This window comes from Nerophis lumbriciformis, linkage group LG31, assembly GCF_033978685.3.
Source record: "Nerophis lumbriciformis linkage group LG31, RoL_Nlum_v2.1, whole genome shotgun sequence".
Classification (NCBI taxonomy): domain Eukaryota; kingdom Metazoa; phylum Chordata; class Actinopteri; order Syngnathiformes; family Syngnathidae; genus Nerophis; species Nerophis lumbriciformis.
Genome location: NC_084578.2, coordinates 24,410,160 through 24,535,592, shown reverse-complemented (window position 1 = coordinate 24,535,592; position 125,433 = coordinate 24,410,160). Strand labels below are relative to the sequence as shown.

The 125,433-nt window shown below is 40.5% G+C and overlaps 1 protein-coding gene across 4 annotated transcripts; it reads right to left on the bottom strand.

The window, feature by feature from the left end:
* Positions 1–14,925: 14,925 nt before the first annotated feature.
* Positions 14,926–112,505, bottom strand: mlphb (melanophilin b). 4 transcript variants are annotated; one of them, XM_061926373.1, is made up of 15 exons: positions 112,369–112,505; positions 107,415–107,542; positions 86,203–86,424; positions 71,422–71,561; positions 59,346–59,387; positions 55,547–55,605; positions 52,939–53,022; positions 41,803–41,869; positions 41,420–41,652; positions 38,878–38,955; positions 38,581–38,814; positions 36,348–36,497; positions 36,189–36,257; positions 35,046–35,088; positions 17,447–17,725 (listed from the first exon to the last, which is right to left on the bottom strand). In XM_061926373.1, the coding sequence occupies exons 2-15, from the start codon at positions 107,537–107,539 to the stop codon at positions 17,676–17,678; spliced, it is 1,596 nt and encodes a 531-aa protein (XP_061782357.1). In that variant the 5' UTR covers positions 107,540–107,542; positions 112,369–112,505; the 3' UTR covers positions 17,447–17,675. The 4 variants fall into 4 exon arrangements, with proteins under 4 accessions (XP_061782360.1, XP_061782357.1, XP_061782358.1 ...); XM_061926374.2 differs by having other exon boundaries at positions 55,547–55,602; XM_072912009.1 differs by lacking the exon at positions 35,046–35,088.
* Between the last annotated feature and the right edge of the window lie 12,928 nt (positions 112,506–125,433).

Here is a 125,433-nt window from a genome sequence, read left to right as displayed (position 1 = left end):
CAATGTAATATGTTTAGTGTATTAGCATGAATGTTATCTGGCTATATTTTGTGTATCTGATAATGCTATGCCAAAACTTCACTCCTGATAGTCAAATGATCTTCAGCTTGGGTACTTTGTGCAAAAATCAAAACAAAAATAAAAAAGTGTGTACTTTTTTGAAATCACAGTTCAAGTGAATGAACAACATGCAATCCAATGAAGCTGTAAAACATCAAAGATCATCAGTGAAACCGGATCCTCACTTTTCATCGTCATGGCAAAAATGTGTGATGTATTTTTATTTTTATTTTTTCAATTGAATACATTTGCAAACATTTGGGGATAAGTTGATTGGCAACACTAAATTGGCCCTAGTGTGTGAATGTGAGTGTGAATGTTGTCTGTCTATCTGTGTTGGCCCTGCGATGAGGTGGCGACTTGTCCAGGGTGTACCCCGCCTTCCGCCCGATTGTAGCTGAGATAGGCTCCAGCGCCCCCCGCGACCCCAAAGGGAATAAGCGGTAGAAAATGGATGGATGGAGGGATAAACAAAAAAAAAAAGGCATTTGATGTATTTTTGGACATTTAGAAATCACATTCAGGAAATATTTAATTAATTTTGGAATAAATCTGGATTCTTTGCACGTTAATGTTTAATTAGTAATTGTTGCTACTTTACTTATCAATAAATATTGATCTGTTAAATTGAGGCTTACTTGTGTCTCTGAGTCGTGTACATCTCTGTACTTGTGTAGTTTATACATTCGTGTAGTTAAATGTAGTTGTGTAATTTTGTACTTTTGTGTACTTGTATATTTTTCTGTCCAGTGTATGTGTGTGATTTTGTGTATTGTGTGTATAGGGCTGCATAATTGATCGAATTTTAATCGTGATCACAATTTTGGCTGCTACAAATAAATGCGGGTGACATTAACATTTTAAACAGCTGGCTGCATATCAATATTCAAGTACTTTCACAACCAACAGTCAGCCAACGACCAGGGGGCGACCGAAACAGTGGACTCATGTGAGAGTGAGTGAGAGGGTAACTGATAATTGATCAGCTGGTCACCTGTAGCTCCCAAAAAGATTTGGAAAAATAAATGTATTATTACATTGGTGCTCTTGCCATCTCCAGTCCCCTGGCAAGTGGATGCTAAAATGAAGACAAACACATTCAAAATAACTACACAGATTTACATTATTAAACATTTAAAATTCCAAAATGTATGTGCAAAAGATGATGCTGTAGACACTTATTGTCAAAAATGTACCTTTTGTATTAAATGATTAAATAAAACAATTGATAAAATACATATTTTCTAGTGTGCACTTTCATTTATACCAGTAGCCTATCGACTACAATTACATTTTTCAAGGCCTTGTTGCTAGTTCCCTGATGTTAGGAATTGTTTTGACATGCTCAATAGGAAAATGAGAGTTGCCCAAACACTTTTTCTAAACGACACCAAACAGTCGGACATTGTCATCCTGTTGGCCTCCCTCTTCACATAGTTTTGAGAGGTGGTGGTGCTAGGTCATTGAGAATTTCAAATGCTGTACAAGTACTGAATTAGCATACTTTATTAAATGTTCCTAATTCGGTAGGTTGTAATTCTCTTAAGTATTCCGCAATGGTGATACAAGATGGACCTTATATATATATATATATATACAGTGGGGCAAAAAAGTATTTAGTCAGCCACCAATTGTGCAAGTTCTCCCACTTAAAATGATGACAGAGGTCTGTAATTTTCATCATAGGTACACTTCAACTGTGAGAGACAGAATGTGAAAAAGAAATCCAGGAATTCACATTGTAGGATTTTTAAAGAATTTATTTGTAAATTATGGTGGAAAATAAGTATTTGGTTAATAACAAAAATTCAACTCAATACTTTGTAATATAACCTTGGTTGGCAATAGCAGAGGTCAAAAGATTACTATAGGTCTTTACCAGGTTTGCACACACAGTAGCTGGTATTTTGGCCCATTCCTCCACGCAGATCTTCTCGAGAGCAGTGATGTTTTGGGGCTGTCGCCGAGCAATACGGAATTTCAACTCCCTCCACAGATTTTCTATGGGGTTAAGGTCTGGAGACTGGCTAGGCCACTCCAGGACTTTCAAATGCTTCTTACGGAGCCACTCCTTCGTTGCCCGGGCGGTGTGTTTGGGATCATTGCCATGCTGGAAGACCCAGCCACGTTTCATCTTCAAAGCTCTCACTGATGGAAGGAGGTTTTGGCTCAAAATCTCACGATACATGGCCCCTTTCATTCTTTCCTTAACACGGATCAGTCGGCCTGTTCCCTTAGCAGAAAAACAGCCCCAAAGCATGATGTTTCCACCCCCATGCTTCACAGTAGGTATGGTGTTCTTGGGATGCAACTCAGTATTCTTCCTCCTCCAAACACGACGAGTTGAGTTTATACCAAAAAGTTCTATTTTGGTTTCATCTGACCACATGACATTATCCCAATCCTCTGCTGTATCATCCATGTGCTCTCTGGCAAACTTCAGACGGGCCTGGACATGCACTGGCTTAAGCAGGGGGACACGTCTGGCACTGCAGGATTTGATTCCCTGTCGGCGTAGTGTGTTACTGATGGTAACCTTTGGTACTTTGGTCCCAGCTCTCTGCAGGTCATTCACCAGGTCCCCCCGTGTGGTTCTGGGATTTTTGCTCACCGTTCTTATGATCATTTTGACCCCACGGGATGAGATCTTGCGTGGAGCCCCAGATCGAGGGAGATTATCAGTGGTCTTGTATGTCTTCCATTTTCTGATAATTGCTCCCACAGTTGATTTTTTCACACCAAGCTGCTTGCCTATTGTAGATTCACTCTTCACAGTCTGGTGCAGGTCTACAATTATTTTCCTGGTGTCCTTTGACAGCTCTTTGGTCTTGGCCATAGTGGAGTTTGGAGTCTGACTGTTTGAGGCTGTGGACAGGTGTCTTTTATACAGATAACAAGTTCAAACAGGTGCCATTAATACAGGTAACAAGTGGAGGACAGAAGAGCTTCTTAAAGAAGAAGTTACAGGTCTGTGAGAGCCAGAGATCTTCCTTGTTTGAAGTGACCAAATACTTATTTTCCACCATAATTTACAAATAAATTCTTTAAAATTCCTACAATGTGAATTCCTGGATTTTTTTTTCACATTCTGTCTCTCACAGTTGAAGTGTACCTATGATGAAAATTACACACCTCTGTCATCATTTTAAGTGGGAGAACTTGCACAATCGTGGCTGACTAAATACTTTTTTGCCCCACTGTATATATCTATATATTTATATATATATATTATAAGTATATATAAGTATAAGGGCAGACTGGTTCGTACATGCACATTCATGCTAAAATCCTCCACTGTTGCCATTTTTAATATAAAGCAGCGTATAGTTCTAACTTATATCTGTCAGACTCCATATGGAATCGCTAAAGACTACAACATTGCTGACGGAGGGGAGACGCTGTGGCAGGGGCCCGGGTCTGGAGGGGGGCTTTAGCACGTAAATAAGACCGCTCACAAAACGGCACATTCTGAAGAGAACGTCTGAAAACGGCTTGAATGTGCTCTGTAAAACAAAATCTATGCAGAATCAGGATCAGATCATGTGATACAGTAATTTAAATATAGCATAATTATTGAATTAAGTTAAAATTACAAATTAGTTTGCTTACAGAAGGTGCAATTACACAACAAAGCATCTTCCTGCTGGAAAATGTTGAGTGAATGAACTCGTAAAACAGGACCCTTTGCTGCTTGATAGCTGTAGCACCCAAGTCAAATCACTCATTGACATTAACATTGGAGTCCATTATTTTTCAGCATTTTTTCATACTTTTGTTTCTTTTTATTATCATTGAAAACAACTTTTTGTAACTGTGTGTGCCTGTTTTTGTGTTTGGGATCCCAATAAGTCCCAAAAATTTGAAATCAAACCATAGAGGCATTGCGGAGATATTTATAAAACAATCTTGCCTTCACCTGATCTTACTCCAAACGAGCCGTTTGGAATATGAGACTTCAGTGACATATTTTGCCTTAGTTATTACATCAGCGAATATCTCTTAAAAGCTTTGCACAAGCCCGCCATTTTCATTCAATTGTCATCCAAAGCTGTTGTCAATAACTTACTTATTTTTCTCTATCTTGTTGTGGGGCAGACTGGTTCGTACATGCACATTCATGCTAAAATAATCCACTGTTGCCATTTCTAATATAAAGCAGTGTATAGTTCTAACTTATATCTGTCAGACTCCATATGGAAGCGCTAAAGACTACAACATTGCTGACGGAGGGGAGACGCAGTGGCAGGGGCCCGGGTCTGGAGGGGGGCTTTAGCACGTAAATAAGACCGCTCACAAAACGGCACATTCTGAAGAGAACGTCTGAAAACAGCTTGAATATGCTCTGTAAAACAAAATCTATGCAGAATTAGGATCAGATTTATTGGCCAAATGTTTAACAGCACGGTGGCACAGGGCCTCACAATATAAAGGTCCTGAGTAGTCCTGGGTTCGATCCTGTGCTCGGGATCTTTCTGTGTGGAGTTTGCATATTCTCCCCGTGATTGCGTGGGTTCCCTACGGCAGTGGTTTTCAACCTTTTTTCAGTGATGTAGCCCCTGTGAATATTTGTTTTAATTCAAGTACCCCCTAATCAGAGCAAAGCATTTTTGGTTGAAAAAAAGAGATAAAGAAGTGAAATACAGCACTAAGTCATCAGTTTCTGATTTATTAAATTGTATAACAGTGCAAAATATTGCTCATTTGTAGTGGTCTTTCTTGAACTATTTGGAAAAAAAAGATATAAAAATAACTAAAAACTTGTTGAAAAATAAACAAGTGATTCAATTATAAATAAAGATTTCTACACATAGAAGTAATCATCAACTTAAAGTGCCCTCTTTGGGGATTGTAATAGAGATCCATCTGGATTCATGAACTTAATTCTAAACATTTCTTCACAAAAAAAGAAATCTTTAACATCAATATTTATGGAACATGTCCACAAAAAATCTAGCTGTCAACACTGAATATTGCATTGTTGCATTTCTTTTCACAGTTCTTTTTGACAGACATTTTAGTAAGAAACCTGAGCTTGTGCTTCACTGAGTTTATGAACTTTAAGGTTTTTTTACTACTTACGTATAAAATACTGCACGGTCTAGCTCCGTCCTATCTTGTCGATTGCATTGTACCATATGTCCCGGCAAGAAATCTGCGTTCAAAGAACTCCGGCTTATTAGTGATTCCCAGAGCCCAAAAAAAGTCTGCGGGCTATAGAGCGTTTTCTATTCGGGCTCCAGTACTATGGAATGCCCTCCCGGTAACAATTAGAGATGCTACCTCAGTAGAAGCATTTAAGTCCCATCTTAAAACTCATTTGTATACTCTAGCCTTTAAATAGCCCCCCTGTTAGACCAGTTGATCTGCCGTTTCTTTTCTTTTCTCCTCTGCTCCCCTTTTCCTTGAGGGGCGGGGGTGCACAGGTCCGGTGGCCATGGATGAAGTGCTGGCTGTCCAGAGTCGGGACCCGGGGTGGACCGCTCGCCTGTGCATCGGCAGGGAACATCTCTGCGCTGCTGACCCGTCTCCGCTCGGGATGGTGTCCTGCTGGCCCCACTATGGACTGGACTCTTACTATTATGTTGGATCCACTATGGACTGGACTCTCACAATATTATGTCAGACCCACTCGACATCCATTGCTTTCGGTCTCCCCTAGAGGGGGGGGGGTTACCCACATATGCGGTCCTCTCCAAGGTTTCTCATAGTCATTCACATCGACGTCCCACTGGGGTGAGTTTTTCCTTGCCCGTATGTGGGCTTTGTACCGAGGATGTCGTTGTGGCTTGTGCAGCCCTTTGAGACACTTGTGATTTAGGGCTATATAGCCCTTTGAGACACTTGTGATTTAGGGCTATATAAATAAAGATTGATTGATTGATTGATTGAACTTACATTCATATTTTGTTCAAGTATTATTCAATAAATATATTTATAAAGGATTTTTGAATTGTTGCTATTTTTAGAATATTTAAAAAAAATCTCACGTACCCCTTGGCATAACTTCAAGTACCCCCAGGGGTACGCGTACCCCCGTTTGAGAACCACTGCCCTACGGGTACTCCGGCTTCCTCCCACCTCCAAAGACATGCACCTGGGCATAGGTTGATTGGCAACACTAAATTGGCCCTAGTGTGTGAATGTGAGTGTGAAAGTTGTCTGTCTATCTGTGTTGGCCCTGCGATGAGGTGGCGACTTGTCCAGGGTGTACCCCGCCTTACGCCCGAATGCAGCTGAGGTAGGCTCCAGCACTCCCTGCGACCCCAAATGGGACAAGCGGTAGAAAATGGATGGATGGATGTTTAACACACAAGGAATTTGACTTGGTAGACTATGCTGTCTTTATTCAATGCAAGAAACAAAGAAAAACGCAACTACGAATTTGGACCAAAGCACCACCATAAAATGTTATGGAGACCACAGGAAAGTGTTTGGAATGTAAAGAAAAAATCCTAATATGATGCCTTTAAGCAGCACTTTAACGTGGTCAGCACTTATTCAAATATCAACCTTTATTTACGTTTACTCTTCTTTATACACGTCAGGTTTGTGTAATAAGTGACAAAGCCGATTATTATTATTGTTTATCATTTTATGATTGTTATTATTACTATTGTTGTTATTAGTAATAAAATCATTACTATTATTGTTTGTATTGTAATTGTTATTATTGTTAGTAGTAGTATTGTTTTCTTATTATTATTGGTAGTTGTGGTGGTGGATAGTATTATTGATAGTATTACTATTAATAGTATTTGTATAACTATTCCTATAATGTTATTATTAGTAGTACTATTGTATTAGTTTGTTATATTATTACAATTGCTGTTAATATTATTTATTATTGGCAAATAGTTTAATATTTTGTCTGATTGTGGCGGTCCGCTCCCTGTATGATCAGTGTCAGAGCTTGGTTCGCATTGCCGGCAGTAAGTCGGACACGTTTCCGGTGAGGGTTGGACTCCGCCAAGGCTGCCCTTTGTCACCGATTCTGTTCATAACTTTTATGGACAGAATTTCTAGGCGCAGTCAAGGCGTTGAGGGGATCCGGTTTGGTGGCTGCAGGATTAGGTCTCTGCTTTTTGCAGATGATTTGGTCCTGATGGCTTCATCTGGCCAGGATCTTCAGCTCTCACTGGATCGGTTCGCAGCTGAGTGTGAAGCGACTGGGATGAGAATCAGCACCTCCAAGTCCGAGTCCATGGTTCTCGCCCGGAAAAGGGTGGAGTGCCATCTCCGGGTTGGGGAGGAGATCTTGCCCCAAGTGGAGGAGTTCAAGTACCTCGGAGTCTTGTTCACGAGTGAGGGAAGAGTGGATCGTGAGATCGACAGGCGGATCGGTGCGGCGTCTTCAGTAATGCGGACGCTGTATCGATCCGTTGTGGTGAAGAAGGAGCTGAGCCGGAAGGCAAATCTCTCAATTTACCGGTCGATCTACGTTCCCATCCTCACCTATGGTCATGAGCTTTGGGTCATGACCGAAAGGACAAGATCACGGGTACAAGCGGCCGAAATGAGTTTCCTCCGCCGGGTGGCGGGTCTCTCCCTTAGAGATAGGGTGAGAAGCTCTGTCATCCGGGGGGAGCTCAAAGTAAAGCCGCTGCTCCTCCACATCGAGAGGAGCCAGATGAGGTGGCTCGGGCATCTGGTCAGGATGCCACCCGAGCGCCTCCCTAAGGAGGTGTTTAGGGCATGTCCGACCGGTAGGAGGCCACGAGGAAGACCCAGGACACGTTGGGAAGACTATGTCTCCCGGCTGGCCTGGGAACGCCTCGGGATTCCCCGGGAGGAGCTGGACGAAGTGGCTGGGGAGAGGGAAGTCTGGGCTTCTGCTGCCCCCGCGACCCGACCTCGGATAAGCGGAAGAAGATGGATGGATGGATGGATGGTTTAATATTTTTATTGGTATCATTATTATAGTTTCATTTTTCTTTGTACATTGTCTTTTGTTATTTTTGTCTTTGTTGGTCATTTTCTGAAGTATATGGACTAATCAAAAAAAGCAGGTTTTGTGAGTTGTTTGCTGATCTGTGACATCCTGTCAATCACATCATGTCAATACAGGACTACTCTCTCACTGTTCTGCAAATTGAACTGATTTAACCTTATATAAATATATAATGTATCATATTCAAATACCTGAAATTACCATGAAGCAAGTTCGTTCTTTGTAGATTTTAGTCAAGCTGCTGCACTTTTGACAAAACACATAAAAAGATTATAAGCATAGATGGCAACAAAGTAATACTGGAAAGATGACATTGTATAGTTTGTTTCATTCATCAACAAACACCCACATCCACAAAGAAAATGTTTCCATGTGAGTTTATGATGAGTCATAAGAGCAGGAGATTAAAGACGACTGGAAACTCCCAGCAGTTGTGACAAATAGTAGTCGTACAAGTAAGTAAAAGTAGTTTAAAATGTTATAAAGTAAGCAAAAGTAGTTCAAATGAAGTAAAAGGAGTTTAAATTAGTCAAATAACTAAGTCAAAGTAGTTCAAAGAAAGTAAAAGTCTTTAAACTTTGAAATACTAAAGTCTTTAAAGTAGTTTAAGGAAAGTACAAGTAATTTAAAGTAGGTACAAGTAGTTTAAGTAAAACTAGTTTAAAGTAGTCAAAGTAAGTAAAAGTAGTTCAAATGAAGTAAAAGTAGTTTAAAGTAAGTCACAATAGTTTAATGTAGTCTGAGTAAAGGTAGCTTAAAGTAGTCAAAAGTATTGTTAGAGTAGTTTAAAGAAAGTAAATGTCTTTAAACTACTGACGTTTTTAAAAGTAGTTTAAAGCATGTACAGGAAGTTAAAGTTTAAGTAAAATTAGTTTACTGTAGTCAAATTAAAACATTGATAGTTTAAAGTAGTCAAGGTAAGTAAAAGTAGTTTAAAGTAAGTAAACATAGTTTAAATTAAGTAAAAGTTGTTTAAGGAAAATAAAAGGTTTCAATTGTGGTTATGGTGTTAGTTTATTTCGAACATAAATACAATCACAATATGATACATCACATATTTCCGGTTTGTCATTACAGCATGTCCGAAACGGAGTATGAAGAAGCACAGATTATTTAACCATACCGCTTTTTGTTTCTTAGCAATTTATCACACATTTGTATTTAAGCCGCACCCACCAAATTTTAGAAGATTTTAATATTTTTAGATACATTAGCCACACGGGACTAATAGCTGCAGATATATAGCGGTACGAAAGACTGTCAGTGTTTATTTACATACCTTAATTGTTTCTAAACAGTGCCAGTCACACAGCAGTATAAGAGCTGATCAAACAAAACAGAAGTCATCATCATTGACCCATTACCGACGGAAGGTAGCTTTCCAATCAGCCACACAGACTCAATAACTTCACGTGACGTTTTGCTGAATTTACGAAACTGAAACAATACAAAAATAATGCCATTTTTGAAGTTAATAATAACACAGGCACTCGTAAACGTGTTAGCATATTAGTCAGTGCTAATGACGCTAGCTTAATTACATTACGATAGCATGTACAAATGTGCATAAAAAAACTCCTACAGACATCACACATGGGACGGTTTAGTAAGTATGAATTGTTTTAGTTTTATTTTAAAACTCTGAAACGTTGCTTGAAGTGATGAATGAAAACTCCTTTCGAGCAGAAACGCTACGGAATTATTTACTTACGGCACAAAACAGGATTGTTAACCCCCAGCACCTGTAGTAAATAAACTTGTGAAAAAGATGGTGCCATAGCACAAAACAATAACACACTTTTTCAGTGTCTCTGTTTGTAGAATACTAAAAATTATGACTGTTAGCCAAGAAAAATTAGCCGCACCGTTTCATAAGCCGCAGAGTTTAAAGCAAACAATAGCGGAAAATACAGTAAGTAAATAAACATTCAATACATAAACAATTAGGCTCTCATGAGTAAATAGTTAAGAAGTTTATGATTCACGTAATCAGATCAATAGGAATATATCATTTTCCAATAAGGTTCAAGATGTTTATCAACATTGTTCTTAGTTGTACTGTGTAAACACTTTGAGTTTGAACAGTTTCTTAACGAGATCATATTGTTACATTGTTTGACTTTTTTGTTTAATCATTTCATAAATTAATTTCACCTACTGATGTACAAAATGTCTTATGTGTTGTACATGCAACACTTGGAGAAGGCATTCGACCGTGTCCCTCGGGAAGTCCTGTGGGGAGTGCTCAGAGAGTATGGGGTTTCGGACTGTCTGATTGTGGCGGTCCGCTCCCTGTATGATCAGTGTCAGAGCTTGGTTCGCATTGCCGGCAGTAAGTCGGACACGTTTCCGGTGAGGGTTGGACTCCGCCAAGGCTGCCCTTTGTCACCGATTCTGTTCATAACTTTTATGGACAGAATTTCTAGGCGCAGTCAAGGCGTTGAGGGGATCCGGTTTGGTGGCTGCAGGATTAGGTCTCTGCTTTTTGCAGATGATTTGGTCCTGATGGCTTCATCTGGCCAGGATCTTCAGCTCTCACTGGATCGGTTCGCAGCTGAGTGTGAAGCGACTGGGATGAGAATCAGCACCTCCAAGTCCGAGTCCATGGTTCTCGCCCGGAAAAGGGTGGAGTGCCATCTCCGGGTTGGGGAAGAGATCTTGCCCCAAGTGGAGGAGTTCAAGTACCTCGGAGTCTTGTTCACGAGTGAGGGAAGAGTGGATCGTGAGATCGACAGGCGGATCGGTGCGGCGTCTTCAGTAATGCGGACGCTGTATCGATCCGTTGTGGTGAAGAAGGAGCTGAGCCGGAAGGCAAAGCTCTCAATTTACCGGTCGATCTACGTTCCCATCCTCACCTATGGTCATGAGCTTTGGGTTATGACCGAAAGGACAAGATCACGGGTACAAGCGGCCGAAATGAGTTTCCTCCGCCGGGTGGCGGGGCTCTCCCTTAGAGATAGGGTGAGAAGCTCTGTCATCCGGGGGGAGCTCAAAGTAAAGCCGCTGCTCCTCCGCATCGAGAGGAGCCAGATGAGGTGGTTCGGGCATCTGGTCAGGATGCCACCCGAGCGCCTCCCTAAGGAGGTGTTTAGGGCATGTCCGACCGGTAGGAGGCCACGAGGAAGACCCAGGACACGTTGGGAAGACTATGTCTCCCGGCTGGCCTGGGAACGCCTCGGGATCCCCCGAGAGGAGCTGGACGAAGTGGCTGGGGAGAGGGAAGTCTGGGCTTCCCTGCTTAGGCTGCTGCCCCCGCGACCCGACCTCGGATAAGCGGAAGAAGATGGATGGATGGATGGATGTTGTACATGCATACCAATGTTTTAAGTTAAATTTTCCCCTAAGTTTATATTTCCTTCCTTTGTTGAGAAGAATTGTTGTGCATTCTTGGATAGCAAGTTATAGTTTGTTTTGTACATACATTTTTGCATAATTTTAGCTGTTTGCAAATGCACCAAATTATTGAATTTAAATATTGTTGTTTCAATTCAAAGGTTTAAATGTTCTCGATAGCCAACGTTATGTATTATTCTGACTGACCTTTTTTGTGACACTGTTAGTAAATGAATTGTACCTTTTGTAATTATTTCGCCATATTTCTTCACAATAACTCCGATATGGTAACACTAACGAGCAGTAGAGAATCTGGAGTGACTTTTGGTCCAGGACATCCATCCATCTCGTTGTATTCATGATTGAAGTGTTTCTTGCTACCTTGTGTATTTTTATGAGATTTCCAGTTTATTTTAGCACCAAAAATATGATTTATTTTACCCTTTGTATGTTTACTTTGTTTGTTTGTGTTTGACTTTCTTATACTGAACAGCATTATTTTAGTTTTACTGAGAATCAAAGAGTCTGTTTTTGTAAAACCATCTCTTTAATATACAAATGTTTTAACTTATTTGTATTATCTTCTGTGTGTTCTCTCCTGAATAAAACAGTCGTGTCGTCTGCAAATAATACTAACTTTAAGTCCTTGCAGGGATGGGAATTGATAAGATTTTTACGATTCCAATTCAGCTTTAATTTCTGCTTAACAGTTCGTTTTTTTTTATCAATTCTCTTGTCAATTAACATGTGGATAAAAGGATAGCAAACACATTGATTAGCATCAACTTTGTTTAGTTTAGACAAAAACATCAGCATACAAACACAACCGTGAGGACTTTAAAGACCCACAGCCTCGATAGAGTGGCAGAAAAAAATATTTTTATTGAAAATAACTAATATTATACATGTTCTACTGTAGTAATAAACACAATACAAAATCAACTATTCTGTGACAAATGACAATTACACAAAAATGTTAAGTAGCACGTATAACATTTTTCTAAAAGAAATGAAAGGTATAATTAAAAAAATAAGTATATACAGTATGTATGTATGTGTGTATGTATAAAGTATATATATATATATATACATATATATATATACATTTATACAAGTGCACTTGCTTACAATTTAGCAATATGATTTTAACATTTACAATACAGCAACAAGACAGGCAAAATGTACAATATATTGATACTATACTAATTAAGGTTTTATAATATAGAAATATATTTATAATATATGCATCCATCCATCCATCTTCTTCCGCTTATCCGAGGTCGGGTCGTGGGGGCAGCAGCCTAAGCAGGGACGCCCAGACTTCCCTCTCCCCAGCTACTTCGTCCAGCTCTTCCTGGGGGATCCCGAGGCGTTCCCAGGCCAGCCGGGAGACTTAGTCTTCCCAACGTGTCCTGGGTCTTCCCCGTGGCCTCCTACCGGTCGGACGTGTCCTAAACACCTCCCTAGGGAGGCGTTCGGGTGGCATGCTGACCAGATGCCCGAACCACCTCATCTGGCTCCTCTCGATGTGGAGGAGCAGCGGCTTTACTTTGAGCTCCCCCCGGATGGCAGAGCTTCTCATCCACCCGGCGGAGGAAACTCATTTTGGTCGCTTGTACCGGTGATCTTGTCCTTTCGGTCATAACCCAAAGCTCATGACCATAGGTGAGGATGGGAACGTAGATCAGCTCCTTATTCACCACATCGGATCGATACAGCGTCCGCATTACTGAAGACGCCGCACCGATCTGCCTGTCGATCTCACAATTCACTCTTCCCTCACTCGTGAACAAGACTCCCGAGGTATTTGAGCTCCTCCACTTGGGGCTGGGTCCCCTCCCCAACCTGGAGATGGCACTCCACCCTTTTACGGGCGAGAACCATGGACTCGGATTTGGAAGTGCTGATTCTCATCCCAGTCGTTTCACACTCGGCTGCGAACTGATCCAGTAAGAGCTGAAGATCCTGGCCAGATGAAGCCATCAGGACCACATAATTTGCAACAAGCAGAGACCTAATCCTGCAGCCACCAAACCGGATCCCCTCAACGCCCTGACCACGCCTAGAAATTCTGTCCATAAAAGTTATGAACAGAATCGGTGACAAAGGGCAGCCTTGGCGGAGTCCAACCCTCACTGGAAACGTGTCCGATTTACTTCCGGCAATGCGGACCAAGCTCTGACACTGATCGCACAGGGAGCGGACAGCCACAATCAGACAGTCCAATACCTCATACTCTCTGAGCAGTCCTCACAGGACTTCCCGAGGGACATGGCCTTCTCCAAGTCCACAAAGCACATGTAGACTGGTTGGGCAAACTCCTATGCACCCTCAAGGACCCTGTCAAGAGTATAGAGCTGGTCCACAGTTCCACGACCAGGACGCTGAATCCGAGGTTTGACTATCTGGCGTAGCCTCCTCTCCGGTACATCTGAATAGACCTTACCGGGAAGGCTGAGGAGTGTGATCCCACGATAGTTGGAACACACCCTCCGGTTCCCCTTCTTAAAGATAGGAACCACCACCCCGGTCTGCCAATCCAGAGGTACCACTCCCGATGTCCACGCAATGTTGCAGAGTCTTGTCAACCAAGACAGCCCCACAGCATCCAGAGCCTCCGGGCGGATCTCATCTCCTTGCCACCGAGGAGCTTTTTAACTACCTCAGCAACCTCAGCCCCAGAAATAGGAGAGCCCACCACAGATTCCCCAGGAACTGCTTCCTCATAGGAAGACGTATTGGTGGGATTAAGGAGGTCTTCGAAGTATTCCCTCCACCGATCCACAACATCCGCAGTCGAGGTCAGCAGAACACCATCCTCACCATACACGGTGTTGACAGTGCACTGCTTCCCCTTTCTGAGGCGGCGGATGGTGGTCCAGAATCGCTTCGAAGCCGTCCGCAAGTCGTTTTCCATGGCTTCCCCGAACTCCTCCCATGTCCAAATTTTTGCCTCCGCGACCACTGAAGCCGCACACCGCTTGGCCTCTCGGTACATGTCCGCTGCCTCCGGAGTCCTATGAGCCAAAAGAACCCGATGGGACTCTTTCTTCAGCTTGACGTCATCCCTCACCGCTGGTGGACACCAGCGGATTCTAGCATTACCGCCACGACAGGCACCAACTACCTTGCGGCCACAACTCCAATCAGCCGCCTCGACAATAGAGGTGCGAAACATGGTCCACCCGGACTGAGAATGTCCAGCACCTCCCTCGTGACATGTTCAAAGTTCTTCCGAAGGTGTGAATTGAAACTCTTTCTGACAGGAGACTCTGCTAGACGTTCCCAGCAGACCCTCACCACGCGTTTGGGCCTGAATTTTATAACATAGCAATAAGATATTAACAATACAGAAATATAACAATACATATTTGCAATCTTGCAATATAAGAATTGATATACATTATAAGCATTATACAAATACAGATATGTGATTGCTGACTTTGACTTTCAAGTGAATGATGCAGAGAAACAAACATGTATTATTGATTTATTTTAGAATATATTTACAGTGAAGTACTAGACACACACGTGCGCACACACTCATATACATTCACACCTACAAAAAAAACAAATCACAGCAAATTTGTTAATGTACTGCAAATGCAAAAGTGACATATTTAGTAGATATGTGTAAATACATAGTATATTCCATAAAAATGTCAAGCTACCTTTTAAATGTAATTCATTAATAAGTTTTTCACTTTTTATTGCCAAAAGTATTTGGCCACCCATTTAAATGATCAGAATCAGGTGTCTAATCACTTGGCCCGGCCACAGGTGTATAAAATCAAGCACTTAGGCATAGAGACATTTCTTACAAACATTTGTGAAAGAATGGGCCGCTCTCAGGAGCTCAGTGATTTCCAGGGTGGAACTGTCATAGGATACCACATGTGCAACAATTCCAGTCGTGAAATTTCCTCGCTCCTAAATATTCCAAAGTCAACTTTCAGCTTTATTATAAGAAAATGGAAGAGTTTGGGAACAACAGCAACTCAGCCACGAAGTGGTAGGGCACGTAAACTGACAGAGAGGGGTCAGCGGATGCTAAAGCGCATAGTGCAGAGAGGTCGCCGACTTTCTGCACAGTCAGTTGCTACAGAGCTCCAAACTTCATGTGACCCTCATGTGGGTTTCCATGGCCGAGCAGCTGAATCTAAGCCATACATCACCAAGTCCAATGCAAAGCGTCTGTCGGATGCAGTGGTGTAAAGCACGTCGCCACTGAACTGTAGAGCAGTGGAGAAGCGTTCTCTAGAGTGATGAATCACGCTTTTTCATCTGGCAATCTGATGAACGAGTCTGGGTTTGGAGGTTGCCAGGAGAACGGTACATTTCGGACTGCATTGTGCTGGGTGTGACATTTGGTGGAGGAGCAATTATGGTGTGGGGTTGTTTTTCAGGAGTTGGGCTTGGCCCCTTACTTCCAGTGAAAGGAACATTGAATGCTCCAGGATACCAAAACATTTTAGACAATTCCATGCTCCCAACCTTGTGGGAACAGTTTGGAGCGGGCCCCTTCCTCTTCCAACATGACTGTGCACCAGTGCACAAAGCAAGGTCCATAAAGACATGGATGACAGAGTCTGGTGTGGATGAACTTGACTGGCCTGCACGGAGTCCTGACCTGAACCCGATAGAACACCTTTGGGATGAATTAGAATGGAGACTGAGAGCCAGGCCTTCTCAACCAACATCAGTTTGTGACCTCACCAATGCGCTTTTGGAAGAATGGTCGAAAATACCTATAAACACACTGCAACCTTGTGGACTGCCTTCTCAGAAGAGTTGAAACTGTAATAGTTGCAAAAGGTGGACCGACATCATATTGAACCCTATGGGTTAGGAATTGGATAGCACTTCTAGTTCATATGTGAGTCAAGGCAGGTGGCCAAATACTTTTGGCAATATAGTGTATCAATTGTAAATGAAGGGATAGTACTTACGGTGAACATGTATTTCATCTTCAAAAGTTCACGTGATATTGTGTTGTCAGCAAGCAACAATAAACAGTACACATTTCAAAGTAAACATGTACATACAATATAATAGTTACACAGACATTAAAATCAGGTCATACTCAGAATATGTTCCCAACAACATATGACAAAGTTTTACGCTCTTATATTCTGTTTCTATTCAGTCTTGTGCAAGTCTACGTTCTTTGGCATCTTTTTGGTCTTTCCCTCGCTGATTTAGATGTTACAGGTGTATTTTATATTATACACTTGATCATTTGAGATAAGGCGTACTTTCTTAAAAGGTGCATGACTCATTTGTGTGTTTAATGAACACAAAAACACTGGGGGGCATCAAATACTATCAAATAGATATGTATTAATAAACTTTTTATTTTTATTTTTACATTCAATTACAATAAAAATATGATGTACTGCTCATATTATTGTGAAGGTAAAATCAGAAGGAATCAAATACTTATTTCCCCAACTTGTATACAGTAAATATAAGTATACATATTGTATTTATACTGTATATATATATATGTATATGTGTATGTATACACAGCAATAGTATACATGTTGTATTCATACTGTATACATATTGTATTTATATTGTTTACTCTGTATACATTATATTCATACTGTACACAGCAAACATAAGCATATATTGTATTCCTACTGTTTGCTGTATATGCTCTATACAAGTTGTACACTGACTAATTTAAAGTGTATTCAAGTTAAATTTGCTTTATTGGATAAACTCTCAAGCACACACTCGCAGTCAATGCCAGCATCTCCCATGAGCGCACCTTCAGCGAACATAAGTGTTTTCCATTGTAAATGCCATATTGGACTGCTTCTAAAATGCCTACAAAAAGTATTACATGTCTACTGCTTGTTCGAAAACATAGGAAAACACCGCAGGTGTGGTGAAAGCTGCATAGTACACGCAAAAAAAACCCTTTAAATAAGGCGGTCTGCACCACTTTTTAATTGTACACGCAGTCTTCGTAGATCACTGCAACACGCCCTCACACAATTGTATTGTTTGCAAACGCTGTTTAGCGCGTAGTATTTTAATCTTAGCATACAAATGTGTTAATATTTAGGAATTTTAGTTGAATATGTTCATGTACTGATCAAGAAAGTATAGTTTTGTAATATTAATCTGTGAAATAATTTGACGTAAAAGTTGGTTGTTGCAATGAATAACTACTAACAAGCATTGTTTTGTAGTGATTTGATGCAGATCCAACAAGTAAAATAATTATGGATGTATGTCATTGATTTAATGTAGATTCAACAAGTAAACAGTAGTTTTAATGTATGTTTTGATTTATGTACAGTAGATAGTTACAGCGTATGGTGTTTCACATCAAGCTGAGTCTCCTCTTTCCGAGTTTTGTGTCATGATTTCTTCCTGCAAGAACACAAGAAATAAGAGAAAAAATAAACGTGATGTAAAGGTTAATTATTTTACAGGTACACTGAGGTAGAGTATATACAGTCAGTATACAATAGTACAATGCTGGAGTATGCTTATATCATAACTTCTGCTGTTTCTAGTTACCGTATTTTCCGCACTATAAGGCGCACCGGATTATTAGCCGCACCTTCAATGAATTACATATTTCATAACTTTGTCCACCAATAAGCCGCCCCGGATTATAAGCCGCGCCTACGCTGCGCTAAAGGGAATGTCAAAAAAACAGTCAGATAGTTCAGTCAAACTTTAATAATATATTGAAAACCAGCGTTCTAACAACTCTGTCCCAAAATGTACGCAAATGTGCAATCACAAACATAGTAAAATTCAAAATGGTGTAGAGCAATAGCAACATAATGTTGCTCGAACGTTAATGTCACAACACACAAAATAAACATAGCGCTCACCTTCTGAAGTTATTCTTCATTCGTAAATCCTTCGAATTCTTCGTCTTCGGTGTCCGAATTGAAAAGTTGCGCAAGCGTGGGATCCAAAAATGGCCGGCTCCGTCTCGTCGAAGTCATCGGATTCAGTGTCGCTGTTGTTGTGCAGCAGTTCTGTGAATCCTGCCTTCCGGAAAGCTCGGACCACAGTTGTGACCGAAATATCTGCCCAGGCATTTACGATCCACTGGCAAATGTTGGCGTATGTCGTCCGGCGCTGTCTGCCCGTCTTAGTGAAGGTGTGTTCGCCTTCGGAGCTGTGTGAAAAAAGCCACCCGGCCTCTTCACGTAAACTTCCCTTAACCACTCGCTCATCTTTTCTTCATCCATCCATCCCTTCGAGTTAGCTTTTATGATGACGCCGGCTGGAAAGGTCTCTTTTGGCAAGGTCTTCCTTTTGAATATCACCATGGGTGGAAGTTAGCATGGCAAGCTAGAACCACAGTGAAGGATGACTTCTCATTCCCTGTGGTGCGAATATTCACCGTACGTGCTCCCGTTCCACAGTGCGGTTCACAGGAATATCAGTTGCTGTGAAATACGGTAGTAATCCGTGTGCGGATGGAGAGATTGCGTCTTTTTATGAACCGGATCCTTTTCGCTTAGTAGGAGCCATTTTGTGGTCTTTACAGATGTAAACAGGAAATGAAACGTACGGTGATATCCGCGCGTTTTTTCTTCTTCTTCCGGGGGCGGGCGGTAGCTTACAGTAGAAGAAGAAGCGCTTCCTGTTCTATGGGGGCGGGTGCTTACCTTGGCGGTTGCTTGCGTAGAAGAAGAAGCGCTTCCTGTTCTACCGGGAAAAAAGATGGCGGCTGTTTACCGAAGTTGCGAGATCGAAACTTTATGAAAATGAATCGTAATAAAGCGCACCGGGTTATAAGGCGCACTGTTAGCTTTTGAGAAAATTTGTGGTTTTTAGGTGCGCCTTATAGTGCGGAAAATACGGTAGTTTGTTGCAAAAAACCCCAGAAAAAATGTAAATGTCCAAACTAATGTCACACATGATTCTTATCTCCAGCAATACAGTTATTTGTCCATCCATCCATTTTCTATTGTTTATCTTTTTAGAGGTGGGGGTCGGGGGGCTATCCCAGCTGCACTCGGGCAGAAGGCACAGTACACCCTGGACAAGTCGCCACCTACTCACAGGGCCAACACATCAATCAATCAATCAGACTTGATAGATTGCCCTTAATCACAAATGTCTCAAAGGGCTGCACAAGCCACAACGACATCCCACATCAGGGCAAGAAAAAACTCAACCCAATGGAAACAACGAGAAACCTTGGAAGGGACCGCAGATGTGGGGATCCCCCCTCGGGTGACCGGTGCAATGGATGACGAGTGGATACGGTTAATAATGTGAGAGTCTATTCCATAGTGGGGCCAGCAGGGGATCATGTTGCATGTAGACACGTGCATCAGTCACCGACTGATGCATAAGGAGTTGTCACCCCAGGTCCCGACTTCATGTGAAAGTCCAGTCCATTGGGAGGCCAGCAGGGGATCATGATGTGATAGACAGACATTCATTGAGTCAAATTAGTGTTTCCAATCAAACAAGCATGTCTTGGGAGGTGGGAGAAAGCCACACAGTCACGTGGGGAACATGCAAACTCCACACTAACCATTTTACCACCGTACTGCCCCAATACAGTATATCTATGGGGAAAAACCCCCCCCAAACATTTCTGAATTATTTTATTATTATTGTATGTACATAACTTTACTCTTACATTTAATGAAACCACTTTATACTGCTGTGTATCAATTTAAACCCCTTTACACTACATTACATCATGTTTAAACTACTTCACATTGCTTTAGTTTAAACTACTTCACACAACTTCATATCAATTTAACCTACTTTACATCAATTTAAACCACTTTAACTATGTCAACCACTTCACACTATTTTACTTAGATTTTAAGTCCTTTTTTTAAAACTTATTTTATAATTGAAATCTCTTTTCGCAACGTTGTGCTTCAAATCTTGTGCCTTCAATGCATCACAGATTTTAAAAATCAAAACAAAAACAAAACAACCCAAACATATTTTACATGTGTTTGGCCTAAATTAAGTTATTTTTATTTTTGTATTATATTGTGCAGTATTTGTCTTATTTTCTAAAATTACAGGATATTGTGGCAAATTATGAATATACAGTACAGGCCAAAAGTTGGGACACACCTTCTCATTTCAATGCATTTTCTTTATTTTCATGACATTTACATTGTCACTGAAGGCATCAAAACTATGACACCTGTGAAGTGAAAACCCTTTCAGGTGATTACCTCTTGAAGCTCATCGAGAGAATGCCAAGTGTGTGCGATGCAGTCGTATTTTCCGCACTATAAGGCGCACCTAAAAACCACAAATTTTCTCAAAAGCTGACAGTGTGCCTTATAACCCGGTGCGCTTTATATATGGATAAATATTAAGATTCATTTTCATAAAGTTTAGGTCTCGCAACTACGGTAAACAGCCGCCATCTTTTTTCCCCGTAGAAGAAGCGCGCGGTGCATGCTGGGATATGTGACGTTTCATTTCCATTTGTGTGTTTATGTAAAGACCCCAAAATGGCTCCTGTTAAGTGTGTTGTCTGTCTAATTATAAATAATGCAGACGAGGCGTGTTAACTGAGTTCTCAACGTTTACTCACAGCGTGCTCATAACCACATTCTAACTGCCAGCATACAACAACGCTTCTCAGGGCTACCGCGCATGCTCGTAACTATCGTTGCATGCTGGGTAGTGTAGTTGTTATATTTGCTAGCTCATAACAGCACATCGAGAGACACGCTTACGCGCTTAATTCAATACTCGCCGTCATTCCGGGTGGATTGACAAAAGACCTCCAGCCGCTAGATATTGGTGTCAACAGGGCATTCGAAGCTAGACTGCTAACTGCGTGGGAACAATGGATGACAGAAGGCGAACACACCTTCACTAAGACGAGGAGGCAGCGCCAGACGACGCCAACATCTGCCAGTGGATCGTAAATTTGCCCAACTTTTCACTTCGGACACCGAAGACGAAGGATTTACGAATGAAGAATAACTTCAGAAAGTGAGCGCTATGTTTATTTTGTGTGTTGTGACATTAACGTTCGAGCAACATTATGTTGCTATTGCTCTGCACTATTTTGAATTTTACTATGTTTGTGATTGCACATTTGCGTACATTTTGGGAGTGAACAGAGTTGTTAGAACGCTGGTTTTTAATATATTATTAAAGTTTGACTGACCTATCTGACTGTTTTTTTGACATTCCCTTTAGCGCAGCGTAGGCGCGGCTTATAGTCCGGGGCGGCTTATTGGTGGACAAAGTTATGAAATATGCCATTCATTGAAGGTGCGGCTAATAATCCGGTGCGCCTTATAGTGCGGAAAATACGGTAATCAGAGCAAAGGGTGGCTATTTTGAAGAAACTAGAATGTAAAACATGTTTTCAGTTATTTCACCTTTTTTTTTAAGTACATAACTCCACATGTGGTCATTCATTGTTTTGATGCCTTCAGTGACAATCTACAATGTAAATAGTCACAAACATAAAGAAAACAAATTGAATGAGAAGGTGTGTCCAAACTTTTGGCCTGTACTGTATTCACCACTGTACTTACATTTGTGGGTTTGGATTGAGCTCCACTAAACAAATCAAGCAACTAATCTTGTCTCTATACAATCTATACTATATCCACCCACGACATTCTAAAGGTGACCCACTTTTGTCAGAACAACTTTTTCAGGGACTTCATCTTCAAGTCTTGCCTTATCAATAACACATCTTATTGGCGAGACTTTGATGTGAGCCATGTCAAATGACAACTGTGGGAAGTAGCATCATGTGAGCCATGTCAAATGACAACTGTGGGAAGTAGCATCAGCCATTCGGCATGGCACATCAGGCTAACAAGGCTGCTTTAAAAATCAGCAATCAATAACTGTCCAGCCAAAGTGGAGATTTAATCATCTAAAGCAGTCCTCCTTCGACATCAATAACACAGCTTTGACATTTTACAAGACGGAATGCTAACAAGTAACATTACAGTCAAATGTCGTTGCTTTGATTGCTGACCAAGTTTAGCAGAACAACTTCTAACTTAAAGGAATTTCTCAGAATGTGATGAAGTATTTCCACGTTGTGGCCGTGCGAGAGCCATCGCAATGACGCTTAAACGATTCTGTACCGTAAGCATACTTGCCCACCCTCCCGATTTGTCCGGTAGATTCCTGAATTTCAGTGCCCCTCCAGAAAATCTCCCGGGGCAACCATTCTCCCAAATTTCTCTCGATTTTTCACCCGGACAACAATATTGAGGGCGTGCCGTGATGGCACTGCCTTTAGCGTCCTCTACAACATGTCGTTGCCGGCCCAGTCACATGTCGTATACGGCTTCAACAGACACACGTAAGTGACTGCAAGACACACTTGATCAACAGCCATACAGGTCACACTGAGGGTGGCCGTATAAACAACTTTAACACTGTTACAAATATGCGCGACACTGTGAACCCACACCAAACAAGAATGACAATCACATTTCGGGAGAACATCCGCACCGTAACACAACATAAACACAACAGAACAAATACCCAGAATCCCTTGTAGTCCTAACTCTTCCGGGACGCTACAATATACAACCCCACTACCACCACCCCCCGCCCCAGCCCCCATACCCTGAATTTGGAGGTCTCAAGGTTGGCAAGTATGACCGTAAGTATAGTACTGTAATCTACAGAACACGCTCAAGGCTACTATATTGGGTGGAACAAGATTAAACGTGGCCATATGGCATTTAATTGATGTTTAGAGGGCTCAAAATATGTTAAAAGCGTAATTAAAAAGTCATTAACAGGTTGTCTATGCTCTAACTATGAAAATATTCAAATTATTAATAATAATACAACTTTACGCAAATGTGTTATTCATAGTCAATGTCATGTCTGGTCCCAATTAACCACGATAAACAAGTGATGTATATCTAAACCAGGGGTCGGCAACCCGCGGCTCCGGAGGCGCATGCGGCTCTTTGATCACTCTGATGCGGCTCAGCAGCTTACTTGCTGAACCCTCCAATTTTCCCGTGAGACTTCCGGATTTTAGTGCCTCTCGCAGAAAACTCCCGGGATTAATAGTCATCAATTTTCACCCTTACAGCTAATAACAAGGGCGTGCTATGATGGTACAGCATTTGACGCCCTCTACAATCTGTATTAACAGCTCGTCAGTCCAACACATGTTATACAATATACATCTTCTGCTTGCACACGTAGGTGACAGCAAGGCATACTTGGTCAACAGCCACACAGGTTACCCTGACGGTGACCATATAAAACAACTTTAACACTCTTACTAATAATGCGCCACACTTTGAACCAAAACCAAACAAGAATGACAAACACATTTTGGGAGAACATCTGCACCTAAACACAACAGAACAAACACCCAGAATACCATGCAGCCCTGACTCTTCCGGGCTACATTATACACCCCTGCTACCACCAAACCCCGCCCCCACCCCGACCCTGCTCCCTCACACATCAACCCCCCCCCCCCCCTCTGTGCGTCGGTTGAGGTGGGCGGGGTTTGGTAGCGGGGGTGTATAATGTATCCCTCTACAAACCAGTGAGAGCACTTGTAAACATACAGAAATAGAAAATGGCAGCAAACTACGTAAAGTACTGAACATGATTTCATCTGCCCTCAGAAGCACAAAGTGTTGCTAGATAGTGTCAAGCCTTTTTTTTAAATATGTTCACAAGTCTTCATAAAAAGATCAGCGTAACCCAGCAAAGGTAAAAATAAAATACAATAAAAAAACAGGTAGAAATTAATGTTTTTTTTTTTTGTTTGAGCAGAGAAATCAATTGTATTTGGAACATGACAAAAAACTTCACAAACTTTGCTAAAGTAATCAACCGTCCAAAAGAAGTGTTAAGAAGCAGAGCTTGTTTGGTCCCACCCCTGTGCCATAAACAGCATTCTAATGAGAGAGAGAAAAAAAGGAAGAAACCAACTAAACCCCACATGAGCAAGAACTTGGTGACTTGACAACAGAGACAAGGGAAAACTCCCCTGTGGGAAGAAAACCTCAAACAGAACCCAGGCTCTCTTGGATGACCATCTGTCTCGACCAGTTAGGTAGCGAGAGAGAGAGACAGGATCGAGGGAAAGAGGGAAGCGAGAGATAATAAATAACACGTACTGCAGTTCAAAGGAAGGAGAAGCGCTGGAGGATGTTGATTAGTTCATCTACCTTGGCAGTTGTCAACAAGGAGGGTGGAGCAGAGGCTTATGTGAGAGTTAGGCTTGGCAAAGCCAGGGTAACTTCCCTCCAACTAAAAAACATCTGCAGCGCAAAATACCTGGCCATGACAACAAAGATCAGGATATTTAACAGCAGTGGGAAGGCAGTCCTACTGTATGGTGTTGAGACATACAGGGCCACTGTAAAAACCACAAACATCCAGTCATTCATCAACAACTACCTGCGACAAGTCCTTCAGATCTGCTGGCCTAACACCATCAGCAACAAGGAACTGTGGCAGCGCACCAACCAAAAACCAGCAGAGGAAGAGATCCTTCAACAATGTTGGAAATGGATAGGCCATACTCACCGTAAACCAGCCTCAGACATCACAAGGCAGTCCCTAAAGTGGAACCCCCAAGGGAATAGAAAGGTAGGTCGGCCACGAAAACCTTGGAACCGGAGGCCAATAAAATGGGCCACACTTGGGAACAGCTAGAGATGTTTGCTCAGGACCAAGATGCTTGGAGAACTCTTGTAGATGGTCTAAGCCCCAGAAGGGGTAATTGGCGTAAAAGTAAAGTAAGAAAGTAGTTCAAAGGATTAGGATAAAGCACCGACTATTTGTTTCAACCCCTGTCCAATCACAAGTATCCAATAGTGATATCACACTTTACTTAAAACGTTTTTTTGTAAACTTTGTGAACACCATTTGCTTGTACTGTTTCTTAAAGGGGAACTGCACTTTTTTCATTTTGCCTATCCAATCCTTATGTAAGGATACACATACATATGTTTTTGCTTAAAAAACATCCAAACACCTCCACCAAAGTTTTATATACACAGTGTAAATATATATGTAATGTAGAAACAGGCACATACATAACTAGTGATATGTTTATGTATTTTGATCATTTTAAGGATACGGTGGCACATTCATTTAAAAAACGCATCAGCATTTGCTTTTTCCTTCGGCAACATCACTGATTACTACTGACTGCAGACTTCATGAGAGCCAACAAACATACAAACCCCGTTTCCATATGAGTTGGGAAATTGTGTTAGATGTAAATATAAACAGAATACAATGATTTGCAAATCATTTTCAACCCATATTCAGTAGAATATGCTACAAAGACAACATATTTGATGTTCAAACTGATAAACTTTTTTTTTTTGCAAATAATCATTAACTTTAGAATTTGATGCCAGCAACACGTGCCAAAGAAGCTGGGAAAGGTGGCAATAAACACTGATAAAGTTGAGGAATGCTCATCAAACACTTATTTGGAAAATCCCACAGGTGAACAAACAAATTGGGAACAGGTGGGTGCCATGATTGGGTATAAAAGTAGATTCCATGAAATGCTCAGTCATTCACAAACAAGGATGCGGCGATGGTCACCACTTTGTCAACAAATGCGTGAGCAAATTGTTGAACAGTTTAAGAAAAACCTTTCTCAACCAGCTATTGCAAGGAATTTAGGGATTTCACCATCTACGGTCCGTAATATCATCAAAGGGTTCAGAGAATCTGGAAAAATCACTGCACATAAGCAGCTAAGCCCGTGACCTTCGATCCCTCAGGCTGTACTGCATCAACACATCAGTGTGTAAAGGATATCACCACATGGGCTCAGGAACACTTCAGAAACCCACTGTCAGTAACTACAGTTGGTCGCTACATCTGTAACATCAACGTGGCTTCATAGTAAAAGAGTGCGGGTACTAGACTGGCCTGCCTGTAGTCCAGACCTGTCTCCCATTGAAAATGTGTGGCACATTATGAAGCCTAAAATACCACAACGTAGACCCCCAGACTATTGAACAACTTAAGCGTATATCAAGCAAAAATGGGAAAGAATTCCACCTGAGAAGCTTAAAAAATGTGTCTCCTCAGTTCCCAAACATTTACTGAGTGTTGTCAAAAGTTAAGGCCATGTAACACAGTGGTGAACAGGCCCTTTCCCAACTACTTTGGCACGTGTTGCAGCCATGAAATTCTAACTTAATTATTATTTGCAAAAAAAAATAAAGTTTATGAGTTTGAACATCAAATATCTTGTCTTTGTAGTGCATTCAATTGAATATGGGTTGAAAAGGATTTGCAAATCATTGTATTCCGTTTATATTTACAACTAACGCAATTTCCCAACTCATATGGAAACGGGGTTTGTAATAAAACATCACTAACTGTACAACGCTGCTGTCACTGGGATGCCGACTGTTGGAATGTTGACATATTCCCATTTAGATGAAGAATGACTCATAATTCTCGCAAAGAAAATGGGGGTTGAATGAAGCGTCTTTTCGGGTCTTTTTCTTTGCCATTTCCGAGTTTCAGTTGGTTGTCAAAGTGTACCAACTTCACAGTTCGTGTACACAAAACTTTAATATGCAGGTGAGAGACATGGTTTACAATCTAGAATAAACTTTCACAAGCTCCAACGCGAGAAAGCAGCTCACCAGCTGACGTCAATACAGCAGTATAAGGAAGTTGCCTCTACGATCAATGCACCGCTATATATAGGTCCTTAACGTTAGCGCGTATAATAACAATATCACTAATACTTGGTTAATATTCAGGACACAAAATGTAAATGGCAAAATTTGGGGCTTTTTGGATGGGTATTTATGGGGTTTTATAGTTGGAAAAGCCACAATGACTTCATGGCTGGTTTTTATAAATGAATCACTTCTTGGCCTTTTCCCCTCGTATTTATGTTATTTTATGTGTAGAGACTCCAGTCGCTACATTTAAGGTCACATGACATCCTTGGCTTGTTGGTTCCAAGAGCCAACACAAATCTCAGTAAAAAAAAAAGCCTTCAAATTTGCTGCTCCATGGTCATGGAATGAATGACAAAAGGATCTGAGGCTACCTGAACTGATCACTTTGGGGGACTTTTGAGCCATTTTAAAGGATCAGGAAACTGGTTCTATTGGGCACTGTTAAATTGTTTTTACTAAAACATTTCATTTTTTACCTATCGCATATGGCGGGGCTCTCCCTTAGAGATAGGGTGAGAAGCTCTGCCATCCGGGGGGAGCTCAAAGTAAAGCCGCTGCTCCTCCACATCGAGAGGAGCCAGATGAGGTGGTTCGGGCATCTGGTCAGGATGCCACCCGAACGCCTCCCTAGGGAGGTGTTTAGGGCACGTCCGACCGGTAGGAGGCCGCGGGGAAGACCCAGGACACGTTGGGAAGACTATGTCTGCCGGCTGGCCTGGGAACGCCTCGGGGTCCCACAGGAAGAGCTAGACGAAGTGGCTGGGGAGAGGGAAGTCTGGGCTTCCCTGCTTAGGCTGCTACCCCCGCGACCCGACCTCGGATAAGCGGAAGAAGATGGATGGATAGACCTATCGCATATGTTTATGTTTATGTTGTAAATAATTTGTACTTTCAACAGTAGTGTGTGGCTGCTCCTCTTTATTTGTTAAATGTATGAAACCTGTTTTTGCGGCCCTCTTGGCCAGGTCACTCTTGCAAAAGAGATTTTAATCTCAATGTGTTTTGCCTGGTTAAATAAAGGAAAATTAACAAATGAATAGCCTTCAATGGTTCCATTGTAAGCAGACTTTTATTTTTACCAGTTAGAATGCATTAAAACATGTGTACTTGTCTCTTCAGGATTGTGAATTATAGGCAATATAAAAAAAAAGTGCAGTTCCCCTGTAAACTGGCTCATATTGGTACATTGAGTTCTCTACTAACCCATTTAATGTTAAATTTAAAGTACCAATGATTGTCACACACACACTAGGTGTGGTGAAATTTGTCCTCTGCATTTGACCCATTCCCTTGATCACCCCCCTGGGAGGTGAGGGGAGCAGTGGGCAGCAGCGGTGCCGCGCCCGGGAATCATTTTTGGTGATTTAACCCCCAATTCCATCCCTTAATGCTGAGTCCCAAGCAGGGAGGTATTGGGTCCCATTTTTATAGTCTTTGGTATGACTCGGCCGGGGTTTGAACTCACAACCTACTGATCTCAGGGCGGACACTCTAACCACTAGGCTACTACTGAGTAGGTCCACTAGGCCAGTGGTCCCCAACCTCTTTGTAACTGTGGACCGGTCAACGCTTGAAAATTTGTCCCACGGACCAGGGGGGGGGTATTTTATTTTTATTTTTTTTTGTCATAAAAGAATACAATCATGTGTGCTTACGGATTGTATCCCTGCAGACTGTATTGATCTATATTGATATATAGCGTAGGAACCAGAAATATTAATAACAGAAAGAAACAACCCTTTTGTGCGAATGAGTGTGAATGAGGGAGGGAGGTTTTTTGGGTTGGTGCACTAATTGTAAGTGTGTTTTATGTGGATTTAAAAAACTTTTTTTAATTTTTTTTATTTCTTGTGCGGCCCAATACCAACTGATCCACGGCCCGGTGGTTGGGGACCACTGCACGAGGCCACTGAGTAGGTTTTAATGGTTTGATTCCACATACAGATACACCAAATGCTTTCAAAGTTGTTTATACGAATGTTTTAGGTTCCATTTATTCCTAAGATTATATTGTTTATTTTCTTGTTGAGAAATACTGTTCCACATTTATGTGTAGCAGGTACATCGGTTCAAGGGCTTATAGTCTGATAGGTTGCTAATAATTGTATGTTTTTGTTGATAGTTGCCGATGTTTATTGAATTTCATGTGTTAATCAAAAATGTTATATTTGCGGAAAACTTATCTTAACTCGTTTTTCCACAACAAAACTAATTTTGTTTTAAAATGAAACTATAAAAATTTGTTGGGGGTGGCAGGTCCAGGCATCCAGCGAAGTGAGGTTAAAACATGTGGGGGCGAGGGGGTGTGTGTGCAAAACTCTTCAGCCCCCTTGGGTTAAGGAGGGGGGTGTGCTATACATCCACATAACTACAAGAACGTCAACTAAACCAATTTGATTAACAAGACAATTAAATATGCAGGGTCAAAAGGGACAACATTAAGTAAATTATGTCAAGTGTCATGAGGCAGGAAACCAAGATGCAAGGCAGAAAGTTTGCTAAAAAATAAGAATGTTTCTTTTTCACAACGGCAGACAAGGCTCACTGGCAAAAAATATCAACAGAGAGCAAGGCATATGTATTTGAAAAGAATACAAAGTACAACTGAGGCAAAAAAACAACTGTGAAAAACAGTAAATACCGGTAGTCCAAAACAAAAATCAAAGCAACACTGCTTGGGAAAGTGTAACAAAAACCGTGGTGGAAAGCCAGATAAAAGTAGCAACAAAAAACTAGATACAAACACAGAGTTGACGGAGCTAGAAGCCAGGAGTAACAAAACATCTGAAAATACTTGCAAAACTAAGCACGCAATGCCAAGAAGGTCAGAAAATCCACGCAATGATCCACAACAAATAAATGCAGCACACTGCTTAAGATCAGTTTCAGGCCTGACTCAGGTCCAGCAAGGTCGACAAACAGAAAAATACAGGTGAACAACAGAACAATGGCCAAGCTAAAAGTAACAAATGGAAAACCTACAAAACCCAATAATCACAAACATAACAAAATACTGTACATATTTAAATCAATACTTATGTAAATGTGTCATTAATTAATTTTAATTGGAATTAATTACAAAATATTAACTGTCATTCAATTATTTAATGTAAAATACTACTGAATAATTTAATTATGTCCATATTTGAAAAGTATTTCACCATTTAATTATTGATTTAATGTTTTCAGGATTTAATTTATTATTTCATAATTTGATTATTTCACGATTGAATTAATTTCATGATTTTAATTAAATAATTTATGATTTAATAATGTATTTAATTATTTCATAAACCCTCCAATCAAGGCCGCCTCAATGCACGCGCTTACCTGGGTTGAAGCCCAGGGGCCCCACCCAATCAGGGTCCCCCAATTTTGACCACGGAATGCAATGATATATTTCATGGCTGTCAATCAGCTCACCTACGTCTAGTGATGGAGTACACGCTCTTTCGCGGCTGCGTTGTTTTATCCTACTGCTCCGTGCAGGGCTCAAACCTACACCGCCGGTGTGAGAGACCAGTGTACTACCATTAAAGTAAAACACAGACTGTCTTTTGGATCGCCAGCAGTGTACTTGAAATGTACTGGCTTCTGTTACAGTCGTACAGATGTGCATGCGCCCTTCGCAAAGAAGAAGCATTCATGAACGATATTACTTTTTAAATGGTCAATATTTTTGCATTGCTGCTGTTCTGTTGAGTGATATCATGATTTATTTTTTTTCCAAGTGTGTTTTTGGGCACGGTAGTGGGAGGTGTTGAGGTGGGAGCGGGGGCAAAACCCCTTCAGCCCCTTTTTATTTGAAACATAACCTTTACAGACATATTTGTGTTACGAGCATGATGGCGGAGAGAACCATAAGCAGGTTTTTGAGGTTGTCAACCCAATATCTAACTTGGATATTTTGTTGTTTGCAACCTCTAGCGTGAAATAAAACTTACTGTGTCATTTTAACAGAGATCTGCTTTTTGTTGCCTATAATTCACAATCCTTATGAGATACATGAACACTTTTTTTTTAATGCATTCTAAATAAAAGCCGGCTTACCAATGGAACCAATGGGAGATATGACATTATTGCATCTATTACGTTTATTACAACTACAAAACCCAATAAATAACCATCCAAAAAGTGCCAACAATACTCCATTTAATTTCCATGACCTGAATATTAACCAAGTGTTGGCGACATTGTTATTATAAACGCTAGCGTTAAGGACCTACATTTAGCGGCGCATTGATCAGCAACTATGCTGGCTGTATTGACATCTTTTTTTGGTGAGCTGCTTTCTCACCTCAGAGCTTGTGGAAGTTCATAAATCATGCTTGTCACCTTGTTAGTAAAATTAAGTGGACATAACCTGAGAAGTTGGTCAACTTTGACAGCCAGGTTCGACCCGGAGATGGCGAGAAAGACACGCGAAAGATGCTGGTTTGCACTCACCTTTTTTTTTTTTAACCCTTTGCAAGGATTATGAATCATTCTTCATCTAAACAGGAATATATCAACATTCTGTCAGTCAGCATCCGAGTGAGAAAAGACATTGTACAGTAAGTGATGTTGTATTATGTTTGTTGGGTTTTTGGGTCTCATGAAGTCTGCACTGAGTAGCAATCAGTAATGTTGTTAAAGGAAAAAGTGGACATTGTGATGCGTCTATGAAATTAATGCGCCACTGTATGCTCAAAATTATCAATATGTCAGGCTTGCCCCTGACAGTTTGGTTGTGTTTTAGTTTTTCCTCTGTGTGTATAGTATTTCCTGTCAGCGCTTTTGTTTTGGTTCTGTTTCCTGTTTCTCCCTGAGTGCTGTGTCCCCTCAGCTGTGGCTGATTGGCACCTGGCCACACCTGGTGTCAATCAGCCAGCTGCTATTTATACCTGCTCTACCCTCCAGTCACGGCTGGATTATTGTCAATGTCATTGTCATTCCTACCTGTCGTGTCGTTGTTCTTAATACTTGTCGTTGTAGCTCTGTCTACTTTTGTTTCACTCTGCTCATGTCCTAGTTCCTTCGTGTCACAGTAAGTGTTTTTGGTTTCTTGTCCACAGTTAGCCTCTGTGCTATTTTAGTTCATAGCCAAGTTTGTTCTCCGCCTTGTGCGCGCCTTTTGTTACCCTTTCGTTTGTTGTTTTGCCTTAGTGTTTAATTAAATCATGTTTTCTCGTACAATGCCTTCCGCCTTCTCTGCATCTTGGGGTTCGTCACCTACAAACTCTGACATAATAATCCAGCCTGTTAACACGAACCCCGCAGAGATTTCCATGGCGGAGAGGCTTAACAAAGCATTAGAATTAATGGCTAAATTGAAGAGGAGTTCGGCCGCATTTCAAGCCCTCTCCCACCCATCCCTTTCGTCTGTGGGCCTGTCTGGGGACGTCTGGGATCCGTCCCTTGAGGGGGGTCTAGGAGTGGCTGTGCAGCTGGGGAAGCACAGCTACTCCTCACCCCAGTGGGTCTGCAACAGACGCCACCATGCACTCCGGTGGGCCGGCAGACGCCACCATGCACTCCGGTGGGCCGGCAGACGCCACCATGCACTCCGGTGGGCCGGCAGACGCCACCATGCACATCGGTGGGTCTACAACCTACGGCACCACCACCCTCCTCCCCGGTGGGCCAGCAGAGGGCGCCACCACCCTCCTCCCCGGTGGGCCAGCAGAGGGCGCCACCACCCTCCTCCCCGGTGGGCCAGCAGAGGGCGCCACCACCCTCCTCCCCGGTGGGCCAGCAGAGGGCGCCACCACCCTCCTCCCCGGTGGGCCAGCAGAGGGCGCCACCACCAACCTCCCCGGTGGGCCAGCAGAGGGCGCCACCACCAACCTCCCCGGTGGGCCAGCAGAGGGCGCCACCACCAACCTCCCCGGTGGGCCAGCAGAGGGCGCCACCACCATCTTCCCCGGTGGGCCAGCAGAGGGCGCCACCACCATCTTCCCCGGTGGGCCAGCAGAGGGCGCCACCATCCTCGTCTCCGGTGGGCCAGCAGAGGGCGCCACCATCCTCGTCTCCGGTGGGCCAGCAGCAGAGGGCGCCACGATCCTCGTCTCCGGTGGGCCAGCAGCAGAGGGCGCCACCATCCTCGTCTCCGGTGGGCCAGCAGCAGAGGGCGCCATCATCCTCGTCTCGGGTGGGCCAGCAGCAGACAGCGCCACCATCCTCCTCTCCGGTGGGCCAGCAGCAGGGGGCGCCACCATCCTCCTCTCCGGTGGGCCAGCAGCAGGGGGCGCCACCATCCTCCTCTCCGGTGGGCCAGCAGCAGGGGGCGCCACCATCCTCCTCTCCGGTGGGCCAGCAGCAGGGGGCGCCACCATCCTCCTCTCCGGTGGGCCAGCAGCAGGGGGCGCCACCATCCTCGTCTCCGGTGGGCCAGCAGCAGAGGGCGCCACCATCATCGTCTCCAGTGGGCCAGCAGCAGAGGGCGCCACCATCATCGTCTCCGGTGGGCCAGCAGCAGAGGGCGCCACCATCATCGTCTCCGGTGGGCCAGCAGCAGAGGGCGCCTCCATCATCGTCTCCGGTGGGCCAGCAGCAGAGGGCGCCACCACCATCGTCTCCAGTGAGCCAGCAGCAGAGGGCGCCACCATCATCGTCTCCGGTGGGCCAGCAGCAGAGGGCGCCACCATCATCGTCTCCGGTGGGCCAGCAGCAGAGGGCGCCACCATCATCGTCTCCGGTGGGCCAGCAGAGGACGCCACCATCGTCTCCGGTGGGTACTCCCACACCGGCGGACGAGCCGCCTCGCCAATTGCGGCGGCGTTCAACTCGCCGTCGCCACCTAACTCTTCCCCGCTGGTTGCGGGGACACTTGGCCTGGTGGCCCACCTCCTTGTCCTCCCTCCACCCTCCCGTGACTTTGGACTTTTTTTTGGGGGGGGGGGGATTTTCTAGAACGTCTGGTATCCGTTTTGGGAAGGGGGGCTACTGTCAGGCTTGCCCCTGACAGTTTGGTTGTGTTTTAGTTTTTCCTCTGTGTGTATAGTATTTCCTGTCAGCGCTCTTCTTTTGGTTCTGTTTCCTGTTTCTCCCTGAGTGCTGTGTCCCCTCAGCTGTGGCTGATTGGCACCTGGCCACACCTGGTGTCAATCAGCCAGCTGCTATTTATACCTGCCCTACCCTCCAGTCACGGCTGGATTATTGTCAATGTCATTGTCGTTCCTACCTGTCGTGTCGTTGTTCTTAATACTTGTCGTTGTAGCTCTGTCTACTTTTGTTTCACTCTGCTCATGTCCTAGTTCCTTCGTGTCACAGTAAGTGTTTTTGGTTTCTTGTCCACAGTTAGCCTCTGTGCTATTTTAGTTCATAGCCAAGTTTGTTCTCCGCCTTGTGCGCACCTTTTGTTACCCTTTCGTTTGTTGTTTTGCCTTAGTGTTTAATTAAATCATGTTTTCTCGTACAATGCCTTCCGCCTTCTCTGCATCTTGGGGTTCGTCACCTACAAACTCTGACATAATAATCCAGCCTGTTAACACGAACCCCGCGGAGATTTCCATGGCGGAGAGGCTTAACAAAGCATTAGAATTAATGGCTAAATTGAAGAGGAGTTCGGCCGCATTTCAAACTCTGACACAATATAGGTAAATATTACATGTTACTATGAATGTGCCTGTTACTACACTGCATATATACTTACAATGTGTGTATAAAACGATGATGGAAGTGTTTAAATGTTTTAGAGGACTTTATAGGCGGAATCGAGCGACTCCTATTGACTTATCTTAAGCAGACTTTTACTTTTACTAGTTAGAATGTATTAAAAGAAAAAGAAAAACATACAGTATGTGTGCTTGTCTTATAGAAGGATTGTGAATGATAGGCAAAATTAAAAAACAAGTGCAGCTCCCCTTTAAAACAGTGCTTGTCAACCTTTTTCAGTCAAGTACCTCTTGTGAAATAGTGTTTTTAGCAATCTGCTCTGTGTATATACTGGTTGAAGCTGAGCTGCAAAGCACAAACTGTTCATGCAACACATAATAGATGGGAAAGGCTTTAAAAGCTGAAAATAATTTTATATAATCATTCCAAGTAGCAACTTTGCTTCTTACTTGTGGGAAAGTTCTGGGAAAGTCTTCTGGTTTGGATTCCAGACTAAAGAACATCAAAGAAAAGAGACTGTGAGAAAACATGTGGCTTGGTTTTTGTCACAAAACGTCAAATAAATATATATATACACATTGCTCACTTTAGAGACACAATCTTCTCATGTAGATCAGCTTTGTATGGGCCGATAAGTTTGTACATGTTTTAATACATGCAAACCTTTAGTAGTTCAGGCCCAATGATGTTAAGTGGCTGTGTAGTTTTGCACAGGCAAAACACGCTGTAGGACTGCGTGTATCGGACATAATATCACACATTTTACATGCAAGCACATTAATCCCATACTTGTTGTTTTGATAATCTTGGACCAATATCAAAAATCAATATTGGCTTGGGACACCCCTAGTATTGGTATACGCAAGGTAATGGATTATGTATACACTGTACAGTAGATCCCTGCTATTTGTGGGAGTTATGTTCCTAGAGTAGCTGCTAATAATGAAAACATGTGAGTAATTAAGACAGCATAAGAAATATATATTTGACAGTTAATAAAGTCTGTCTATGGTTCTACGTTGAGGCGACGCTTTAGACGACACTAGTTTGCTCCTCCCCCTCCAGATCCTCCTGCTGGTTTGCAAAGATCTCCTCTGATTTCGGATCAACATGTGCAATACAATTAAGTGTTGCAATCATTAGCTTAGATTCACATCCAACAATCATATTTTTTTTAATTGTTATTGTTCAATTTTTGTTAAATGTTTTATACACGGTTTGTATATATATATATATATATATATATATATATATATATATATGTATATATATGTTACATATATTACTATTATTTTATATATAACATTTTGTCCATATTCAGGGTTACAATTTGAATATGTCTCGTGTATATTTGTGTACACCATAAAATAAATATGTATAGCTTTTAATCATTTTATTTTTAATATTCTTTAAATTGTTTTTTAGTGTATTGTTTGATTGTAATTAATAACAGAGATGTTGTACTTGTTTTTGTAAACAATCAGCAGATTAATACATGTTGAGATCTGCTCTTGACTGGGTAAACTTTTGTTTTTGTATGTTGAGATGTGGAACACAACCAGAATAAGAACATTGTACTCAGTCTTCTCCACCTTTAGTTTGTTGTCCAGCGGCAGTCCAGCAGAATTGAGAGCAGCCACCCTGTTCTCAATGTGAGACACCTTGGAATGATGGAAACATTTTATGTAATAATAAATAACATTATTTCACAATATTATATAAGACACATGGGCTGCAAGTGTTGGACTCACCTGAGTCTGAGTATTCTGCACATCAGCAGCAGCTTGGGCTATCTTGTCTTCCAGCTCAAACAGTAAAGCTGTAGAACCTTTGAAGTTGGACTTGGACTCGTCATCAGGCAAGTGACTTTTATTTTTAAGGCTTTCAATTGAAGAGTTTCTCTGAAATAAGCAACAAAACATGACAGCAGCTGAGTCATTAATTGCACATTTGATTTGCAATTACCGCAGTCACGGGGAGAACATGCAAACTCCACACAGAAAGATCCCGGGACGTTGTGGCGCGGCTGGGAGAGTGGCCATGCCAGCAACCTGAGGGTTCCTGGTTCAATCCCCACCTTCTACCAACCAAGTCACGTCCGTTGTGTCCTTGAGCAAAACACTTCACCCTTGCTCCTGATGGGTCGTGGTTAGGAGATGGCAGCTCCCGCCATCAGTGTTTTAATGTGTGTGTGAATGGGTGAACCCGTTCTCAAACAATGGCAATAAAAACTTTTCTGATTCTGATTCTGATTCTGAATGTGGTAATAGTGTCAAAGCGCTATGAGTACCTTAAAGGTAGAAAAGTGCTATACAAGTACAACCCATTTACCATTTACAAAGATCCCAGGCCTGGGATTGAACTCAAGACCTACCCTCCGGGTACTCCGGCTTCCTCCCACCTCCAAATACATGCACCTGGGGATAGGTTGACTGGCAACACTAAATTGGCCCTGTGAATGTGTGAATGTGAGTGTGAATGCTGTCTGTCTGTCTGTGTTGGTCGTGCGATGAGGTGGCGACTTATCCAGGGTGTACCCCGCCTTCCACCCGAATGCAGTTGAGATAGGCTCCAGTACCCCCCGCAACCCCCAAAAAAAGAATGGATGGATAGATGGATTTGCAATTCAAAAATTAAAACAGCATCAGCGTATAGGGGTCATTCGACCTATACGGGTCACAGGGCCAAAAGTCTTAGTCGGGAATAGTAAGGAATATGGCTTACCACCTGTTACCAGGCCAGCTGCAAAACATAAACCCTCCAACTTGTCCTAGGCTGGATGGTCTTGCCCCGAACACCTCACTAAGAAGGCTTTGGAACTAGATGCCCTAGCCACCTGACTCATTTCATTGTGAAGGAACGGTGGTTCTACTCTGAACATTTCCTGGACAACAGATCTCCTTAATCTGTCTCTCAGAGACAGTCCAAATTTGTAGTTCAGGAGCACCGTCTGGTTAGTCCGGTCAGTTCGTTACAAGGCTTTGTACTTTCCCCTCCGCACTTTTCCCTGTACACAAGCTTCTGCACCTCCAGCCACCAGTCCATAAGAAAGATTTAGCGTGTGAATGACACCACCTATATTGAGCTCATCTCAGTAAACAATTACTGTTTCCATGCACTAAATTAGTCTGATTTCTCAAATAGTTAGTTTTTTGTATTTTCACACTTTTGTGTGAAGTCCAGGTGTCCATGCATACTCTCAGATGTGACTATTGGTCATATGCCATGTTCCTCCTGTACACTGGACTTAGACTTCCTTTTCTATTGTCATTCAAATTTGAACTTTACAGCACAGATAAGAACGAAATTTTGTTACATAAGCTGGGGGGCACCTTTTTAATTTTAGCACGGATAACTGATTTATGTCAGACTAAGATTTGCTGATCCTTACAACTTGTTTTAACTGATGTCCGCTGTAATATTGGCCCCGATTACAAATATTATGTCTACTACTACCAAGAATGTATCGGGTCGGATGCAAAGAAAAGTGGCGGAAGAGTTTTTTCGAAGGAATTTTTAGAGGAAAATCATGTCTCAAAGTTCATTCAAAGATTGATTGATGGAAGGAGTTTTAAATCTGAAGGAAAAGACCGTTCGTTCCCCAGACTGATATCCAGAGGAAGTTTGCTATTGTTCTGGCCTATCTTGCCCATTGTGCGGAAAGTTAATCAGTTGGCTTGCACAAATGCAGCATGAAGAGGTTTGTGTACGCTTTATTATTCGCCTTTAATTTACCTGCTTCATTATCTTGCATCTCATTTGTATTTTGTTCGGGAGTTTGAATTAAGCTGGTATTTTACATTTCCTTAGCTACCTTCTTAAATAAATCTCAGTTTCTTTTTTTTGATGCACTTCAAAATGTTCTGTTCTTTTAATTTGTGAAGTAAATAAACGGTCTCCTCTTCATAACAACTGTATGTTTTTCAGTCAAACAAAATGTGCTTTGTATGCTTTATAATATCTTCCAGATGAACAGTACTGTACCTTCTGAGTGTTGGAGACCACAATGCGGCTCCTTGAAGATGTGAGAGTTGTGTGTTCCTGTGCTGCTGCCTCCTCTTGCAGCTTGGCCTCGTCCTCATCACAACTCAAACTACGGTCGCTGATGTCGCCCGTCATCTCATTCAGTTTTTGTCGAAGTTGATGCTCCTCCATTTCCACCTCTTCCCACTCGTGAGGAGAAGAAGCTCGGTCTGGAACCTGAGAAGTTTCACTGGTCTAAAGTAAATAAAACCAAAAGTAAGTTAATTTGGGACCAGAAGAGTAAACCATCTTTATTACCTGATGGAATGTCAAGGTGACCTGCAAGCGATTCAAAAGCATCTCAACAGCTGACATGCGCCTGACCATCTCATTCATCTGCATGGAAGACATGTTTTACTTTCAAAGGGCAATATTAGCAACACTGATATTTTCATACCACTAGAACAAAACACTGCTTCAGTGAGAACCATTGTTATTTGGTTACCAGGTGGGAAATAATCATATATAATTATATAAAATTAATCATCCCAAAGAATAAAAAACAACTTCATGGCTGGCGTACGCACATTTCTACAGGCTGTGGATACTTTGGCAACACACAGAGGAGGTCGTTCGAGCTTTATCAACATTTCATTTTAATTTTAAACAATGTGAAAACACAAAATAATTGTTTTCCCAATGCATTTAATGGGGGACATCTATTCATTTATATAGGCGATCATTTTGCCGTCCTTGCTGTCACAGTGTGTTTCTGTGACTCCAGCACATGTGCTTGGCCAGTTGGGTGGACAGCAGCCGCCGGGGGGTAAAGAATAGACCAACATTGTGTCACGTATGGCTGATACCGCAAGTAGCTCTCCTGTGTTCTAATAATGAATTGAGTAATCAAACTAGAGTCAAAGTATTTCGTATCCATTTGATATGCTGACATGTTTACATTTCAAAGAATGCAAACCAAATTATACACATTTTTCACATGAAACTCTAATTTGGCTGTGAGCAGGCTACTATATGAACACATTTTGTTGAAAGTTACACAAATTAAATTTATATTAGGGGCACAGCGCCCCCCGCAACCCCGAAGGGATTAAGCGGTAGAAAATGGATGGATGGATGGATAGGGGTAATCAGAGTCACCCACTCTTCTAAAGTTTTACGTGTCATTGTAGCGACTATCTTTTCAAACAGTGTGCAGCACTACTTTATGTCCGGTACCCTCGCCTGTTTTGACCACATCAATATTCTTCTTAACATTCTTCCTGATGTTCGACCATTTCTTTTTTAATTCCAGCCTGTGTGCGGTTCTCGGAGGCAGGCTCACAATCTCAACCCTCTTTCGTTCGCTCGAAACACGAGAGAGATGCACCTCCTACTGACTCTTACTCAATTCTGATTGGGCAGAGTGTGCAGATCTTAGGCACATGGCTAATTTCAATATGAATATCTGTATATTTATAAAAGGGCGTGGTCAACATCTGGGGTCAATTACATGTTGACTGGGATGTAACAAGGAAATGTGCTTGGATTAGTGCGTGCGCCCACTTTAATAGATCTAAACTTTTTCTTTCGTACGTTTTCTGGATTTGAACGGATGCCCATTTTTAGTAGAAAATCCACGCAACTCTTAATACATGAGGCCCCAGGTGAGGCAGGCACTGAAATCTGGGCTGGATGGCATTTTGGGCAAGGTGCTCCTGGACTGTGCAGACCAGCTGGCATTCATCCCATTCTACCGGAAGGTTATCAGAAACAATATTAGTAATATGTTTAATGTTATTATGAATAATCTCAATAATATTTTTGATGATATTATTACCAATTCACTACTACTAATATGTTTACTGTTATTATCAATATTGCTAATATGTTTGATGTTATTATCAACAATATTACTAATGTGTTCGCTGTTATTATCAATATTACTAATATGCCTGGTGTTATTAACAACATGACTAATGAATATAATAGAATATAATTTAATACATTTTTGTTTGATGTTTTTATCAACATTATCAATAATGTGTTAATATATTTGATTATATTGTTGACAATATTACTAACGTGTTAAAATGTCTGAAGTTATCAACAATGTTACAAACATGTTTAATGTTATTATCATTAATGTTATTATTTTTGATGTTGTTATCAACAATGTAAGTAATATGTTGAATGTTATTAATATTACTAATATTTTTTGATGTTTTTATCAACAATATTATTAATTTATTTAATGTTGTCAACCATATAAAAGTATGTTTGAAGTTATTATCAACAATATTACTAATACAATTGATGTTATTATCAACAATAAAAACAAAGACATGCACCTGGGGATAGGTTGATTGGCAACACTAAATTGGCCCTAGTGTGTGAATGTGAGTGTGAACGTTGTCTGTCTGTCTGTGTTGGCCCTGCGATGAGGTGGCGACTTGTCCAGGGTGTACCCCGCCTTCCGCCCGATTGTAGCTGAGATAGGCTCCAGCGCCCCCCGCGACCCCGAAGGAAATAAGCGGTAGAAAATGGATGGATGGATGGATGTTTGATGTTGTTATCAATACTGGTAATATGCTGATGAACATGTTAACAACAATATTCCTATTGCTTGTGAATGTGTTGAAAACAATATCAACTCTAACCGCCATTTTGAATGAATGTAAAATTTGTACTTCAATCAATCAATCAATCAATGTTTATTTATATAGCCCTAAATCACAAGTGTCTCAAAGGGCTGCACAAGCACTTTGGAAGTAAAGTGAATATATTGGATTCATATGAATTTTGATTTATGTATTTACGATGATGTTTATGACAGGCACTGCTGTAATTGATGACAGATGACCTGTGGTGGGTGAGGGTTGGGGTCGTTGAGGCTGTCCTGGGAGGTGTGCTTAAATTCTTGAGACGAGTAGACGGCATCGGACTGTCTGAGATCAAAGTCGCACTCGTAGTCATCAGGACCCAAAGTGTAGAAAGTTCTGTTCTGAAGAACTCCTGCACTTCCACATGTAGAGCAGCTGAGGCGTGACGTGGAGCGAGATGCAACACTTGGCTGGTCTGAGTACACAGCATCTTCTACAAACACCACAGTTCAATGGCAGAGACAACATCACAACACTTACTATATTTACAGTATGCACTGTACTCACTGTATTTATTGTATTTAATGTACTTAATACACTTACTTTATTCACTGTACTTTTTGTATTTACTTTATTTACTTACCTTGTTGTGAAGGCAATCCACCATCAGAGCCAACATCCACGTTGAAGTCTTCACTTGTACTTTGATCCTTTAAAACATAAAAAAACATGCCAGCAACTATATCAACTCCTAAATGTATCAACATCATCATTGTCCTTGTCAATCTCATGCTAATCATCATCTTCATCATCATTGGCATCATCACATCCCAAACATCATTATCATCATCATCACATAGTCATCACCATCATCCTTACCCTTGTCATCATCATTGTCATAATCTTCATCATCCTCATCATACAAATCATAATTTTCATCATCCTCACCCTCATTTTCCTTCTCATAATCATTATCATTGTTCATCCTCATTGTACTCAGCATCATTCTCATCATTATCATACATTATCCTCATCAACTTCCCTATCTTTATCAAGTTTATCATTATTATCACCCTTATATCCTCATAATCATCATCATCATCATTGTCATTGTCATCCTCATGCACATCCTCATCATCATCATCATCATCATCCCCACCATCATCGCATCATCGGCATAATCTTCATCATCATCTTCATCATTCAATCAATCAATCAAAGTTTACTTATATAGCCCTTAATCACAAATGTCTTAAAGAGCTGCACAAGCCACAACGACATCCACGGCTCAGATCCTACATCAGGGCAAAAAAAACCTCAACCCAATGGGAACAACGAGAAGCCCTGGAAGGGGCCGCAGATATGGGGACCCCCGCCCTTGGGTGACCAGTGCAATGGATGCCGAGTGGATATGGTTAATAACGTGAGAGTCCAGTCCGTATGGGGCCAGCAGGGGATCCTCTTGCATGTAGACCAGTCGGAGCCCCGAGATGTCACCAACTGATGCATAAGAAGTGGTCCACCCCAGGCCCCAACTTGGAACTAACTAGTTGAAGCTAATCCGTGGTCACCTGATGACCTCTCCACGCAGGAGAGTGGGTCAGAGCAGAAAAGAAAGACGGCAGATCAACTGGTCTAAACAGGGGTCTATTTAAAGGCTAGAGTATACAAATTAGTTTTAAGATGGGACTTGAATTATTCTGTTCAAGGTAGGACCCCAAATAGAAAACGCTCTATAGCCCGCAGACTTTTTGGGGGGCTCTCGGAATCACTAATAAGCCGGAATTCTTTAAACGCAGATTTCTGGCCGGGACATATGGTACAATACAATCAGCAAGATAGGATGGACCTAGACCGTTTGGTATTTTATACTAAAGTAGTAAAACCTTAAAGTTGCATTCACACTATCATCATCACATAGTCATCACATCACCGTCATAATCTTCATCATCCTTCTCATCATTCACACTATCATCATTCCCATCCTTATTTTGCTCATCATTGTAATTTTTTCACCCTCATCATCATCTCCATCATCATCCATCCTCATCCTCACCATCATTTTCCTAATCATCCTCATTGTCTTCCCCATCTTTATTATCAACATATCATTATCAACATCCTTATATCCTTATATCCTCATCATCATCATCCTTATCATCGTCATCATTCTCCTCCTCCTTATCATCATCATCATACTTATCATCTTCATCATCTTTATTGTCATCTATATTGCTGCTTCTTGATCTTAGCGCTGCTATCGATACCGTCGATCATAATATTTTATTAGAGCGTATCAAAACACGTATAGGTATGTCAGACTTAGCCTTGTCGTGGTTTAACTCTTATCTTACTGATAGGATGCAGTGTGTCTCCCATAATAATGTGACCTCGGACTATGTTAAGGTAACGTGCGGAGTCCCCCAGGGTTCGGTTCTTGGCCTTGCACTCTTAAGTACTTACATGCTGCCGCTAGGCGACATCATACGCAAATACGGTGTTAGCTTTCATTGTTATGCTGATGACACCCAACTCCACATGCCCCTAAAGCTGACCAACACGCCGGATTGTAGTCAGCTGGAGGCGTGTCTTAATGAAATTAAACAATGGATGTCCGCTAACTTTTTGCAACTCAACACTAAGAAAACGGAAATGCTGATTATCGGTTCTGCTCAACACCGACACCTATTTAATTATACCACCTTAACATTTGACAACCAAACAATTACACAAGGCGTCTCGGTAAAGAATCTGGGTATTATCTTCGACCCAACTCTCTCGTTTGAGTCACACATTAAGAGTGTTACTAAAACGGCCTTCTTTCATCTCCGTAATATCGCTAAAATTCGTTCCATTTTGTCCACTAGCGGCGCTGAGATTATTATTCATGCGTTCGTTACATCTCGTCTCGATTACTGTAACGTATTATTTTCGGGTCTCCCTATGTCTAGCATTAAAAGATTACAATTGGTACAAATGTTATGATCCGCTGCCCGGATCATATTTTTGTTTACGTTTTCGAGGTACTTGTGTTTTTTTGTTAGTTTTGGACTCCTTGAGTGCCTGTTTTGTACACCTGAGTTTGTTGCCATGGCTGCTTATTGTTTTCACCTACCGCGTGTCTTCCCGACGCGCACCTGTTGGTCATCACTGACATTATTATTTAAGCCTGCCTTCCCTGTCATTCTGTCTTGCTTCCTAGTTTGTTTTCGTACAACAGATGACGACTTTTGTTTCCTGCTCTTGTTACTTGCTTCCTGTGCACTTAAGATGCGACTTTAAGGTTTTACTACTTACGTATAAAATACTACACGGTCTAGCTCCATCCTATCTTGCTGATTGTATTGCACCATATGTCCCGGCAAGAAACCTGGGTTCAAAGAACTCCGGCTTATTAGTGATTCCCAGAGCCCATAAAAAGTCTGCGGGCTATAGAGCGTTTTCCATTCGGGCTCCAGTACTCTGGAATGCCCTCCCGGTAACAGTTAGAGATGCTACCTCAGTAGAAGCATTTAAGTCCCATCTTAAAACTCATTTGTATACTCTAGCCTTTAAATAGACCCCCCTTTTTAGACCAGTTGATCTGCTGTTTCTTTTCTTTTCTCCTCTGCCTCCTCGCCGGGTTATTCCGGTTCCGGTGACCATAGATGAAGTGCTTGCTGTCCAGAGTTGGGACCCGGGGTGGACCGCTCGCCTGTGCATCGGTTGGGGACATCTCTGCGCTGCTGACCCGTCTCCGCTCGGGATGGTCTCCTGCTGGTCTCCTGCTGGCCCCACTATGGACTGGACTCTCACTACTATGTTAGATCCACTAAGGACTGTTCTTTCACAATATTATGTCACTCGACATCCATTGCTTTCGGTCTCCCCTAAAGAGGGGGGGTTACCCACATATGCGGTTTCTCATAGTCATTCACATCGACGTCCCTTATGTGGGCTCTGTACCGAGGATGTCGTTGTGGCTTGTACAGCCCTTTGAGACTTTTGTGATTTAGGGCTATATAAATAAACATTGATTGATTGATTGATTGATTGTCATCATCATCATCGTTATATCTTCATCCTCATCCTTATAGTAGCAATAAACAGGCCTGAGTGAGCACAATGTGTCCGTCATGTCCTCATGTATCATGTCTTTTTATTTTTTCGGGCTATAATGTGCAATAATGTTATATGAGTATATGTACATATATATATATATATGCATATATATGGATATATGCATGAGTGTGGATATATACATATATATAGAGACATATCTTCTTCTTTTTTTTACTATTTATATAACTAAATTATTGTGTATGCACCTTAGGCCTTAGGGGATATGTTCACTGTAATAATGACAAATAAAACTCTATTCTATTCTATTCTATTATCATCTCCATCATCATCATTGGCGCTTACCAACACTGCAACTCCGGCTCTTTGTATTGGTGCATTTTAGTCCATCTTGTATGCGTGCTGTTGTATGAATGTGATTGTGTGAATGTTCTCAGCAGGGCCGGTTCTAGGCAGACATGTGTGGGGGAGCAGTCCGAAATGTGAATGGGGCATCATCATGTGCACACGCTGTTCCAACATGCTCCAGCAGTTTTTTTCATTGCTGCCTTCCCCATACAATTTAGTTGTTATCTATGTGTCCAAAAGTGGATTGTACTTTGTCAAGCCTCTACCTTCAGACCTGTACAACATGGATGTCCCACCTGAAGAGTAAGCTCCTGCTGGTATATATATAGCTCTTAAGGTCACTGAGGTACGCAACCCTTTGACAAGAATACGGTGGAAATCCCTCAGGGGGGAACTAAAATAACTCCTCATCCTCCTCACTATTATCTTCATAACTATCATCATCCTGCTCATTATTATCTTCATAACTATCCTCATCCTCCTCATTATTATCTTCATAACTATCCTCATCCTCATCATTATTATCTTCATAATTATCCTCATCCTCATCATTATCATCATCATCTGCATCACCCTTATCATCATCATTATCATCATCATCTTGTCACTTTTATCATCATAATCCTCATCACCATGCTCACCGTCATCCTTATTACCCTCATCATCATTACCTACCTCATTAGTATCCTCTTCATCACCCTTGTTATCCTCATCTTCATTATCATTGTCATCATTGTATTCCTCATCATCATCCTCTTTATCATCATCATCTTCCTCCTCCTCTTTTTTCCTTATCATCATCATCATCATCTTCATCATCGTTCTATTAATCATCCTTCTTATTATCATCATTATCATCCTCATAACTATCCTCATCAGCAGTATCATCCTCTTCATCACCCTCTTTATCAATCATCATTCTCATTATAATTATCATCATCATCATTATCATCCTCCCTTTCACCCGCATCAACATCAATCATGTTCCTCATTATGTTCATTATTATCATAATCATCCTCATTATCACCATCATCATTCTTCTCATCATAATTGCTGATTTGCTGAGAAAGCATTGTGTTTTTAAACTGATAAATGTAGAGTTATGTTATGGGGTGCCAAATGTATAAGTTCAGTCACACGTTTCTTACAGATGTACACTGTATGCCTCACATTTACCTCATTTTCATCACATTGAAGTTTAAATTAAATGTTGACTCTAAATGTAAATCTAAATATAAATGTGAACTCTAAAGCTAAATCTTAAATCTAAATGTTATATCTAAACCTGAATCTTAAATCTAAATCTACATCTAAATGTTGAATCTAAACCTAAATGTTACAGCTAAATCTTTAATCTATATCTAAAGCTAAAAGTTACATCCAAACCTAAATATAAATCTTTAAATCTACACCTAAATGTTGAATCTAAATATAAATTATAAATCTTGAATGTAAATCTTAAATCTAAATGTTAAATCTAAACATAAATGTCCAAACTAAATGTTAAATCTCTAATCAGAATCGTAATCTAAATGTGAGCGCTAAATCTATCGCCAAGTGTAAAGATGAATATTTATAGAATGTCAATGTTCCACCAATACCAGGCCTCTCATTCCCAAAGCCGTGCCCACACCTCTGTTTCTCAGTGCACGCCAGTCCTACATCTTTCTGACTGCGGAAGAAAGAAACATGACAGATGCCTACTGACGAATAATAACAATAAAGTTGCATATTGTTAAAAATCAGTGGCGAGCCGTGCGTTTCCCACCTAGGCCTTCAGTGATGATCGACTTCAATGATAACCTCTCAAAATACCATAATGTATGTCCCCACATGACCATTGCTGGAGAAATACTACACAGGGAACACATTTAAACTACTGGGCATTGTACAAAACTGGTTATTTTCTGGCGCATTTAAATATCAATTAACCCGCATCAGCAATTAAAACATATCTTATGTGGTACTGTCAAAATTAAAATTACAAAAAACATTTCAAATGTGAAAAAGTAAAGAAATAGCATATCTGAACTCACATTTCATCGACAGCTGAGCTCGCTTCCGGGGTTGGCCGACATCGTCTCAAAAGATGTAGTTTCTCTTTAAATATCCTTTTTGAAAATGGCCTTGCAAATATATGTTGTCTTGTCTAATCATAAAAGATGCAGACAAGGCGTGTTGGTTGAGTTCTTAAAGTTTACTCCACAGCGTGCTCGTCAATAACATCCAGCTGCGGGCATGGGTGCATTCAACAACCTAAATGGGACTACTGTGCAGGCTCTTCACTGCTGTGGCATGTTGGGTACTGGAGTTCTTATGTTACCTAGCTTATAACATCACAATATATATCTGCTTTAGGCCATCTAGAAGGCCTTATTGACAACAACATGTGAACTGATTGGCTATCGCAACTGTCTGTCAACTGTATGTCCCCGTTCACTGACAGTGCACAGACGCCCGCATTGCTGAACCTGAAGGCCCCGGTAGATTTGGTACAGCATGGCAACATAAGCTAGCTGAATTCTGATTGGATACAAACTCTATAAACTAAAAACATCAGCGCTGGAAGGAGCATAATATGACATGAAGAGAATATGAATACTTTTAGATATTTAGGGAAATTAAATTTAAAAAATTACTTGTATCTTTAATTATGATCATGATTTCTGGTTATGTTAGGCCAGCAGAGAAGGAATTGCTGGCCGTGACGGCACACCACTGCGTTAGCTCCAAACTTCCGCGTTTGACAACGAATGGAATGGAATGGATGCTGGAGCAGCCAGTTGACGTGCTCACTTTAGCTCTGCTTTTAAGAATATGTCTTAATTGTGAGCTAAAGGTTAAAACATGATCATAATGGGTGTGAATTAAAGTCATCTTTCCTCCATCTTACTTCCTTCTAAATCATGCTCCTCAGTGAGCCAAGAACGGCCACCACTCAGCCAGCGGTGCTGTGTCGTGCTGCGAGGAGCAGGAACAAAGATGTAAAGGTCACATATTAAAGGGCGTATATCGGCATCCGAACCTCTGACCAAATGATGATTTTACACTCACTATGATCTTGTTTTTACCATTTAGCTCACAATTAAGAACAGGTCCAACGCAAGTGTGTCAACCGGCTGCTGCTGCGACTTACATGACAATGCTTGCAGCAAATAATGTACATATGTGACACAATCATGAAGTAAAAGATATGATGAATGACACATCTAAATACAAATAGGTGTACTCATCATGCACCCTCCCTTGAGGTAAAAAGCAATTCCATTCATTGTCAAACGTCAAAGTGAAGCGATCAAGTATTTAAGCGTCTTGTTTCCAAATATTTCTTTAGGCAACACATCATGCACACTCACTCGTTTGGAGCTTACATTTTTTTAAATATGCAACTTTATTGGCATTAATTTATCATTAAGCATCTATTATTGTAGTATTGACATAATATAATATTCACCTTTAGCGCTAACATTTAATTTTATATTTAACATTTAGATTTAGATTTAACCGTTATATTTAGATTAAAAATGTAGGTTGAAATTTAACATTTAGCGCTCAGATTTAGATTTAAGATTTTAGATTTAGATTCAACATTTAGGTATAGATTTATGATTTAAATTTAACATTTAAATTCATGATTAAGATTTAGATTTAACATTTAGGTTTAGATTGGTTTGTTGGTTTAAAATGTATTTCACACATTTATGCAATTACAATTGATATATCATATAGTTAACCAGAGGTGGGTAGAGTAGCCAGAAATTGTACTCAAGTAAGAGTACTGTTACTTTAGAGATGTATTACTCAAGTAAAAGTAAGGAGTAGTCACCCAAATATTTACTTGAGTAAAAGTAAAAAGTATGTTGTAAAAAAACTACTCAAGTACTGAGTAACTGATGAGTAACATACACACACATATCATATATATATATATATATATATATATATATATATATATATACACACACACACATATATACATATATATATATATATATATACACACACACACATATATATATATATATATATATATACATACATACATTGATATATACAGTATATAATTTATATTTATTTTTTTTGCCGTTTTTGTTTACATGTTAATAGTGTTTTAATGAATATACATGCATGTTTAACACATATAGATTCCTTTCTTTCATGAAGACAAGAATATAAGTTGGTGTATTACCTGATTCTGATGACTTGCATTGATAGGAATCAGACAGTAGTGATGACAAACGTCCACGTTTTCAAATGGAGGAGAAAAAAAGTTCCTCCTTTCTGTCTAATACCACATGAAAGTGGTTGGTTTTTGGCATCTTATATGTCCAGCTTCCATATTCGTTTTTATACACTTTACAAGAAATACATTGGCGGCAAACTCCGTAGCTTGCTAGCTTGTTTGCGCAGGCTTTCGGAGACTCTTATTTTGAAAGCGCAGGCGCGATGGAGCGGCACTTTTATTGTGAAGACAGGAACTGTGCAGTCAGTCTTTAGGCTTTTGACGGGGTGTACGGTTGAAATAAAAAATGGTCTTTTTTCCTTCACACTTTTGATTGATTGATTGGAACTTGTATTAGTAGATTGCACAGTACAGTACATATTCCGTACAATTGACCACTAAATGGTAACACCCCAATAAGTTTTTCAACTTGTTTAAGTCAGGTCATGTGACCCCTGGCTCTGTTTGATTGGTCCAACGTCACCAGTGACTGCATCTGATTGGTGGAACGGAGTGAACGTCACCAGTGACTGTATTTGTTGAAACGCAGGCACTATGAAGGTCTGTCTGACAGACCAAAACAAACAAAGCGTGCATTAACAGATCGATAAAAATTAGTAGCGAGTAGCGAGCTGAATGTAGATAAAAGTAGCGGAGTAAAAGTAGCGTTTCTTCTCTATAAATATACTCAAGTAAAAGTAAAAGTATGTTGCAATAAAACTACTCTTAGAAGTACAATTTATCCCAAAAGTTACTCAAGTAGATGTAACGGAGTAAATGTAGCGCGTTACTACCCACCTCTGTAGTTAACACATTTATATTTCTCTTTACAACATGTTCGAAAAGGAGTAGGAAGAAGCCAAGCTTTTTTAATCCTGCCCCCTTTTCAATTCATAGCAATTTAGTGGCACATATTTACTTCCTGTCCTCATTTTGTAACACAATTTACATCAATGAATACAACAGATCTCTTAAAAATAGTTAAGTCAGTTATGGTTCACACATGAGATAAATAATATCTCATTTTCAATAAGATGTTCATACAAATTCTTCTTCCTTGTACTTTGTGAACGCTTTTAGTTTGAACAGCCAGTACATTGTTTAACTTATTTGCTTAATCCATTCAATACTTTAATTCCACAAATTGATATGCTAAAGGTCTTCAGTGTTGTATGCGCATACACATGTTTTAAAGTTTCTCTTCTTTGGTTGAAAATAATTGCTGTACATTCTTTGGTAGCAGGTTATAGTTTGCTTTGTACATAATTTTAGCTGTTTGCAAATGCACCAAATCATCGAATTTCAATGTTTCATTTAATAAATAAAGGTTTTGCATGTTCTTGATAGGCAGGTAGGACGGTGGTACAGAGGTTAGTGCATGTGCCTCACAATACGAAAGTCCTCGGTTCGATCTTTGTCTTTCTGTGTGGAGTTTGCATGTTCTCCCCGTGACTGTGTGGGCTCCCTCCGGGTACTCCGGCTTCCTCCCACCTCCAAAGACATGCACCTGGGGATAGGTTGATTGGCAACACTAAATTGGCTTTAGTAGGCTCCACAGCGCCCCCGCGACCCCAAAGGGAATAAGCGGTAGAAAATGGATGGATGGATGGATGTGTGAATGTGAGTGTGAATGTTGTCTGTCTATCTGTGTTGGCACTGCGATGAGGTGGCGACTTGTTCAGTGTGTACCCTGCCTACCGCCCGAATGCAGCTGAGATAGGCTCCAGCACCCCCTGCGACCCCAAAAGGGACAAGCGGTTGACAAAGGATAGATGGATGTTCTTGATATCCAACATTATGTAACTGATGTTTTTTGTAACACAGTTAGTGAATGAAATTTACTTTTGTAGTTATTTCCCCAAATTTCTGCACGTACAATAACTCAGATGTGTTAATATCAGCAAGCAGTATAAAATGTGAAGTGATTTTTGGTTAAGTACATACTTTGCTTTATTCATTATTGAAATATTTCTTGCCACCTTATGTTGTATATTTTTACATGAGATTTCCAGTTCATTTTATCATCCATTATAAAACTTAGAAATTTGATGTTTTTACTCTGTCAATATTCAGTCTTGTCTATTTGTATTTGTGTTTGACTTTGTCTTCTGCTGTTACTGAATAGCATTATTTTAGTTTTACTGGGATTTAAGGATAGTCTGTTTTCGTAAAACCATCTCTTTAATTTCTTCATGTCTTCTGTTATTATTTGTATTAGCATCTGTGTGTTTTCTTCTCAACAAAAAGCTGTTGTGTCATCCGCAAGTAGTCCTAAATGTAAGATTTTTTGTAACATTACAAATGACTTTTATATATATGTTAAACAATTTTGGTCCCAGTATTGATCCCTGGGGTACTCCGCAAGATATTTCCAGCTTTGATGACGTACTTTTGCCTATCTTAACGTATTGCTTTCTGTTGGTTGAGTAGCTTCTAATCCAGTTTGAGACCAGCCGTCTGATTCCATACAGTTCTAATTTATTGATTAAGACATTATGATTAATTGTGTCAAATTATTTTGTTAGAACCATGAATACTGCCGCTGCACACTGTTTACTATCTTTTGGATTGGTAATCTCTTCTGTTATTTTGATCAATGCCGTTGATAATGAGATATTAGCTCAAAATCTGTATTGGTTCTCTGCAAGTGTTGCACTTTTGTTTATAAATGTGTCTATTTTGATTAAAAATATATACTTAACATTTATATTTATATTTACCATTTAGTTTTAACACTTGGAGATCACATTTACATTTTAGATGTAGATTTAAGATTTAGATTGAACTTTTAGGTTTAGATTCAACATTTATATTTAGATTTAACATTTAAGTTTAAATTCAAAATTTAGATTTAGATTCAAAATGTATATTTGGATTTAAATATAGGTTTAGATTTAAGATTTACATTTAATATTTTCAATTTAACATTTAGATTTATGTTTCAACATTTAGATGTAACATTTTGAATTAACATATCATCTAAACTTAAAAAAAATGTAAATGAGTTAAAAATGAGAAAAGTGAGTTACAGTAAATGTGAGAAAAAATCTGCTAGAAAATTGTAGCTGGACTTTTACATTTGGCACAACATATTGTGCAACATCAATATCAAACAACAAATAATGCCATGGTGCTGAGTTAGTTTTTACCTGATTAGATTGTGTTGATTTGACGTCACAAAGGTCACCGATATCAATGGGATTAACAGTCAGACGTCGTCTGTTTTTTTTCATCTTTTTGGAGAATAAAGGAAAGAAAAACAATATAAAAAATTAAGAATCATTATCAAGACAAGATGATTATTTTTGTTGAAAAACATTAAGTTGTAATGAACTCATAGGTGCAGCATGAAAAATAACAAATGTTGGTCTTGATTATATAGCAATACCTCCTTAAACAACTATATACTGTTATATATATTAATAGCACATTCATTGAACTAGAGCAGGGGTCGGCAACCCAAAATGTTGAAGGAGCCATATTGGACCAAAAATACAAAAACAAATCTGTCTGGAGCCGCAAAAAATTAAAAGCCATATTACATACAGATAGTGTGTCATGACATATACATTAAATTAAGAGGACTTAAAGGAAACTAAATGACCTGAAATATAGCTACAAATGAGGCATAATGATGCAATATGTATATATTGCTAGGCTAAATAGCATGTTAGCATCGATTAGCTTGCAGTCATGCAGTGACCAAACATGTCTGATTAGCACTCCACACAAGTCAATAACATCAACAAAACTCACCTTTGTGCATTCATGCACAACGTTAAAAGTTTGGCGGACAAATTGAGACAGAAAAAGAAGTGGCATAAAACACGTCTTAGAAAGTCGGAGAAAGTTGGAGAAAGTTATACATGTAAACAAATTACGGTGAGTTCAAGGACCGCCAAAATTAGTAGGACAAAACGGCGCTCACCATATACTCGAATCAGTGAAGCATGTTTAATATAAACAGTGTGTTTTATAACAATTAGAGAGGTTTGTGTCATGTTTGTCCTCCTACAGAAACCATATTAAAAAAATAAATAAAAATGTTCCCCTCATCTTTTTCCATTTTTCATACATTTTTTGAAAAAGCTCCAGAGAGCCACTAGGGCGGCGCTAAAGAGCTGCATGCGACTCTAGAGCCGCGGGTTGCCGACCACCGAACTAGAGTGTCAGAACAGTTCCAGGACTGGTTTGATAAAATTAATCTTGATAAAATTCAGATTTAAACTACAAGTTTTCTGTTTGGAAATAATCCCATGAAGTCAAACACACTTTCCAAACATTCTCTGCTTTGCTTCATGCACCCTGTGAAGGATTTTTAAAGAATCTTCTACATGTTGTCCAAGTCTTCAAAGGGTATCATTGATGACCCCTTGAGCTTTGTAGGAAAAAAAATCACACAGGGTCAGGTTGGAGGTTTTTCGAGGGACGGCGATGTTCTTCTCGGACGTGTTGTTATAGAGAAGCAGCTATGAGTGGTCCTGCCACAACTCTCGCCTCTTCTCACACAGCAGGATGTCTTTGTAGACGTGCAGCTTGGCAACAACTCACAGTGGATGATGACATCCAGAAATGCAGTCCTGGAACTTTTCTGACACACCTTGTAGTATTGAAGAATACGTGTAGCTTGTGCATCAGCTAGTATATTTTTGTTTATGTTAACAATAAGCTTGTGTTTAGTTTAATACTGTTCTAATCTATACAAATGAATCCACTTAAAACATGTATATACCCGTTTTTTCATTAGATTTATTTAAACAGAGAGAAGAAAAATATTAAAGAATCGCGAAAAAAAATTAAAATAAAGTCATGAATTCATTTGTATTTGATTGAGGAAAATACTTATTTGATCCCCTAATGAGCAAGAACGTACTGCTGATCTACATTTTGTACTAAGACTAAAATAACAAGGAGCCTACTAAAGTTGTAAGTTTAAATTGCAGATACTGTTAGTAGGCATGTTGCAATTTATAACAAGTACACAATTGGTGCAGACCGTTCTATCAAATTATTTTCTATGTACTACCTGTTTTCACCATGGAGACATTATGCTCCAATCTGTGCTGTTTTATTAGGGCAATGTACTCTATTGAGTTATTTCTTGTTTTCTTACACTTCTGAGTATCATTTGCAAGTATGCACTCATTTCAGTGTGTCCCAAGTTTGTTGCTGTGGTCAGGAGGTAGTCTTTGCCTTTAAGTTGAATGTATACCAGTCTTGTCTTTGTTGAGTCCTACAAAGTGTTTATACTGTAAGTGTTGTACTTATTACACTCCAACTGTTAGATTGTAATATGCATCTTAGTTGTAGTGAAATCATCAATGCTATTCAGTAGCATGTATATGGCATATCCCATATACATTTGCATTAAGCTAGGACTTTTATTTTAATGTATCTATTTTACATATACATGTCAAAGATATGTTTTTGTATGTCATGTAGGTTATAGTGACACGTTTTTATTTATGTATGTTCACTTTTAAAGTGTTTTGAAGTAAAGACTCCTAAAAGGCTCACAAATGGAGACAGTCTGTTGAACTAGTAAGAAGTGATGATAGTGCGAGCACAACAGACTACTTGTATTGGAATTTTTATATCAGACATTTAAGACGCAGACCAGTATAATCCAATACCTGTTTTCTTTTGTTTTTTTGCTCATATCAGATTGATATCTGATATAAATATTGGATCGAGGCATTCCTTGTCACAATAACATTTTCCCAGCATGACTTTTAAATAGGGAATGATTTTGCATACCTGATGGTAGTGTTGAGAATCAATGACATCCATGCCAGCATCTTCATATCCAACTGCTGCTACAAAAGATGATCACGTCAATACTATAATATTAATTATGATTATTATGTTATTCAAATTCTATAAATTATGATTATCGTGTACATTATATTCAATTAATTATGATTATCATGTCAATGGTATTTTATGTCCATGTCCATTATTTTTTGAAATTATGATCTACACGTCGATTTCTTTCTAGTATTTATGATTATCAAGTCAATTTTATTATAATAATTATGATAATGTATTCAATCAAATATAATTATAATGTCAATGTTATTATATTAATTGTGATACTATTGCTTAGTGAGGCATCATTTCGTTGCTATGAAACTTTACTCTTTATTTTTAATTCTCTTTTATGGAACTTTGGGATATATTTTTTTATTTTAGGTATATGTATATGTATTCTCATTTACAGTAGAGTAGAGTATTTCAACCGATCAGATTGCGGGCATTTCACAGTGTCCTCCTACTGCAACCAAGCTGTCTCACAAACAATATGGTGGGAGCATTGAGGCAGATACTGAAAATCAGTACAACTGCCATTTATTTCCCCCCCAAAAATGGTTCTTATGTGTGCATGGGGAACTTGTAATGTGGATATACGGTATCTGGAGAGACTACCATCCTATTTCCAAAATCGAAGACAAACTACAAAAATGTCTTTGCTGTATCAAATTGTGGGAAACCACATTTTCAACTGAAGGTGAAGAACATCAAAATGCACAGAATGCAACAGAATGGAAAATAAATGATGATGTCCATTAATACAAAATATTACACAAGTTACTTTCCTTTAAAAGTTTTTTTGATCGTCGACGACACGTAGGACTTTAAGTGTAATCCCAGGCTGACTGAAGAAACATTATGGGCTTGATCTACTGAAGGTTTGCGTGCATTGTGACACGAGCAAAAGTGACGGCGCACAAAAAGCTGATCTACTAAACCTGTGCGCAGATAATTGTGTTTCTTAAGTAAGCAAAATAAGGAGTGCAATCTTTTTAGCGCAGAATATATGCTGATAATCAGAACCCGCACAATAAGGAAACGATGCAAATATACCAAGCACAATGCGATTTATCACGGCTAATCACTGTTCTGCGGGCGTTATTTTGAATCTTTATTTAGTACGTCTAAAAAGTACAGCTTGTGAAAACTGGCACAGTTACACACACAGTTATGTGAAAGGAGGCGATCGCGCAGAAAAGACAGATGATGGATGGATAATACTCTGTCCTAATTTTTTGTGTGTCAAAATATTTAGATTGTCAGAAATACAGAATATTAAACATATCATATATTCAGCAATATCCTTTTACAAACCCTGTTTCCATATGAGTTGGGAAATTGTGTTCGATGTAAATATAAACGGAATACAATGATTTGCAAATCATTTTCAACCCATATTCAGTTGAATATGCTACAAAGACAACATATTTGATGTTCAAACTGATAAACATTTATTTTTTCAAATAATCATTAACTCTAGAATTTGATGCCAGCAACACGTGACAAATAAGTTGGGAAAGGTGGAAATAAATACTGATAAAGTTGAGGAATGCTCATCAAACACTTATTTGGAACATTCCACAGGTGAACAGGAAAATTGGGAACAGGTGGGTGCCATGATTGGGTATAAAAGTAGATTCCATGAAATGCTCAGTCATTCACAAACAAGGATGGGGCGAGGGTCACCACTTTGTCAACAAATGCGTGAGCAAATTGTTGAACAGTTTAAGAAAAACCTTTCTCAACCAGCTATTGCAAGGAATTTAGGGATTTCACCATCTACGGTCCGTAATATCATCAAAGGGTTCAGAGAATCTGGAGAAATCACTGCACGCAAGCAGCTAAGCCCATGACCTTCGATCCCTCAGGCTGTACTGCATCAACAAGCGACATCAGTGTGTAAAGGATATCACCACATGGGCTCAGGAACACTTCAGAAACCCACTGTCAGTAACTACAGTTGGTCGCTACATCTGTAAGTGCAAGTTTAAACTCTCCTATGCAAGGCGAAAACCGTTTATCAACAACACCCAGAAACGCCTTCGGCTTCGCTGAGCCTGAGCTTATCTAAGATGGACTTGATACAAAGTGGAAAAGGGTTCTGTGGTCTGACGAGTCCACATTTCAAATTGTTTTTGGAAACTGTGGACGTCGTATCCTCCGGACCAAAGAGGAAAAGAACCATCCGGATTGTTATAGGCGCAAAGTTGAAAAGCCAGCATCTGTGATGGTATGGGGGTGTATTAGTGCCCAAGGCATGGGTAACTTACACATCTGTGAAGGCGCCATTAATGCTGAAAGGTACATACAGGTTTTGGAGCAACATATGTTGCCATCCAAGCAACGTTACCATGGACGCCCCTGCTTATTTCAGCAAGACAAGGCCAAGCCACGTGTTACATCAACGTGGCTTCATAGTAAAAGAGTGCGGGTACTAGACTGGCCTGCCTGTAGTCCAGACCTGTCTCCCATTGAAAATGTGTGGTGCATTATGAAGCCTAAAATACCACAAAAGAGACCCCCGGACTGTTGAACAACTTAAGCTGTACATCAAGCAAGAATGGGAAAGAATTCCACCTGAGAAGCTTAAAAAATGTGTCTCCTCAGTTCCCAAACGTTTACTGAGTGTTGTTAAAAGGAAAGGCCATGTAACACAGTGGTGAACATGCGCTTTCCCAACTACTTTGGCACGTGTTGCAGCCATGAAATTCTAAGTTAATTATTATTTGCAAAAAAAAAATAAAGTTTATGAGTTTGAACATCAAATATCTTGTCTTTGTAGCATATTCAATTGAATATGGGTTGAAAAGGATTTGCAAATAATTGTATTCCGTTTATATTTACATCTAACACAATTTCCCTACTCATATGGAAACGGGGTTTGTATAATTTTATAGCTGCTGGATGACTAAAGGGGCTGATTAAAACAAACAAAATGATTGTGTTTTGTTGTCTGCTGGCATTTTTTTTTTTTTTTCAAATACCGTTTGTTTTTTCATTTAGGAAATATATTATTGTGTTATATTTTCTACACATCCACAACCCTAGTGAGGATAAGCGATATAGTAAATGGATGGATGAATGGATATTTCCCATATGAAAAAACATCTATCATTATTAATTTTCTTGCGTTTGGATCATTCTTGATGCATGAATGCGCTGCGGTGCTGTACGCCTCCTTGCAAAGCGCACCGTCAGTGTGCTAAAAATAGTTTTTATTGTCTAGATTGTGATTGTATACTGTATAAAAATTGTTGCAAGTTATAGATCTGTGCTGCTTGTTAAACAACAACGCAGACAGGTTGGGAAGCACAATAACATGAATGTGGAGTGTTTTCATAGCCACAGCCAGGAGTACACGCAAAAACATAATTTAAATGAGACGGTATGCACCAGTTATCATGTGCACATTCAGTCTTATTAGATCATCTATTTCGCGTGTGGTATTTGAATCTTAGTAGATCAGGCCCATTGTTATTTGGCAAAAAAGAAGTAGCTCAATGTAGTAGTTATATGTTTTGTCGATGACACGTAGGCGTTTGTGTGTACCTACGTGCCTACTGAAGAAACATATTGTTTTTTAAGAATGGTATAAAAAAATTTAGCTTAATGTTGTAGTTGTTAGCTTGGTTGATGACACATACAGTAGGCCTATTTTATAGTACAGGCCTACTGAAGAAATGTATTGTTTATCAAGATAAGTGGATTCTTTTTTTTCGAAACACATAAGTCTGATTCTACTTACTGTGAAGTTCAGGGTTGCTCTGTGTGTCGTAGTCACCAAGTTCTAGGAAAGATGCAGAAATAAGCAACGATTTGTATTCATCAAGTTCTAGAAAATAAGTAGAAAAAAGCAATGACTCATATTATCAAGGCTTAGAAAAGATAAAGACAGAAGCAATGTTTCATAGTCACCACGTTCAAGAAAAGATGCAGAAAGAAACAATGATTCGTATACATCGAGTTTTATAAAAGATGCAGAAAGAAGAACTATTCTGTATTCATAGAGTTTAGAACATATGCAGAAAAAAGCAATGAGTCGTATTTAATACATTCTAGAAAATAAATTAGAAAGAAGCAAGGAATTGGTGCATCACATCTTAGAAAATATCCATAAAGAAGCAATGATTTGTTTTTATTAAGTTCTAGAAAATATATTTAAAAAAAAGCAATGTTTCACAGTCATCACGTTATAGAAAGGATGCAGGAAGAAAAACAGATTAATACACACAGAGTTCTAGGGAAAATGCAGAAAGAATAAATATTTTGTTTTCATCGAGTTTAGAAAAGATGCAAAAAGAAGCAATGATTTGTATCCATTACGTTCAAGGAAGGATGCAGAAAGAAGCAATCGTTTGTATTCATTATGTTTAGAAACGATTCAGAAAGAAGTAATAATTTGTATTCTGCACACACTAGAAAATATGCATAAAAAAGCAATAATTTTCACCAATTTTGTTTCGTTATTTTACTACCACAAAAACTACGTCAAGACGGACACAAATCTTTTTTGAATTTGCACTGCTCTTTTTACTACTTTGCACTGTATTGTTTACATCGTACACCGCGGAGGTCTCGTGCAGCAGTGATGCCATTGTTAACACTCGCGATCAGCTGTTAGCCCTCTGTAGCAAAGCAAAGATAACCGGCAAAAGACCTGATATTCACCGCAAGCTGTCGTGCTAGGGGTAAAGTGCCGCCACAAGAAGAGACGCTTCAAACCCGTCCTATCCTAGGTCATCACCGGGAATGTAAGCTCTCTTCCCAATAAGATGGACGACCTAGCTGTACTAACTTGACATCAGAAGGAATTCCGGGAATGTTACTTCATGCCTTTCACGGAGACCTGGCTAAGGGAGCTAACATCAAACTCGGACGTTAAACTTGATGGTTATCAGCTGATGCGGGCTGACAGGACCAAGGAAAGTGGTAAGAAGAAGGCAGGTGGGCTGGCTGTGTTTGTGTACGATAGATAGTGTAATCCAATGTACATCACTAATAAAGAACAACTCTGCTGTAAAGATATCGAAAATGCTGGCTCTGTGTGTGATGTCCAGCACTTAGTAACAAACAGGCTGCAGACACAGCTCCCACGGCCCCTCTTCTTCATTACTGGGGACTTTAATCATGCCTCTCCCTCACACAATATGTCACAACACAGGGCCCTTGCTATGCAAACACCAAGGAAACATACACCTCATCTCCTCTCTCTCCCCTTAGAAGATCAGATCACAAACTGGTGCACCTCCTGCCTGTGTACAAACCTCTGGTACACAGACAACCAGCCGTCACCCGCACTGTTAAAAGATGGTCAGATGAGACGCAAGAAGCTCTTAAGAACTGTTTTGAAACAATGTCTTGGGAATTGTTCTGTGATGACTATTAGGAGGACAGTCAGTACATGTCCATGCACCAAATAAGTCTGATTTCTCAAATAGTTTGATTCTAAACAAGCCTCATACAACCCATGGAAACACCTTCATCTTTTTGAGTTCGGTTTTTGAAATGTCGAACAAACACACCTGGATTATGCATTTGGAAATCTCTCGAAAAGTTGTGTGCGGCCACAGAGGACCGTTGGTATCGTGCATGTGCCAGTCTCAATGCACGGGATACAATCCGGAAGTGGACACCATTTTATAAAAACAGCAGCAATTGTAATGAAGAGGATACTGTTTATTTGCTTCACAAATTAAAAGAACACAACATTTTGAAATGCATCGATAGTAGAAAAAAAGAACCAGATTTATTTAAGAAAGTAATTAAGGAAATGTAAAATGCCGGCTTAATTCGAACTCCCGAACAAAATACGAATCAGATTAATAATGAAGTATGTATATTGAAGGCGAATAATAAAGCGTACACAAACCTCTTCACGCTGCATTTGTGTAAGCCAACTGATTATCTTTCCGCACCACGGGCAAGATCCAGAACAATAGCAACCCATTTATCCATCCATCCAAGCTTGTCCCTTCAGGGTCGCGGGGGGTGCTGGAGCCGATCTCAGCAACCTTCCTCTAGAAATCAGTCGGGGCACAAACCTTTCCTTTGGATTTAAAACTCCCTCCATCACTTCACAGAGCCTTTTGAATGAACTTTGAGACATTCAAAAGTTTTGTTTCCATGATTTTCGTCTGAAAATTCCTTCGGAAAAAAATGTCTTTCTTTGCATCCGACCCGATACATTCTTGGTAGTAGCGTCATGTCTGTAGCTCAATCCAAGATAATTTCTTGATGCTGTCTGCTATTTAACATCAGCATAGCAATTAGAGACATATTTGTAATCGGTTTTAACATCAGTTAAAACAAATTGTAAGGATCCGCAAATCCTAGTGTGACATCATAGGTCAACCGGAAAAGTAAATCAGTTATCCTTGCTAAAATGAAATAAGCGCCCCCCAGTGTACGGGAGGCACAAGGCAAATGACCAATAGTCACATTTGAGAGTGTGCATGGACACTTAGACTTCACATGAAGGTGTGAAAATACAAAAAAATCTAACTATTTGAGAAATCAGACTAATTTAGTGCATGGAAATATAGTGATTGACAGTCTCACACACTGCATTCCAGACTATATTAGTTTCTGAAATAAAGGTCATCCTCATCTACAGGAGGAAGATGGAGGAACAGCAGCAGCAGAAGATTTTCAGTGGAGTCTGGAAGGGCCTGAAAACCACTTCAGGTCAGAAGATTTTCAGTGGAGTCTGGAAGGGCCTGAAAACCACTTCAGGTCAAAAGGTCTCCAACACAGAACTGGTTAGGGATCAGGAATGGGTGAATGACCTGAATACTTTCTTAAACATATTTGAACAGCCATCCACCCCACCCTCTACCCGTTCACATTCAACTCTGCTGCAACGACCACTGTCTGTCTTTGCTGCTGACTGCGTCACTCCCACTTCTTCCTCCTGCCCATCATCACTCTCTGCTCCCTCCATCGTCATCCCACCACCACACCCACACTTCCAACAGACAGTCCACCTGTTCTAGCCTGTCACCCACAACAGCCCGGGTGAACAGAGAACAAAGGAGGCTAAAGGTCAGGAAAGCAGTTGGTCTAGACTTAGCTCATCAGCTCTAGACTCCTCAAGGCATGTGCAGACCAGCTTTTTGGGGTCATGGAGCACATGTTCAACCTGAGCTTGAAACTGGGAAGAGTACTAGCACTCTGGAAAACATTCTGCGTGGTACTGGTGCCAAAGACGTCCCGCCGCAAGTACTTCAACCATTACAGACCAGTGGCACTGACATCACATCTGATGAAGACATTGGAGAGGCTGGTCCTTTAAAATCTGCGTCCACCGGTGAGCTCATCAATAGACCCACTGCAGTTTGTCTATCAGCCAGGCATTGGGGTGGATGTCGTCGTCATCTACCTCATGCAGAGATCTCTTTCATACCTGGAGAGGGCTGGGAGCAGTGTGAGGATCATGTTCCAGGATTTAACCAGTGCTTTCATACAGCCAATGGTTCTGCTTGAAACAAGCTGGACTACACAGGAATCGACCTGCACTTGACATCATGGCTCCTGGACTACCTGAATAATCGGCCACAGTTTGTGAGGACACGGGACTGTGTGTCTTACCCGGTCATCTGCAGCACAGGGGCTCCCCAGGAGACTATCTTGGCTACCTTTGTTTTCCCCCTGTACACTACAGACTTCTCCTACTACACACCTAACTATTACCTGCAGAAGTTCTCTGACAACTCTGCCATTGCTGGCCTCATCACTGAGGGGGATGAGAGAGAGTACAGACAACTCAACATGGACTTTGTGGACTGGTGCCAATGGAACTGCCTCCAGGTCAACGCGGGTAAAACCAAAGAGCTAGTGGTGAACAGACCCACAGGGAAAATACATTGATATTGTGGACTCTTATAAGTGCCTGGGTGTTCACCCTAACAACAAACTGAACTGGACTAATAACACCCAAGCTCTCTATAAGAAAGGCCAGAGCATATTTCCCCTGCTGAGGAGATCCAGGTCCTTTGGTCTCCTTGTAGCACTCCTCAAGACCTTTTACTACTCTGTAATGGCATCAGCCATCCTTTACAGGGTGGTCTGCTGGAGCAGAAGCACTACGGCTGCTGACAGAAACAGACTAAATTAACTGGTGAAGAAGGCCAGCTCTGTGCTGAGCTGCCCTTGGACCGTGGTGAAGTGTTGGGAGACAAAAGGATGATAGCAAAGCTTTCATCCCTGATGTAGAATGTTTCCCACCCCCTGCATGGTACTGTCATAATGTTATATTGATAATATGTTCCAGTTTATGTGCACGGTGTGCATGTCTGTTATGCTGGAAATTTGGAATACAAATGTTTGCTAAAACTAAAGCTCTCAGCTGATCGTTTTTGCTAAAAATTCCATAGTGTATAGTTTTAGTTGTAAATGTTTTTGTATTTAATTTGTGTACTTATTTCACTTTATGTTAGCAATCATTGCCCTTTGCTGCCGTAACACTGTGAATTTCCCTTTTGTTGGATAAATAAAGGATTATCTTATCCTTTCTTATCTGATCTCATACTTTATTTTTTAAAGAACAGTTGATTTGTTTTTTGTCTTAATTTTGGAACAGATTGCTAAGAAAAACTGAGGTACTAGTGTCAATATAAATATGATGTTCTTTATAACAGATAACATATAAAGGGTGCGACTTGTCCAGGGTGTACCCCGCCTACCACCCAAATGCAGCTGAGATAGGCTCCAGCACCATCATATGTTTGGGACTGGCAAAATGTATGAAGAAAAACACATTTTATAGAAAATAATGATAGTTTTACATACAGAAAACATTGTGAAATACATTAAAAAATATGAATATAATTTATAAATATACATTTAACAATACTTTTACTTTATTGAATACTCTTAATGGCAAGACGGTAATGAGTGGAAATGGGAGAACCACCTTTGTCCTTTACGATGCATTCTTTTTAGGATTATTTTGCAGTCGTATTCGATACGAGAAATATAGGAACTGAATCACAAACGTGGATTATTTGTTTGACACTACATTCCACGGAATGATAAACTCGTTTATTAATGCTTTATAGTAACATTTGTTTGTTAACTGAGACAACATTTTGGCGTAAAATTTTCACCAAAAACAGAGTCCTACAAAAAGTTGTCAGACAAAAACCGAGGTAAAATGAATGTTTTTTTTTAACTTGTTTTATTTTGCAGTGCAAAATAATAACGTTTTGGTTTGCAGAGTATATGTGGATCATTGGCTGATTAATTAATTGATTGATTGATTGCGTTTTGAGATAAAAGAATCAGCAAAAGCAGCTTCAGCACATTAAAGTAGGAAAACAAAATCCCTTCAGACAATTGAGTAAAACAAAACCACGAATTAAGTACTACAAATTTGTGTTCATACACCGTTTGTGTGTGTGCGTGTGCAACTGTGTATGTGTTTGAATGTCTGTGTGTGTGTGTGTGTGTGTGTGTGTGTGTGTGTGTGTGTGTGTGTGTGTGTGTGTGTGTGTGTGTGTGTGTGTGTGTGTGTGTGTGTCCGCGCGTGTGCGTGAGTGTGGGCGTGTGTTTGCGTGTGCGTGTGTGTGTGTGAGTGTGTGTGTGTGTGTGTGTGTGTGTGTGTGTGTGTGTGTGTGTGTGTGTGTTTGCAGTCATGCAGGTCGAATGTAATGTGGTCATATGCATACACTTTGAAGTAATTGCTGTTGTAAATGTTGAATTGCTGTATTCTGTATTTATTTTCATATTCGGTAATGATATAATAGTTTCTAATACAATAAGTGAATATTTGGTAACTTATGTTAACTGCACACAAACAATTTGGCATAAACAAACACAACGTTTCAGATCAGATTGTTGAAGTTCAGGCCAAGAACAGATCAGACATGTGACTGGAGAATCACAAGGTCTGTTCCAAGCCGGTGAGTCAGTTTGACCCAGCTGCCGTTCATAATTCACTCAAGCATCAATGATCTCACTTGGGGAGCTGGCAGGATCCTGCTCACCACTGCAGGATCTTTGATGCCTTAGGGTGTTAACAAACTCACTGGGACCTCCAAGAGTCCTGAGAAGGTTTTGATTGAGATTCTCTCACAACAAAGGCAAACAAATAGTTGAATCCAAAACAAGAAGACTAGACAACATGTCTCAGGACTGAAGGACAAAGGCTGACTTGTTCAGTCTGTTTCAGGATGAGAGCAGCTGTGAGCATTGGAACATGGAAACAGGAAAGATGGAAAAGATTAAATCCCATTAAAGATTTGGCAGGACACTAACGTAGCTTATTATGTGACTCAGTGTCACAGGAATGAGGAGTCTCATGCAAATCATAGACAAACACACATGGAGGTTCTGGACGTGTTAGCCACCACAAGCTTTGAGTAGTTACACTAGTTACAGTAGTCGTAGTTACAGTAGTAGTAGTTGCCGTCTTCTAAGTAGCTACAGAATTCCATGTAGTTACAGTTGTTGCAATAGTCTGATTAGTTGCAGTTGTTACAATAATTACAGTAGTTTCTTAAGCTACAGTAGTTACAGTGTAGTTAGTTGTTACATTAGTGTAGTTAGTGGTTACATTAGTTTGAGTATTTACAGTAGTTACAGCAATTACAGTAGTCTGAGTGGCTACAAGTTGTAGTTACAGTCACTACAGTAGTCTGAGTATTTACAGTTGTTCCATTAGTAGTTATAGTAGTTCAAGTCATTACAGAAGTCATGGTAGTCTAAGTAGTTTCAGTTGTTACAGAAATGATGCTAGTCTGGTTATTTATAGTTGTTATAGTATTTATAGTAGTTACAGACGTAACGGTGGTCTTAGTAGTTACACTTGTTAAAGTTAAGTTAAAGTTAAAGTACCCATGATTGTCACACACACACTAGGGTTGGCGAAATTAAGTTAGAGTTGTTTTAGTAGTTACAGCCGTCTAAGTAGTTACAGTATTCCAAGTAATTAGTTGTTACGGTTGTCTGATTAGTTGCAGTTGTTACAACAATTACAGTAGTTACAGTGATCCGAGTAGCTACAAGTTGTAGTTACAGTCACTACAGTAGTCTGAGTATTTACAGTTGTTCCATTAGTTACAGTAGTTATAGTCGTCAAAGTTGTTACAGAAGTCATGGTAGTCTAAGTAGTTTCAGTTGTTACAGAAATTATGCTAGTCTGGTTATTTACAGTTGTTATGGTGTCTATAGTATTTATAGTAGTTACAGACGTTACGGTGGTCTTAGTAGTTACACTTGTTACAGAAGTTACAGTAGTTATAGTAGTTACAGCCGCCTAAGTAATTACAGTATTCCAAATAATTACAGTTGTTACGGTTGTCTGATTAGTTGCAGTTGTTACAGTAGTTACATTAGCAACAGTAGTGACAGTGGACTGAGTAGTTACAGTTGCTACATTAGTTTTAGTAGTTTGAGTATATACAGTAGTTACAGAAGTCATGGTAGTCTTAAATAGTTTCAGTTGTTACATAAATAATGCTAGTCTGGTTATTTACAGTTGTTATAGTATTTATAGTAGTTTCAGACATTATGGTGGTCTTAGTAGTTACACTTGTTACAGAAGTTACAGTAATTAGAGTTGTTACAATAGTTACAGCCGTCAAAGTAGTTACAGTCTTCCAAATAATCACCGTTTTCCAAGTAACTAGAGTTGTTACGATTGTCTGATTATTTGCAGTTGTTACAGTAGTTACATAAGCAACAGTAGTTACAGTAGTCTGAGTAGTTACAGTCATTACATTACGTTTAGGAGTTTGAGCATTTACAGTTGTTACAGTAGTGACATTAGTCTGAGTAGCTACTAGTTGTAGTTACAATCACTACAGTAATCTGAGTAATTTCAGTCATTACATTCGTTACAGTAGTTATAGTAGTTACAGTCGTTAAATAAGTTATGGTAGTCTGAGTAGTTACAGTTGTTACAGTAGTTATAGTAGTTACAGTCGTTGCAGAAGTTATGGTAGTCTGAGTAATTACAATAGTTATAGTATTTACAGTAGTTAAAGTAGTTACAGTTGTTGCAAAAATTACAATATTTACAGTAGTCTGAGTAGTTACAGTCATTACAGTAGTTTGAGTAGTTAGAGTAGTCTGAGTGGAGTTACAGTAGTTACAGAAGGTACAGTAGTTGTAGTTTCTGCATGAACAAGTACTTGAATATTTGTTGTGGCGATGCTGAGCCAACAAGCTATAAAACAAGATAGAAGACATTGCAGGACTGAATCCAGCTGTGGATTCCTGTCACTCTTTAGGGAGATGTTGCCGGAAATTTCTGCACATCATGTGACATCAACTGTGGATCGTCCTGAGAAACTCTTTATGATTTTGTAAGGCAGAGAATAAGTAATGTTACTCTTCTACTTGGTTTTAGTAGAACAACTCCAATCACAATCAATCAATGGGTATAGTTTCTCAATTAAATAAATAGATATACCGTAGGTTTCACCATCAATTAATCATAGATTAATCAATCAATCAATATATACTGTAGGTTTCACAATCAATCAATAGGTATGGGTAACACAATCAATCAATAGGTATAGGTTCCATACTAAGGTTTGCTGATCACTTTAAATATCCATTGTGATGATACCAAGCATATTATCAGCATCAGATTAATACTAGAATAATAGGATGTTGATTTCTATGTTTATTTTGTAATTAATGAATTTATTAACAACAATTAACAACATATTGTTGTATTGTTGACATTGTTATATTTATATATTATTACATTCTGTTCAAAACTTTTATGGACGGAATTTCTAGGCGCAGTCAGGGCATCGAGGAGATCTTCTTTGGTGGCTGCATGATCAGGTCTCTGCTTTTTGCAGGTGATGTGGTTCTGCTGGCTTCATCTGACTGTGATCTTCAGCTTTCACTCGATCGCAGTTGAGTTTAAAGTGAATGGGATGAAAATCAGCACCTCCAAGTCAGAGGCCATAGTTCTCGCCCGGAAAACGGTGGAGTGCCATCTCCGGTTTGAGGAATAGATCCTGTTAAGGACCTTTTAAATATAGTTTTTAACATTATGAGAACCATCTAGACATGAAATAACACACTGTAGTTACCTTTACACTCCTTTGAATCAATTTAGTAATGCTGTCTGAGGCTGAGCCAATCAGTAACCACAACTTACTGAACAGCACGCTCTGATTCACGTCTTATTTAGTGGCCAATAATACTGTAATTCATATTTTTAATTAATTTAGATATTTGTATGCTTCCAAATGCCTAATTTCGGACCAAACAAATTGGGGACTGTGGTTTAAAAAAAAAAAATCTGTGATGCGTTAAAGCTAAAATATTTTAAGCAGGATGTGGGACGCAAATATATTGTACATACAAACACACATACATAGGCACATACACCAATTATTCATACATATATACATACATACGTACACTCAAATGGAACAAGGGATTCAATTTTCAGGCTGATCCGGATGATTTTCACTACGTTACCTTACGTTTTTGTTGCAAGCTTCAACTTCTGTGTGTGTATAGTAGTAGCTCTGCCTCCACCCACAGAGACACAGATAGTGGATGACTGACAAGAGGCTTTACTCCATTCCGCTATGAATAACTCTAGAAATTCTGGAGTGGATTTTGATGAAACTTTCAACAAATATCCAAAATGGAATAAAGAACGGAAGCTTACATATTAATGTATACCGAGTATTTTTTGGTACCGGTTTTTAATTACTGCATAAGGATTGTGAAGATTCTGGACTAACAATACTGCTATCTGTATTTTTTGTTCCTTCAGCTGACCAATGTAATTATGACACACTGTCAAGTAGACAAACAGCAACGGTAAGTCACGTAAGACAGAGTCCATCAGCCGCTAGAAAGTATGTGCGGCGCTCTTAAGGCCAAAAGGCGTCTGTAAAAATTCAAACAGGCCAAATGGGGTGATGACCGCTGTCTTTGGGATATCAGAGTGGTGGACCGGCACCTGATGATAGCCCTGAATGCGATTTTTCCGCCAACCTGGCTGGCAAAACTGTTTTTTCTAAACAGTTTTGCCAGCCAGGTTGGCGGAAAAATTCTGTATGTGGGGGACTGGATAACGGTCCAGAGTCGTCGCATAGTGGAGCCTGCAGTAATCACCGCATGGTGGCCAACCCCCTCCAGGCTTCTTCACCATGTAGAGGGGCGACGGATACGAGCTGTCTGAGCACTTGTACGAGCAGAACGTAATCGCATCAACCAAGCGTCTGTTTTTCACGTCCACAAGAAGCTCGAAAGCACAGAGAAAATCTGCATCACTTTGCCAGTCACAAAGTTTTAACTGAAACGCTGTCCACCAAAACACAACTCCACATACCATGTGCCATAAGAGCGGATAGGGCTGCCATTGGCCGCTTCCATAGTGGCGCCATGGGACTCGGACAGCACGTCCAACCTTGATGCTGGCAGGACGCTCCTCTGCGCACCAGTGTCACACACAAACCGTCGTCCGGAGAGGGAATCCTGCATAAACAGCAGCTTGCGAGCATCGCCGACGCTGGCGTTTCTCGGCGGTGGTCCACTGAAACTGCACGTGGGACGGCAAAACACAAAGTCCAGAATCCAGTAGCCGCCTGGGGGGGTGCAGCAGCAGCAGCGAGAGTGGAAGTATCTGCCATGGGTCTTTCTGACCCAGCCGGAAAGAATACGGCCACATAGGTCGGTTGGGAGCAGCATGTTCGCGTGTTGGCTAAAGCAGCCCGCACCTGAGAAGGCAGGAGTCTCAGTAAAAGCTGCACGAAGAGGAAACCAGGCCTGTGCTCACCTAAGAGGTCTAGCATTTTGTCCATAAGTTCAGAGGGCTTGCAATCGCCAAGAAAAAAGGCAGGTAGCTCTCTCCGCGTCAGAAAGTTTGAATGTCTTTAAGAGGTGAGCTTTCAACGTGAGATACTTGTTACCCTTCTGGTGGACGCGTAAGGATGCAAACCACTCGGAAGGAGGAAACGACATAATAGAACTTCATGTCGTCCTCAGTGATACCATGCAGCACAAACTGTGCTTCGGCCCGGGCAAACCATGCGGTCGCGGAAGATTCCCAGAACCCAGGCAGCTTCAGTGAAACCGCATTCGCCATCATGGTAGATAATATTCACTGAATGCATTCAGTGAATCACAAGTGTTGCGCTTGTAACGCGAAAGCAAGAAAACTTAATATAGTTTGACACACAAAAGTGTGCGCCGTTTAATCACAGAAAGAGAAGTGTGTTTGTACATAAAAGCGACTCAAAATGGCGATCACAACAAACCCTCAACTGTGGGTAAAACTCTGACGGTCACTTAAAGGGGCTGCACCAAATTACTCACTCTTAACTGCATATATGAATGGTAAACAAGAACAACATTGTTATGTGCACAATAGAACAATGGCAGTGAATAATGACGACAAAGTCAAATAAACAGTTGTGGTGAATTATGTCCCTAAAGCAACCGCTACAATACTACCGATGAGAGTACCGATAAATACCGGTATCGATAAGGAATATCGATAAGAATATCGTACCGATAAAATCTGAACGATATTCATCCCACTAGGGCCAAGCGACAGTCCGAGTGATTTTCTTGTGGCACTGTAACAGTACTGATGTGAAGCAGAGCTAGTACTGCATGTTTGTCTTCTTTCAATCCAACATTCTTCTCACTTGCCAACTGAATTTTAAGCTTTTTGTAGTAGTAAAAACAGTTTTTACTGAAGTCTTTGCTGTCCACAAAGACTTTTGAGTATGATCAGAGCTCCTGGTTGATGAGCTATCATTGACTGTTTGAACCAACGTGCTTTTTGAATCATACTGTGTATTTCATGATGAATATACAATATATGAATACATACTTACTTTCATCTTCATCAGAAGAGCATGTGTGTTTTCCACTCAGCCTCTTGAAAAGACAGCGCATCACGTTAGCGCTGCCGAAGTGCTTAAAGCGTGCCTGCACGTTCTCATAGTACCATTCCAGCGTTCCAATCTTTAGGACCCTTTGGACATAAATGAAAAAAATCAATGACGAGATGGAAGTATTCAAAAATAAGATGGAGGCTGTTATGTTCCTCTTTTTTCCGTTGCTTTCCTTTATGTTGTCTATGGATGCTCAGTTCGTTGTATTATCAGGGCTTTCAATCAATTGCAATTGGACTGTTCAGTTTGTCTTAGAAGATGTTTCGCCTCTCGCCGAAGTAGGCTTAAAGGCCTACTGAAATGCGATTTTTTTATTTAAACGGGGATAGCAGGTCCATTCTATGTGTCATACTTGATCATTTCACGATATTGCCATATTTTTGCTGAAAGGATTTAGTAGAAAACATCGACGATAAAGTTCGCAACTTTTGGTCGCTGATAAAAAAGCCTTGCCTGTACCGGAAGTAGCAGACGAGTAGTGTGACGTCACAGGTTGTGGAGCTCTTCATATCTGCACATTGTTTACAATCATGGCCACCAGCAGGGAGAGCGTTTCGGACCGAGAAAGCGACAATTTCCCCATTAATTTGAGTGAGGATGAAAGATTCGTGGATGAGGAAAGTGAGAGTGAAGAACCGGAGGGCAGTGGGAGCAATTCAGATAGGGAAGATGCTGTGTATATATATACTCTTTTAGCCACAACACAACCAGGCTTATATTTAATATGCCACAAATTAATACCGCATAACAAACACCTCCCCCCTCCCGTCCATATAACCCGCCAATACAACTCAAACACCTGCACAACACACTCAATCCCACAGCCCAAAGTACCTCTCACCTCCCCAAAGTTCATACAGCACATATATTTCCCCAAAGTCCCCAAAGTTACGTACGTGACATGCACATAGCGGCACGCACGTACGGGCAAGCGATCAAATGTTTGGAAGCCACAGCTGCATGCGTACTCACGGTACCGTGTCTGCGTATCCAACTCAAAGTCCTCCTGGTAAGAGTCTCTGTTGTCCCAGTTCTCCACAGGCCAATGGTAAAGCTTGACTGTCATCTTCCGGGAATGTAAACAATGAAACACCGGCTGTGTTTGTGTTGCTGCTGTCGGCCGCAATACACCGCTTCCCACCTACAGCTTTCTTCTTTGCTGTCTCCATTGTTCATTGAACAAATTGCAAAAGATTCACCAACACAGATGTCCAGAATACTATGGAATTTTGCGATGAAAACAGACGACTTAATAGCTGGCCACCATGCTGTCCCAAAATGTCCTCTATAATCCGTGACGTCAGGCGCTGACGTCATCATACCGAGACGTTTTCAGCAGGATATTTCGCGCAAAATTTAAAATTGCACTTTAGTAAGCTAACCCGGCCGTATTGGCATGTGTTGCAATGTTAAGATTTCATCATTGATATATAAACTATCAGACTGCGTGGTCGGTAGTAGTGGGTTTCAGTAGGCCTTTAATGTTGTCTTCAGTTCTTTCACTCGCTGTTCTTTGTGTATCTTCCCCGGATGATAATGATCATATTAGTTTATTTCAAACAGGCATACTGTACAATTACAATATGGTAGATCACATATTTTCAGTTTTTCATTACTGCATGTACAAAAAGTAGAAGGAAAAAGTGGAGCTTATTTATTCCTGCCCCTTTTCCATTTCATAGCAATTTCTATAACATTTGTTTTTGTTACATATTGAGCAGAGGAAGTGAACAAACAAATAGATAAATAAATAATAATTAAGTAAACAAATAAATAAATCGATAAAGTTCTCATGAACAAATAGTTCTTTATAAGATGTGTGTGAATGTGTGTGTGAATGGGTGAGTGTGATTTAAAATGTAAAGCGCAATATAAATACAGACCATTTACAATGTACTGTTTCACATTATTTGATATATAAGATGTCAAGATGCTGATCAGAATTATTCTTTTTATTTTGTAAAAACTTAAAGTTTGAATGTTTTGCTCCCAGTTGGTTAAGTAACTTCTTACCTAGTTCAAATCCAACCCTCTGTTGCCATATTGTTTAAATGTTTTAATTAAGCTATTATGGTTAACCGTGTCAAATGCTCTAGTTAGGTCCATAAACACTGGAGCTGCACACTGTTTATGATTTATTGCATTGGTAATTGGGGGCAGCACGGTGGAACAGCATGTTCTCACGCAGTCACAGGTTCCCTCCGGGTACTCCGGCTTCCTTCCATTTCCAAAGACGCGCATCTGGGGTTGATTGTCAACACTAAATTTGCCCCTAGTGTGTGAATGTGAGTGTGAATGTTGTCTGTCCATCTGTGTTGGCCCTGCGATGAGATGGCGCCTTGTCCAGGGTGTACCCCGCCTTCCGCCCTAATGCAGCTGAGATAGGCTCCAGCACCCCCCGCGACCCCGAAAGGGACAAGCGGTAGAAAATGGATTTTGTCCGGATGGATGTGTCCGTATTAAAATGTTTTCAATGATTTAAGATAATTTTAAAATGTAGGAAACAGGTTTATAGTTTGTATAAATGGTGTATGTATATAATATGAATATTTTATATACATAATATATAAATATATTATGTATATAAATATATGGTGTTTGTCTTTAGTCTTATACATTTCAAAAATGTTTGGTCTTTTTATTTTGTTTTTGAAGATGCCTGTTTGAAATGTTAGGTTGCTGATATACGTTAAGATCACATGACTTAAGGCAGGGGTGCTCACACTTTTTCTGCAGGCGAGCTACTTTTCAATTGATCAAGTTGTGGGGATCTACCTCATTCATATATATCATTCATATTTACTTATTTATGAAATATATGTTTTTGTTAACAAGTTAGAGGTGTTTAATGATAATGCAAGCATGTTTAACACATATAGTTAATATTGTTAATAAATTAAAGGTGTTTAAAGATAATAAAAGCATGTTTAACTCATATAGTTAATATTGTTAAAAAATTAAAGGTGTTTAATGATAATACAAGCATGTTAAATACATATAGTTAATATTGTTAACAAGTTAAAGGTGTTTAATGATAATACAAGCATGTTTAACACATAGTTAATATTGTTAAAAAATTAAAGGTGTTTAATGATAATACAAGAGTGTTTAATACATATAGTTAATATTGTTAACAAGTTAAAGGTGTTTAAAGATAATACAAGCATGTTTAACAAAGTTAATATTGTTAATAAGTTAAAGGTGTTTAAAGATAATACAAGCATGTTTAACACATATAGATTCCTTTCTTTCATGAAGACAAGAATATAAGTTGGTGTATTACCTGATTCTGATGACTTGCATTGATAGGAATCAGACAGTGGTGCTGATAAGGTCCGCATTTTCGAATGGAGGAGAAAAAAAGTCCTCCTTTCTGTCCAATACCACATGAAAGTAGTTGGTTTTTGGCATCTTATTTGTCCAGCTTTCGTACTCCTTTGTATACACTTTACAAGAAATACATTGTCGGCAAACTCCGTAGCTTGCTAGCTTGTGCACGCCAGCTTTCTGAGACTCCTATTTTGTTAGCGCAACTGTGCAACTGTGCAGTCGGTCTTTGGAGTTTTGACGACAGGTACGGCGCCAGAGTCTGTTGAAATAAAGTGTTTCTCGCCTTCCAGTCGGTAATTTTAATGAGCTGGCAGCAGCCAGCGTCATCTCAGAAGACCCTCGGGTGCCGTGAATGTCAATCAAGTGACGAAAATGACGTCATTGTGAAGATTTATGATCGCTCATTTTTAGGACTATTTTTTTAATGCCTGGCTGGTGATCGACTGACACACCCTCCGAGATCGACCGGTAGCTCGCGATGGACGTAATGAGCACCCCTGCCCTAGGGTAAACTGGGTGTAACACACGGCACACTGATAAAGCTTAACCTATTGTGACTATAACAATCTACAAGGTTAATGTAGGTTGCTTCTCTTTCTCCCCTTTCATTTTTCTGCATTCTTTCGTATCTCAAGTTATCATTACGTATATGTATTGTTGCATTTAAACAACTGTATTGTTGATAATAAAGGTAAATTATTGGTATTGTTCATTATCAATAGCGCTATTTCTATTGGTATTTGTATTGATCCATTTGTAGTGTAACAATGCTCATTGTCATTTCTGTATTATTTTTTATTTTTCGCTAACTGCTTATTTGCTATTACTTTTACCATCATATTTGTACATGTCGTATTTGCTGATGTTGCTCTATTGTTGTTGTTGTTGTTATTTGCTGTTGTTGTTTTTGTCTCTCTGTCTAATCCCCCTCTTGTCCCCACAATTTCCCCCTCTGTCTTCTTTTTTTTCTCTTTCTATCCCCTCCTGCTCCGGCCCGGCTGCACTAAATGACAATATAAATACATTTAATAAAGTCAAATACAAATAAGGCAACAAGAGAAGTATCCTACACTTCTCTTTTGTAAAGTAAATCTGAACAGCCGAAATGGGCATCTACATCAACTATATGATTTGCCTGAGAAGCTGGACAGGACACACACACACAAAAAAAAAAAAACAAAAAAAAAAAAAAAAAATGTTTTTTTTTTTTTTTTTTTTTTTTTTAAATAATGTAATGCGATCTACCAATACTACCTTTGCGATCGACTGGTAGATCGCGATCGACGTATTGAGCACCCCTGACTTAAGGTGTCTGACAGAATAACAAGGCTCAGCAACAGCCACTTGACAGGTCCCTGCAAGCTATTCTCAAGCCGCAGGATGACGTGGGGTCAAACGTCTTTTCGTGCCTTTTTCGCCATTTCCGGTCCCTAAATGGCTGTCAAGGTGTGCCAACTTGTCGGATTACCTCCTCAGACTTCTTTTGTCCAGGTGAGATGCATGATTTATGATCTACAATAAACTTCCAGGGAGCAAGGAAGCAAGAAAGCAAGAAAGCAGCAGATCACTCAATGATTTAACCATAGGGACACACGGTAGTGATCACGTTGCCGCTATAGTTTGTCTGCGTTAGCGCTTGTAGCAACAATATCACTAATATTTGGTTAATATTCAAATCACAAAATGTAAATTGAGTATTGTTGGTACTTTTTGAATGGTTATTTACTGTATTTTATGGGAGAAATAGAGGACTTCCCATTAGCTCCGCTGTAAACGGACTTTTATTTAGGTTTATTTTTTATCTCTTCATAATGATTGTGAACGATAGGCAAAATTTAAAAAAAAGTTGAGTTCACCTTTCACACTCCATTGTGGTTTAGATCAGGGTTTCTTAACCTTTTTGATCTTAGGGCCCAACGTTTTCACTACAGAGGGACCTGTGGCCCATTTGAATATTAACACTCAATTAGTCATCTTACTTTTGATTTGAACCAGATTCAATAATTCTATTCATTCTGCCTACAGTTTACAACTTGTTCAATTGATATGTTGTGTGTTAATGTGTTAATCACAAAGATCATTACCTAAATTAACATAAACTGGCGTGTCTCGGTGAGTAGAGCGGCCGTGCCAGCAACCTGAGGTTTCCTGGTTCGATCCCCAGCGTCCGCTATCCTAGTCACGTCCCTTGTGTCCTTGAGCAAGACACTTCTCCCTTGCTCTTGATGGGTTGTGGTTAGGCCCTGCCTTGCATGGCAGCTCCCGCCATTCGTGTGTGAATGGGTGAATGTAGAAATAGTGTCAAAGCGCTTTGATTACCTTGAAGGTAGAAAAGCGCTTTACAAGTATAACCCATTTACCATAAATTTAGGCTTAGGTCAGGCTGATTATAAAAATAAGTACTAACCAAATATACTGCATTAGAAGGGACTCATAAATAACTGACAAAAAATACATTTACATACAATTACATTGTGCCAAAATAAATACACTTAACAATTATGTACCCTGCCTTCTGCCCAAGTGTAGCTCGGATAGGCTCCAGCCTCCCCGCGACCCAGAGAGGGACAAGAGTTAGAAAAATGGATGGATGTTTCTAAACTATGATTACGAAACACCAGTCTAGGTAATATGTATTGGAAATGCTTTGGTGTAAATGTTGCAATTTTTGCAAGATGTTTGTGTGTGCAGGCATTCCTGTTAGATTGCAAATGAAACCACGCCCACTCTCTCCAAAAGCATAAATGTATCTTTTCAAAATGTACACAGTTAAAAATATATCCTGAAAACGAACGGCAGCGCTATTTATTTTCCATTGACGGTCGAAAATAAACTTTATATATAGTATATAGATTCTTTGGTCACTACATTAGGTACATCTGCCCACTCTCAATACGAAAGAGCTTTATAAAAAAAATGCATTTATGTCACTTATTGTTGGTGTTGTTGTACACATGTCAAGATTAGATGGAAATAATACTTTATCTTACCTTTTCTTTTGTTTCCTCAAACCGATCAGTAATGTCGCAATAACGATTTTTTTTGGTCTGAGTTTAGCGGCTAATGCAACCCGCAATTACTTGGCCATGTTGACAAAATAATTCCTGTTTAAAATGTTGTGGACAAATAAACACAACAGTATTTATTTTGTAGGCATCAGAGCATCAATGCATAGCATGAAACACAAATAAATAACAGTGGGGACTGCAGAGGCTAGCACACATACAATTTTGACCCTACTCCGCATTACAACATTTTCTACACCTTTTTATTGACGTGAAAAGAGTCAGATTATTATTGATGTTTCTTTTTTCATTAAACTTTAATTTAACAATTAACATAATTATGTGTTATGTATTATGTGCATATGTTCCAGGAAAATACCTCGCCAGGATTTGATCTTAATATGCCTGCTTACCAGCCCAGCACTGTAAACTACAGGGGACAGTAGTGACTATGATTCCATGCACTAAATTAGTCAGACTTCTCAAATAGTTTGGCTCTAAGGAAGCATTCTACAACCCATGAAAACACCTTAATCTGATCATGTTTGGCTTTTGAGAAACCGGACTAACAAACCAAGATTAGGCGATTGGAAACCAGATCTCTCGAGTGGGTGTGGGTTGTCGGAGGTCCCCAGTCTCAACGCACGGGATACAACATGGAGGCAGATACCATTCAATAAAAACAATTGGAATGAAATGGAAACCAAATTGAAAATCCGAAACATTTTGAAGTGCATTGATGGGAGAAAAAAAAAACCCTGAGAGGTAGCTAAGGAAATGGAAAATTCCAGCTTAATAGAAGAGAATGAAGCAGGAACTGTACTGTATATTATAAAGCAAAGAATAATGCATACACAAACCTCTTCACGCTGTATTTATGCAATCCAAATTGATTAACAATAACTGTGTATTCTATAAAAGTGGCAAACTTGTCTAGAACAATAACAATTGCCTGGGCAAGAACGGTCTTTTCATTCGGTCTTTCCATCAATCCATACAGCCTTTGAATGAACTCTGAGACATTCGAAAGTTTTGTTTTCATGATTCTCCGTCCAAAAATTGCTCGAAACAACTCTCTCACACCAGTCTTTCTTAATGCTTTCTGCTATTTAACATCCGCATGGTCATTAGAGACGTTATATTTGTAATCTGTCTCAATATTACAATGGACATAAGGTATAACAAGAGCTGTGCTGTTGACTTGTAAAGAGCCGCAGATGCCTTGTTATGGTGTGATGTCAAAGTCAACTGGAAAAACAATACATTAATCCATGCTAAAAGGAAATAAACGCCACCCGAGTGTACTGGAAGCACATTGCGTATGATCAATTGCTTGAATTTAAGTGATGTCACATCCAGCTCACCTCCTGCTCAATAAAAATGGTGCCATTTAGCCTCTCTTGAAGGGAAATGCCCTATGCTTGCGTTGTTTTCGGCTGTACAAACCAATTAAATCGCGAAAAGATAAACGTTTCTTCAAAGTTATTTGAGAAGTAATCAAAAAGGGCGGAAGAGTGCAAGATTTTACAAAAGAAAACAAGAAAAGTGGCATGCACTGCAGTCAAAGGGAGCAGTCAAAGGGAGCAGTCGAAGAACGCGTAAGTTTGCTGTGACTATTTTGTTTAGGGTTTGTTTGATATATTTTTAATGTACTTTACTTGTTTAGTATTTTCTATTGAAGTATTATCTTGATATTGTTTGTATTTTAATGTTCAACAAATAGAAACCAGAAAGTCATGGTCACTGATGCTTTGTCAGGAAAGGTATTTCTACGTCTCCCCTCTTGTTTATTTTGTATACAAATGTGTCAGAGTAAATATGACAACAGGACAAAAGTCAAATATGGTCATGATTCAATAATTGATAGTTTGTTAAATAGGTATGCAGTCACGAGTGTCAGCTGTCGGGTGCTACAAAGTTTAGTTTTCAGTATTAGTTTGTTTACAAGAGTTAAATCATGAAATGCAACATTACCGGAGCAAAAACAATGCATATTTGTCCGGTAAAATCTTGATACCAATTTCCATGACCCAGTCACTAACAAACAAGTTGCAACCATCCATGCTTTTCCAAACTGTCATCTGTTTTGTCATGTAGAATGATGTATGGAGCACAAGATAGTATGATATGTCTTGGAACTCCACCGACGGATAATCTTGATATCTTTCGACAAATCTTTTTTTGATAAAGTATAGAGATCTATTCCATTGCATAGCTAGATTTTTTGCTCGTATTTGCTTTTTTCAGAAATATCTAAGCCTCCTACAGAGAACAAAGTATGACAGCTTTCAAGAATGACCTGAGAGGTCAAATTTGGGACAATATATAGAGCGAAAATAATGTAGATCAGGGGTGCTCAATACGTCGATCGCGATCTACCAGTCGATCGAAAAGGTAGTATTGGTAGATCGCATTACATTATTTAAAAAAAAAAAAAAAAAAAAAAACATTTTTTTTTTTTTTTTTTTTTTTGTGTGTGTGTGTCCTGTCCAGCTTCTCAGGCAAATCATATAGTTGATGTAGATGCCCATTTCGGCTGTTCAGATTTACTTTACAAAAGAGAAGTGTAGGATACTTCTCTTGTTGCCTTATTTGTATTTGACTTTATTAAATGTATTTATATTGTCATTTAGTGCAGCCGGGCCGGAGCAGGAGGGGATAGAAAGAGAAAAAAAAGAAGACAGAGGGGGAAATTGTGGGGACAAGAGGGGGATTAGACAGAGAGACAAAAACAACAACAGCAAATAACAACAACAACAACAATAGAGCAACATCAGCAAATACGACATGTACAAATATGATGGTAAAAGTAATAGCAAATAAGCAGTTTGCGAAAAATAAAAAATAATACAGAAATGACAATGAGCATTGTTACACTACAAATGGATCAATACAAATACCAATAGAAATAGCGCTATTGATAATGAACAATACCAATAATTTACCTTTATTATCAACAATACAGTTGTTTAAATGCAACAATACATATACGTAATGATAACTTGAGATACGAAAGAATGCAGAAAAATGAAAGGGGAGAAAGAGAAGCAACCTACATTAACCTTGTAGATTGTTATAGTCACAATAGGTTAAGCTTTATCAGTGTGCCGTGTGTTACACCCAGTTTACCCTAGGGCAGGGGTGCTCATTACGTCCATCGCGAGCTACCGGTCGATCTCGGAGGGTGTGTCAGTCGATCACCAGCCAGGCATTAAAAAAATAGTCCTAAAAATGAGCGATCATAAATCTTCACAATGACGTCATTTTCGTCACTTGATTGACATTCACGGCACCCGAGGGTCTTCTGAGATGACGCTGGCTGCTGCCAGCTCATTAAAATTACCGACTGGAAGGCGAGAAACACTTTATTTCAACAGACTCTGGCGCCGTACCTGTCGTCAAAACTCCAAAGACCGACTGCACAGTTGCACAGTTGCGCTAACAAAATAGGAGTCTCAGAAAGCTGGCGTGCACAAGCTAGCAAGCTACGGAGTTTGCCGACAATGTATTTCTTGTAAAGTGTATACAAAGGAGTACGAAAGCTGGACAAATAAGATGCCAAAAACCAACTACTTTCATGTGGTATTGGACAGAAAGGAGGACTTTTTTTCTCCTCCATTCGAAAATGCGGACCTTATCAGCACCACTGTCTGATTCCTATCAATGCTATTCACATCAGAATCAGGTAATACACCAACTTATATTCTTGTCTTCATGAAAGAAAGGAATCTATATGTGTTAAACATGCTTGTATTATCTTTAAACACCTTTAACTTATTAACAATATTAACTTTGTTAAACATGCTTGTATTATCTTTAAACACCTTTAACTTGTTAACAATATTAACTATATGTATTAAACACTCTTGTATTATCATTAAACACCTTTAATTTTTTAACAATATTAAATATGTGTTAAACATGCTTGTATTATCATTAAACACCTTTAATTTTTTAACAATATTAACTATATGAGTTAAACATGCTTTTATTATCTTTAAACACCTTTAATTTATTAACAATATTAACTATATGTGTTAAACATGCTTGCATTATCATTAAACACCTCTAACTTGTTAACAAAAACATATATTTCGTAAATAAGTAAATATAAATGATATATATGAATGAGGTAGATCCCCACAACTTGATCAATTGAAAAGTAGCTCGCCTGCAGAAAAAGTGTGAGCACCCCTGCTCTAGAGATTTAAGCGTTAAATAAATAATGCATGTATGCCCTGGCACACCATTATCATCATTTCATGACCGAAGCAAAACACTTTTTACACTTTTATACTAAAATAAATACACCTATAACTAATTAAATAAAAACATCGAAAAATCTACCAGTAGCGGTAAAGTTCAGATCAGAAGAAAGTGAATGAAGGGTTATAACTGAATACATTTACATATGTATACAAATTATTATTTTTTTTATTTTATTTTATTTTTTTTAATGAATTAAGTAACGTTTATGACAACCTTTTTCCAAAACACAATATAGAATGTGAGATATAACAGGATAATGCATACGCTTATAACATTTTTTCAAAACGCTTACAAAAAAGTGGGACCCCAAAAATTTACTATTTTCATGACTTGATGGGGTCCCTGGGACCCCATTTTGAGAATTCCAAGCGCCAACACTACCGTCAACAGAGGAGAAAAAATGCTGTATTTAAATAAATATATTATTACAAGATGGCGCCCCCCGTGGCTGACGTCTTTGCGTCGTCCTCCCGACAACATTTACGTTTTTTAATTATTATAGTACTAATTTGCATCCTAAATGCAAAGTTTTTGCACGTAACACTGAGATATAAACAGAGATGCACTTCTGGACATCGGAAAAGCTCACCATGAGCTCACTTATAGTCTGACGGACTTCAACTTTCTGCTACGACGAGAGCCAGCTAACCACAAAACAACAACAACAAGGCGGCGAGGCAAGAGAGCGGGGCTACATGCTAGGCTAAAGGCTAGAGCTACACGACCACCAGTACCTAGCCTGCTGCTGGCTAACGTGCGCTCGCTCGACAACAAGCTGGATGAGCTGAGAACCAGGATTACATCCCAGCGTGAACTGAGAGAATGCTGTGCTTTTATTTTCACGGAAACCTGGCTTTTGGACAGCATCCCAGACTCTGCTATCCAGCTAGCAGCGCACTCAGTCCATCGTGGAGACCGGACAATGGCTTCAAGAAAGGCGAGAGGTGGCGGCGTCTGTGTTTACGTGAGTAACCGCTGGTGCTCGGACGTACAGGTGGTTGAAAGAAACTGCTCGGACAACATTGAGTTTTTGTTGGTGAAATGGGCGGGCGGACTCCACTACAGCGCTAAAACTGCTGCATGACGTCATCAGTAAACAAGAGACCGCACACCCCGATGCTGCGTTCGCGGTAGCTGGGGATTTCAACCACCGCAACCTAAAGAGTGTCCTCCCGAAATACCATCAGTTTGTGAACTTTCCTACGAGGAAAAAAAACATTTTGGACCAAGTATACTGCAACGTGAGGGGAGCCTACAAGGCTGTACCCAGACCACACTTTGGACTATGATCACATTTCAGCTTTTCTATATCCAGCGTACAGACAGCGCCTCAAGCAAGCCCCCCAGTGAGAAAAACTGTTAAAGTGTGGAATGAAGACACTGAACTAGTGCTTCAGGACTGCTTTGGGAGTACAGACTGGGACATGTTCAAAACTGCTGCTCAGAAGGATGACGGTACTGTGGACATAGAGGAATATGCTTCCAGTGTAACTGGCTACATCAACACATGTGTGGAAAACATTGTGCCCACAAAACGATACAAAATATACCCAAACCAAAAACCCTGGATTAACTGTGATGTTCGGTCCAAGCTACATGCCAACTCCACTGCATTTGTCTCAGGCAACGCTGAGGACTACAAGAAGGCCAGATATGACCTGCGTAAATCCATCAGCGAGGCCAAGGGACAATACAGACTAAAGCTGGAGGGATTCTACTCCACCACAGATTCCCGACGCATGTGGCAAGGCCTGCAACACATCACAGACTACAAGCAGGGGAGCAGGGGGGTCACAAACAGCCAACGCTCACTGCCAGATGAGCTGAATGAGTTATATGCCCGCTTCGAGGTCCTCAACACCAACCAGCAGAGAGGGGTTCTGACCACGGAGCGCACGCAGGACCCACCACTCACTGTGACAACAGCAGAGGTACGTACAGTTCTGAGGAGAACAAACCCACGGAAGGCAGCCGGCCCAAACAACATCTCTGGCCAGGCCCTCAGGGTGTTTCATCAGGGCTGGCTGACGTACTTGCTGACATATACAACTTGTCACTAGCACAAGCTGTTGTGCCCACCTGCTTCAAGACCACCACCATCGTGCCCCTGTCAAAGAAAAACACTGTGACCTGTCTGAATGACTATTGCCCTGTTGCACTCACCCCAATAGTGCTTTGAGAGGATAGTCATGTCACACATCAAGGAGACCATCCCAGACACACTGGACCCTCTACAGTTTGCCTACCGGCAGAACCGGTCCACTGAGGATGCAGTCAACACCGTCATCCACACCACCCTCACCCACTTAGAGGGTAAGGACACCTATGCCAGGCTATTATTCATTGACTACAGCTCTGCTTTTAACATGGTCATCCCACAAAAACTCACTGTTAAACTCCTCACTGTTGGTCTGACACCGGCTCTCTGTGACTGGGTCCTGAACTTTCTCACAAACCGGCCCCAGTCAGTCAGAATCGGCAACCAGACATCGGGCACAAAAGTTCTAAGCATAGGGACCCCCCAAGGCTGCGTGCTGAGCCCCCTATTGTACACCCTCTTCACACACGACTGTGTGGCCTCCCAGAACAACACCAGTATCATCAAGTTTGCAGATGATGCAACGGTCGTCGGACTGATCACCGGGGGAGCTGAGGCAGCATACAGAAGGGAGGTAGCGGAACTAGTGGCCTGGTGTCAGGATAATAATCTCTCCTTGAACACAGACAAGACCAAGGAGATGATTACATAGGGGGGACAAAGGTGGACAGGGTGAAAACCTGTAAATTCCTCGGGATCCACATCAGCGAGGACCTCACCTGGGATCACAACACCCAACAAACAATAAAGAAAGCCCAGCAGCGACTGTACTTCCTAAGAAGGCTGAGAAAATTTGGCATGCCACCCAAAATTCTCAGCAACTTCTATAGAAGTACGGTTGAGAGTGTCTATACCAGCTCAATCACGGTCTGGTATGGAAACTGCACTGCTAAGGACAGGAAGGCACTCCAGCGAGTGATTAAAACTGCTCAGTACATATCAGGAGCAGCCTTCCCCTCACTACAGGACATGTACTCTACCAGGGCCACCAGGAGAGCACACAACATCATAAAGTACAGTACACACCCCCAGCACAGTCTCTTCAGTCTCCTACCATCAGGCAGACAATACAGGAGCCTGAAATCCAGGACTACGAGACTGACAAACAGTTTCTACCCACAGGCCATCAGACTTGTGAATGCTAACTTGTGAATGCTAGCCCCCCCCCGTTTGACTTTTATCTTTTTGAACAAAAGACAGCTACCATGACCACCCGCGAACTGTGAACCATCACTGTAGACACTTTTCATCTTTGATCACTAAAGACACTTTAACTGCTGCTGTGACCCAAGGTCACATCCATATTTATACTGTTGACTGTCAATCAGAATGTGTAATAATGTTATGCTACTTACTGTGCCTTGCATGTGCTGCCCGCCTTGGCACGCATTTATGTGTCCTCTTTTTGGGATTTCAGAATATGGTCAGCCTACTATATTGGGTGAGACGAATGTAAAAGTAACTACATGGGTGTTAATTTGTGTTTAGATGGTTGTTAAAGAACATATATTTAGAAGGTCGTAAACAGTTTTTTTTATGCTCTAGCCATAAAAATATTAAGAATCCTAATTTGCGGAAATCCGTTTATGATGCTTATGTTCGGGCTAGGATTAAGTTTGTGGTAAATTTTCATATTAAGTGCCCTGTCATTGATTATTTTAGATTTTACATGCGCTTATTCACTCAAAAAGGGGTAACCATGAATTGTGGGGCCCTATGCACTGCTCATGATCTACATTTAGAGAGGGGCGGCGCAGCATCTGCACAGAAGAACAGAACACAGAGGAGCGTTCAGAGCCATCCAAACCTGTGCGCAAGCTCAGGTTCAAATGTATGAACTTTATGGTTTAATTATTTGGTATTTTTTAACTCCAACTTGTAGCAACATCAGAAAAGAATCCATTTATCCTAGTTCCCCTTTAAACTGAGGCATCGACTGTGCTGACACTTGTAGTAAAATGACTTTCTACGTGACGAAGAAGAAGAAAGTTCTGATTATTTTCACTGAACTTTTCCTACCTGGTCATGTGACAGGGATCACATACAAAGCCACGCTGTCGTTTATTCCAGCGACTGCAGGCTTTGCAGACGAACAGCTGACAGTCCAGACAGCGACGCTTGCTGTTAACGAGGAACTTGAAGGGTTTGATGCAGCGGATGCAGTAAGACTCGCTCAAGCACGTCTGACGACACAACAACTCTCGCTTTGAGTCCTCTTTCCAAATCTTGGACTTAAGATCCCTGCAAAGAAGAAAATAACAAAATAAACAATGTTTTTCGTGTTGAAGGGACTTCAGGATGTGTCGATACCATAGAATGATGACAAAAAGCGAAAATAATAATAATGATAATTATGATATGAATGGGGCTTCACGGTGGCAGAGGGGTTAGTGCATCTGCCTCACAATACGAAGGTCCTGAGTAGTCTTGGGTTCAATCCCGGGCTCGGGATCTTTCTGTGTGGAGTTTGCATGTTCTCCCCGTGACTGCGTGGGTTCCCTCCGGGTACTCCGGCTTCCTCCCACCTCCAAAGACATGCACCTGGGGATAAGTTGATTGGCAACACTAAATTGGCCCTAGTGTGTGGATGTGAGTGTGAATGTTGTCTGTCTATCTGTGTTGGCCCTGCGATGAGGTGGCGACTTGTCCAGGGTGTACCCCGCCTTCCGCCCGATTGTAGCTGAGATAGGCTCCAGCGCCCCCCGCGACCCCAAAGGGAATAAGCGGTAGAAAATGGATGGATGGATGATATGAATGGGCAGCACGGTAGAACACGGGTTAGTGCGTGTGCCTCACAATAAGGTCCTGGGTTTGATCCACAGGCTCGGGGTCTTTCTGTGTGGAGTTTGCATGTTCTCCCCATGATTGTGTGGGTTCCCTCCGGGTACTCCGGCTTCCTCCCACCTCTAAAGACATGCACCTGGGGATAGGCTGATTGGCAACACTAAATTGGCCCTAGTGTGTGAATGTGAGTGTGAATGTTGTCTGTCTATCTGTGTTGGCCCTGTAATGAGCTGCTGACTTGTCCAGGGTGTACTCCGCCTACCTCCCGAATGCAGCTGAGATAGGCTCCAGCACCCCCGCGACCCCGAGAGGGACATGCAGTAGAAAATGGATGGATGGATGGATATATATATTTATATATAATTCAGAATCAAATTTATTGGCCTAGTATGTTTAATAAACAATGAGTATGATGAGGTAGACTGTGCTCTCTTTGTTCAATACAAGAAACAAAGAAAAATGCAACAACTACAAGAAAACACAGTACCGAGGTGACCATCCGCAGCGCTGTCTTGTTATGAAACAAGAGAGAAACATTCAAATTAAATACATTAAAGGAGCACAGAGCTGATGCAACCAGCTGTAACTTCTACGGAGCAAATTCTACATACAGCAACAAAAGTGAAACACAATGAAAAACAAAAAAAAAATAAGGGCAATAAATAGTACATGTTGCACACAAATGATTGCATCATGTATAAACAAACAACAAAACAAAACAAAAACACCATTTCAACATCCACATACACTGCGGTGGCCTCTGCGGTGCTCCACGCCATTGTCTGCTGGGGGTGCAGCACGGCCAGAGACAGGAACCGACCTGACAAAGCAACCAACAGTGCCTACTCCATCCTAGAATGCCCACTAGCTTTCGGTCAATGTCCAGTCAATGTCCATTACGTGCGGATGAACAAGAGGGAAACGCCAAGAACACAGGGGAGAAACACAAGAGCACAGAGCTCCTGCAAGAAAGAAACGGCCACGACAGCGGCACCCTCTTGAAAAAAAAAAAAAAAAAAAGGTTGGTACTTTTATAGCTCCTGACCTCATTCTATCAGTACTACCGGATACTTTGCATTAAATCAAACGGTACCATATTGTACCATGTTTCAATACTTTTTTTGAACGTGATGTCACTTCCAGTTGCAGTCAATGGTAATGTTGCAATTATCCATGCCAAGCTATTGAAAGTCAAATGGGACAACATTCTATAAATAAATAAATATTTAAATAACATTTGAAATGTGTCATTAAATACAAACCCTGTTTCCATATGAGTTGGGAAATTGTGTTAGATGTAAATATAAACGGAATACAATGATTTGCAAATCATTTTCAACCCATATTCAGTTGAATATGGGTTGAACATGAAGCCTATTCAGTGGCCTAATGGTTTGAGTGTCTGCCCTGAGATCGGTAGGTTGTGAGTTCAAACCCCAGCCGAGTCATACCAAAGACTATAAAAATGGGACCCATTACCTCCCTGCTTGGCACTCAGCATCAAGGGTTGGAATTGGGGGTTAAATCACCAAAAATGATTCCCGGGCGCAGCACCGCTGCTGCCCACTGCTCCCCTCACCTCCCAGGGGGTGAGCAAGGGGATGGGTCGAATGCAGAGGACAAATTTCACCACACCTAGTGTGTGTGTGACAATCATTGGTACTTTAACTTTAACTTTAACTTAATATGCTACAAAGACAACATATTTGATGTTCAAACTGATAAACATTTTTTTTTTTGCAAATAATCATTAACTTTAGAACTTTATGCCAGCAACACGTGACAAAGAAGATGGGAACGGTGGCAATAAATACTGATAAAGTTGAGGAATGCTCATCAAACACTTATTTGAAACATCCCACAGGTGAACAGGCAAATTGGGAACAGGTGGGTGCCATGATTGGGTATAAAAGTAGATTCCATGAAATGCTCAGTCATTCATAAACAAGGATGAGGCGAGTGTCACCACTTTGTCAACAAATGCGTGAGTAAATTGTTGAACAGTTTAAGAAAAACCTTTCTCAACCAGCTATTGCAAGGAATTTAGGGATTTCACCATCTACGGCCCGTAATATCATCAAAGGGTTCAGAGAATCTGGAGAAATCACTGCACCTAAGCAGCTAAGCCCGTGACCTTCGATCCCTCAGGCTGTACTGCATTAACAAGCGACATCAGTGTGTAAAGGATATCACCACATGGGCTCAGGAACACTTCAGAAACCCACTGTCAGTAACTACAGTTGGTCGCTACATCTGTAAGTGCAAGTTAAAACTCTCCTATGAAAGGTGAAAACCGTTTATCAACAACCCCCAGAAACGCCGTCGGCTTCGCTGGGCCTGAGCTCATCTAAGATGGACTGATACAAAGTGAAAAAGTGTTCTGTGGTCTGACGAGTCCACATTTCAAATTGTTTTTGGAAACTGTGGACGTTGTGCCCTCCGGACCAAAGAGTAAAAGAACCATCCGGATTGTTATAGGCGCAAAGTTGAAAAGCCAACATCTGTGATGGTATGGGGGTGTATTAGTGCCCAAGGCATGGGTAACTTACACATCTGTGAAGGCGCCATTAATGCTGAAAGGTACATACAGGTTTTGGAGCAACATATGTTGCCATCCAAGCAACGTTACCATGGACGCCCTTGCTTATTTCAGCAAGGCAATGCCAAGCCACGTGTTACATCAACGTGGCTTCATAGTAAAAGAGTGCGGGTACTAGACTGGCCTGCCTGTAGTCCAGACCTGTCTCCCATTGAAAATGTATGGCGCATTATGAAGCCTAAAATACCACAACGGAAACCCCCGGACTGTTGAACAACTTAAGCTGTACATCAAGCAAGACTGGGAAAGAATTCCACCTGAGAAGCTTAAAAAATGTGTCTCCTCAGTTCCCAAACGTTTACTGAGTGTTGTTAAAAGGAAAGGCCATGTAACACAGTGGTGAACATGCCCTTTCCCAACTACTTTGGCACGTGCTGCAGCCATGAAATTCTAAGTTAATTATTATTTGCAAAAAAAAATAAAGTTTATGAGTTTGAACATCAAATATCTTGTCTTTGTAGTGCATTCAATTTAATATGGGTTGAAAAGGATTTGCAAATCATTGTATTCCGTTTATATTTACATCTAACACAATTTCCCAACTCATATGGAAACGGGGTTTGTACATTGCGATTTCAAATCCTCCAAATTTAGTAATCAAAACTATAATTAGGAGACATGTTACAACCAAACAGCTGGTGTGTAATAAGTACAATAAGACTCCATAAAAGACAAGACTGGCACATTCAACTTAAGGGCAAATACTACTTACTGACTACGGCAACACACCTAGGACAAACTGGAAATAATGCACACTTGCTAATGATACTCAGAAGTGTAAGAAAACAAAATATAATAACTGGACAGCACAGTTATCATCATCAGCTCACTGTTAAATGTTGATAAATAAAAGCAAATTGATCACATGAACACACACAGAAGTACTGAATTAGTACTGTTGAGTATCAGTATTGATTCCTACCATATTGGTTCAAATGTGAAAGGCACCCATCCTTATTCACGGCCAGTGTTCTGAAAAGTACTTTTAAAAAGTAATTCATTATAGTTAATCGTTACTTTACCAAAAAAAAATTTAAATTACTAACGGAATTACTCTTAAATAAATGTAATTAATTACTAGGGAAAATAATTAATACGTTACTTAAAAAAAACATCTGGCATTTAAAGTTGATAGACTTTTTATATAGAGCACGGTGTGCGTGTTTGTGTTTTTAAAAGGCGGGGCGTGTTGCCAAGTGACATATGACGTCATCGACGGTTTCCAAAGTCGTAGCTGTATTTGTTAACTATAGCTGTTAGCAGCTGCAGTGTGGCTCTGACGCCAGCTCTTTGAAATCTTTTCACCGGATTGTGTTACCTCTAGTTGACAAATAGATTGAATGTGCTTCTTCTACCGCTTGTCACTTCAATCATTGATTTGTTGGTCATTATTCCCATCGTGTACGTGTGCCTGTGTTCTGTGCTTTTCACAGTGTGATCAAGTTCATTTTAATGCAGCGCTGCTTGTTGCTTTCACAAGTAAAATTATATTTCCTGCATTGAACTTGCTGCACTCATGACAATGTCTTGTTGCTGTCTTGTCATGACAGTGTCTTGTCTTGTTGTCTTGTTGTAACGGACCTAAGAATAATTATTAGATTACTTGTTACTGGTAAAAGTAGAACACTGTTCACGGCACATTTTAATCAGGTAGGAAAGATACTGCAAATGTGTGTATCGAACTGATATCAACTAAATACAAGGCCAATTTTGCAGATCTTGCTTTTACTTGAAATAATTCAAGATCATTGAATGATGATGTGATTTCAATATTTTGTATAGAAAATAAATTATACTGATACACTTTAATGATACTGAGATTTCTTTCATATTTTTTATGAGTTTTCAAGATAAATGGAGTTACAAATAGTTGATATTAGTATATGTCTTATATTAAAAAATGTTCACAATAACAACGATATCATAACTCCAACCTATCAGTAGTGTTATTTATTTGAAAGTGGTGAACTTCACCATGAGGACAGCTGTGTTGTAAAATGCACATCTCAATGTCGTTGACGTTCACTTCTTGTGGTTGTGGTTAGTAGTAGTAGTAGTAGTAGTAGAAAGTTAAACACCTCATCTTAAACATTCCATCTTCTGTTCTCTACCTAACATAAGACCTGAGCTTATCTCAGAGCCCAGTCACGATCACATTATATGTTTTCTCCAACTCATTTTTTGTTTTATGATCAGTTCCTTCTCACCATTCTTCTCCTTTAGAACTGATCTTATTTTCTATCACACTGTTTTTCTTTTTCAGATTCCTTCAGTCTGGATTTTGGTATGTCATCACTCAGAACCTTGAACCTGAACTCAGAAGTTTTTGGTCTTTTTGAAGTCGGTTTCTTGCTTGTCCATAACATCTTGGAGTTTATTTTTATTGTTTGCAATTTCCAAGAGTTTGTCTTCTCCATAGATCTCTTTCTTGATATAAAATCTAATCTAATCAAATCTAAGAATCAGTTTGTTAAAACGATGTAGAGATGTGTATGTGACAAAGTTACTCCTTGGAACTGTAAAATACCTCAGCAAAGTACATGCACAAGTACTGTAATACTGCTGTTTGAACGACAGTATAGACTTTGTACTGAAAAGTGGTGAGAATTTAAGCCAAAGTCTTGTTCAAACAAACACATCCTTCCTCCTTCGTGTGACTGCAAACACAAACAACTTCAGTGCTTCAAGTAAGAGCAGCGAGACCTGAAGAAAAATTATGTTTGGTATTTGAAATTTACTCCATTCATTCAAGGAAGAGGAAATAAAAGAAGAAAAGAAAGATGGAAATAAATAATCAAATTAAAGAAAGAAAGAAAGAAAGAAAGAAAGAAAGAAAGAAAGAAAGAAAGAAAGGCAAATAAGGCAAAAACCATTGCTATCTAGATCCATCTCAGCGGTTCTACAAACTTACACAACACATATCACAATCAGATACGCTTAGATGCACTGCCAACTAGGGCTGCACAATTAATCCACCTAGAGGCTTTAAGTGCTGCAATTATCAATCTCAAGAGGCTGAGTTTTTTTGTTTTGTTTCTCTCTCCCCCAACTTCAAATTGAATCAAAATTGTGGCGCTTTGCATCCTTGGCCTGCTGGCCTGCTGACCAATCAAAAGTGGCTAGAGAAAACAGCGCTCTGTGCGCTACAGCCGATGCAGTCAGTGTGCTAAAAACAAACACCACTTGTGTTGTATCACTGTACACTGTGCACAGTGTCTGAAAAAGGTTTTAATGGCGACAGTGTAAAATGGCTGAAGGAACTTCTCCAGTGTAAGCAGTACAAGGCCAGTCAACTTAGTTCAAAACATGTGCACGACAATCAGGCTGTGACAAGCAGTCAAGGACGATGTTAGCAAACATATATGTAAACCGAAATATTTTTGAAATAGGATTATTGGATATTGTACTAGTGTGTGGCAACTTGAGACAATAATATTGTGATTGACAGTCTACCGTATTTTCCGCACTATAAGGCGCACCTAAAAACCACACATTTTCTCAAAAGCTGACAGTGCGCCTTATAACCCGGTGCGCTTTATTACGATTCATTTTCATAAAGTTTCGATCTCGCAACTTCGGTAAACAGCCGCCATCTTTTTTCCCGGTAGAACAGGAAGCGCTTCTTCTTCTACGCAAGCAACCGCCAAGGAAAGCACCCGCCCCCATAGAACAGGAAGCGCTTCTTCTTCTACTGTAAGCAACCACCCGCCCCCGGAAGAAGAAGAAAAAACGCGCGGATATCACCGTACGTTTCATTTCCTGTTTACATCTGTAAAGACCACAAAATGGCTCCTACTAAGCGACAAGGATCCGGTTCATAAAAAGACGCAATCTCTCCATCCGCACACGGATTACTACCGTATTTCACAGCAACTGATATTCCTGTGAACCGCACTGTGGAACGGGAGCACGTACGGTGAATATTCGCACCACAGGGAATGAGAAGTCATCCTTCACTGTGGTTCTAGCTTGCCATGCTAACTTCCACCCATGGTGATATTCAAAAGGAAGACCTTGCCAAAAGAGACCTTTCCAGCCGGCGTCATCATAAAAGCTAACTCGAAGGGATGGATGGATGAAGAAAAGATGAGCGAGTGGTTAAGGGAAGTTTACGCGAAGAGGCCGGGTGGCTTTTTTCACACAGCTCCGAAGGCGAACACACCTTCACTAAGACGGGCAGACAGCGCCGGACGACATACGCCAACATTTGCCAGTGGATCGTAAATGCCTGGGCAGATATTTCGGTCACAACTGTGGTCCGAGCTTTCCGGAAGGCAGGATTCACAGAACAACAGCGACACTGACTCCGATGACTTCGACGAGACGGAACCGGCCATTTTGGATACCACGCTTGCGCAACTTTTCAATTCGGACACCGAAGACGAAGAATTCGAAGGATTTACGAATGAAGAATAACTTCAGAAGGTGAGCGCTATGTTTATTTTGTGTGTTGTGACATTAACGTTCGAGCAACATTATGTTGCTATTGCTCTACACCATTTTGAATTTTACTATGTTTGTGATTGCACATTTGCGTACATTTTGGGACAGAGTTGTTAGAACGCTGGTTTTCAATATATTATTAAAGTTTGACTGAACTATCTGACTGTTTTTTTGACATTCCCTTTAGCCCAGCGTAGGCGCGGCTTATAATCCGGGGCGGCTTATTGGTGGACAAAGTTATGAAATATGTAATTCATTGAAGGTGCGGCTAATAATCCGGTGCGCCTTATAGTGCGGAAAATACGGTAAATGTAACATGACTTCCTTCACTCATTATTATATTATCTAGCAATTTTAAGCATTTAAATGAATACAATCGAAATGTCGCAAATAGAATTGTTTTGCAAGTTTTGGAGAAAAAAATGCAATTAGTATTTTTCTTTAAATCGTGCAGCCGCACTGGCAACTCCTCACAACTGCTCCTCTGGCCCTTTTCCTGCTGCCCCTCTTCTTGCTCTATACGCCAGTGACGTAAGCAATTATATGCTTATGTCACGCTAAATCTGATGTTGTCTTAATCAGGAGCTTCTGCCTTGGTGAATGTCCACAACAAAATGAGCAAAGACCAAACATTAGCATTTTTTATATATCAATTCTCCAATCGGTACTATACTTGCCAACCCTCCCGAATTTTTCGGGAGACTCACAAATTTCAGTGCCTCTCCCGAAAACCTCCCGGGACAACCATTCTCCCGAATTTCTCCCGATTTCCAGCCGGACTTAAGGCACGCCCCCTCCAGGTCCGTGCGGACCTGAGTGAGGACAGCCTGTCGTCACGTCCGCTTTTCCTTCATATAAATAGCGTGCCGGCCCAGTCACGTTATAACATCTACGGCTTTTGGCGAGTGCACAACTGCACACACAACAAGAAGAAGACGAAGAAGAGACAGTCATGGCGACGACGAGTGATAGAGAATAGAACGAGGATGAACAATTCAACCCTAAACTCACTCCTTTCCTGCAAATTAAATTTCACAGATGCTGCCTGTAATAGAGTGATCTAAGTTGTTTGTTGCTATCTCCTGGTGAATGTTGGGTATAGTGTTCTGTGGTTACTTTTTGGTTGGCCAACGGTTTACGTTGTATTGCGCACCCTGACGGCAAGTGTGGGAGTCGGTTCTGAAGTATGAAGTAAAGAAACATAACATCATCACCTCGCCTGGTTATTGACTCCAACCCAGAATATTACACTGCCCATACCTATGCTCCTTCAAAAGCTGTGCTACTGGCTGAAAAGCATTGCTCTTTCAAATACAACAATGAGTAGAGGAGTGTTTTGTGTGTGTACATGTGTAAATAAATGAACACTGAAATTCAAGTATTTATTTTATTCATATGTATTTACATATAATAAAATACATATACATATATATATATATATATATATATATATATATACATATATACATAGCTAGAATTCACTGAAAGGTATGATCAGTACACAAAACCATTTCTAATCGCAGCAGAACATAATGGATGAGCGAGGGGTGTAATGATTCGTTTTAACAACGATGCGATGCGATACGATATTTGTTGTAGCCACAACTCACGTTTAGACACTCAACTCACAGACACCCAAACTCTTGCAGGACTTAGTTCTCTTGCACACGTCACACACAACAGCACCATTTCTTAAAGGCACACAGACACACTTCCCAGATATTATACTATCCTCAAAGATGGACGCTTTTGACCTTCCTTTTTTTCAACAACACCTGGTGTCGAACTTTGAGATCGGCCCCAGTCCACAAAAACATTTAAACATCTCACCCAAGTTAATTGGGCATACATCAACGCCTTCACCACTGCTTAATTCCTCCGGGGTTGTGGATGGCTGAGTAGCGCTTTATAGCGGCAGCCGGCCTCCAGGGCCCCAAATCCCCCCCCCCCCCCCCCCCCCCCCTCTGTTGCGAGTAGTTGTGATTACATGTATCATGTTTATGTGTGCCATGCTATGTGAGGTTTTTTTCCTCGGACTCAGTCTGGACCCCTCCTGAGGGTCCAGCCTTAGACTGATATTTTTTTACTCTTCCCCCTTTCCCAAAGTCACCTTTTTCCCACCTTTTTTAAGGAGCGCCGTAAGTGGCTGATCCGTTGGTGGTCCCGTCTTGTCCCCTTGTAACGTATGTCTGCTCTTAGTGGGACTGTGCCGAAAATGAAATTTCAGTTCTTATGTGTCTTGTACATGTTAAAGAATGGACAACAATAAAGCATCTTGAATCTTGAATCTTGAATCTATTGTCTTGTAGCGTTTGCGTTTCTTATAACCTTTCTTGACCACCGTAAATTTTCGCCTTTTTTTTTTTGATGACGCCACAGACAGGAAAATAGACTTACCGTTTTAAATCTTTAATATTACAAGTGCTAAACTTCATATAAAGTCTGCCGTTCTTAAATCCAATGTTGTTGTTTTTTGTATCGATAAAATCGATTGGAATTGGAAGGCATATTTGCCGAGCACAGATTCAGGAATAAAAATCAGTCCATTAATGTATCGATCAATCATTACACCCCTAATGAGAAAGTGCAAGAATGCATCTAATCAGCCTACCGGTACTCTGATTTAATGCACTGTTATGATGATCGCATACCAGTGAAAAGAGAGCATTACTGTCAATACATTCCTTCTGCTGTGATGTTTTAGCAACACTTCTTACTGTTATATTTTGGTGGCATGCATTGATGTTACTTTTTTACAAGATTGTATGTCATATTGAATGTTATAAAAATGCTAAAAAAATGATTTTGCTTATGGTTTAATGTTGTCAGGCGTTGCAGTGACGGTGGAAATCAATCCTCTAACACAGTGATTCTCAAACTGTGGTACACGTACCACTAATGGTATGCGGGCTCTATCTAGTGGTACATCAAAGAATCACTTGATTAAAATACAGTGTTTTCCATCCATCCATCCATTTTATACCGCTTGTCCCGTTCTGGGTTGCGGGGGGTGCTGGAGCCTATCTCAACTATGTGTAATGTTAATGTGGTCCAAAATATGAAATACACTTTACAAACCTTTGCCTTTTCCATGAATACTTAGGCCTACTATGCTACTGTATTTCAATTTTGGTCATTATGATGATACTTGGAGAGCCAAATGTTTTCTGATCTGGTAATTGGTGAGAACCAATGCTCTACCACATCCGTGGGATCTATTGCTGGGAGGAAAATGTCGTCTACAAATTCTACCTCAGCAAAATGTCAATGAACGAGCAAAGGAAGACAAGGTGGGTGTCAGATGACTCGCCAGCCTGTGAAGCCCTTTGTGACGTAGCGATGGATGAACGCCTCCGACAAGATCTTGAACACATCATGTTGTTCAAGCAAATAAGTGAGTAAATGAATGAGTTTGACCAGTAGTTATTTTAATGTTCAAATGAACAACTATAACACAAGTATGTGCATGGGAGTTATCTGTGAAATTGACAGTATATTCAGTATACAAGTTTGTTCATTTTTGTCACTACAGTGTGTTTCTTGTGTATTATTTTACTAGTGGATATTTTTCCTAAAAATGACAAAATGACATATTTCCACAGTGCAGCATTTCAACAAGTTAAACACACCCATTGAGTTGTGTGTTCACTGTGCTTCCAACAAGTCATTGTCATTTATGTTCCAATTGTTTTGCTCCACTCTTCTGAAATACTGCCCCAAAAGACTACATTTGAACTATGTTGTAATATGAGCACAGTTCATGGTGGCCAGCATGGATCATAATAAAATCCAGGAGAGAAAGCGCAAACTTTCTACGAGTGCAGGTAATTAGCAAAAATTAGAAAGGACTATCTGATTACAAAAGTCAATACATTTATTAATACATCTATCAACTGTTTTTTTTTTTTCACAAATTGTTAATGGATTGAGATTTCACCTGCATTCTATCCATTTTATTGCGTCAATTTGTCAGTTATCATTTGTAAATATATACAATTTGCAATAGTTCATAAATGATATAGCCCAGTGTTTCCTGACTATATGGCAATCGTTCAAAGTCTTGTATATAGAGATTATGACCAACATTCCTCAATGATTGGTTATAAGGCACTCGCGTTACTACAGGGTGCCATGTTTGCTACCAACTTTGAGCTAAGACTATGTGTTTGCGGCGCTTCCTCGTTAGTTTTTTGACGTGTAAAAATGCTTTGTTGTGCAGCATGGGGCTACTACACCCACGTGAAATGTGGAAAGCTTTGGGGAAATGAAGGTTTGCTGTCAACACTGAAGAGCCACCAGTGTCTTGTGCGAGTTAAACAGGTGTTCTTTTAATGCGGTTTTGAAGGAGGATAGAGATGCCCTTTCTTTTACACCTGTTGGGAGTGCATTCCACATTGATGTGGCATAGAAAGAGAATGAGTTAAGACCTTTGTTAAATCGGAATCTGGGTTTAACGTGGTTAGTGGAGCTCCCCCTGGTGTTGTGGTTATGGCGGTCAGGAAGTAGTTTGACATGTACTTCGGTATCAGGGAGGTGTAGCGGATTTTATAGACAAGGCTCAGTGCAAGTTGTTTTACTCTTTCCTCCACCCTGAGCCAGCCCACTTTGGAGAAGTGGGTAGGAGTGAGGTGTGATCTGGGGTGGAGGTCTAGAAGTAATCTGACTCGCTTGTTCTGGGATGTCTTGCCCAAAGACACATCAGCAGTGACTCGGATGGCGGAAGCAGGATTCAAACTAAGAACCCTCAAGTTTCTGGCTGGCTGCACTACCATCTGAGCCACGCCGCCCTGCAACTTCAGGCTTCAGTCGTGTGGGAAGCATATGCAGCTACAAGAGATCCTTCGCGTCCTCCCAACCATTCTCCCATTAGCTTCATAACTCTCTCGACAGTGGTCTGTTCCAACTTTGCACCCTCTCTTCGTGCCTGCACTGCTTCTATAACCAGTAGTTCATCCGCCATGTATTTAGCTTCAGAAATATATGGTTGTGGATTCTCATTTGGCCCAAAGAAGTGGTTTTCGTCGTATATTGTGAAGTCTGCCGTGATTATTGTTAGCAAGCACTCAGGTTTGTTGACGGAATTAGGGATTACGTTGCTTTGTGCTCTGTAAAATCAATGCGACCAGGAAAGAGATATGCTTAAAATGACCAAAATACCGTAACTATTACATGTTATAATAAATGTTCATGTTACGACATTACATGCATACTTAGAGGAATGTATATAACAGTGATGGAAGAGTTTGAAGTTTGTTTTTACAGTGCTTAAAATATGACGTGTGTTCTTGTCCCACAAAATAGGTATATGTTTAAATAAAAAAATAAAAAAAGATTTACATTAAACCAGTAATATCAGACAGGTCTTGTTAAGGGGGAACTGCAAGTTTTTGGAATTTTGCCTATCGTTCACAATCATTATGAAAGACATGACGGCAGATGTATTTTTTTAAATGCATTCTAAATATTAAATACATGTGATCAAAAGTCTGATTACAAAGGAACCTATGGGAGCCGCTCTTCTGCTTATAAACCCCTAAAAAACATAAAAACACCTCCATTAAGGTTTTATATACACAATGTAAGTATATATGTAATGTAGTAACAGGCACATTTAAAATAACATTTAATATTTGCTTATTGTGTCCATTTTAAGCATACGCGGCACCTTAATTTTCAAAAACGCCTTATGATGTTCGCTTTTTTTTTTATAACAACATTACTGATTACTACTCATTGGAGACTTCATGAGAGCTAACACATATAATAAAACCTCACTTGCTGTAGAAGGCAGGCTGTCATTATAATTCAGACTGCCGGGATGTTCATATATTCCCGTTTAGATGAAGAATGACTCATAATCCTCGCGAAGAAAAGGGGTGTGGAACCAAGCGTCTTTTCGTGTCGTTCTCGCCATTTCAAGGTCTAAATTGACTGTCAAAGTGTACCAACTTGTCGGAATACGTCATTGGCCTTCTACTATCCACTTGTCTGCGTTAGCGTTTATCATAATAGTATCACTGATACTTGGTCAATATTCAAGTCACGAAATTTAAATGTTGCCGCTTTTTAGATGTTTTTTTATTATTTTTTTTTTTTATGGGCGGTATAGAAGCCCTCCCATTGGCTCTGCTGTAAGCAGGACTTTTAATGTATGTTTATTTATGAGTTAAAATGCATTAAATAAAATACATCTGTTGTCATGTCTTTCATAATGATTGTGAATGATAGGCAAAATTTCTTCCAAAAAGTGCAGTTCCACTTTAAGACGATTCCAGTGATGTAAGTATAATTTTCCTGTGATAAATATTAAGAAAGTTATCAATTTTTAAACCCGATGAAAATGCACCAATTTATGGTCAACCTTTTCAATACTAAATCAATGGGGCTTAAGATTTTAGATGTGACTGTTTTTGTTAAATCCGACTTTCAAATGTCATAAATTTCTTCATATTCTACGATTTTAAAAAGGTTGGTGTCATTGAAAAGCTTCATAAATACAGAAGCAGAATTATGTAATAATGACTTTAAATATTTTTTAAGAAAATAATTTCTTCAGCGTAAGAAGTGACCAAAATGTGTGTACCGTATTTTCCGCACTATAAGGCGCACCGGATTATTAGCCGCACCTTCAATGAATGGCATATTTCATAACTTTGTCCACCAATAAGCCGCCCCGGACTATAAGCCGCGCCTACGCTGCGCTAAAGGGAATGTCAAAAAAACAGTCAGATAGGTCAGTCAAACTTTAATAATATATTAAAAACCAGCGTTCTAACAACTCTGTTCACTCCCAAAATGTACGCAAATGTGCAATCACAAACATAGTAAAATTCAAAATAGTGCAGAGCAATAGCAACATAATGTTGCTCGAACGTTAATGTCACAACACACAAAATAAACATAGCGCTCACTTTCTGAAGTTATTCTTCATTCGTAAATCCTTCGTCTTCGGTGTCCGAAGTGAAAAGTTGGGCAAATTTACGATCCACTGGCAGATGTTGGCGTCGTCTGGCGCTGCCTCCTCGTCTTAGTGAAGGTGTGTTCGCCTTCTGTCATCCATTGTTCCCACGCAGTTAGCAGTCTAGCTTCGAATGCCCTGTTGACACCAATATCTAGCGGCTGGAGGTCTTTTGTCAATCCACCCGGAATGACGGCGAGTATTGAATTAAGCGCGTAAGCGTGTCTCTCAATGTGCTGTTATGAGCTAGCAAATATAACAACTACACTACCTAGCATGCAACGATAGTTACGAGCATGCGCGGTAGCCCTGAGAAGCGTTGTATGCTGGCAGTTAGCACGCTGTGAGTAAACGTTGAGAACTCAGTTAACACGCCTCGTCTGCATTATTTATAATTAGACAGACAACACACTTAATAGGAGCCATTTTGGGGTCTTTACATAAACACACAAATGGAAATGAAACATCACATATCCCAGCATGCACCGCGCGCTTCTTCTACGGGGAAAAAAGATGGCGGCTGTTTACCGTAGTTGCGAGACCTAAACTTTATGAAAATGAATCTTAATATTTATCCATATATAAAGCGCACCGGGTTATAAGGCGCACTGTCAGCTTTTGAGAAAATTTGTGGTTTTTAGGTGCGCCTTATAGTGCGGAAAATACGGTAAATATGATGATTGGTCCGATCCAGTGACATTACTGCGAGCAGGAAGAGACATTCGACGAGTTCTAATAGTCTGCGTGCAAATCTATCAATTTAAAAGCTATTTGGTCAGACTCACAGATAAATATTTAACTTATATTTGAAGAGGGATTCCAGTGAACAATTTACTCACTGTAGATTTTTTTCAAGTTCAATTTGTCAAGTTTACACTGGACACATTTTGTCACAGCTTTGTGGAGCGAGGACTTGTCCAATCTGAAAATGTCGATATTCTGGATAAACAAGGATATGTGTACCACATCACCAGTATTCGTGTATAGTGGTGACAAAAACAATGCAAATGCAGATCAAGCGTAAAACATTCTGAGTGACCACTGCGGAGAGCCAGCCAGTGGCGAACACACACATACCTACACATTAGCATTATGAATGATGGGCAAAATTCCCCAAAATGTGCAGTTTCCCTTTAATCATCTCATTTTCTCTCACACATGATGATAAGATATAGAATTTATATTAATCATGATTTAATTACGGTTTGTCAAGTGGACACTTATAGTCAAAATAATAACTAATGTGTCCTAACCTGACGTTATAAAGTATCCCAAGTACTGCAGTAGTATCCACAGTGAGGCAGTGATTATAGTTTTAAAGTATTTGATATGTTAGAACGAGAGTAAAGCAACTGCTTTAACCGTAATGCCATATGTGAAAGTACTTTCTGCCTCACTGGCAAGCCCCAGGAATGTGAGCACAAACCCACACACAATCGCACAGACAAAAGCACACAGCTGGAACGTCTTAACAACATGTTCTTGCCAGACTTTGTCTCTCACATTTGCACACAAACTTTATTCTCATATGCAGTGATAATTGATGCTTTGTTGTCCAAATAAGAACATTGCTATTAGAAATAACCAGAAAATATGTGCTCGAATTCTATGCGATTAATTAAAATCACTCACATGAGATTTGACTGACATGCTTGATGTACTAGTAATTCATGTCAAAATACACATGTACTTACAACTCTTTCACTTTCAGTACAACAATGAAACAATAGCCAGTAATGTATATTTAAAAAAAAAGGATGACCCAAAGAAATTGTGCGCAGAGGATCGTGTCACTTAAATGATCAAAATATCTCACAAAATCAATTTAGCGTATTTGTCCTGATCCACTAAAGCCAATAAAAGCAGCAATGGGAAGATTTGTTGTAATTGGGAGCTAAAGGCCTAATTCACATTCACTGCGCCTCTGCTGTCAGAACTTTCAGTACAGTACAAACCTTTCCTGAAAAAATTACAGTTGTATTATATATATACTCTATTTTGGCGAATCAAACTATATCAATATATCAATCAATATATACATCGTTATCTATACTAAAACTGCAGCTGTCAGCTGATCTTTTTTGTTTTGCTGAGAAAATTCCATACGGTGTTTGTTTTTTCTTTTATGTATTATTTTAAAATTTTCAGCTTCATTTTAATTTAATTTGTATACATAGTTTACTTTGTTTGAAATCTATGCCCTTTGCTGCTGTATTGCTGTAAATCTTATATACTGTATATATATATATATATATATATATATATATATATATATATATATATATATAAGGCAGCACTGTGGCACAGGAGTTGGTGCATGTTACAATACGAAGGTCCTGAGTAGTCCTGAGTTCAGTCCCGGGCTCGGGATCTTTCTGTGTGGAGTTTGCATGTTCTCCCCGTGACTGTGTGGGTTCCCCCCGGGTACTCCGGCTTCCTCCCACCTCCAAAGACATGCATCTGGGGATAGGTTGATTGGCAACACTAAATTGGCCCTAGTGTGTGAATGTGAGTGTGAATGTTGTCTGTCTATTTGTGTTGGCCCTGTGATGAGGTGGCGACTAGTCCAGGGTGTACCCCGCCTTCCGCCCGATTGTTGCTGAGATAGGCTCCAGCACCCCCTGCGACCCCAGAAAGGGACAAGCGGTAGAAAATGGATGGATATATATATATATTTTATGGCTGTCAAAGTTAAAGCGATAATAACGCGTTAACTATAAATTTCAACAACGGAACCACATTTTTAACGTGCGAAAAATGCAAACACTTCCTTTTTTGACACCCTGGCCGTGCCGTAGCGGGGGAACTTGGCTGCAGTTCACTTGCTACTGATGAGCCACAAGCAAGCAGAAATGGACATAGGAAAATCTAACTTATGGAAAAATCAGGTTTAAAGCCATGGCAAGTTGTTCTTCCGTCAAGAAAGGACTATTTTTCACGATGAGAAGTGGCGACATTCCTGCAGCAAACGCCAGCTCCGCGTATCGTTCAGAGGTGGGTGGTGCTTCACTTCCGTGTTCAGATCACGGTTAAGGTGCAGTGATAACATGACATTTCGATTGTTACTGTGACTGATTTTTAGTAAGTAAGATGACATAAATGCTCAACAGAAATGAAATACGGTCGGCAAAATGTCAAAAGGAGACTTTTTTTTATTGCAAACATTTGATCCAACATTAAAACAGTCAAGACACTTTCTCGGACGAATCACACACGTTTCTATCTTCAAAATAAAAGCAAGGCTTTTTGCTATCTCCTGGATAGGGGGAAGAGGAGTCCTGATGATCTTTTCCGCCGTCCTCACCACTCTCTGGAGAGACTTCCAGTCTGAGGCATTGCAGGCTCCAGTCCAGACAGAGATGCAGTTGGTCAGTAGGCTCTCTATAGTGCCTCTGTCGAATGTGGTGAGAATGGGGGGAGGGAGCTGTGCTCTTTTCATCCGATGCAAAACGTGCATGCGCTGCTGAGCTCTTTTTACAAGCGCTCCAATGTGTAGGTATCCTCAGTAATCAGCAAGGTATTGTACAACCTTTGTCCTTCTGTTCCCAGACAGTGAATCAGCAGAGCTCTTTTATTCCCCGCGGAAAATTCTTGACCACCGATTGCTAGCAAGTAGTTGTCGAATAGCTTCCTCCAATCCTCGAACGTAATGTTCGGCTCTCCCGGGCACTCCAGGAACGCAGAGGGCGGTTGTAAACCAAGTAAAGCCATTCTTTTATTTCTTTATCCTCGTCGCCACTTGTTATGCTGGGTATGTAGTAATAACCAACACGAACGCGTTACTTTCCAGTCAGCATATTTATTCCCGTACCTGTATTTACCTACATTACATTCTTCTTCTCTCCTCACCTCGCCGCATCTCTTTCTTCTCACTAACTATGCCACCTAGAGGCTGTACAATGTAACAGAAATAACTGTATGGTTAACTCAATGCAGTAGTGAACATAACAAGAATATCCATATGTACGGAGAACATCCATAATAATTGGTTGCTGTTCATATGATGAGTCACAATTGGCTAAGGTTAGGGCGAAACATTACAGATTGGCCAATGACAGTAAACTAGTAAGCAACATCATAGCAATCACGCACTCATGTCACATGACGACGAGGAAGTCGGAGACAGAGGGACGCTTCAAGCTGACGACTCAAAAAAAAAGAAACATACTTGAAAATGGCAGAGGGATTCTCTCTCGCAGATTAGATTTTTCCCTTAGTGACGAAGATGACATGCAGGAAACCCACAATAATGCATGTCGTTAACCATATTTAGACATATGTATGTGTTTAGAGAAAACAATACCCAAAACCTTAGTTTTTAGTCGTTTACTCTGTAAACCAAAATCATAACGGCTCTCTTCATCCAAGACATCCAACACAAATTTAGGAACGCACATTAACCAACTGTTATTGTTTTTTTCTTGTTTTTTTTTTGGTCAAGATATAGATAGATGCTGTTTTTTTACTGTTAGTAGAGAAAATTAATAACATTATAGGGGTGGGCCAAAGAGAAGGCACACTAAATAAATACATACAGTGGGGTGTACGGACCCCTAGATGTAGTTGTAGGGTGTCACCAGCTAAATGACAGATAGGTAATAGCAATGGAAATGTATTAGGTTATTTGATTGATACATTGAAATGTTACGGTTTTGGTTCCTTGGCTGTCTCTTGGTTTGAGAGTTATTTATTTGACAGAACGCAACGTGTATATTTAATTAGTTCGCTATCGAACAGCTATGGTTTTAGCTGTGGTGTGCCACAAGGCAGTTGTTTGGGACCACTTCTATTTTCAATTTTTACAAATGATTTTCCTCTTGTTACTCAAAAATCCAGTTTGGTACTGTATGCTTATGACACCACATTATATCATTCTGCATCTTCAATAGGATAACTTCAGTCTGTCTTCTCAAATGACTTAGATGCTGTTACTGAGTGGAATATAATTAATAAACTGGTTTTAAACATTTAAAAAAAAAAAAAGTATTGTCTTTGGTTCACGACATAGTCTGGCAAAAACTCCTATATTTAATTTACAGATTTCAGGACAATCAATCAAACAAGAGGATAAAGTAAGACTTTTGGGCGTTACACTTAGTGATACACTTTCGTGGTCCGAATATATCAATCAAATTGTCGCTAAGATGGGTAGAAGTATTGCTGCTGTTAGGAAATGTGCTCCGTATGTAACACCTGCAATTCGTAGACAGGTAGTACAAACATTGGTGTTGTGTCATCTGGATTATTGTTCAATTATTTGGGCTTCTGCACCCAAGGTTGAGCTTAAAAAACTACAAACAGCTCAAAATAGGGCAGCTAGACTTACTCTTGATTGTTCTTATAGATCGAGTGTGGACCGTATGCATTTTTGTCTTGGATGGCTTAAGGTTATTCATAGATTATCCAGCAGTTTATTGTTATTTTTTCGAAACATTATTCATAACAAGTACCCTACAGCTCTTTTTAAGCAAATTGGTTATAATGCTGATGTTCACCACAACAGTACCAGAGCTTCAACTCAAGGTCTACTTGCATTACCACGACCAAGAACTAATTCAATGAAAAGCACTGTTGTATACAGAGGAATTTCATTATGAATACTCTTCATTTAAATATTATAACTATTCCTAGTAAAAAAGCATTTAGGAAACATGTAAAGTCACTTTTTAGGCTTAAGAGTTCATCTTTCATGTTATCAGTTTGAGAACTTTTTTTTTCTCTTTCCCCTTTTCCTTTCTTTTATTGTAACTGGATCTGCATATGTTCTGTAACTGTATCTGTGTACTGTTATTTTATTTTATTATTTTGAGAATGTTCTTTTTCTTTTCCTTTTTCTTTTATTTTATTTGTAACTGGATTTGTGTATGTTTTGTAACTGGATCTGTGTATTGTTATTTTACTTTGAACTTTTGAAAAGGACCCCAGGAAGACGAGCCTGGTGTTTGTGCGTTGGCTAATGGGAATCCTCAATAAACAATAGCCAATTAGGTCCATTTGAACACTGTCAGTCACATTAAGATTGATGTTATACATGCGGGCCCACAGATAGAAATGCTGTTAAATGTAGCTTTGATGTAGAAAGCTACTTTTGCAATGTAGCTTGTAGTGTAGCTTGCTACAATTCTCCAGGGATAACTTCCCCTGTAGTTTAGCTACATTTAATCCAGAGTACCGGTAATTTGTAGTTTAGCTCACTACATTTTCCAAGTACCGGTAACTTGCCCATCACTGAAAATGTGATTGTACAATGATGATGATGATGGAACAGTTATGATTACACTACTTTTACACTCCCAGTTAAGTTTCCAACCTACAGAAACTCTTGTTTTGAAAGTTAGAAGTTTAAAAGTTTCATCTTTTCATGGAACCAACATAACAATGTAGAATTGATTGTAACATTTGGTTTGTAGTTTGAACAGAAGTGTTGTAAAATGTAGTATGTCTTACCCCAGCCTGTCTTCCTCTTTTTTCCTAAGGTGGAAGTCACGCTGAACGACCTTCCACACATGACTGACCTCCTCGTCTGTCAGCTTAGATAGATCCAACTTCTTAGCGGCCATGACACCCAGCATCACCTGACAGATTTTGGAAGACAACACCTGTATTAGTATCACTTGTATTACAGTATTTGTTAGGGCAATTACTCAACCACCAAAAACCTGTCACATTGTAAGTCTAGAATTATTCTATAAAATATTTTTTGTCTTCATATTTATGGCAGTCTGGAATTGTTATTTCTGGGAAAATGTGTACGATTCTTCATTGGACATTTTGGAGCAGATTACTTACAAGAGGTGAGGTATTCCTGTGCTGTACGAGCATCACCCGTCTGTGTTATGAGTCGACCCTTGTGTTTTCATAATGTGTGTTATCAGAAAAACATACATTTGCATGTTGGATATTAGACACACAACTCTTGCACAAACCTCAGAGTTCATACTGTGTACCAGCAACAAATCACATTTAACAGTTTCAAATTGATTTTGTTAAGCCTTTAGATACAAAAGTCTAAAGCTCTGAGAAAACAAGTTTTCAGGTGTCTCCTGAGTGATTATTTGAAGGAGTCATACAAACTGCGGCTGAAGTTTTAAGTAGTCATTTAATTGCAACTTAAGTATTTACGACTACCTTTTACTGCGTTTTATAGCAATACACAATGAAACTATACACTTATACTCAGCGTACATGCACTCATGTCCGTCATACACCTCAATAATGATTTGAAGCATTCTTTTTGGAGGTGGATTGATTATAAAACATTAATTGGACATGTTCCAGCGTTAAACAAGTATTTTACTAAATCGGGCCTCAAAGGTACTTGTCGACATTAACTCGTTGACTTACGTTCCCGTTCTACCACTAGCTAAATTACAACAAAAAAAACATGTCAGTAATTGTGCAACTATTTAACGGTCTACTGCATTTCTAGAAATGTTTTTCTATACATGCCCTTTGTGATGACAGACTCAAGTGAATCGATTCAGTAAATGACTCTTAAGAACTTGAGTCAGTAAAAGGAAAACATTTTCTGTCATTAACATAAAGTTTGGTGGCAGTTTGGGTCTTTTAGACCTTTGGTAAAATGGTAGCTGGCCTTCAGCATAAATAAATTTGATGAGTACAGATTTCCGTACTTTTATAGGTACAAATTGAATCCTATCAGTACTACGGGATACCGATTTATGAAAAATCAAACGGTACCATATTTAAATACCTGTGTTGAACGTGATGTCATGTATTATTGTATTTGACTGTCTCTATTGTATATAATAATAATGATAAGAAAGCTAAGTATTTAATTTATAAATAAGGGGTGGGAGTAAATAATATTCACTTCTTCCCACACTTTTTTGAATATGAAAAACCTAACCATTATGTATTGTTTTAATTATTTTGTGTTTTCTTTGTGAAGTATTTGTTTCTGTTGTACTTTACTATAACATTATTCAGATTATTTCCTTTATATTATTATGAATTTTGCTTTGGTTTTAGCATGTACAAAATAAACTACTACTACTACTACTATTACTAATACTACTACTACTACTACTACGTAATGTTATAATTTTCTATGCCAAAAAAGCAAGCATGTATGATAGAAAATGCTCAAAGTAAAGCTCGACTTTACAATATGTGCTAGGTCGGTGCTATTTTACATTAAATATGCCATATGCATGCTACTGATTAACATTAGCGATTTTACATAGCGATTTCAACACATACAAAGTTGTTAATGAAAACTACATGTTACAATCAAACAGCTGGTGGGTAGTGAGTACAATACTTAGTGTATAAACACTTTGTAAGACTCAACAAAAGACAGTTTCAACTTAATGGTAAAGACTACTTCCTGACTAAGACAACACACTTAGGACAACCTGAAATAAATGAATACTTGCAAATGACAGTCAGATGTGTACAAAAACAAAAAATAACTCTGGTGGACATGCATATTACACACTGCCTCAACAACACGTCCTACAGAACATTTGGACAACTTTCTGCACACAAAGACAATATCAATGCAATATTAATGCATTCATCCCAGTGACTCGGAGGAGTATCGACACATCTGTCATCATCATTAAATTCACCAACTATAATGCAAGGTGGCATTGCTGAGGCAAGAGAGTCAAAAGCTGAAAGGAACAAACGTAACATCAAAACACAACACTGACTTAGGAAGCAGGAAAACTGTGTAATGTACATGAAGTCAAATGTAGGACAGGTGCACCTCCATTGATCGTCTGAGAACAGCCACCCGGACAGTTGCTGCAACAATTGGTTTGCATAACCAAATAATTTCTGCACAAACTGTGAGAAACCATCTCAGGGAAGCTCATCTGCATGCTTATTGTCCTCATTGGGGTCTCGACCTGAACACATTCGATGGCGTCTGGCACATTGGATGAATCAGGGTTTTCACTGTTCAGATGGCAGACAGCGTGTGTGGCATCGTGTGGGAGAGTGGTTTGCTGATGTCAACGTTGTGAATCAAGTCGCCCATGGTGGGGGTGGGGTTATGGTATGGGCAGGCGTATGTTATGAACAATGAACACAAGTGCATTTTATTGATGGCATTTTGAATGCACAGAGATACAGTGACGAGATCCTGAGACCAATTGTTGTGCCATTAACCCGAGGCCATCACCTCTTGTTGCAGCATGATAATGCACGGCCCAATGTTGCAAGAATTTGTACAAAATTCCTGTAAACTGAAAACATCCAAGTTCTTGCATGGCCAGCATACCCACCGGACATGTCATCCATTGAACATGTTTATGATACTGTGAATCGGCATATGCGACAGCGTGGTCCAGTTCTTGCCAATATCCAGCAACTTTGCACAGCCATTGAAGAGGCGTGGGCCGACTTTCCACAGGCCACAATCAATAACCTGATCAACTCTATACGTGAGGCAAATGATGGTCTCACCAGATACTTACTGCTTTTCTGACCCTCCCAGAACCCTAATAAAGCAAAACTGCACATTTCAGAGTGGCCTATTATTGTGGGCAGCCTAAGACACACCTGTGCAATAATCATGCTGTTTAATCAGCATCTTGATATGCCTCACCTGCAAGGTGGGCTGTATTATGTTGGCAAAGAAAAAATGCTCACTAACAAAGATTTAGACAGATTTGTGAACACTATTTGGGAGGAATAGGTCTTTTGTGTATATAGTTAACGTTTTAGATCTTTGAATTCATTAAAATTGGGCAAAAAAAAGTGTTGCATTTATATTTGTGTTCAGTATTAAAAAACACCACTCACAATGTACCTGAAGTTAACAATAATAACGCCACAATATTGACATGGATTAGGCCAAATTTAACAGTAATAACCAAATCATTTTCTTAATTTTGTTAATTGAGTATTTATATATCCATCCCTAATGGCGGCGTGGCTCAGATGGTAGAGGGTTCCTGGTACAAACCCTTATGGGCTGAAGGAAAACCAACATTGGTGCTGCAGAGACACCTTAAGACAATGTGTCCATTATTATTACTATTATTATTTTTATCAGTCAATGTTGCATACAACCATCACAGTGTGAATGTAGATCGAATGAATGATGGGTTCCATATATAGCTCTTTATTTATTTGTACTTGTCCTGAGCACTGAATAAGCTATTATCTATTAAATATGTATTTGTTTTTTCAAACTCATAATAGCTTATTAATGTTTTATTTAACACATTTCAAAATGTAAAGCTCAAATCTGCTTAAATCCGAGACAATCGTGAATCAGCTCAAACTTGTGCACTTAATTGGTGCTGAATTTCCCCCAGGGATCAATAAAGTACTTTCTATTCTATTATATTCTATTTTATTATTGTTTTTAAAAATATGAAATTACATATTTCACCACAGTATAAGAATGTCTCATCTATATCAAAATGTGGTATTAATATGATATTCGTAAGTGCAAGTATTCGACTTCAACACGAAGAAGTATTGATTATTTATAATACTACTACAATGTCACTGAGTATTCCTTTTGCAACATGCAAACTGGCATAGTAGCTGCTAAGGTGCTTACAATAGGAAATTATACACAATTTAAAATATACTTAACTAAATCTAGCTGTTAAAGTCTACCTAATAGTCTACTAATCTAATACTACTAGCCTGAAGATGCTACTCTAGTCAAATTTCATTGCATCTACTGTAGACAAATGTGCTAAAACGTGAATGTATTTGTCACATTTTTGTCAAGCTTCTTTCAAACTTCTTCCAAGAGAAACACTTTGACTCTCAGAAAAAAAAAACTGATCTTAATATTGAAAGCATTACATTATCATGTTTGAAACTTGTTAGTAGACAATATATTACTCTATTTACTATTTCTAGCAAAATGTTTGTTTCTGAACAAATGTCTTCTTTGTTTTCTGCTTCGGTCTCAATCTTCTGCAGGTAATAAGCAATAATAATTGCAATCATTTAAGTAATGTAAACAAGCACACGGACTGATACAACACAAGTGGTAACTATCAAAGTAATATTGTAGGATGAAGTATTAAATACATGTAAACGGGAATGTATCAATTTGTCTATTTTTAAAACAAGTAACATTTATGTAAATAGCTTCCGCAACAGTTCTGTCATCCTGGGAATTTGTTTTAATGCAAATAATATTTAGTACTAACATTAAATACTGTATTGTGCTGTCAACTGCAGGGAATTATGTATAGAACTTGATAAGACATCATATTTACTATTACTTTAAGATAAAAAAAATAAACTGTATATGTTGCTTGCAGTATTATTAATGATCAACTTTTAAATAAAAAGTACCTCAGGAATGAGCTTAGTCCATTAAAATAAACAGATAGTAGAAGTAGAAAGACACTTGTTTAAAAGTAGAAAAGAATGATGAACAGTAATAAACATAACTCACCTTGTTGCTTGAGCAGATTTGCTAGGAAGAAACGACAGAAAACTGCAGCAAATCAAGCAGTCGACAGCAACTTGAATCACATGACCTCATCTGAAACTTAATAACAAGCTTAGACTGTGAAGTCCATTACGACCCGGTTATTCCTACTACCGTGTATTACTACAGTACGCTCATGTATTACTGCAGTACTTTTTATACAGTATTAGTACTGCAACTTCAATCACATGGCCTCATTTGAAACATCAAGGAAACTTAATCACAAGCTTACATTGTGGCATCCTTTATACTAAGCTGTTATTCTTACTATCATGCACAACTACAGTACTCTCTTATATTACAAGCAACATCTCTTATTCTTACTATCATGTACTACTGCAGTACTGACACGTAATATTACAGTACTGTGTAATACTACACTACTTCTTAATATCATGTATTACATGTATTACTGCAGTACTAGCATGTATAAGTACAGTACTATAATGTATTAGTACAGTAATATCATATATTACATGTATTACTGCAGTACTAGCATGTATAAGTACAGTATTATAATGTATTAGTACAGCATTCTCATGTATTAATACCAATACCACTTATTCTGACTGTATTACTACAGTACTATCAAGTTTTACTACAGTACTATCATGTATTACTACAGTACCTGTCATTCTTACTATAATGTATTAGGACAATACGATGACATTTTACTGCAGTACTATCATGTACAGTAGGTACCACTGTATTTTTGCCTCATCCTTCACTTGAAACGTGAGTGAAGAATGCGTGAAGGATGCACTACCGACTTAAGAAGTCCAAAAGAGAAACATATAATACATTATCTCCTCACAGGTAGTACCTGGTGGTTGTTTGAGCACACTGCAGCTAGTCCTGGATAGCACCACTCCTCAATGCTTCAGGTACACACAAGATTCTCACAGGAATGAGGAAAAAATACAATGGTACCTACTGTAGTAGTACAGTACTATCGTGTTTTACTGCAGTACTACCATGTATTAGCAGACTACCATCATGTATTTTGAAAGTACTATCATGTACTACTGCAGTATCTGATTTACGGAAAACAAAGCTAAATATTTGCAGTATTTGTCACTCAGCATTAGTGTGCAGTGACTGTGAGCTGTGAAGTCCAGTTTAGACTTAAATCTCAACTCACGTGACATGGTGGTAATGTACCATTCGTCACCTGACATTGTTGTAATGTACCACAAGTCACATGACATGGTTGAATGGTACAAGTCACATGGCATGGTTGTAATGTACCACAAGTTGCATGACATGGTTGTTCTGTACCACTTCGGTAAACTTCAGCATATTAATAAAAATAAAAGGACTGTTATAAATGCTGATTGTCAAAGATGTTAGACAATATAACACGAGATAGTTTGACCTCATTCTGGAAATTCATTGTCTTGCTCAAGCTAATATTATTTATATGGTGCTGAGATACACATGATTTTAGCCTTTCAAAGCTCCTCTTGGAAAATCATTTTTTAGCCTCAGTATTGTCAAATCCGAGTTACGGCCCTGGTTGTATTGTATATCTTTAATAACACCTGAGGAAAAATACAATCATTTTATTTATTTTTTTGCATGACCTTTCTTCTGCCGTGACCTTTACTATGCTTTTTCTTGGCGCCTCCTGGAAGTGCCAGGGGTGGAGCCACTAGTTGCAATTAGGATCTTTATAGCCCTGGCAATCAATACGCTGGTCACCAGACTGTCATACTCCCATGAGCTTCTCAGCTGCTGTCCTGATTTTTCAGTTCCAGCCTTCCTTGGTTTTTGTGCAGTTTCCCTGAGTAGTTTTCTACCGAGTATTGTGGTTGCTACTTTGTCCTAGCATTTTTTGGAACTCTACCCTCATTCTTATTTGTACTTTGTTCTTTATCATAGTCATTTTTTTCACAGCAACCTTTTAGTTGCTGTTGCTTTTTGTTACTTCTTTGTAAAATCCTGTTTATTGACTGTTTGCTTGAGTCTCTACTTTGGGGGCCTATTCTGCCGCCATACCGGCCTTCGTGACGGTATAGTCAGCCCAATACGGACCCCGGAGACTCTGAGCGTTTTGCCCTGGCAAAGCAAAATTATTAGCCAACAAAAGACATTTTTACGTGATATCGTGGAAGCGATCAATAACGTTTCTGCTAATCCCAGCAGTTTAGCAGGGATGCAGCCACGCCCACTGCCTTGCCACCTGAAAACATTGTTACCACTAATCCTACATCTGCTGCAGTGTCACCTGCCCATGTCAAGGAGCCTGACATATCTCATCCAAATCGTTATGTTGCGGTTCCTGCGCACTGTTCCTCTACCAGTGCTATGTGGTATTTGATCAGCAGCCACTAACTTATAGCCAGGACAGATGCAAGATAGCGTTCATAATGAGCTTGCTTACCGGCGAAATGGCCGGCTGGGCTATAGCTATTAGCTCCGGCAAGCCCATGGTTCGCTTCTCTCTCTTTGACAGTTTCTGGACGAGATGATAAGTGTTTTTAACCATCCACTGCGGGATAAAGAGGTGGGCACCCGGTTGCTGGATCTCACCAAGGGGAATCACTCCGTAGTCGATAACGCCCTCCACTTTCGGATCCTGGCAGCTGAAAGCTAACCTGACTCTTGCCAGATCCTTGTAGTTAGCTGAGCTCCACACAAGGATCTGGACTCGAGGGCATTGCAAGATTCAAGATAGCAAAAAATAATGAACCAATCAGGATTGCCGGCGGGATTTCATACAGGTGACATAGCGCCGAAGCGACTGTTTTATTCAAACAACAATGGCAGCACGCAGCGAGGAGTCGTGTGCTGACATTGATTCTGCTATTGCAACTGTTTAGCGACATTGATCGTCCACTGACATTGCTGCGTTGTTTCAGTAAAAGTTCTCAAACTTTTTGCTCTGTCGTCATCCAATATGTCGGCTGTTCTGTTTTGGATTTCCCAGCGTCGCTCTCATCAGCGTCACGGGTTGATTTTGATGGGAGTGGTTGAAGTAGCACGTCATTCAAGATAACGGACAAGTGGTTTATCCAATCACATACAATTATTTTTTACAAGGCCCTGCCTTCTGAAATACATCTTCTTTTGAGAAGTCCCAGATCCTTGTTTGGAGCTCAGCGAACTACAAGGATCTGGCAAGAGTCAGGTTTGCTCAAAGCGGCTTCGAGGCTACTGCATTATGTGGGATACACCGCAATGTACTACGTTCGCAAGTAAAGGACGACCTGCCACTAAATATGAGACTTCCACTTTTGAGGAACTTGTTGGAGTCGCCATAAGACTGGATAATTGTCTACGAAAGAGGGAAGAGTTACATGAGCGTAGCGTTCCACAGCGGCTCGAGTCTACCAGCTTACCTCCCATTGTTCCGATTTAACAACCCTCACTGCATACTGCCATTTCTGATTGTCCAGTCACCATGAAATAACCCTTGCAGCTTGGAGGTGGTCTGTTTCACAGCTAGAGCTGTGGAGGAAGCTTCAGCTTTGCCTGTTCTGCGGAAATACAGTCCACCATCTTCGTGACTGCACCGTTCGACCTCTTTGGCGCAAGAGTGCTCCCCTTGGTTGTCAGATGAATTCTTCTGATGGTTTTCCAAATTCTGGACAGCGTGTTTCCACACAACACTCATGTGAGTCCAATGCTTTACCTCACACTACACAATCCATCCAGAACCAGGGTGTTTATGATAGACTTCAAATGCAAGTGACTCTGACTAGTGTTGGACTTAATATTGATGTTATTGCCCTTATTGAGTATGGTGAAGACGATTGTTTTTTTTTTGGGACTCTACCTTTGCTGATTTGCACAACATTCCGAGATTACTTCTCACTTGTTCCAAGGAAATACACTCTTTGGATGGACACCTCCTGGCGATAATTACACATAACACTAAAGACTTAACCCATTGGGTTTCTGCTAATCATTACAAGACGATTTGTTTCCTCATTATGTCCTCACGATCTGCCCCGGTAGTTTTAGGTTTAACGTGGTTTAAGATACACCGAGTGTCACCTAAATGCCGTGATCTTCGTTTAGTATTTAGGAAGGACTCCGCTCAATCGTTACCTTCTCACTGACCTTCCGATTGTGCGATTAATTTTCTGCCCAGTTTCTCTCTACCCACTGCTAAAATGTACAATGTGTCCAAACCTGAGCAAGATGCTTTTCACACTAATATTTCCTCTTCACTTGTCGCAGGGCTCACTCGTCATTCGTCCTCACCCATAGGAGCAGCGTTTTTTGTAGAAAGGAAGGATGAGTTATTGCAACCATGAATCAATAGAATAGATGTCCCCTTTCGCTCATGGACTCTGCATTTGCTTCCCTGCACTCCACCATTAACTTCTCCAAGTTAGACCGCCGTAATGCCTATCACCTAGTTCACGTCTGACAGGGTGACGAGTGAAAACCGCATTCACTACTCGTCTCCGTCATTTTGAATAGTTGGTCATGCCCTTCGGTCTTACTATCGCACCCACTGTATTTCAGAATCTTATCAACGATGTCCTGACTGATATGATTGGTAGCTTTTGTTTCATGTGCCTAGATGATATTCTATTATTTTCAAGATCTTTCCGCGAACATGTCAAGCATGTTCGCTTGGTACAACAAAGACTGTTAGAAAAACATCTGTAGGTTAAGGCAGAAAAATGTGAGTCCCATTGCAGTTTCATATTATTCTTAGGTTTTGTTGTGGAGAAGGGTCAACTTAGAGCAGATCTAGCCAAGATCTAGGCTGTGGGCTAGGAAGCGACTACAAAAGTTCCACGGATTTGCAAATTTGTAGAGATGTTTCATTCGCTGTTTTAGTAGTAAGGCGGAACCACTGACAAGAAGTTTGAACGTTCCACTGAAGCTCAAACAGCATTCTGTCTGCTTAAAAGTATGTTTACCTTTTGCCTTGTGTTGTGGGAGGTAGAAAGAATAGTTGCCAGAGATGTTCAGACTCCAGAGGGATGTCTTTCAGACAAGCTGTTTCTTCCGGATGTGAAACGGACTGATGTACTCAGGTGGGGTCACTCCTTCAATATTGTTTGTCATCATGGCATAATCCGCACACAGTTCCTTATCTCCCAGACGTTTTGGTGGCTATCCATGACAAAAGATGTGAAGGGGTTTGTTTCTACCGGAATAAGACCTTCAATTATCCTGCTGGTTTCCTTCGTCTTCTGCCCATCCCCTCCTGCCTGTATTGTACTGGACTTTGTCATTGGTATTTTTACTGTCTCATAAGAACCCTGTCATTCTGAATATTGCCGACAGATTCTCCAAAATGACCCACTTCATTGTTCTTCCCAAACTGCAGTCTGCTTTGGAGACTGCTCGCCTGCTGGTCAAACACATCTTTTACATTCATGGCATCCCTTGTGAGCTGTTGTCGGACAGAGGACCCAAGTTTTGTAAGGCATTGGGTGCCTCCATGAGCCTTTCTTCAGGCTACCACCTTCAGACGAATGGTCAAACAGAGTGGGCCAATCAAGACCTGGTGGCGGCTCTATGTTGTGTGTCATCAGCATTCTTCTTCCTGGTCTATCCACCTACCATGGGTGGAATATGAACACAACGCGCTCGTCTTCTCCGCCACAGGTATGTCTCCATTTAAGACGGCCTATGGTTACCAGCCACCTCTGTTTCCCTCCCAGAAAGTCGCTATTTCCATCCCTTCAGTGCACCTCTGGCAAGCCCACCGTGTCTGGCGGGACAGCCGTGCTGCTCTTGCTTGCACCGCTGCCCAGAATAAACAGCTGGCAGATCGTCACAGAATTCCTGCTCCTGCATACTGCATACTCCTGCAAGAGGTGTGGCTATTTTCCAACCCTTGGCAGGGGTTTCCAAAAAGATGGGTCCCAGGTTCATTGGTCCATTCAAGATTGATGCCATTAATAACCCAGCCTTTGTCAGGCATAAACTCCGACCGAGTCTTAAAGCTCATCCTGTTTTCCATGTCTCCAAACTCAAGCCTGTTGCCATCGGCAGGTTGAGTCCTCCAGTGGTGCCTCCTCCTGCTCTGTGCCTGATTGATGGCCATCCAGCATATATTATTAAGGCCATTCTCAATTCCAGAAATGTGCGTACAGTACCTTGTAGACTGGGAGGGATATAGTCCAGAGCAAGGGCCGTGGGTCTCCCCGCTCATGTCTTCTGGACTCTTCAATGATCCATGATTTCTACTCGCACCATCCGGGTAAGCCAGATCGGTCCCCACGGGGGCCTCTTTCAAAGGGTGGGGTGGGGGGGTAGTCCTGTCATGTTTCTGTTTTCCACCCTTCCTTCTGCCGTGACCTTTGCTCTGTTTTTCTTAGAGCCTTCTGTAAGTGCGGGGGATGGGGGGGTGGGGGGGGGGGGGTTGCGCTGCTCGCCAGACTGTCATACTCCCATGAGCTTCTCGTCTGCCTTCCTGATTTTCCAGTTCCAGCCTTCCTTGGTAATTGTGAAGTTTCCCTGAGTAGTTTTCTAATGAGTATTTTGGTTGGTACGTTGTCCTAGTATTTTTGTGGTTTTGCTCTCATTCTTTAATTTTTCTGGTCAGTTTTTTCATAGCAACTTTTTGTTTGTTTTTTATTGTTGCTCCTTTGTATTTTGAACATTGACTTTTTTCTCACCTGTGTGCTCTTTTGGTTAATAAATCATTTGTAATGAGTCTCTGCTTTGGGGTCCTATTTTTCCACCATACCGGCCATCGGGACAGTTTTCCATCCATCCATTTTCTACCCCTTGTCCTTACGGGGTCCCAAGGGGTGCTGGAGCCTATCCCAGCTGCACACGACTTGTACACCATGGACAAGTCGCCACCTCATCGCAGTGCCAATACAGATAGACAGACAGTTTTGTTTGAATATAATCCATCCATCCATTTTTTACCGCTTGTCCCTCTCATGGTTGCAGCGGTGCAAGAGCCTATCACAGCTGCACTCAGGCGGACAGCAGGGTACACAAGTTGTCACCTCATCACGGGGCAAACACAGGTTGACAAATAATAATTCACACTCACATTCACACATTAGGGCCAATTTAATGTTGCCAATCAGTTTAAACTACAAAATGTTTTGTTTTCTTTTGTTTGCAATGCTCTTTTTCATGTATAAGTGAATACTCCTTTGACTGTGATATTAGATTAATTATGAATTCATATTCAAGTGTGGAACTAGATATATTAGCCATTTTAAGAATGGATACTGTAAGGCGCAGTTGTTCTTGTAATTCTGCTTATTGATAGTATGTGTAGTGTCAACCAGCTTCAACATTTTAAATGAAAAAGTCCTTATGTCCACCACTTATATATATATGTATATATATATATATATATGTATATATATGTATGTATATGTGTATATATATATATGTATATATATATATATATATATATATATATATATATATATATATATATATATATATATATATATATATATATATATATATATATATATATATTTATTTATATATATATGTATGTAGTTTTCAGTAGCTTTATAAATATTAACAAAAATACATCATACTATAATTAAAAACTCCATTTATACCTTTGAAAAATCATGCGACCATTTTGAAAAGACAAATGGGACAAAAAGTGACAAAGCTAACTGGACTATGTTGTTTCCACAGTAAAAGTGCTTTTATTCTTGTTGAGTGTTTGCATTTGGAATAAGGCTGTGAAACACAAAAAATACTGTACTTTGGTTTCATGTAACAGTCTGAGACTACATCCAGTAAATGTCAATGTCAGAGGATCATTTAAATGAAGAGTAAATGACAGAGTTAAACACATTATTATTCATCTCATTTCCTGCCTGTGTGTGTTATGAAGTCAAAGTAGCTCATTTGAACCATGATTAGAACCATGGGATCCACTTATTCATTCATCTTTGCCTATCTTCACATGAAGCATATGAACATGCTATTTATTTCTACACTTGAGTGTGTTTGCAGTGTTTTCTTGTCTTACACTTCAACAACAACAACAGCTGAGTTTCCTGCAAAAGTAACTCCGACAGCAAATAGTTTAGAACTGGAGTCTCCCTTTAAAGAAAAAATAAATTGCAACTAGCGAAGATTGTATAGTCGGCACTCCTTTTACTGTCAAGATGCCCTTGAGCAAGGCACTGAATCCCCAAACTCAACTCAGTGTACTCTTGGGAGTAAGGGTTCCAAATGGGTTCTTCTTGGGGTGCAGGAGTTCTACCCAGAACCATTTGCTTCTAAATTAAACCTTTTATAAAATAAGGGTTATTCATGGGTTCTTTTTAAGAAAATTTCAATACAGAGAACCATTTTTGAAGGAGTTCTTCCAGGGCTGTTGAAAAAATATGGGTATTAGACAAGCCTCACGTTCGGAAATTTTAATTTTTAGCCGTGTTTCAAATAAGAAATTCCCTTATTCAGGTACCCTCAATTGTACTTGTTTTGTCACAGTCTTAAATTTAAATGTGGCTTCATCATTTAATGCTATTCACTTGTTAAAAGCTAACATGCATTCAGCAGTGCTCCCACACTAAGTATTGAAGCCCCTGTCTCCAAGACAGACAACTGCATTAACCAGTCAGCGAGAGAGTTAAACCCACTGGTCAGTGCATCTCATCATCTGTGGTTGTAACACCAGCCCCTCCTACAGGAAGTATTTCTATCCGCAGCTCTTAAGCAAAACAATTTCATTCTCTTTTCAGAATTCGATGAGTCGACATATTTTGCCTTAATGTGGATGGCAGGAGGGCTCCAGTGTGGAAAGACTGGATTCTAATGTGTGGGGCCTGGCCACATAGTCCGCCCTTCTCTCCAAAACAGATGTGACATATCACTGGTGATTACTTCAAGGACAGTGGTTTGTTGAAAGAAGTGTCTAGAAAACACACATCAATAAAGTTGAGACAAAAGTATGAGAAGGTACTGAATGTCATGAGGTTAGTCTTAAGCTATGACTAGGAAGCATATAAACAGTCCATCCATTTTCTACCACCTGTCTCTTTAGGGATCACGGGGGGTGCTGGATCTTATCCCAACTGCACTCAGGCGGAAGGCGGTGTACACCCTGGACAAGTCGCCACCTCATCGCAGGACCAGCACAGACAGACAGACAGACAACATGCACACTCGCATTCTCACACTAGGGCCAATTTAGTGTTGCAAATCAGCCTATTCCCAGGTGCATGTCTTTGGAGGTGGGAGGAAGCCGGAGTACTCGGAGGGAACCCATGCAGTCATAGAGAAAACATGCAAACTCCACACAAAACGAGTCCGGGAATCGAACCAAGGACCTTCATTAACAGAAATTTTACAGGGCACAATTCAGGGCATGCTAGGACTATGGGTGCATTGTTTACGGAGCTGCGGCCAAGTGTATGATGGAGAAAATAGACATACCATACAGAGCAATAAGCATTAGTATTGAAGCAGTTAAAACAAGTGGCACCAATACTATCTTAGTTGAAGCAAATTAGCTAACTCTAAGTTTAAGGAAAAGCAAACTGTTCTGTCAAAATGAGTTGTTTTGTCAAAAAGAGCAACCCAACGCTACAGAGCATGCACAGACTGTCAGGGCGCGGGCTCGAACCCGCTTTTCTCCGGCAGGTGGGTCTGCCAGCACCTTCATTGGCAGCGCGCCGACACGCCCATGCTTGCGCTGGCCGCATCATGCCCACATGCCGGCAAGGCTGTGGGCGATTAGCAATCAGCACACCTGGGACTGATGAGGGCGAGCTGTATATAGACCAGTGGACCCAAGAATCGTGGCCAGAACTTAATCTTCTGTCGTGTACCATAAGCCGACTAACCCAGCTTTATGCTCTCTCTCTCTCTGCGTTTCCCCTCCGTGTTTCATTGTTCTTCCTTGTCATCCTCCTCAGTCTGCCTTTGTCCCCGCGTCGACGATCTGTGCGTCTTGTCTGCTTCCCGGACTGCCTCTTCAATCCTCGACCCCTACTTGGACACGTACCTCCTACGCCTCGCCATTCGCCCTGACCATCTGCCTGCCCCCACGGACTGCCTTCATGCCTTGTCCCTCCTCTCGAGTCAACACTATGTAAAACACTCAGGTAATTACCCACACCTAGTTTAACACCACACACTCTTGGATTTTGGTCACACTCCATTCTCTAGCCTAGTTTATATATATCTTATTATATATATTGTCCATCCATCCATCCATCTTCTTCCGCTTATCCGAGGTCGGGTCGCGGGGGCAACAGCCGAAGCAGGGAAGCCCAGACTTCCCTCTCCCCAGCCACTTCGTCCAGCTCTTCCCGGGGGATCCCGAAGCGTTCCCAGGCCAGCCGGGAGACATAGTCTTCCCAACGTGTCCTGGGTCTTCCCCGTGGCCTCCTACCGGTCGGACATGCCCTAAACACCTCCCGAGGGAGGCGATCGGGTGGCATCCTGATCAGATGCCCGAACCACCTCATCTGGCTCCTCTCGATGTGGAGGAGCAGCGGCTATACTTTGAGCTCCCCCGGATGACAGAGCTTCTCACCGTATCTCTAAGGGAGAGCCCTGCCACCCGGCGGAGGAAACTCATTTCGGCCGCTTGTACCTGTGATCTTGTCCTTTCGGTCATAACCCAAAGCTCATGACCATAGGTGAAGATGGGAACGTAGATCGACCGGTAAATTGAGAGCTTTTCCTTCCGGCTCAGCTCCTTCCTCAACACAACGGATCGATACAGCGTCCGCATTACTGAAGATGCCGCACCGATCCGCCTGTCGATCTCACGATCCACTCTTCCCTCACTTGTGAACAAGACTCCGAGGTACTTGAACTCCTCCACTTGGGGCAGGGTCTCCTCCCCAACCCGGAGATAGCACTCCACCCTTTTCCGGGCGAGAACCATGGACTCGGACTTGGAAGTGCTGATTCTCATCCCAGTCGCTTCACACTCGGCTGCGAACCGATCCAGCGAGAGCTGAAGATCCTGGCCAGATGAAGCCATCAGGACCACATCATCTGCAAAAAGCAGAGACCTGATCCTGCAGCCACCAAACCGGATCCCCTCAACGCCTTGACTGCGCCTAGAATTCTGTCCATAAAACTTATAAACAGAATCGGTGACAAAGGGCAGCCTTGGCGGGGTCCAACCCTCACTGGAAACGTGTCCGACTTACTGCCGGCAATGCGGACCAAGCTCTGACACTGATCATACAGGGAGCGGACAGCCACAATCAGACAGTCCGATACCCCATGCTCTCTGAGCACTCCCCACAGGACTTCCCGAGGGACATGGTCAAATGCCTTATTCAAGTCCACAAAGCACATTTAGACTGGTTGGGCAAACTCCCATGCACCCTCAAGGACCCTGCCGAGAGTATAGAGCTCGTCCACAGTTCCACGACCAGGACGAAAACCGCACTGTTCTTCCTGAATCCGAGGTTCGACTATCCGGCGTAGCCTCCTCTCCAGTACACCTGAATAGACCTTACCGGGAAAGTTGAGGAGTGTGATCCCACGATAGTTGAAACACCCTCCAGTACCCCTTCTTAAAGAGAGGAACCACCACCCCGGTCTGCCAATCCAGAGGTACCGCCCCCGATGTCCACGCGATGATGCAGAGTCTTGTCAACCAAGACAGCCCCATAGCATCCAGAGCCTTAAGGAACTCCGGGCGGATCTCATCCACCCCCGGGGCCTTGCCACCGAGGAGCTTTTTAACTACCTCAGCAACCTCAGCCCCAGAAATAGAAGAGCCCACCACAGACTCCCCAGGCACTGCTTCCTCATAGGAAGACGTGTTGGTGGGATTGAGGAGGTCTTCGAAGTATTCCCTTCACCGATCCACAACATCCGCAGTCAAGGTCAGCAGAACACCATCCTCACTATACACGGTGTTGATAGTGCACTGCTTTCCGTTCCTGAGGCGGCGGATGGTGGTCCAGAATTGCTTCGAAGCCATCCGGAAGTCGTTTTCCATGGCTTCCCCGAACTCCTCCCATGTCCGAGTTTTTGCCTCCGCAACCGCTGAAGCCGCACACTGCTTGGCCTGTCGGTACCTGTCCGCTGCCTCAGGAGTCCTATGAGCCAAAAGAACCCGATAGGACTCCTTCTTCAGCTTGACGGCATCCCTCACCGCCGGTGTCCACCAACGGGTTCTAGGATTACCGCCACGACAGGCACCAACTACCTTGCGGCCACAACTCCAATCAGCTGCCTCGACAATAGAGGCGCGGAACATGGTCCACTCGGACTCAATGTCCAGCACCTCCCTCGTGACATGTTCAAAGTTCTTCCGGAGGTGGGAATTGAAACTCTCTCTGACAGGAGACTCTGCCAGACGTTCCCAGCAAACCCTCACAATGCGTTTGGGCCTGCCAGGTCTGTCCGGCATCCTCCCCCACCATCGCAGCCAACTCACCACCAGGTGGTGATCGGTTGAAAGCTCCGCCCCTCTCTTCACCCGAGTGTCCGAAACATGAGGCCGCAAATCCGATGACAGCCCCCGGACAACATAGCTCCTAGGATCATTGGGACACGCAAACTCCTCTACCACGGTAAGGTGGCAGCTCAAAGAGGAGTTTATATATATATTGTGCATATATATAATAAAACATAGAGCAACACCACCCCCTTGTGTCTGTGCCGTCAACTCTCTACTGCTAAACACAACAGTAAGTTCCGGCCAATTTAATTCTAAGGACCTGACAGCACAGTTTTTCCTTAGCCCCACTCCCAGTGTCTTTATCCCGGCCCCCAGTGACTTTTTTGCCACTCAAGATGTATTTTTCTTTTTTTCACTCCACCCGGGAAAATGTTTCTAGTACTGATCGCCTATGGTGGAGGGGAATGTTTAGCGGTGATATTGGGGAAAAGGGATTTTCCCCCTCCCTGGATACCCTCCTCCCACACTCAGTGACTGTTCCTCATTCAACAGGAAGCGTCTGGCATCTGCTTTCGGAGGGGGGGGGGGGGATAGTACTGGTGGCTGTGCTGATGTGATAGCCCAGCTGCGCCCAGCCAGGCTATCCCCTGCTAGACCTTCACCACTTGTTCTCCGGCAGGCCAAACTGCAACCACCAGCAAGCCCGTTACCACCTGTCTTTCGGTTTGCCTGGCCGCACCCAC

Coding starts and splice junctions, on each gene's coding strand:
- mlphb (XM_061926373.1), bottom strand. CDS start 107,539: ATGCTGGGTGTCATGGCCGCTAAGAAGTTGGATCTATCTAAGCTGACA. Junction 41,653..41,802: donor TGGATTGCCTTCACAACAAG/GTAAGTAAATAA, acceptor TGGTGTTTGTAG/AAGATGCTGTGTACTCAGAC. Junction 38,815..38,877: donor TCACCTTGACATTCCATCAG/GTAATAAAGATG, acceptor TATTTACTTTAG/ACCAGTGAAACTTCTCAGGT.